Source organism: Humulus lupulus, chromosome 5 (assembly GCF_963169125.1).
Source record: "Humulus lupulus chromosome 5, drHumLupu1.1, whole genome shotgun sequence".
In the NCBI taxonomy this organism is placed as follows: domain Eukaryota; kingdom Viridiplantae; phylum Streptophyta; class Magnoliopsida; order Rosales; family Cannabaceae; genus Humulus; species Humulus lupulus.
In genome coordinates, this window is record NC_084797.1 from 242,401,076 (window position 1) to 242,545,254 (window position 144,179).

The following is a 144,179-nucleotide window of genomic DNA, read 5'->3' on the forward strand; positions in this document are numbered from 1 at the left end:
GCTCAACGAGTCTCGAGAAAACATATACCTGGCTAATGAAAACCAGGTCCCCTTCAGGCGCCCGGACCCTATGAGGAATCAAAAATCCAAGAGGGATTCCAGCAAATACTGTCGATTTCATAGGGACACCGGCCACACAACTGATGAGTGCCGACAGCTGAAGGACGAGATCGAAGGGTTAATCTCGAGAGGTTATTTCCGGCAGTACGTCAAAAACCAGAATACTGGACAGGCTACTGCTAGCCAGAGAGTAACCGCGCTTCCGGCAGCACAGAATAATAACTCCCGATCTCGGGATGAGGACAGGCCTCCGCCGATAGATGGAGAGGACGTAATAACCATCTCGGGAGGTCCTCATCTCGCAGGAGGGGGCAGAAATGCTCAAAAACGATATGTGAATGAGCTGAAGACAGGGGACGGGTCTCCATATGAACCCGAACCAAGGGCACCAAAAAGCCAAAGGGTTGAGACTCAGCCTATAACCTTCACCGAGGAGGATGCCTCCCACGTCCAGTTCCCTCATCATGATCCACTCGTCATCACCCTACAGCTTGCCAACAAAAGAGTGCGCCGAGTTCTCATAGACAATGGGAGCTCAGTTAACATTCTTTACAAAGCAACCCTAGAAAAAATGGGACTCTCCCTTCGCGACCTGAGGGCTTGTGCAACCACTTTGTACGGCTTTTCTGGAGAAGGAACCGCCTGTATGGGGTCCATTGAACTCCCTGTGACCTTGGGAGACTATCCAGTCTCGGTGACCAAGATGATGGAGTTCGTGGTAGTAGAGTTACCATCTGCCTACAATGTATTGCTCGGGAGACCCGCCCTGGTCGGGCTGGGGGCAGTTTCATCTGTAAGGCATCTAGCCCTTAAGTTCCCAACTCCAAGCGGGGTCGGAACATTGAAAGGAGATCAATTGGCAGGAAGGGAGTGCTACAGCATTTCCTTAAGGGGAAAGAAACAAACAAGCGCGCAAGCACTTGTTGTCATACAGAATAAAGATGGGAGAGTTTTAGAAATTGATGAGGAGATCGATCCAAGGATTGAAGAGAAGGTTGACCTCCAACCTTTGGAGGAGCTCGAAGAGGTTCAGCTCGATGAATCTGATCCCTCAAAAAAGGTGAAGGTCGGGAAACACCTCCAAGACGAATCAAAATAGCAATTAATTTGCTTTCTGAAGAAAAACCAGGATGTCTTCGCGTGGTCCCACTCTGACATGGTGGGAATAAGCCCTAATGTAGCGAGCCACGCATTGAATATAGACAAAAGTTTTCCCCCAAAGCAGCAAAAGCAAAGGCAGCTGGATGAAGACAGAAAGAAAGCACTAAAGGAGGAGGTGGACAGGCTGAAAGCAAATAATTTTATAAGGGACGCTTTTTACCCTGATTGGGTGGCCAATCCAGTGTTGGTCCCGAAACCCAATGGGACATGGAGGACGTGCATTGACTACTCGGACCTCAACAAGGCATGCCCGAAAGACTGTTTTCCCCTGCCGAGAATTGATCAGCTCGTGGATGCCACGGCGGGGCATGGTCTGATGTCGTTCATGGATGCCTATTCTGGATATAACCAGATTCCCATGCATGCCCCCGACCAAGAGCATACGAGCTTCATTACAGATAAAGGGCTCTACTGCTACAATGTCATGCCATTCGGACTCAAGAATGACGGAGCCACGTACCAGCGGCTCGTAAACATGATGTTCTCAGAGCAAATAGGGAACAACATGGAAGTTTATGTTGACGACATGCTTGTAAAGTCTCAACTTAACAAGAACCATGTTGATGACCTCGAAGAGTGCTTTGGCGTGCTCAGAAAGTACAACATGAAGTTGAATCCTCAGAAGTGCACTTTTGGGGTGTCTTCAGGAAAAATTTTGGGTTTCATTGTCAATTCTCGTGGAATCGAGGCTAATCCCGACAAGATAAAGGCCCTCATCGATATGCCTTCGCCTCGGAAGCATAAAGATGTTCAAAGCCTGACTGGCAGGATGGCAGCTCTGAGCAGGTTCATCTCGAAGTCAACAGACCGCGGTCTCCCATTCTTCAACTTATTGAAAGGAAGTAAGAAGTTCGAATGGACAGATGAGTGCGAGCTAGCCTTTCAGGAGCTCAAAAAGCACCTAGCCGAACCGCCCATCCTATCAAAGCCTGAGACGGGAGAAGTAATGTTCCTGTACCTCTCAACTACCGAACACGCGATAAGCGCGGTGCTCGTCCAAGAGGAAGAGAGAATACAGAAACCCGTCTACTATATCAGTAAAAGATTACTGGGGGCAGAGTCAAGGTATCCACTGATGGAGAAGCTCGCCCTCAGTCTGATCCACTCATCTCGAAAGCTCCGCCCTTACTTTCAGGCACATCCTATCCATGTATTAACAGATCAACCACTGAGACAAGTCTTGTCTAAACCAGAGGCGTCTGGTCGACTCCTATAGTGGGCTGTTGAACTCGGACAATTCGAGATCACCTACCATCCGAGGACGACCATCAAGGCACAAGCGTTGGCGGATTTCATAGTGGAGTGCACCGGCATCGCTGATGACGAGGTAATAACCACGGCCCACGAGCTGTGGAAACTTTACGTCGACGGGTCGTCAAATGAAAATGGAGCGGGGGCAGGAGTTATTTTGATCACTCCTGCAGGGAGCAAATTTCACTCTGCATTAAGGTTCGGCTTTAAAGCATCTAATAATGAAGCTGAGTACGAGGCTTTACTGGCGGGACTACGAATAGCAAAGGAGCTCAAGGCCAAAGCCATACATTGCTACAGCGACTCCCAGCTCGTAGTTAATCAAATCTTGGGAGAGTACCAGGCTCGTGGCACAAAAATGGCAGCTTATCTGGAGAAGGCAAAATCCGCATTGGAGTTTTTTGAGTTTTATGCAATCGAACAGGTTCCCCGAGAACAAAACTCAAACGCAGATGCCTTAGCTCGCCTCGCCACCTCCGCCGAAAATGAGGAGCTAAATGTCGTACCCGTAGAGCACCTGCCAGCGCCCAGCATTACTGAGCCTGACGAGGAAGATGTGTGTATGGTCGAGACAGAGCCGACCTGGATGAGCCCGATAGTTGAGTACCTCGAAAATGGAATTCTTCCAAAAGATCGAAATCAGGCTCGGAAACTAATGTATCAACTTCCCCGTTACACCATCCTGGACGGAAGGCTATACAGAAGGGGGTATTCCATGCCATTGCTCAGATGTGTAACTCCTCCCGAGGCAAAGAAGATTATTGAAGAAATTCATGAAGGGTTCTGCGGAGACCATACCGGGGGGCATAGCCTGTCCAAGAAGATTATACGCCAAGGATATTTCTGGCCAACCTTTAAAACGGATTCTTTTGAGTTCGTGAAAAAGTGCGACAAGTGCCAGAGATTCGCCACGATACCCCGAGCTCCACCTTCCGAACTAACCATGTTGACATCTCCATGGTCTTTTGCGGTATGGGGTATCGACCTCATAGGCTCACTCCCAACTGGCAAAGGAGGAGTAAAATATGTTGTGGTCGCAGTTGATTACTTCACAAAATGGACGGAGGCTGAACCATTGGCGACCATAACTTCGAAGAAGATCCTAGATTTCGTGGTAAAAAACATCGTATGCCGATATGGAGTGCCAAGAAAGATTGTATCTGACAACGGAACCCAATTCGATTGCGACTTATTTACCAACTTTTGTAACAAGAACGGTATAATAAAGAGCTTTTCGTCAGTAGCTCACCCTCAGGCGAACGGTCAGGTTGAAGCCGTTAATAAAACTCTCAAGAGTTCCTTGAAGAAAAAGTTGGAAGAAGCAAAGGGACGATGGCCTGAGGAATTACCCCAAGTCCTTTGGGGATATAGAACTACAGCTCGGACATCAACTGGGCATACCCCGTTTTCTCTAGCATACGGCTGCGAGGCAATGTTGCCCATTGAGGTCGAAATTCTGACAATTCGAACTCAGATTTACGACCAAAGTTCCAATCATACTCAGCTCGAAGAAACCCTAGACTTGATCGAAGAAAAAAGGGAAGAGGCTCAGCTGAAAAATGATGCTTACCAGCAACGGACCACGAGATATTTCAATAAAAGGGTTCGAAGTCGAAAGTTCGGAGTAGGAGATCTGGTATTGAGACGCGTATTCTTAGCAACCCGAGATTCAGCAGCAGAAGTACTCGGGCCAAACTGGGAAGGACCATACCAGATAGAATCAGTCATCCGCCCTGGCGTATACAAACTTGCGAGATTAGATGGGAGCCTCATACCACGAGCATGGAATGGCGAACACCTTAGACCATATTATCAATAGTATAGGAAGCGTCGCCCGTAACCATGATTTTCTGTACTTAGTTTGTTTTTGAATTTCAAATAAAGGGTCTACTTTGTTTCAAATGTAATTTATTTTTATTTTTGCAATCTCTCTTAATTTAATAACCTATGGTCACACTCATAGGATATTAAGGGGGCATCATTGGTATACATACCTCCAGCTTAAAAAAAAAATAATAAAAAAAAAAAAAGTATTTGGATATAACCAAATACGCGAGCTTAGATAGTTCGGACTTAACCGAGTTATAAAAAAGTATTTGGATATAACCAAATACGCGAGCTTAGATAGTTCGGACTTAACCGAGCGAGCTTAGATAGTTCGGACTTAACCGAGTTATCAAAAACATTAAGTATTTGGAAATAACCAAGTACACTGGCTTAGATAGTTCGGACATTACCGAACTACCAAAAACCAAAAACGTTTGGAGTTAACCAGATGTGCAAGCATAACAGGTTTGGAACAAACCAGCCAAATTATCGATCAATGATAAATGGGAGCCTAAACCCATCACAAAATATGTCGAGATCGAGGCTGGAACATCTTAAAATAGTTTCGAACTCATAACCTCGGAGCTAAGATACTAAGGATGAGGAAAAGTGACTAAAAGATTAACCAAATCATTCATATTACATGCCATATAAGTACTTTTCAGTTCATGGTTAAAGTAATGTCCGACCTTGATAAATAACGAGGTTGGAAACGGATAATTCGAATAAACTATGCATGAATGCATCGAATTTCGAGCCTAAATCCAAACTATGTTTGTATGCATAAATAAACATAACCGGTCCATCAATTATAAAAATATGCAAAATATTTCGAGCCAAGAAATGTAAGCATATAAAAGAATAATAAAGGGAATTGTGTCAGCCCTGTGGGCATAAGTTAAAATAATTACAGAAATAATGGGACGCAGCCCCGAAAACTGATCTCCCCGAGGTCAGATTCAAAGAAGAGGAGTCTCCTTGGCCTTCTCAGCATCAGTGGCACCGGACCCCTCAGGACGAATAGCATGACTATCCTCCTGAGCTCCCTCCGAAACGGTACTCGGAGCAGCTTTATCCTTCTCGAGCTGCTCAGCCTCTTCCTTCTCGAGCCGAGCATTCCATCGTTCGAGGAAGGACGCCTCGAGGGGACCCAAAAAACTGGTGTCCAGTTCTTCGTTATAGGCCCACATCCGGTACATGGCCGAATCGACCGCCGTTTCCTTCTTTTCTTTGAACTCGGCAGTAAGGCGGGTTTTGATATCCTCCATGAGGTCGAGGGTGACGGCCTTGTCTTCCTCGAGCTTCTTATTGGTCTCCCGAAGCTGGATGTTATCTCTCTTTTGCTCCTCGAGTTCATTTTTCAGCTTCCCAAGCTCCTTGGCCATTTCCTCACGCTCCTTAACCACTGCCTCGAGCTTAATGTTCGCCGCCTTCAGGTCATCATTCGCTCTAAGGTGGAGGTCCCTCTCCTCTTGGGCAAGGGTCCTGCTCGAATGGACCTCGTTATTCAGCTCGTAATTGAGCTGGGCAGTGAAAGCAAGAGCCTGAAAAAAGGAAGAAACCATCATTAGCCTCGAGACAGTATGAATGTAAGCAAAGGGAATATAGGATACCTACCGCGGCAGTGTGCTCGATACTCTTCTCGTACAGGACAGTGCGGTCCCGAGTGCCAGTTAGACACTGCCACTGAGGAGCCTCGAAATTGCCATAGCTCTGGCCAATCCGGGACATTACATCCGAGATCAGCGTAGACCCGTGAGGACCGGCGGCATTATCTACCACATACGAATCCATATGGGTGGAAATGGTTAGCTTCTGAGCTCGGGAAGCAGAAGGTCTTTTGACGAGCTGGGTAGAAGGCATTTGACCCGCCACAGGAGGTTGGGATTCGACCACGGCAGCGATACCAGTCTGCGAGGCCGGCGCCACCACAGAGACGACGGCCTGCGAGGGTGGTATCGTCGTGGGGGCGTTAGTCTGGCCAGTCGACGCAGCAGCAGAGCTCGAAGCCGGCGGGGGAGGAGGAGGCGTTTTCCTAGATCTCTTGGAGCTTTTCCCAGGCTGACTGGTTGTCAGTCCCCTTGCCCTGGGGCGCTTGCTCCTCTTGGCACCCGCATTGTCGATGAGGGCGTCGAGGTCGGAGTCCATGTTGCCTGCACAAGTCATCACAGTGAGTCAGTAAAAGAAATACAAGTTACTTCAACACTATATAGAGTGGTGAAAGAAAAAACCTAACTGGAACTTTCCCCCGAGCTTGAGCTTGGGGACCATGAAATTCCCCCGTCTTCAGAAGAGGCGGGGGGAGGGCCTTCCCTATAAGTTGGTGATAACCTCGAAAGGTCCCTATAATCATTGGTCCCATACTGCACAGCTATCCCATTCCACATCTCGTCCGTGGTATACATAGTGTCGTATTTCCCGAGCCCACTATCAAACCTATGGACACAGTCATCTACCCAACTCCATATGTAGAAATGGTATCCATCCTGTGGGCACGAGACTAGTATATTGGGCCTGTGTTTTAATAAAGTGGGAGACCACATTCGCGAAGTAGGAAGGGTTTTACCTCCATCAGAGTCCGAACCCGAGGCTTCATCATTTGCCTCGTTCCCTGACCGCGGACTTCTCGAGCGAATTGGGAGGGATGCTTTCCTTTCCCTCCTTGGAGGAAGGATGCCTGTGGGCAGAGGCACTTCCTCCCAGCGTTCATATTTGTTACTGGACCAGTCAGAGGTTGACTGGCCCTGTCCCAACAAGCCACAAGCTCGAAGCTTGTCCTCATGTAGCAGAAATGAGAGAGACCTCCTGCCATAAGGGAGTCGGAGCAGGTTCTCTCTGTGCTCCTTCATTGTCTCGTCAGGGGTGGGACGCTGAAAGTTAGCTGAAAGGCGAGATACACTTCAACTAAACATGGATTCAAGGGCTAAAGATTCGAGCTCAAAAATAGAAAGTAATGGGAATACTTACGAATTCGCCTAAACGAACGATGTCGAGACGGGAACAGACCGTCTGTCCAGAAAAAAGCCCTCTTGAAGTCAGGAGGATGGTTTGGAAGATCTTCAAAGATTTTTGTCTCTTTGGGGTAGCTTGAAAGATAGTAGAAACCATCTCCTCCCCGAGCTCGGGAGGGATTACTCTTCAAGCAAAAGAGATATAAAATCTCTTGGGGTGAAGGTCCTGTCCACCCCTGCTCGTGAAACAAGGACCTCAGGGCAGACAGCACCCTGTATGAATTGGAGTTGAGTTGGAATGGAGCCAACCCAACGAAATCGATAAAGTCCCTGAAAAAGGACTTCAGGGGCAGCAAAGCTCCTGCCTTTAGGTGTTCCTGGCTCCAGGCCGCGTATTTCACACTGGAATCGCGGCCCCCAGGAGCGAAGCAGCTCCGTTCATGCCTTGTCGGAGCTCGACACTTCAGTGTGTCTAGCGAGCTAAGGCCATGAATGGCCAGGATGTCAGTTATCTGGTCGGAGGTGGTAACCGAGCTCTGATAGAATTCGGCTTCAAACATCTCCCTCCTAGGTTGCGAAGACGAAGGCTCCGCCATTAGGGAAAACTGGAGTTCCCCCGGGTGGTATGCTACCGTGACTTTTAACGCGGGGTCGAGGGGAACTGGCCTAGGTCCGGGGTTCGGCTCCGGGTAGATGGCTTCTCGGAGAACCCTTCTCTTCTTTTCGATGACCTCGTCTATCTGGCGACGATAGTGGGCTCGAATGTCTTCTTGCTCCCGTGTGATCTCGTATTCTTTAATCCGACGCTGGTTCCGGGCAAAGATCGATTCCGGGCTCGGAGATTTGGGCTCGTAAGGAATTGCTCGTAGTGACCCCCACCGTCTTTCCGGATTCTGTGACATCTAACGAGAAAGAAAAAATGGTGAGGGCCATGCATGCAAGGATCACGAGCTCGACAGAATGAGCTCGGAGATTTAAGGACAAGAAACTAAGAATTTAGACCCTCACTAAGGGGTCAGAGCGCGTGTTCCACAGGGAAGAAAAAGAACGTGGATGATTTTTTGAAAATCCCGAAGTTCAAGGGAAAGAAAGGTGGCGGTTAGCCAGGAAAGGGCTTTTTCGGGTTTCGTGTAATTGTCAAGAATAAGAGTTTTTACCCGAAAACTTGGTGTACAAGAAACATAGCCTAAAATTTTCAAAACCCAGAAAGTTGAATCAAAACCCAGAAAGTTGAAACCACATTCAAACGTCGAATCTGGATATAAACCAGAGACGAACTTCCAGAGTGAAAATCCAGAAAACCTAAAAACCTATCGGTTCAAACCCTCCTATCGCATCATGCTAAGAACGTAAACTAACATACACATCAAGCACAGTATAAAAGGAACAACAAAAATGGCGTACTTACACAGTGATGGGGAGTGCAGCGAAATCGTCGAGTGGAGAAGAGGTGGCAGGAAAGAACTCACTGACTCGTACAAACCAGGATTCTTTTGTTTCTTCGGCCTGGAAAACATGCAATGAGCATAAACTGTGGTAAGAGGTTTTGGGAGTGTTTTTCTTTTTTCTGGTCTGTGATGAGCAAATGTGAAGAAGACGAAGAGGGGGTCTTGTATAAATAGGTGGGAAAACTGAGTTAATCAGGAGCGTTGATTAAAATCCTCAACAGATCGAATGGAGGGGAGTCGATGATAAGATGGCGCCGAAAAGCTGTCAGACGAACGATTGTGGGCATGTTCCCAAGGTACTCAAGTACCTAAAGTGAGCAATACCCATCTGGCACGTGTCCGTTTTTAAGAGTGTGACGGTATGGTTCCCGAAAAGAGTAGTTCAAAAGTTTCCTTCTCTTAGGATTCGAACAAATACTTTTGAGGGGGCAAAATGTTATACCCAGATTTCGAGCCATAGCAAATATGACCTCGAAAGCTGAGTTCGCATTAAATGGTCTCGTGAGGGTTAGGGTATGCTCTACGATTGTAAATCGGAGCCTGCAAAGTATGGTACAGACCTCGAATATGGTGACCTCGAAATGATCTCGATCTCGAAGGATAGCTCTGTGAGCCCCTCATCTTCAGGAACAACTTCGGAACAGGGATCTCGAGCTCGATATGCCATCTCGAAAGAAATGTCAGCTCGGGAAATGTCAGTGGCTCGCACAATGACGTGAAACCTTAGATGCTGAAGCCTTGGAGATACGCTATGATTACCTTGAGTATCTACAAGTGTTGTAGATATGGGATATGATCCTCATTTATTGATGTAAATCCCCAAAAATCGTGGGATATTATTTAGTCAGTTATGCGTTTCCTGATCTTTGGGGAACGTTTCCTTTTATATCTGATTATTGGCATTTAAGGCCATTTATTTTTATTCACAAAAGAATAACTACCCAAAATATGTGGGATAGTATTCTGCATCATTCTCTATAAATAGAGAAGTCATGCACCATTGTAAAGGGCGGAAATTCTGATTCTTGAGAGAAAACTCTGGAGAATTCATGCTAAAGAATTGTTCAGAGATAATCTCGAGATTAATAACAGAGACTCGTGGACTAGGCAGATTTAACTGCTGAACCACGTAAAAACCGTGTGTCTGATTCGTTTGTTTGTTTTAGCTATTGTCTTTAATTGTTTACGTGCTCTCTTCTTTTATCTGTTGACGAAAAACGGCGTCAACAAAAAATAATAAAGACATACATATCATTTTTTTTACCTTATAAATTTATGTAATAATTTGTTTTTTATCAAGTGATTGAAACTATTTTTCTTCATCAAATTCACCAAAAGATATTACGAGATACATTAGAAACTAAAAATAGTTTATGCACATATACTATTGTCTACACTATGACTTTTTATATTCTTATTTTATTTATATTATTAATTTCTTTTTAAATATTATTGTATTTTATATATATATCATGTAGCTATATAAATATATATATATATATATATCAATGTTGTATTTAGATGTCATATATTAGAGATTATTGACATAAATATTTATATATACTATAAAACTATAATTCATTCTATTACATATATATTTAAAAATAATAATAAACCAATTTTTATTAAAATTATTGATAATATTTACAATTTTACTTCTAGCTAGTATAAATATATATATATATATTATGTTATATTTGACATGTTTCTCATTGTCTGTCCTCCATCTCAAAAGCAAAAATAAAAAAGATTTGGAAAGAGAAAACATTAAAATTTATTGAAGAGTCCATTAGCTTCTTCTTCTTCTTCTTTTTTTTCTTTTTTTCCCTTAGAGAATTCTATCTATTGTTTGTTCTCCACTTTTGCCAACTTGACCACATTATATGTTCACTTACAATTCTCCTTTGGACATAATTTTATAATCAACAATTAACCTTTTTCACACTAATTAATCATGTTTAGTCTTTTAAATCTTTCATATTGTATTGGGATACCTTAAAGTTAATTTTTATGAGATTTCTTCATTACTTTATCTTTTAAAAAAAAAACTATTGTGTACTTGCTTAATAATATGCCATTATCACAAGAGAATCAAGAACATGATAAAGAGTTTCTTTATTTATTTAAAATATTCCCAAAATTCGTAATCTTCAAGAAATGAATAAATAAAAACAAAGTGAAGCATTTTATCATCTTACAAATATTTATAGTGTGTTTATTTATGGGATTAGGGAATGTGAATAGAGAAAAACTCATGTTTACTTACTTAGGTTGTGTTTGGTAAAAAAAATTATTTTGAATTTTTTAAACACAAAAATGGAAATATTATTTTTATTTTTGTTTTTTATTTTTAAAAAATAAAAATATGTTTGATAACTATTTTTGTTTTTTGTTTTTTGTTTTTAAAAATAAAAAATAATAAATACGTTTGATAACTTTTATTTTTATGTTTTGTTTAGCAATATAAAATGAGGTGGTGATTTGAAGAAGAGAAGAAAAAAAAATTAAAAGTTGAAAACAATTTAAAAAAATTTTGAAAGTGAAAATTTTCTATTTTCAAAATTTAATAAATTTTATTTAAAATTTAAAATTAAAAAAAATAAAAATAGAGTTACTAAACACTATTTTAAAATTAATTATCAAATTTTTAGTTAATTAAATAAAAAACTATTTTTTTAATGGTTACCAAACAGCACCTTAATTTCTTTTAAAAATGGAAATAAAATATGTAGGTCTCACATCAATTTAGAATTAAAAACTAGGCAATCTCATAAGGGTGGTTGGGGGATTTCCATTACCCTTGAAATTATAATTTGTCATTTTTACCCTTATTTAATTAGAAAAATTAAAAAATGTATATACATGTGATTTTTTTAATCTTTATATAAAATATTATTTATTTGTATAGAACCACATACATATACATATATAATTTAAGGATATATAACGATCATGTGTTGTGCAAAAATTACCGATTGAATCATCTATTCTGTTAAATGATAATTTTGATCTTGTATTTTGCAAGATGGAACAAAATAATACATTGAGCTAGATTTTGGTCAAATAACTTTCAATATGACCAAAACACCCCTACTTTTATAAATAAATTAATTTAATAAAATAAAAATTAATATAAAATTTAAAAAAATATAAAGAAAATCATATTTTAATTAATTAAAACTTTAAAATAGTTATATAAAATATTTAAACCTAAACACTAAACTTAAAACTTAAATTTCATCATTAACTAATAACATTAACAAATTAATCAAAATTTATAAAATATTTATATTAATATAAAAATTTAACCAAGGGTATTTTTTTAACTTACAAATAATTTATTACAATCTTAAATTAAAATAAATACATCAATGAGAATATTGCTTATTAAAATCCAATTCAAACAAATAAAATATACAACTTACTTTGACTTTTATTCATTAATTCGATTACTAATGATAACGATTACATGAATCTAAACTATATAGATTTTAGTATTTTTCAGCCATATATACGTGCACTCTTAATGGTTACTACCCATAGTTACTTTAATATTAATTATTGGATTAAGATTATCAATAGTCTATATTTATAGTTGTTAATTAATATTTCTAAAAATAAATTTTAATTTTTTTTTAAATTTTGGAAAAATTACCTGATAAAAACGTGTATTTATTATGAAAATATAATATTGTAAACTTTTCATTTTTCAAATGCATGTCAATTTCTAAATATAGCTAATGTTCTCATTGGTTAGAATCAACATTAATTATAACAAAAAAAAAAACTAAATTCGAAATTAATATAAAAAAAAAAAATTTACATGTTGGTGACTTGCTACATCAAGTCACTATGTTGTCACATTATCATAATTATTAGTCCCCATCTATTGATAGTAACCATTGAGAAGTCTTCTATGCATAGTACACCCATATACCATGTAAATACAAGTCATGACATGCAATTCTTTTATATCTCTACTCATACACATATGAACATACATACAATTGACCCTGTAAAACTATATTTAGTGAAGTCCAAAGAAAAAGCTAGAAGAAGTTCTTACTACATGCATTACTACTAGAAATTAATTTTGTAAATCTCATAGTAGGTTTTTCCACATGGAGCAACTTACACCAAAGACAAAAAAAAAAAAAAAATTAAAAGAAAAATTGTTAGCAATTTCCATCATGTTTGCTTTATTAGCAGCAACCAAAATTGTGGCCAGAAGCAAAAACATCAATAGCTCAAAATGACTTCTATACATACTTTGATCTTCAATTCTAGTCCTTAACTTGAGAATTTAGCACAAAACTTGGAAATGCCATCGTTATGTCCCTAAATATGGAAACAAATATTGAAAATATATGAGAATTTTGATTCAATATTTTGTAAATTAAGCTAGTTAGTTTGATCAATATTCTTGCAAGGACCAACAAAACATATTTGTATTAATTTTATCATTATTTAAGAGTATAAATGGTAATTAACTAAGAAAAAAATGATTAGGTATCAAAATGATAATATTTTATGAGTAATTAACAAAAATAGATATTTTTTTTAGTCATTATGCAAAATATATAGTATTTTTTTAATATATAATTCTTTATAAAATTGTATATTGACTATATGTTAAGTGTATATACGACATGATATTAAGTAATTATCAAAATGATATTGTTTTTTATAATTCTTTTTAAAATAACCTTTCATATAGGGTACAATCGAGTACGTGGGGAATGTTATTTTGTAAAGAACTATAAAATAAAGATTATTGTGTAAAGTGACTGAAAAAAATCTTTTTCCGAAACCCTAATTTTTGTAAAATGATATCGAAAAAAAAAATGTTAATGCTAAGTTCTTTCTCACCTTAGATATGGAAGAGTCATGTTCTTTATGAGATTTGGATGCTTTAATACAAACTCTCTCCATTCTTCCTTATCAATTTTCCCATCGCCTTTTGAATCTGCTTCGGTCATTGTCTTTAAAATAAAATCTCAAATTATTTAGAAAGAATAACAAGTGATGAAAAAAAATAAAAATTACATCAAATTAATACTTTAATGGAAAATAATGGATAAACCTTTTCTACAATTGATTCAATTACTTCGTCGGAAAGTGTAAGATTTGATTCATTAAAAAGAGCCAATACCATCTCCTTCACCTATAAAAAATTTCAGACAAAAAGTTTCAAGCACTTGGGACATAGAACTTATGAGTCACCATATAGAATTTTTGTGAATATATATAGAGAATGACTACAACGCATTTCCTTGTTTTGCAACACCGGTGCATCCTTTTTCTATTTTGGCACTTAGAAAGATATAATCATAATTTTTTTATATGACGGTGTACATTGTAGGTATTTAGAATATCCTGCAAATTTTCAAGAAATTCTAAATAATTTATGAAGCCGAAAACATAGTTCAAACTATTGAATTTACACGCGTACACAAAAAATAGGCATGCGTGCAACAGAGAGTTTAGACTCTGTTTCGGTACCATAATTTATTCAGAATTTCTTGAAATTTGTAGGATGTTCTAGATAGCTATAATGTACACCATCATATAAAAATAATTGAGATTATAACTATTCAGGTGCCGAAATAGAAAAATGATGCACCGGTGTTACAAAAAAATGGGATATGTTGTAGTCGCTCCCTATATATATATATATATTAATGTGATTTAGGGAATTAATATTCTTTTGATAATTTTTTACCAATTAATAATTTAAATAAAATATCTAGTAAATTCTACAAAATATCAAATATGTTGGAAATACTATTTTGTGAAGAAAAAAATATTAAAAGAAAATATTTTGCTAAATGATATTAAAAAATGTATTATTTTGCCAAAATGAATTCTAAGATATATATGATGTATATATAGAAAATTATTGGGTGGTGATTATTTTTAATAACTACTTTTAAGTACTTTTAGTATTTTTGATAGCTACAATTCTATTTTTCTACATGACGGTGTATAGTGTAGTGACCTTCTACAAATTTTCAGAAAATTTCGAATAATTTAGAATGGTGAAATCAGGATTCAAATAGCCTAAATAGTCTGCTGCACTCATATATAAATATCGAAACAAACATGTGTGCAACAAACTATTTGAATCTTGATTTCGACATTCTAAATTATTTAGGATTTACTGAAAATTTAGGGAGGTACCCTCTAACCACATTATACAATACCATTACGTACACCTGCTATAAGTTAGTTAGACAAATTATCAAATTAATAAACCGAGTAATTTTTCACAAGGATCTACATGACTTATACTCCAAACTACGTGATTTGTGATCATAAATGATAAATTGCCATATCAATTAACTCGAATGTTAATCTAGTAACTTATAAGAGTAGTTACCTCCGGATACGACCCATAAAATATATTACAACTCATACAGCATATACCGAAAATATTTAAATTAACTATAGATAAACAATCATTACTATATTGATTTATATATATATATATATATTGTTCTAACCTCTTCACGCTCAATATATCCAGTCTGTCTTAGATCATAGAGTCTAAATGCAACTGAACACATAAACGAAATTGTTAAGGCACTGAACAAACACATGTTTTTTTTTTCTTCACATTATATTGAACCAAAGAAACAAGCAAAAAAGAACTGAAAATTATAAGAATGTGATATCATACATAAAATTTTGTCATTTTCAGGAGCTTTGGGATGGAATATGCTTAATGACCGAACAAACTCGCCAAACTCAATAACCCCATTTCGCTTATAATCGAACAAATCGAAAACCTGTTATATATATATATATATATATATATATATAGAAAGAGTTTCCAAATATGATCAGCCAATGATCATATCAAAGATCAATAGTTTAACAATAAGTTCAATAGAAGAAGAAGATGATGAGATATTTTTGTGTCCAGTTAATGTCTTAAAATTCATATCTGATTTTAGAATTTGCACAAATTAATGGAAATGTGTTTGACCACCCCATATATATATATATAAATATTTAAGAAACGATTACGGTGTTTACTGATTTTTGTCAATATTGGTGTTGACAAAAGTAGGTTTTGGCGTGTGAATAGTTATAAATTCTATTTTTTCATTATGACAGTGTATATTGTATTATTTAGAACATTTTACAAAGAAATTTCGAATAATTTACAGTATTGAAAACAAGGTTCAAACAGCTTGTTGCACACGTGCACTCAAAAACAGGCATGAGTGGAAAATTCAATTGTTTGAACTTTATTTTCGGTACTGTAAATTATTTAGAATTTATTGAAATTTTGTGGGATGTTCTAAATGACTACAATATATACCGTCATAGTGAAAAAATTAGAATTTATAACTATCCACATATCGAAACCAACTTTTATCAACACCTGTGTTGACAAAATCGTAGTCATTCCTTATATATTTATAAAAACATTGTAAAAAATGATTTTTCACTTGGTTTTAGTAGAAGAATCCAATCAAAGAGTGTTGAGTAACAATTAAAAATTGTGGGGTTGAATGTAGTCATGTCCAGAGACTAGTTTTTAAATTAGACCCTAAACTTTCAAAAGTATAATTGTATATATAATTATTATAAATATATCCAATTTTATATTAAGTCCTAAATGTAATTTACTCTTAAGTAATATGTAATACAATTTTTATATTACTTGTGAATAAATTACATTTAGGGACTTGATATAAAATTGGATATATTTATAATAATTATATGCAATTTTAGATGTACATATTAATGGGTAAATCTTTGGTGCACCCCCGAAAAGGGGCACACTGGTGTATCATCTCTAGGTTTTGGTTCAAGAAGTATTTTTGGCATAAATTTTTTTATGGTTGTGTATATTGTAGTTAGTTAGAGCATCTTGTAAATTTTCGGGAAATTCTGAATAATTTATAGTATAAAAAACAAAATTTCAAATAGTTTGTTGCAAGCATGACTTTTTTTTATGCGCGTGGAAAACAACTTATTTGAATCTTATTTTCGACATTATAAATTATTTAAAAATAAATTTATTTTAAATAATGCTCTAAATAATTACAATGGGCACAATTATAATAAAAAAATCACCGAAAATATATCTCGAGCCAGAAACACCAAAAGGTGTTCCAGTATACCTTTTTTGGGTGCACCCTCCAATATCTATAATTACATTATTATTTTGTGGGAGATGACATGTACATCCAAAATCAGAAATTTAATACAATATTGTATAGAAGAAAAGTAAAAAGTAATAAGTAATAGACATATATAATCAAAACAATGTAAGATGTATATACATACCCTGTCTGCAAAAAGATTCTTCTGTTTACTATTTTGAAATAGAGCTAGTTGGAACTCTTCCTGCTCACACAATTCAAAAAATTCTGCTCAGCACGTGTTCATGAATCAAACAATGAACCAAATAAATTCTATAATAAATGAATTTATAATTTTGTAGACAATGTATTTTGGCTTATTACCGGTTTGAATTTTATTATCTATTTGGATATTATATTTTGACAAATTATTTTTTGGACCATGTGTTTTGTAAAATGATTCAAATATGTCATTAAACCTGATTTTGATAAACAAAAAATTGAGTATAACAATATAATTTTTAGGCAGAATGACTGTATTTTTGTTCTGAGTTGTTAGTTTAATGAATTATTTGTGATTTCAGTTCAAAAAACTTTGAACAAAATCGAGTTTATGGGTCTATTTGAACTATTTTAAAAAACACATGATCCAAAAAGTAATTTATCAAAACACAGAGTCCAAACAAGTAATGAGACAATGTATAAACCCTAAGAACATTCAACTAATTTAAAATTATTCCATCAAATAATAATAATAATCATTAATCATTATAAATTACCTTGTGAATTAGACCATCATCAATTAAGGTACTGCTTAATTTCTTGAACAGATCATACAAGGCCTCCACTTCATTCACAGTAACTGTCAAATTATTAAAAATAATCTCTCAAAATAATCTCCAAAACTTGAATTTCTCATAATATAATTAATTAACTTGCATTATACACACAAGGGTCCCATGACATTTTCTTATTTATAATCATAGAATTTATATATATATATATATATATATCTGTCTTAAAATATTTGAGGAGTAGTTTTAGGCAAAACAAAACAAAAAATAAATGAAGTTTGTTCGAGAGAAAATTTTATTATTTTTAAAATATATTAAATAGATTATCCGAAAATAAATGAAAATATAATATTTGTATGATAAAAATTAACGATATTTTTCAATAATAAAATAAGGGAAATATTTTTATAGATTTATCTTAAGAAGTAATGCATTTTCCAAGTATAATAATAATCGCTATCATTTTTTTTCTTTACAAAACTGCATTATGTGCATATTGATAATCTTAAAATTAATTATTTTTAATAAAATTAAAATGCCAGCTAATTTTGACTAAAACAATATATATAAATGTTATACATGAAAAAAAAATTATAATCTTGGGCAACAGTACCAGACCTACACTTTAATTTTTTTTTGTTCGTATTATTTATATTAAATCAGTAAATATATATTTTTAATATAAAATTTTAAGAAAAATAGTAATAAAATCCTCTAAAAAAATTTAAAATATAATTAGTCCTCCTTAAAAATAAATTTCTGACTCCTTCTGATACATGTAAGATAGATTATAGCAATAATCAGATTCCAAACAATTTCTATCTATATGAACATTTTTAAGTGAAACCTTAAATAATAATAATAATAAAAAGTACTTAGGTATATATAATTAACTTACAAGCGGTTTCCGAGGCAAGAATGACTGGATCTTCGTACTGAAATCTTAGTCTAGGAACTATGGCTTTCTTTGAACAAAAACAGTTTATTAAGAAAGTAGCCATTATTATTATTATTATTCGATTTTTGATACAACACCTACAACAATGGACAAGAAAAAGAAACATTAAAGTCAATAATGACTAATTAATTAAGTTGCTTTCTACTCCTAATTTTCATGCTGTACATCAAATAAATAATAAATTGTATTTTTGCTTACTGAATTTTTGACACTACTATATCTCTTAAAATATAAAATCTGTTAAAAATTTTCCTGAATTATTAATACTATCAGATTATGCATCTGTTTAAATTTTTATAATTAAAGAGGCACAATTTGGTAATTATCAAAATTCGGGGGACAAAAATATTAATTATTTTATGCAAATCATAAAAAAAGCACAATTTAATAGTATTAATAATTCATAGAGAAATTTTAATACATCGTATATTTTAGATGGCACAATCTGATAATACCAAAAGTTTAGGAGGCAAAAATACTATTTTTTCTAACATAAAACTCTTTTAAATTAATAAAATCTTATAAACCAAAATATAAATTATAGATAATCAGCAGCATGAACCATGAAGCTCAAATCCTTAAAAAAAAAAAAAAGTCAACCCATAAATCTTTTGAACTCTTTGAATGGTTTTCTCTACATGAAATTTGACTCTACATATACATATATGATCATAAATTGTGACCAAAAAATCTCTCTTTTTGAAGAAAAAAAGATGAAAAACAGACCAAACCCAATATTCATTTGGTTAATTCCAGTAGAAGAGGCATATACATATATATATATATATATGTATATGTATATATAGTTACTATATACATATGTATACACATAGTTTGAGTGATTGAGGTTTTTGAGTTAAAGCTATATGAAACTAACCTGATGAATGGTGATGATCAGAGGTCTTCTTCAATGAGTTTAATGAAGAAAAATTGGTTCACTTTCAGAACCAGAAGTACATTTAACTTATTTCATTATTCAATTTATTTTGTCATTTGAGTCTATTATATCACTTTCCACCACCATTCATAGTCTATATTTTATTTATAATTATATATTATTAACTTGATCTATTTTATTTTATATACGTCAGATACATGAACTTTTAAACTAATTTGACTTGATCTTTAAAAAAATATAGCAGCAAGGGAACAACATTATTAGTACTTAGGGTGTGTTTGGTACGAGGTAATTTGTAGGAGTAGAGTTAGATGGTTTTTAGATTAAGAGAATGTGAAACTCAAGTGTTTGAAGGGGTTAAGACTACCCTCAAATTAAGCTAAAAAATTAGACTCTCCTATAAACACAAACTCTAAAATTATTAAAAATAAATTTATAAAACATAAGTTAAATTTCACATTTTTATTACCACCAAACGAAACCTTCTACCAAACGCTCCCTTAGTATATGTATGTAGGTAACCACTTTCTTTTTCTTAAACAAAAAAAATCCCCACTTTTTTTCAATATTTTACATGAATTATTTGCCGAAAGTCAAGCTTTTTCTTAGGTTATAAAAAAAGTAACTTATTTTGATAATAAATAAATAATAATAATGTAGCTTCTATAATAATAAACAAATAAATGTATATTTAGATTAGAAAAAGTCTATAGTACATGGGTGAATTTAATAAATGTATGATTGTTTTGATTGATAATTATAAAAAATTAATTATATAATGTTATAACGTGTGATCCGACAAAGAAGGAATAATGTTCTTTTTTTTTCCTCCAGCTTATTTAATGTGCCACATGTGGTGATTATAAATAATGTCTTATTTTTCTTTTTTTAATTTGTCATTAATTTTTTTTTTTTAAAAATACTTATAATATTGTTTTATTGTAAAATAGTTTTCCCTTTCCTAAATAAATAAGTCCAATCACAGATTTGGTTATCTAAACAAATCAGAAAAACTTACCGACCACTTTCATTTAAAAAAAATAATTAAAATGAATGTTGGAGATGATCTCCAAAGAATTTTAACCACTCATTTTGTTAAATAATAATAAAAAATTATAGTAAATGTTTGTTTGTTATGGGAAATAATAGAATATTGTCTGTCTTATGTATTTTTCGAATAGTTACTTATAGTATTGTTAGATCTTATCAAATAATTATAGCTAGTTTAGAAAATATTTTATAGTATGTGATTAAAAAAGTTAATTCATAAATTAATACCAATACAATTTTTGTTTTTATGATATTTAAATATAATTATGATAGAGAGGTAACAATTGAAAAACGAGTGTTGAGGAAACTCTCTTACACTTATGTAAATAATTGACAAGTGTCATTATCTAAATATTTGATATTTAAAAAAAATTATAAGTAAATATTATAATAAAGGGAATTTACTTATTTGATATTTTATATTTTTGCAAAGTATCATTTTGGTACTTTCTGTTTTCAATAATGTTCATATGATACCCTGTATTTTAAAATTATACATATTTGATACGATTTAATAGATAAAATTTTGTCAATATTATCAAACTGTCATTAGTTATATGTAATCAAGTAATTAAATTTAAATTTGGACCTTATGTAATTGATTAAATTAATAAATTTATTAATTAAATTTGAGTTTAGGGTACCAAATATATATGATTTTAAAATGCAGGGTACCAAATATGTACGATTTCAAAATACTGGGTACCAAATGAATATTATTATAAACACAGAGTATCAAAATGATACTTTGCAAAAATACATGGTACCAAATGGTTACCTACCCTATAATAAATGAGTAAATAGAGTATAACAAAAACTTTTTCTTATACCTAGGTGAAGACACACTAAGCATGTGCCTAGTGTCACGAGCTCACTTTTTAGGCAGCAGAACATCCATGCAACATCTTGACTTTTTTTAGACAAAAGTTAATCTTCCAACTAACTGAGTTACAGGTAGTACATTTCTTGTGCGACATGTGCCTCATGCACAATTTCGCCCATTCAACAACTCTCACCTAGTCATACTCACACGCATATATGAGTACATCCACACATCAAGGTGATAAGGTCATTTTTGTATTAATATTTGTTAAGTTTTTCTATGTTTGGATGGTGTTATGATAACATTTTTAATAGTTTTAACTAAGTTTCGTGATTCTACAACATATTTTCTACGTTGCGTTTTATGATGATAAATCTGATATTTTGATGGCAAGTGTAGTTAAAATAAACTTTTAGGAGTATTCAAAGCTTTCGGGATTGAAATGTGGAAGTGGTGGCAACGTGGAAGCTATCTAAGATCAAGAATTAAAGAAATTGGAGGTAGGTTGCGGCTCAAAAAACTCAGGCCGCGGCACTTTAAATGGAAATTGCACTATCAGAATTTTTTCTTCCAGACAGGCCGCTGCCTAGGGTGTCAGGCCGCTGCCTGAGGAACAGATTTAGGCACAGTTTTTGTTCTAGGCCGCGGCTTGCGACGTCGTTTTTAGATTTTTTATTACTTTTTAATTAGAATTTAATTGAGACTATAAATGATGATTAGGGTTAATTTGAGAGGGATCTTTATTACGGTTTTAAGAGAGAAAAAGACTGAGAAAGGGCTGAAGAGAAGACTACAAGACTACATTACTTTTGTTCATCAATCTAGTTTCTTTTCTTCCCTTAATCTCTTTAATTTTAATTATAATTATGTTTGTGATTATGATTACTATTATGGAGTAGATTCTTTTTAGGTTAAGGGTTAATTCAAAACCCAAGACATGAATTCTTGATTATTGATAATGAATATTGTTCTTTAATTTCTCTCAATATTAGATTGCTTCTATTTTTCCAATTGAATGTTATGAATCTTGTAATTTCTTGTTAGGTGGCCAACTAATTAAGGTTTTACATTGTTCAATTGTCATCTTAGAATTACTACTCACCTAATAGTTTAGGATTCTAAGTATACGTGATAAATTGCAATTGATAGTGATGTCAAAATAATTGTTGATTGTGATGAAAAATAGAACCTAGGTTAAATGAATTATATGATTCATTAATTTATTGCCTAGATTAACTTGTTTCCATAGAACTTAATGCTTTATCTAAGTTAAATAGATTGTATGCTTCATAGATTTATTGCTTAGATAAAAGAGTTAATTATTGAGTGCTTCGCCTTGATTACTTATAATAGGAAGACTGAGATAATTGACTGCTTCAGTGTTATCTGCGGGGTTAATAGTTTAATTGAGAAATTGGAATAATATTTATTATTAGTGATTAGGAATGATTGTTGAGGGTGGAGATTAACCTTTAATTGTTTCTTAATATCGTATTATCAATCTTTAATTGTTTTCTAGTTTATGTTATTTAATTTTGAGTTAAAAAATCAAAATCCCCTTTTAAGTTTTAGTGTTAATTCTTGAATGATAAAGTGAACGATAGTCCTCGTGGGTTCGACCTGTGCTTGCTATTATACTGAAATAATTGGAAGTATTGAAAAAAAAAATCATTGTTAAATTTGTGTGGTATATGACAGCCATCACAAGGCTTATTAGCCAAGATACTTACACTGTTTATATGTTCTTAATTATTATGGCAAGACAAATTCCAACACTGATGCTCACCCAAACATTCACAAGTAAAGTAATATGTGTGGCCAAGTGCCAACACTAAGTTGATATGCCAACGCCTCTCATCATGCCCCATTCAATATTGTCTAAGTAGCCAACTCATGGCCCCAATGAGAACTTTCACATGTGAGCAAGCACTCAAAATTGTTCACCTAACTTGTATATATCATACATCATATATTTGGCTTTCTCTAGCATGGTGTAGTTGTCTTATGCGTGCATATTACTAAGTCTCGCAAATGGCCACCAACGTTATCTCGTGTTCAAACCTATTCATTATGCACCTCAACGACTCCCGGAGGTCTAATCCATATTCCATGCTAGTGACATACTGACAAGCCAAGGGAAACGTACATTAAACCTCTGGCAGCTCACTTCGGGGCACTACCAAGTCAGCTTGGTAATATATGAGTCGTCCTACTCATAGAGACATACACATCCCCTTGTGGTCCCTATATGCCTGCCCTATTAGCCTACCATTACTAGTATTAACTCACTTACTGTCCATGCACTGGGGTGGTGGAAAGCTAACACCGGACTACCCCCTCCCTGTTATATTTTTTCATATAATATAATGTTAGATTAAATAATGTGATAAATGTGATTTGTTACACCTTGTAACATATTATTGAGGGTTACAAAATCAGACACATGTGTGTGTCCAAATATAATATATTTTGGAGTTACAAATTTGTAACTCTCAAATATGATCCAATAAGGTGTAGATTGAGAGTTACACATTTGTGTTTGAATTTCATAGAGTCATTATGTGATATGGTTGTTGAAGACATGTTTTTAACTCCTATTAGGTATGTGGAGGTTACAAAATCATGTGGGAAGAGATTGGAACGTTTTTGGAAAAACTGAAATTCCGAGGCTGAAACAGCCTGGTGGTCGCGACCACAAGCTTCCCAGGTTGCGACCTCGGAGTCAGAAGCCAGCGGCTGCGCCCTGGGGTGCTGACAGCCAATTCTAATTTTCAATTTTCTCCAAATTGAACGATTTTAACATCCCAAGTAACTCTCAAGTATTCATCTTAATTCCATAAACATCAAATTAAACATTTGGTGACAACCATGGGGGTTGGTAGAATTTGAAATTCAAAGGGTGTCTCAAAACTCTATAAATAGGAGCATAATGTTCACTTGTAAGACAAACAATTTTCTATCCTCAAAGCACTTGGCTGGAAAATACACCATAGAGGTTTGATAATTCCAAAGAGTTATTTCCTTGTGAGATCACATAGTGCTAAGAGAATAGGGGAAATAAGCATTTGGACAAAGGTCTTGAACCTTGTTAAAGTTGGTGATCCCGACTACTTTACACTTTGGTTGTGTGAGAGTTTGTGTTATTTCTATTGTTCTTATTTCATTTTTTTGTTCTTATTGTTATTATTGTTTTAAATTTGTGATCTTCTTCTTCTACATCTTTCTATTTACTTGTATTTTGTGCAATTGAGTTGTAACATTTCTTTAATCAAACACCTTGTCTATTGTATTTTTGCACAAAGTTGTATTTTGGTTTTCCCAATTTCCATCGAATAATATATATTCTATAACACTCCCTACATAAAATTATTTAAGTAATAAAAATAAAATAAGAATAGAAAAAAGTCATAGTGTAGATAGTAATATATATGCATCAACTATTTTTAGTTTCTACTATATCTCGCAATGTTCTTTGGTGAATTTGATGAAGAAAAAAAGCTCCAATCACTTGATAAAGAACAAACTATCACACAAATTTATAAGATAAAAAAATGATATGTATGTCTTTATTATTTTTAAATAAATATGATTTAATTATTTAAATTATCATAAAATATCTTTAAAATATCATATTTTAATTAATTATTTAATTTTTGTTTAAGTTTATGTTTGCTATAGTTTTTTAATTTAGCAGTGATAACAAAATATTATATATTATATGTTGATGCGGTTCTTCGGCAACGGATAATTAATAGAATAAAGAGCGAGATTAGTGCTAAATAATGAACCGTAATAGATGAATGATCTCAAAATAAAATGATAATACGAATACTTTTTTAGGTGGTTCAAAGGTTAAAATCATTTTAGTCCATCAACCAATATTATTGATATCTTTCTGATATTCTTTTACAGGGTATTTCTTTACAAAATAGAATCCAACTCCTTGCAACTCCCAGGATCTTCATATTTATAGGGAGAGGGCACTTGGGGGTTGGCAAGGGAGGTCATCCCGTGACCTTCTTACCCATCATGTCACTTCTGTGACATTCATGATTAATTCCTAAAACCTGACAATGAAGTGTGGTCTAATCAATAGGTAAGGGGGATAATGGGCCGCACGGCCCAACCCAGTCGTGGGTGTCTGAACACACACGTTTATGCTGCGTGTCCGAGAATTCAGGGATGGATCAGACACGTGATGTCTGATATATGCACATTTACATTGCGTGGTTGACTTTATAAGGAGTCATAGGTGCCAACTCAAGCTTGCACCTCGAGCTTGATGTACTGTAATATCCAACATTTTCATAATACATTTTTTATTATAAATCAGAGTTTTAATACATAAAATGTACAAGTTTACAAATTTAAGAAATAGTAATGGAAAAATAGTGTTTAAAATATTATTTTATGTTTTTAATGAGATTAAAGAGAGAGAAACTTGAGTAGTCAAGTATTGGACCCAAATGTCATATAATTTTAATTGGGGATTTTTATAAAATTAAGAAAGTTTTGTTAAAGGGCTTATTTGAAAAGAATTTTAGCATTTTGGGTCCAAGTGTAATTAAAAAAAATAATAATAAATAAATAAATAAAATAAAAGGCTTCAGCCTTTCTTTTTACCCGAGCCCCTCTCTCTCTCTCTCCTCATAATTTTTTTTTTCTTCTCCTTCTCTCTCTTTCTCTTCCTCTTTCTTTCTCTCTCTTTCTCCTCTGCATGCTACTGTTGCCGACGACGCAGGAGTACTTTCTGGTCACCAATTATAGCCACGCGCCGGACCGTTGGATTCAGAGGCCTCCGAACTATCGACCACGCGGGAATCTAGAGCTCACTCGCTGATTAAACGCCTCAACCACTCGATTTAAGTTCGGCCACCTCGCGACTTCAAAGTTGCGATTCGGCCACCTCGGGCATCCGTTTGCTGATCCGTCACCACCATCGTGTTCCTCGTGTTGTGGGCTTCAAAACCCAATAACTTGTTCCTACATCTACCATAGTTGGGTGGTGGGCCCACCACGAGCCACCGCGATCCACCGTAGACCGACGGTCGAAACTTAGTGTTCGAGGTTCCGAAGTACGTTTTGAGTCTCAGAAAATCATCGTTTGACTTGTTGTGGAACCCAATCATTGTGGTATAAATTCTTTAACATATATTGTTAGTGATTAGAGTAATTATTATTATGTGTATTTATAGTATATAATTATATATTCTTAATATATGGAATATTTTTCTGTAATTATACTGGCTGTCTGGGATTATATATATTTTTGATACAGGTTTTGATTTTGGGTTTGTCCATTTTATAGCCGTTGTGCTGTCCAATTTTCTAGAAAATATTATATATTAAATCAAGTATAAAAATACATATTTAATTGATTTTATATTAATATAGAAATTATTATGATTAAGTAATTTTAATTATTATTGTTATTATTTTGTTAAGTAAATCAAAAATATAGTTTCATATATATATATATATGAAAAGTGTGATTTATAGTAAACCTATTATTTAACAATTATTCTTATATATTAATATTTTGTTAATATTTGAATATTAAAATAATATCAATATTAGTTTCTTACAGTTATTGATATTTGTAAGACCAGTGAATTTTGGATAAAGTATATTTATTATATCACTGGAATTGATATTATGACTAATTAATAATAATATAAATATTTATATTTATATTATTATCATTATATCGATTATTACAATTTTATGTTAAAAATATGATTTCTTTTATAAAATGACTATTTGAATATATACATTCATATGTGTATTGTTATTGAAGTATTTTATTATTAATATTGAAGTAAGTTTATTTATAGACGATAATTATTATTCTTGTTATTATTATCATAAGAGTCCATTATCTTATGAGCAAGGTTTAAAGCATAGTTGTATATGAAGAGTTATTTGCATTAGGATGATAATAATTATTATTATCATTTATATAGTTTCTGGTATTGTTAATATACACTATCAATAGTGTATATTTACGATTTTGATAGAATTTAATAAATGATGTGCCTTGAATATGATTTGTATGGATTTGATTGATTGACTCTTGGTGAGCACTTTTAAAATAAGCTAAGGACCTAAGGTAAGTAAATCTCACATTTTTGTGCTTAAGTGTAAGATGCATGACTACATTGATTGTGTATATCTAATGAGTTAAGTATGAGATGATGATGATGCATATGATAAGTATGTGAAGAATGGTTATATGAATATCATGATAGTGTTGTGTGATATGAAATTGATGAATTTCGTGATATGTGAAAGATGTCTTACTTGGATAAGATTGATATGAATTATGTGCAAGTATGTGTTCTTATGTTGATGAATATGTGGATTACTGTTATGTTCATGATTTTGTTATATGTTATGATATATGAAGCGTTTAAGTTTTTAGGCTGGAAACCTTAGACCTGAGCCATAGCTCTACGTTAAGGTATAACAACGCCACCAACCCAAAGCTTCATGTATTATGACTAAAGATGTTTTGAGTTATATGAAATGTGATACAATGCCTTAATTGAATACCATCAACATGAATCATGAACATGAACATTGACATTTCAGCATCAGCATGTATGCATGGCATGTACAGTTATGTGATACATTATTATGTGATATAAGACCATGCATATGAATATGAGAAAAGTTATGAAATTCCTTGAAAAGTCTTATGTAAAATTAAACATTTTAATGACACAAGACTTAAGCAAAGTGATAATAATATGTTTAAAAAGGGTGCCACTGTTTTGATGAAGCAATTAAGTAAGTTCAGCAAAGAAGACGGAGGTCTATAAGACTAATAGTGGCTGCCCACTAGTATGGGCTAGGTCAGAGTTAACCATTCAGACATGTTTGCCATGTTCCCGTCTTTCTCCTCCATATGTGTAATAAGTAAGGCAGCTATGGCAACGATGAAATGAGTGTTATGATGAGCCTAGCTGTGATGATGGCTAGCCGGAGGAGAACCCATGGGATTCTATATGATATGTGTAACAAGCCCTGCAGTCATTGGCCGAATCAAACAGTGTGCACAAGTGATATTGGGCCCATAAAAATGTGAAACTAAAAGAAATATCAGAAAAGTAAAGTTTGAAAGTGCATGAGCAATAAACGAAATGCATAAGTATATAAGTCAGCATATTAGTATATGGGCACTTCAAACTCACGACATTCATGTGTATGTGTATGCATAAGATTTGCTTACTGAGCGTTAGCTCATTATGTTATTTTCCAACATTTTTCCAGGTGTGGCTTTAGCTGTTGAGCAACTTGTGGAGCACAGACTCAGTAGCAATGCAATAGTGGTTTAGAGTTTTTCATATGGATACATTAAATTTATAGTATTCATACGTGTAATAATTTCTATTAATAAGTTTATATAAAAGTTTTAAATTTTTCTGTATTTCTTAGTATCTTTTTATTTAATTCATTTGGTCAAGTGCCTTACATACTCGTAAACCCTAGAATTACGAGTATGTGGCGGACGTACCCCACCTTAGGGTCGTCTCATGTACTCTCAGCTCGTGGTGCCCATACTTCTGACCCGACTTCTTAGTAATCTCATTAAGCCTTTGGTTACCTCGAGCTAAAGAGGTAGGATCTGGTAACAGCAGCTCCGGGTACGTGGCATCCACGTGGCTGATATAATTATGCCATTTCTCAGCTCGCTAATAACCCGTGGATATTTAGGGCCCAAGCCCCTGCTCGTGGCACACGACGTCACCTGGGGCCATAGTTGGAGCTTTTAGGCTTCTTTGTGGACTCTTCACATTCCGCCCATTACGCTGGTATCGAATACGTGGAGCATCGTGGTTGGTGACGGTCCGTCTTCCGAGAACCGCATTAAATGGCCTAGCCTATATTCGGCCGTCGTTTCGTCTTTCGAGTAGTGATCCTCGTATCCTACACCAAGGCGATCCAATGGCCCTCCTCCTTTGGCCTTTTACGTATATAAAAGGGCTGGCCACCTTTCGCATGGGCTACCCGTTCATTTGAAAATTTTCCCATTTTCTCATCTTCTTCTTTCTTCTTAGTCTCAAAATCCTTCCTTTCTTCCTGTCACTGTTCCCAAGGTTCCAGAAATTCAGACACGAGAGCTCCTTCTAGACTCCGGTACCAGCGATCCCAACAGGATTTCAACCCAGACGACCCTTTCAGTCTCACCACAGCAAATCATTTCTGTAAGTCCTCCGTTTGTGCATGTTTTAAATGTTTTCCTTCGTTGTTGCTTAGGTAAACTTTCTCTTTAATCGCATGCAGTAGGTTGCTTGTTTTTTGCTGGTATTTTATGCATAGGTTTTTATCCTAGGGGCATCGACCGTAGGAAAAACCATTTAGGAGCATGACTCATAGGATACACTGTCTGGGATGATTTTCTGGGTCAAATTTTTTATGCCTGTTTGGAATAGCCAGTTCTTAGGGTGCAAAAATCGGGTAGCTTAGGGGACACGCTTCACAGGCGGTTTTGCCTACTGAAACTTTCCTTCCAAGGCAAACTTTTATTCTGACCCTCCTGACACACAGATTCCGAGTAGTCGGGGACCCGTTGGGAGCACAGGCGCGTGTTCATAGAACCGCGTGGTATCACTCGCCACGGGCTGAGATTACCTCAGCCCGTGTAAAGGAAACGCCTCGCGCTAGATTCTTTCTTATACTTAGGTCGCCTTTTCTAAATTTTCTTCTTTGTTCATTAGACGATCAGATGGGACCTAAGAAGAGCGCACCCAAGAAGAATGTGGGTAGCTCGTCTTCCCAGCAATCCAACAAAGGAAAGGAGGTGGCCACGGACTCCCCGATCCCCAACTTCGGTCCAACCGTGGAGAAGGAGGTCGAGGTGGGGCCCGACGCCTTTTTCGAGGCCGAGAGGATCGCCTCGAAGGTCACCACCCAAGGGATAGTCAACAAAATCTTGCTTTCCCACAACATTGAGATAGGGAGGGGCGCCCTGGACGCCCAACCTCCCCTTGAAGGCGAGCGGAGCTGCGCGCCGCTTGATGAGGAGTACGCCGCCTGGAGCAACGAGCATCTCAAGGCTGGGGCCTTCCTCCCACTGGACCAGTACTTCGCGGATTTTTTAAATTATGTGAAGATGGCTCCCTTCCAACTCCCCCCTAACTCATATCGTTTGTTAGCGGGGTTTAAGTATCTATTCCTGAAGCAGGAATGGGAGGTCCCCACGCCGGCGGACATCCTCTACTTCTTCTGCCTCAAAGCCAGCCCAGAGCAGCGGGGGTGAGGCGACGGGTTCTCCTACCTGACCCGTTTTCCAAATTCGGCTGCGGTCATCGAGCTGCTGCATTCAATAGCAGCTGATTCATGCCATCAATCCTCCTTTGCTTTTGCTACTGATGGCATTTTCTTAGAAATGGAATATTGATCTTGTCCCCAGCCACCCAAATGACTTTAAGGACCAGTTCTTTATGTCAAAGGGGTTTCACAACTGCGAGCACCATTATTTCAACCGTCCTCGTAAGTACCTTCTACCCTCAGCTCGTAAGTTGATTTCTGACTAGTCTCTTTTTATTCGTTCCTGACTTAGAAACTATCATGCAGTTATTTTTGCGAGGACAACTAAGTCAGTGACCCTTGGGGGTCAATATGAGACATTGGCGGGGCTCCCCCCAAGTGAAAAGGATTATCGCCAGCTCGTGTCCGACGAGACGATGCTAGCGTGCATGTTAATCTCTCTGGGCCAAACTTTGGCCTTAAGGAGACCGCGGAGCCTCCCTCCTGCTCGCGAGATGGCACCCATCCCCGAAGAGGAGGCCGCGGGCGAGGATGAGGACAAGGAGGATGAGGTGCCCCTCGTGTAGCGGAAGCGGGCTCTGGAGGTCGCCTAAGAAGTAAACGTGGAGAGGGCCAAGGTAATCCTTATCTGTTTAGGGATTTAGATAGGGCCACTGCCGACCTACGGCTTGCTAGGTTTAACCCCAGCCAACCCGTTCATCGCCATCAAAATGACCCAGACCGCGACATCACCTTACTCCAATGCGTCGACCAGCTCATGCTATGTTATGACATGAGCCGCACTAGGGGTACTATAGTTGTAGATAATACATTAGCTTTTAGGTCGGCCTTTTTCGAGGATTACGGGACCAATCTTAGGTCGTGGCCCTCCCTCCTGGAGGGTGTAGTAGCTCCGGGTCTTAGGCAGTACATAGAAGAGTCCAGTCTCGAGGCAGATTCGGATCCAGATCCTCTTCTAGCTTGCGAAGTCGTTACCTTAGACTCCTCCGCCGAAGCTCCGGGGCCGGAGGTCGTGACCATAGATTCCTCCTCTAGCTCGGAGGGTAGGACCCATTTCAATACATACTTAAGATCTGCTTTCTTTTCTTTTGTTGTTTTGCACAAATATTTTTACATGTATATTAATGCTTTGCTGTCTGTTTCAACAGAAGAGATGTCGCAGCCTGGGAACAATGATTTGCGAGCTATGTTCCCTGGGGGAAACCCTTCCTCTGGGGCTTCCGGGCCCATGGTGAAGAGGCTTCGGATGGCGAAGAAAGCCATCGAGACTACCTCAAAGTCTCCTGCGAAGGGGAAAAACCAAGCCCTGGCTGCTCAAGAGAAAGTGCCTCCGCCCCCTCCTGCAATGGAGAAGATTCCCCCGCCTCCTTCGCGAGCTCCCGTCTCTATTCAAGAATCGGAGGTGCCTACTGGGACCTTATCAACTACGACCCCCGAGGTGCGCATCCCGGTCAACCCCCGGGCCTTGGAGAAAATCCCCGATGTCTTCAGGGGGACGGTCTACGAGACTGCGCCCTACATGGTGGACCACTGTTACAATGCCACCTCGAGGGATCTGCGGGAGATCGAGACAAGGAGTCCCGAGAATGTGATGGAGTCTTCATTGGGGATAACCCTCACGGTAAGTTGTCCTTGCCACTGGTACTCCCTGTTTGTTTGTATCATTACTTTTCCTAAGGCACTTGCCTTATTATCTTTTGGTCTTGCAGGGGGCTCTGGCTCTCCACCGGAGTATATCTCGGTCCCGAGCCAAGATCGAGGAGATCGGGGGTGAGCACCAGGCTGCTCAGGTTGCTCTCGCGACGGCTCAACAACAGGAAAGGGATGCCAAGGCGGCCCTGACAACTGCTCAAGAGAGCGAGAGGGTCGCCCAGGCCGAGCTGGAGGCATCCCGGACCAAGCTGCAGGAGGCCGATGCCACCAAGGCCGCCCTAGCTGCTGCAAACATTGAGCTCGAGGAAGCCAAGGCTGCCCAGGCCGCACTGGACGCCGCGAAGGTTGAGACCAAAAAGGCCAAGGTTGCCCTGGCGGCGGAGAGGGTAGCTTCCAGCTCCTCCATGGAGGCTATGTTGTACCACTGTTGGGTCTTCTACCCGGAAGATGACTTCTCCTTTATGGGGCCGGACGCGTGGAAGTCCTTCTTGGAGAAGTTCAAGGTTCACCTTCAACAAGAGGCACCCTCCGAGACCGGGGAGACTTCCACTGCCACCGAGGAGGATGGCGAGGGGGCGACCTCATCAGAGCGGCCTGGCGGGGCATAGGACTTTTCTTTTTCTTTTTATCCTCTACGTATTTTTTTTTGGTAACTTTATCTTATGAGGTTTTCTGACCTCGAGACAATTGACTTCTTCAACTTTATTTTTATTGACTTACATATTTTTGCCTCTATCTCATTTCTCTTCTATGCATTTGGTAATAATCTTAGTTTTTGTTGGTGTTGTGATTGGCATCTTATGCTTTTCTGGGAAAAACATGCTAATCAACTTGAACCAACTTCTAAGATAAGTCCTAATTGTATCCAGGACATTAATTTAAAAACTTAGTTCACGTCAATCCTTCATCAATATCTCGTGCTTTTTAGGAAAAACATCGATCAATCAATTTGAATTAACTCCTAAGTTTTTTAGGACCTGGTTGAATCTAGGACATTAATTTTGAAAACTTAGTTCGGGTTAATCCTTTATTGATATCTCGTGCTCTTTAGGAAAAACATCGATCAATAAATTTGAACTAACTTCTAAGTTTTAGGACCTGGTTGAATCCAGGACATTAATTTGAAAACTTAGTTCATGTTAATCCTTTATTGGTATCTCGTGCTCTTTAAAAAAAACATCGATCAATCAATTTGAACTAACTTCTAAGTTTTTAGGACGACCTGGTTCTATCCAGGATATAACTTAGTTCGTGTTAATCCTTTATTGATATCTCCTGCTTTTTAAGAAAAACATCGATCAATCAATTTGAACTAACTTCTAAGTTTTTAGGACGACCTGGTTATATCCAGGATATAGCTTAGTTCACGTTAATCCTTTATCAATATCTCGTGCTTTTTAAGAAAAACATCGATCAATCAATTTAAATTAACTTCTAAGTCTTTAAGATGACCTGATTATATCTAGGACATATGCCCCCCAAGTAATTAGGAAAGGGTCTTTCATGGTTACTTGACATTACATCGACAAATATACACAATAATGAAAAAAGATTTTATTCTCATTACTTAATAAACAAAAGATGGCCTTTCTGATTAAGCCTTACAAAGGTATCATTGATAATATTTCTTCAAATGGATAGCGTTCCAAGTTCGTGGGACTGCTTCTCCATTAAGCCGAGCTAACTTGTAGGTTCATTCTTTTATGACCTCGGTTATTTGGTAGGGCCCTTCCCAGTTCGGCCCCAATACTCCGTCTTTGGGATCCTTATTGGCTAAGAAGACTTTTCTGAGGACCAGGTCGCCAATGCCAAAGGCGTGTTTTCTGACCTTTGAGTTTAAATAATGAGTGATCTTTTGCTGATAATGCGCGAGCTATAGCTGTGAATATTCTCGTCTTTCATCAATCAGGTCGAGGGACGCGCAGAGCAATCCGTGATTGCGGTCCTGGTCAAATGTCTGGACTCTATGCGAGGCTACCTTTATTTTGACAGGAATGACTGCCTCACTCCCGAAAGCCAGGGAGAAAGGAGTATGACCCGTCGGTGCTCGATGTGAGGTCCGGTATGCCCACAGTACCTGGGGGAGCTGTTCTGGCCAGACTCCCTTGGCTTCGTCAAGTCTTTTCTTAAGGCTTGCCTTTAGCGTTTTATTGACGGCCTTGACCTGCCCATTCGCCTGGGGATAGGCAACGGAGGAGAAGCTTTTTACAATGTCGTGCCTCTCACAGAACTCGGTGAAGAGGTCGCTGTCAAACTGCGTTCCATTATCTGATACGATCTTCTTTGGCAGTCTGAATCGGCAGATAATGCTTTTGACCACGAAGTCGATGACTCTTTTTGAAGTGATTGTTGCCAGGGGCTCTGCTTCTGCCCACTTGGTGAAGTAGTCGATAGCCACAACCGCATAACGGACTCCTCCCTTTCCAGTAGGGAGGGCGCCAACCAAGTCAATTCCCCAGACCGCGAATGGCCACGGGGACGAGATCTTCTTCAGCTCGACTGGGGGAGCGCGGGCAACTGTAGCGAATCGCTGGCATTTGTCACATTTTTTGACGTAGGAGATCGAGTTCTTTGATAGAGTGGGCCACTAATATCCTTGCCTTAATATCTTTAGGGCCAATCTTTGCCCCCCAGCGTGATCTCCGCAAAAACCCTCGTGCACTTCCTGCAAAATGGTCTTCGCTTCGCCTGGCAGGACACATTGTAGGAGAGGTAGAGAGTCCACGCCGGTATAATATCCTATCTACCACTGTATACCTTGGAGCCTGGTAAAGTACCCGCCTTGCGTCATTTCGCTCTTCAGGTAACTTTCCTGCTGAGATTCCTCATTTCCACCTTGGACGGTCATTGTTAATTGCCCGGGTTTTAATTTTCCCTTCATAGAAATGTTGTAGCATTCCCTGGCAGCAAGTTGATCGCCACAGACTGTGCATATCCCCGTGGAAGAGGGGAATTTTAGCGCGAGGTGGCGGATGGAGGTAACGACTTCAAACGCTATTAGTGTAGGTCGACCCAAAATGGCATTGTATGCGGCGGGACAATCGATGACCACAAACTCGAGGAGTTTCGAGACTGTCCGAGGTCCCTCTCCCAAGGTGATCACCAGCTCGATCGTTCCTATTGCCGCCGATCCTTCTCTAGAGAATCCGTAAAGCATCATGGAGGTGGCTTTCAGCTCAGTGACAGACAAACCCATCTTTTCCAGCGTGGACTGGAACAGTAGGTTTACCGAGCTCCCATTATCGACCAGCACTCTCCTAACCCTCCGATTAGCGAGCTGCACGGCTACGACCAGAGGGTCGTTATGAGGGAACTGGACGTGGCTGGCATCTTCTTCAGTAAATATGATTGGTTGCCTCTCCAATCGTTGCTGCTTCGGTAGATGCTGCTCAAGGAAAAACTCCACTCCATTGTGAGCCTTGAGTTCGTTGACATATCTTTTTTGGGCACCTCTGCTTATGCCAGCCAGATGGGGACCTCCAAAGATCATGGAAATCTCTCCTCCTATCATGGGAGGAGGGACGTCCTGTTCTACCCGAGATCCGGGCTGACTTATCGGGACTTCCAGAGCTGGATGACCGGTGGGAACTCTATTCCGCGCATACTGAGCCAAGGGTCCGGCTCTAATGAGAGTCTCGATCTCATCCTTCAGGTGCCTACAATCATCAGTATTGTGGCCAATGTCGTTGTGGAACCAAAAAAACTTGGAAGGGTCTCGCTTACCTTTCTGGTGCTTTAACGGTTCCGGCTTCTTCCAGGGGAGGCAAGCAGAATTTGCTAGGAAGATGTTCTCTCTAGAGTGGGTGAGCTCGGTATAAGTCGCGTAGACCGGCTTGAATTTTTCTATGGACTTATTCTTCTTTGGGCCGTGCTGATTGCCCTCGCTGCTCCCATTTCTCTTGTCTCCACCAAACTGGTTATTCTGTGTAACAGTTTGGGTCGCTGTCACGACCTCCGTTCCCACTCCAGCGGGCTGTTCAGGGGCTTGGCTGGTTCCCGCGGCTGATGGTCGCGCCTCCTCCAGGTTTATCCATGCCTGGGCCCTATTTAGGAATTCATTTACGGTGCTGACTCCCTTCCTTTGTATCTCTTCCCAGAGTCCTTCTCTGATGAGGATCCCAGTCCTCAAAGCCATGAGCTTGGATCTGTCATCTGCGTCTCTGGCCCGAGTAGCGACGTTCGCGAATCTGCTCAGGTAAGCCTTCAGAGGCTTGTCGGGTTGTTGCCTTACGTTTGCCAGGGTATCGACCTTGACGCGGGCAGCCTGAGAAGCTCGGAATGCTCTCTTGAATTCAGCTGAGAAAGCCTTCCACGAGCTGATTGACTGCTTCTTACTCTGTTTGAACCATTGTCTGGCCGGCCCATCAAGGTGGAAGGAAATATTAGACACCTCAGCTCGGGACCAATGTTGTGGGCCATCATCAAGGTATTGAACATACCCAGATGATCTGACGGGTCCCCGTCTCCGTTGAACTTGGACAAGTGAGGCATACGGAAACCAGGGGGATACGCCGTCGCTGCTATGCTGGGGGCGAAGAGCTCAAGTTCATCCCCTGAATCATATTCATCTTTCTCTTTCTCTGATAAGAGCTTCCTCATCAGCTCCTCCATCTGAGCCAGACGCTCAAGGGTTTTGTCCTGACTTTCTTGGTTGTTTCGGGGCTGTTCAACAACTCCGGATCCATTGTGCGCATTTGGCGGGTTATTGTCCCTCCTATCTTGAGATAGGTTATATGGGACGTTCCCGCTGTCACGTACTTCAGACAGGTCTTCCCTTTGGCGAGCGCGGTTGCCGTTTCCAATTGGGTCTCCTCTTCGAGTGTTTAGGCGATCTCGGAGGTCGTCTCTAGGGGCAGCCTGAGGACTTTGCGCCGAGCTCAAGCACTGGCGCAGGTCTCCGCCGAATAGATCACTTCGACGGCTTCCTGTCCAATAGCTTCCATTTGAGAAGCTCGGGGCCCGCCGCTGAGGACGAGGATCCGGGACTTCTCTAGGCGCCCGGCTACGATGGGAAGGTCCGACAGAAGGAGGATTTCTCCTGCTGCTCCCATGAGCCGGAATGTCTCTGACTGGCCGGGGAGGAGATGGGTATCTTATTGGTGAAGGAGGATGCCTGACCGGGGATGCGATCCTAGTCCCGTCAGGGCGTATCAAGTTAGGTCGCGGCCGCTCCGCTCTACCATCCTCCGTGGAGTGGAATTTGATGTTGGGGGTTTGACCGACCAACTGGGCCTAGACCGATTACCCCGGCGGGACTTATGAGTCTCGCCTTGCCTCTTTCCGACGTTAGCGTCGGTTGTAAGATGGGGTAGTCGAGCCAAAACCTCTTGAATCTGCTGGTTAGCTTTCGCCAGCTGACTTCTCAGCTGTGCATTTTCCATTTCCACCGCCGTGTAAAAATCTGGGTTCGGATTGGGCGGCCGGGGAGCTGAACTTCCAGTGTCGTCTTGGCCTATTGGTTACTTGCCCAGCCGCTGCTGAACCTCAGGGTTCTGATCATCGGACATGGCGGCATGATGGGCCTCCTGCCCATCACGTTGGTCCACCTCGTTACCATGTCTTGAGCAAGTGACTACCATGGTTGGGTATTTGCGATAGCACCAATCTAACCGGCTCTCAATGAAAGCACCAAACTGTTGACGCAGTTCTTCGGCAACAGATAATTAATAGAATAAAGAACGGGATTAGTGCTAAATAATGAACCGTAATAAATGAATGATCTCAAAATAAAATGATAACATAAATACTTTTTTAGGTGGTTCAAAGGTTAAAATCATTCTAGTCCACCAGCCAATATTATTGATATCTTTCTAATATTCTTTTACAGGGTATTTCTTTACAAAATAGAATCCAACCCCTTGTAACTCCCAGGGTCTCCATATTTATAGGGAGAGGGCACCTGGGGGTTGGCAAGGGAGGTCATCCCGTGACCTTCTTACCCATCATGTCACTTCTGTGACATTCATGATTAATTCCTAAAACCTAACAATGAAGTGTGGTCTAATCAATAGGTAATGGGGATAATGAGCCGCACGGCCCAACCCAGTCGTGGGTGCCTGAACACGCACGTTTATGCTGCGTGTTCGAGAATTCAGGGATGGATCAGACACGTGATGTCTGATATATGCACGTTTACATTGCGTGGCTGACTATATAAGGGGTCAGAGGTGCCAACTCAAGCTTGCACCTCAAGCTTGATGTACTCTCAGCTCGTGGTGCCCATACTTCTGACCCTTAGTAATCTCATTAAGCCTTTGGTTACCTCGAGCTAAAGAGGTAGGACCTGGTAACAGCAGCTCCGGGTATGTGGCATCCACGTGGCTGATATAATTATGCAATTTCTCAGCTCGCTAATAACCTGTGGATATTTAGGGCGTACATTATATGTTTAATATAATATTAATTCAATTGTATTTAAGTTATAAAATGTATGATTTTATTATTTTTAAATAATTATCATTGTAAAATATATCAAAAATATCATATTTTAATTTGTTTAATTATTTATTTATTTAAGTTTAAGTCAGGTTTATAATTTATTGTTAAATGTAAGAAATTCTATTAAATATATGAATATTCCGTTAAAGTTAATAAAAAAAAATAAAAAAACCATTAAAACAAAAAATTTCCGTTATTTGTATATTTTTTATATTGAAGAGATATTATTGTGATTATTTTTATTTACTATTTCATAAATTACTTGTAGTAACTTTTCCAACAATTATGAATTGAATACTCAAAATTATTCATATTACATCAATATTCTCTCACATTTGGTCGTTGGGAATACAACGGTTAAAAATAAAACAATTAATTATAAAATTAGTCAATATTGGAAATTTAAATTTATAAAAATTATTAAATTAATCAATATTAATTAAAATAAAGAGCATAATTAAAATAGAGTGAGCAACTCCCTAAATTTGCTTTTAAGTATTTTAGCTAAAATTTAAAGAGCACATTTGGAGGAGGAGTTGCTCATAGCTAACAAGGGCACTTCTAATGGATGAGGTAAAATGTTTAATTTTTTATAATATAGAGAAAAAATTGTTAAATAGTATTCCAATGAGTAATGTAAACTTATATTTTTTTTACCTAAATGAATATTATTTCTTTATATGTAGTAAAATAATATTCATCAAGCTATAAATATTTTATTATTTTTTATAAATTTTTGTATATATATATGAGTGCGATACTATTATATTTAATTATTTTATTTCTTAAAATGAATAAAATATATTTTTTAAAATATAATATTTAAATGATATAGAGAAAAAATAGAAAAGTTGATGTATGGTATAATGTAAAAGTTTGAGGTAAATTATAAAAAAATATGTTTTGGTGATGTATTTTGTTATACACTTTGTCTATAATATTTAGCTAAAACTCACAAAAACATCTTCCATCAACTCTTTTATATATATATTTATAATAACTATGCACAAACTCCAATTAATCCATATCTACATTTACATAATATTTATATATCATTTATATAATATTTTATCATTATTATTTTTCTTAATAAGCTTTTTCTCTCCCATTTAGTATGTATTTATTTTTTACTTTTAATTTTTCAATTATTTTATTTTACTTTAATTAATAAAATACGTTTAAAGATATAATATTTAAATGATGTAGATAAATATATAAAAAGCTGATGTATGATATAATGTAAAGCTTAGAGATAAAATAAAAAAATGTGTGTTTTTGTGAAGTATTTTAAAAAATGGAGTAAATCATCCATTGAGAGTGCTCTAACAAAATATTTTTAAGAAGACTGCATTTTACACATTTAAGTAGTTTACTGTTCATTGTTTTATAAAAAAAAAGAGATAAAAAAAATTTATAGGTGAATATATTATTTATTTTTGAAGTAAAATAAGACAAATATTTTAAACTGACTTATTATTGAAAATATTTTAGGGAATGTTTTCATAAATATGGTTTTTTAGCCATTAATATGCAAAAATATGGTAATTAAACTTTTTTTGGTTTGTATGGACAAATTTAATTAAAAAAAATCAGATTATGGGAAAAAATATGGCATAATAATGATTTTTTACAAAAATATGGCATAATAATGATTTTTTTACAAAAATATGGGAAAAAATCCCATAAAAGGGAATACAAGTTTTAAAAAACCATAAAATAATATTTGTAAAAAAAAAACCATATTTTTTAAAACTTTATTGAAAAACCCATATAAAATGTAATTTTCACATATTTTAGAGTATGGTATTTGTTATCCCAAAAATTTGAAAAGGATGATGTGGCAGTAAAATTAACACATGGCATGAGTTAGTTGGGTGATCTGGCTTAGCGGTAGCCCAATGCATCAGTTAAGAAGTTGGACTGCTTGAGGTATGCATAGTCAAGTCAAATACACCCAAGGAGAATATTTGGTCTAAGGAGTGCTTGGCTCCGACCCCAGTTTGAAGACCCAATTGATTGGTTCAAACCCAAGTCCAAGGAGCTTAAAGGAGGGGTTTGGATTTTGGCTTGAGGGATAAAGGCAGGAGGTCCGATCGGATCTTAGCTTGGGAGCCTCTCAAGCATTTGGCTCGGATGTGTCCGAGGTAAGGAGGCCAAGGAAAAGAAGTCCCATGCAAGCCAAAGATTGGGACTTAGATTTCAGTCAAGGGAAGGCCACATAATGCCCGATCGGACATGGTTGAAGATGCCAAGGGGAGAGATGCCTCGGACTTGTCCGAGGTGAAATGCTAGGAAGGGTGGCTCGGACTACCTTGGTCCTAGGAGAAGGCCACAAGGTCCGATCGGACCTTAATTGGAGGAGGTATGCTCGGATTTGTCCGAGGTGAGATGTAACGACCCAACTATTCTAGACTTTGGACCATTAATGACTACTATACTAATCTTAAGAAAACGTACATATGAAATAATTATAACTTTATTTAAAAATTGTAAAGTAAATGTTAAATACATAAAAATTCATTTAGGATATGGGATCCCATTGTTTTGAAAACAAAACATAACTTAATAACTTGGTTACAAAATTAAGTGCGGAAAAATAATACATAGAAATCATAACTAAAAGACTTAAAAACTTCATCCTCGAATCGAACGCGCAATCCACCGATTTCATCCTGCCTCAATACACATCCCCAAGCTGCCAAGAATCTTTCCGCCGCCATAACTATTTTTCTGCACATATAAAACATAAAGGAATGAGCCTAATGCCCAGCAAGGAAAATCTACTACAAGCATGAAACATACACATACACATAACTATAAGCATATAACATATATCTATAAAAACGTACATCATATAAGACTATACTATTAATGGCCATTAAAAACATGTGACAAACCATCTACGTCCCCTTTCTAATATCTGAGGTAGGTTAGATCACATGTTAGGTTTATGATAACCCATCTACGTCCCCTGTCTAATATCTGAGGTAGGGTAAATCATAACCATGAAACATAAGAAAACATTACATAGCATACTATAGCATAACTTATCATAACATATCAACATAACATATAAGCATATAAAACTATCCTATTTTCCTTACCAAAATACCGGGATATGAGAACAATTTTGGGACTTTAGAACACTCCTAAAAACCATAAATGGAAGGGTGAGTATACTAAAGAGAATGAGATGAAAAGAATGAAAGAACTATACCATTAAGAATATACTTACAAAAAACCTTATGTTCAAGAACTTAGATTTCCTATCCAAGAATAAAGTTAGGGGCTGAGTAGAAAACTATAAGAACTTGAAGAAAATAATACCAAAAGAACTAGAGTTTTGGAATACCTTGAATGCTTTATGACCAATCTAAACCTTGAACCGAAATATGTTATAAACCTTACTTCCCAAGTGTTTGGTAAGCTTAAAAAAAATGATTAAGCTTATAATCCCCAACCCAAGTGTTTACACTCTCGTAATAACCTAGCAACTTGCAGCCTCTGAACTTAGCTTGATGAATGAATGAAAAAAATGCTTGGTGCTAGGTCCTATTTATAGAGTTCTAGGAATAAAAATCTTCTAATTATAATCCAAATTTAAATTTAAATTTAAAATAGAATCCTAAGCAATAAAAATCTTCTCTAAATTTAAATTCAAATTTAAAATAAATTCATAAGGAATAAAAATCTTCTAACTTTCTAAATCCCGTAACTCTAAACTAACCTACAGTAAAATCAACATATCTGGAGCTGTAGGACTCTGATTTAGAATATCTTTATATCGTTAGAAAGATAATTAAATTATTTACAACTTTTTAGAAATACTATTTTTCGAAATTCATAACATAACTAGGTCAAAAATATGTTAGAAGTTACAGTACCCTAAAGTTACGAAAAATCTATTTAATTATCTAAATCACAAAAATCTAATAAAATATCTAAATCACAAATAAATAAAATTGTGAGTCTAAATATCTAAATAAATATCATGCTCCTAACAGATTCTGATGAAGACTAAGTCTTATATTTCCCTTATTAAAATAATGACTCCTTAATAATCAAGCATATGACAAATGTCATAATCCTATTGGTTCTATCTAAACCTTAGGTTATAATAATCATCATATTAATAACCAGCAATATTAATCAAACCTTATATTATAATTAATATTCTTGAACTATAGGTTAAACTTATAAAATCCATAACTATTGCTAGGAGTTTCCAACTAAGTCCCGGCTTGAACCAAAATCCACAGTAATGAACATACTATAACTAATACTAGCTATTACTACTACTACTACTACTATCTAACTAGCTAAGTAAATTATGGGACTCTACATGAGAGGCAAGAGAGAAGGTTGGCTCGGACCACCTTGGTCCGAGGAGAAGGCATGAGAAGGATGGCTCAGACCACCTTGGTCCGAGGAGAAGTCTGCAAGGTCCGATCGGACCTTGATTGAAGTTGGCTGGCTAGGACTTACCCGAGGAGGGAATCCAAGGGAGTTGGCTCGGACCACCTTGGTCCGAGGAGAGCCAAGCATGCATGACCTTTGGTCCGAAGAGGGCCATGCATATTTCACCTTGGTCCAAGGAAAGCTTGAAGGAGTAATCAACATGCATGTGAGACTACGTCAAAATCCCCGGAACAACTTCAGCAAGAATTGGTCTAAGCACCAAGGAATCTCTCATTCCTCACTCAAATTGAGGAATCAGTTGTATTTTAAATATTTCTTGTAATATAAATATAAGATGAATAATAAAATATCTCTATCTAAAGGGGATATCAGTTGAGGATCCCAGACCTATAAATAGAGGGTTGGGAAGATCGTAAAAGGACTTTTGGCAAGTTGAGAGCTAATCTGTGTTCTAGAGAGAGAAAGTGTGTTTTTCTTGAGAGAACCCCTTTTTTGTATTCTGGAATATTTATACTAAGAAACTCAGTTGACACTGGTTCATCTGATCTTGAGTGTAAATACAGTAATAGAACCTCTGAGTGGATTAGGCTATTACCGACTATCGGGGCTGAACCACTATAAAATCTCGTGTTATTTACTTTTATTGCAAAAACTGTCTGTTGTCATTTACATTCTCTTGAAGATTTGTCGTTATTGACGTTCTCACGTCGTTGGCTAAAAACACAGTCAACAGTATTTTTCAAATTAATTGGGTTATAAAGGGTAAGCTCAGCTATTGGGCTAGAAGGTTAGCCCAATACGAGGCCTGTTTTGTGGTCCTTAAAGCCCATTAATGAAAGGATGATACATAATTTGAAACGTTTTTTCTCCAAAGGCCGCAAAACGCTACGTTTAATATTCGATCGAAACGCTACGGGCTTACGATATTTCCCTCATTTCGCTTTGCACTCCATAGCTCATAAGCTCCGCTACATTCAAATCATCTTCATGTTCATGCATAGAGGAATATACTCGCGTTTACTCTTACTTTCAGGTATTGTATATCTATATGTGTATAATTATATCGTCTAATTAATCTTCAAGTATTTGATATGTGTTCTTGTTCTCCATTAGAATCTGATTTGTAAGGGCCAATTCTTTGAGTACGCTATGGAAATGGATTTAATAACAAGTGGCGTGGCTGAAGAAGACTCTCTTCTTGAACTCGATGATTACAACAGTAGTGTAAGTTTCAACTCTTTTTTATTTCATTTTTCATTTAATTTACACTTCGTTGTGATCAGATTTTTTTTTTGGCTAAAGAAAGATTCTTTATTTTTTAAAAATTATATCTTATGTATTAAATTTACATTTTAAAAAATATTATTGGGTTTTCTGTGCTATATAGGATGTTGCTAATTTCGGAGGTGAAAGGTGTGGTATTTGCATGGATATTATCATTGATAGGGGGGTTCTGGATTGCTGCCAACACTGGTGAGTTTTTTAATTTTTGAAATGAAAAGAATGGTGGAGATTTTCTTGAGACAATAATATAATTTGCTAAACTAATAACCACATCATTAAAAACTGTAATTAATTTTCTGGGTTTTTTTTTTCTTTTTGGTTCAAATTTTGGTGGGGGAAAAAAGGCTTGCTTTGTTTAAATGTTCTGAGTGAGTTTGAAACTTCTTTGGGTTTTATTAAGTACAAAAATTGAACTTCTGTATCTGTAATGATTTTCCCTTCTCATGGAGTGAGTTTAGTTGAAGCCTCTTGTTGATTTTGTAATGCATTAGGATGTAGCTAAAGGCCTAACTTAAGTAGTGATTTCCATGTGTTATTATTTTGATGAAAATTTTGGTTTCACTATCTGACTTGTTGATGGACTCTTCAGGTTCTGTTTTGTATGCATTGATAACTGGGCTACAATCACGAACCTTTGCCCTCTTTGCCAACATGAGTTTCAATTGATCACTTGTGTTCCTGTGAGTATTTGATCATATGCACTATCTTTTCCATAGTCTGTTTCTTTCTTATCTGGCTTGTTAATCTTTCAAGTTCTGCTATCTGTGAGTTACTAGAAGTAGTGATTTAAGAAAATGAGATTTGAATGTGAAGGTATATGATACTATTGGGAGCAGCAAAGTTGACGAGGACTCTTATTCTAGGTACTTTGCTTTTATGTATTTCCGTTCACATGACGCTGGCATTGCATTTGCAAATTATCACTACTTTATGATTTCTCTGGCAGTTCAATTGTGATTTTCATAATCCAACTTTGATATTTATTTCCTATATTCGGTTCATAAACAGCAATACTAAAAATATTATTACCGAACTTAGGTTTTAGCATAGACTAATTTTCTGTAGTGATTTATGCAGAGATGATGATTGGTCCATCGAAGGGAAGAATAACACTCTCTCGTTTCCATCTTATTATATTGATGAAAATGTAATTATCTTCTATAATCTTTTTTAGCCTTTTCTATAGGCTGAACCTGTACTACTAGGTTTTAAATATTAAGTACTCTTTTACCTAGTTTTTGTTCCTGCTCAGCACAGTATGCATCAGACACTGAATTCTTATTCTGTTTTACAAAGGATATTTTAACATAATTGTCAATTTAATTCTGAAACATGGTGATGCTTATTTTTGCTAGGCTGTAATCTGTAATCTGATTTCCTCTTTAAGCTTTTTCATCTAACATCAAGTACTTATGTATCACTTTTAGGCAGTTATCTGCTTGGATGGAGATGGTTGCAAAATTCGAAGTGGATCAGCCACCACTGAGGGAGATTCCAATCTTGATACATCAATTGCTTGTGATTCATGTGATATATGGTAAGATCAAATCATATATGTATATATAAGTGTCATCCTTTTATTAGTAACAAATTTGTTGCCTCACTTTCTTCCTAGTCATACTTTTGTTTTGTTTTTTATATGTATATTTATATAAAATTAAGAAATCCACCCCACCCCTCTTGTTCATTTATATTGAAAAAATAAATTAAGAAATTCTAATAACATCTTCTGGTTTTGATTTGAATTTTGATGCAGGTATCATGCTTTCTGTGTGGGATTTGATCCTGAAGGCACATCTGAGAATACTTGGTTATGCCCAAGGTACACTAGTGGGGGTTTGAGAGATGTTAACTTCAGTAAACTGGCTACTAGAATACTAGTCTAAATTCTATGACTGGGTGGGAGGCATCTAATTGTTTTGTTCTAATTTTCAATTTCTGTAGCCATGTAATTGCAGCTTTATTACCTGTATCAATACACTTTAGGTTTTATTAGACATGCATTCATTCTGGTCTTATCTTTCCACATTTAAACATCATTGTATGCATTTTTCTTCTAGGTGTGTTGTTGACGAGGTTCCACTGAAGCCAGATGATAATTTAGAACAGGGTTATAACTATCCGTATAGTTCTGAAAATGCAAATACAGAGTGTACAGCCGGGGACACTTACTCTAAGAAGGTGTCAATTTCTGTTGCTGATGCTGGGGAAACAGCTATAGTGGTCTCTATGGTTGGAGGGAGTAAATTAACTGAAGAACCAAGGGATAATATTCTGCCAACGGTTGAAGTTGATAAGGACTTGGTGACTCAAACTTTTATCTTGACTTCTGTAGATGATAGTCGGAAGTTGACAGCATCATCCATGGAAATATCAACAACTCAACAGTCTTTGAAGGCACGGGAACTTGAATTGTCCTTATCATGTGATATATCCTTAAATGTTGATAAATCAACAAATGAGCATAGTGGTTTTGGAGGCAATAAAAGTTCTTCGGTGGAGTTAGCTGAGGAATCACACATCAGTAATAATCTCTCTGATAATAGTTCTGGCATGGGTCTTCATCTCGGTCTTTCTGTGGGATCATTCTTATCTGGTAATTTTGCACATATTTCTTTTCTCTTCCGTTGAAGTTTGATAGCTCTCCAAATCAAACTTGCATATTATGTTTCTATATGCTCATGTGCATGAGTATAGTGATATTCTTGTTATTTATGTGCAAGTAGTTGATGAAATGGATAATAATGGATCTAAAGATCAAATGAATGAAGATGTAAAGCAGAACAACGATACAGAGGAGAATATATTTAAAGGTAGAGTCATGTGTCTATATATATAAATACCTTTTTATTGGGGCAGTGAATTTCACATTTGGTCAAATTTGTTTATATGAACTTCTATTCACACTGCCTCAATGGTGAAATATTTTCAGCTGATAAAAATATAGCCAATGCTGAAGAGGATGTGTCTGGTACAACTGCTGTAAAGAGAAAGCATTCAGACTGCAGGTTCTGTCTTTCAAATATTTTGATTAGTCCTGATACTTTCAGCATTCATTAGTGATAGCAATATTTTCTCATCCCCTCTTTACCATTTAAAGAACTTATTTGAAGTTTTGTTACTTTGTTCACGCTATTAATACTACTGCATCCTAGCAGTTTGTAGATCAAATTGAGAAAAATGTTAACTTGTAGAAATAAGAAAATATATCTAGTGGTTATCACCAAGATATTATTGGCCCACTTTGTCTTAGTTCTCTGCCTATTTATTTCACACCTTAGGTTTTTTTTTTAAAAAAAAAGTTATTTGAATAAGAAAATTGGTGCAATGTTTCTTGAACAGCTCCAGCTTTCATTAACTGATGTGGACTTTACTATCCTATATTAAATATTATTAATTTTCGATACAATACACACTTACCAGGGTAGTGTTGTTGCCTCCAAAGTCTAAAACATGTCTTTAGGTCTTGCATCAGCCTATTTACGTGTTGGTTCATATCATTTTCTTTAAAGACATGTAATCTTTTGATTTGAAAATCATTGGCCTTCACATTTCTCATTACATGCAGAGTGAAAACTCTTAACTCCGATTGTATCATTTTGTGTGTTATATTTAAATGTTGGTCACACGTTATGAATGCTAACAGGGGTGGTGAAACTAAGATTGAGATTGAAGCTTCTTCAAAGAAAATAAAAACTGAGGAGAGGATTCTACCAATTTCGCCTAAGGACAAGACCGGGTCATCTGCTTTAGATGACTCTAAAAATGGCATGCTGGTAGCAAATCCTAGCAATGATAAGGAGAGTTGTCCTGAAAAGGAGAATGCCCCTTCTGACATAATGAGTATTGTTCAAGGGAAAGACCGTAAACCTTCCAAGGGAACTCGATGCCCGAATTCTGGTGATAAATCGTCAAAAGAACCAGAAAACATGGCTGGCTTGAGAGTAAAGAAGATCATGAAGAGAACTGCTGAGGATAATGAGTCATCCATGGCAGTTCAAAATCTAAGAAAAGAAATAAGAGAAGCAGTTCGTAACAAATCTGCAAAAGATCTTGATGAAAATCTTTTTGATCCAAAGCTTCTTGCTGCCTTTAGGGCAGCTGTTTCGGTACCTAAAGCTGATTCTGTTAAAGCTTTGACGCATTTGGCTGTGAAAGGAAGGAAGGCAATGTTGCAGAAGGGTAAGGTGCGTGAGAATCTAACAAAGAAAATATATGCTACTAATGGAAGGCGGAAACGTGCATGGGACCGTGACTGTGAAGTTGAATTCTGGAAGCATCGATGCCTGAGTGCTTCAAAGCCTGAAAAGATTCAGACATTAAAGTCAGTTCTCGATCTTCTAAGGAAGGGACCAGAGAGCGCTGAAACAGAACAAACATCTGAAAGACAGGCCACCAATCCAATTCTTTCTCGGCTATATTTAGCTGATACATCTGTATTCCCACGGAAGGATGATATCAAGCCACTATCTGCTCTTAAAACAGCTGGTGATTCGGATAGACAACCCACAGCAGGGAAATTTCTGAAGGCTTCTCTTAGTGCTCCAAGTTCTGCAGAGACTGACAAGGGCCTGTCCAAGGTTGGGAAAAAGAACATCTTTCCGAGCCAAAAGGGTAATGCTGCTTCTAGTAAAGCTCATCCAAGCCGACACTCAGAAGGGTCATCAGTTCCTTCATTAGGCAGTTCCAAATCTAATACCTGTAAGGAAGTTGCTGCTAAATCTGATGATATGAAAAAGGATAAAAGAAAATGGGCCTTAGAGGTTCTTGCCCGAAAAACAAGTGGTGCACGTGAGGGTGCAGCAAATGAAAGCCAGGAAGACCTTGCTGTGTTTAAAGGAAGTTATCCTTTGCTAGTATGTAGTAAGTTATTTTTCAAAACTGCTTTGTTATGCTAATAGGTTTGTAAGTAATCACATTTTATTTTGTGGTTGCTTTGACCAGGCTCAACTACCAATTGATATGAGACCGACTTTGGCTCCCAGTCGGCACAATAAAATTCCCATGTCAGTGAGGCAGGTATGGGAACTATCACCCAATCGCCACAATGAAGTCCCATATACTTATAAAAAGTCTCATATGAATAACCTGTGCACAAACTTTTATATTTCATAAGTGGAATGTCTCTCATCTTGGATTAGTCTATTTATTCTTGTGAATAGTATTTATGATCTTGTAGCGCCTTTACTTTTTTATTTTTCTGGACTCTGGGCACAGATAGAAAGGCAAATTTTCAAATGTATAATAAGTGGTAGAAATAAAAGCCTAGTTACCTATATCATCGGGGACATATTGTCACTAGTCCTACTGGGGGAACTATACCTCTCACTGAGAATAACTGCTTCCCCTGATAATATAAATTTGTACATCACCCCCGTTGTTATCACTTAACCACTGTACAACTTCAAGTCGGTGGTAGTTCAACATTGTCTCTTTTGTCGCCATCATCAGGAGACCTTGTGCTTTCTGTCAAATCTTATGAAATTAAGAACTTATAAGATTCTTCCAATTCAATTCATTATGCAGCTTAGATGATTGCAGCTGTAAAATCAGAGGCTATGAGTATCCAATTCTAGTGTAGATATTGGACTATTTGTATGGTGATGGATTTCAACTTAATAAATAGACCCATTCATCACTAAACTAGAATTTACTGCCATGAAGAGAATAAGCATTTCCATCTCTCACTAAAGAAGAAAAAATTCATGTATTTTGTGATGAAAATAGTAAAGAGAGTGGCAGTCTATATTTATTGTTTGCTAGAAGCTAGGTTACTTTTTTTTCCATTCAATCCTTTCTTGCAGTACTAGACATTTGGTTTCTTGGTATTACAATTACAGTCTAACTTTTATCTGCTGTACAGGCACAGCTTTACCGCTTAACAGAGCACCTTTTGAGGAAAGCAAATCTGCCAGTCATCCGTAGAACTGCAGAAGCAGAGTTAGCTGTGGCAGATGCAATTAATATAGAAAAGGCAGTTGCTGACCGTTCGAACATCAAGCCAGTGTATCTGAATCTATGCTCCCAGGAGATATTGCATCGATCAGAAACCAGCAAGTCCAGTGGAACCCCAGAGATTGATAACTCAGTTCCATCTGCAAAGGAAAATTCAGACAATCTTGTAATTGAGGATGCACTGAAAAATGCTGGTCTTCTCTCTGATTCTCCTCCAAATAGCCCAGATCAAAGCATGGAAAATCTGCCTGAAGAAGGATCCTCAAAAAGTATCAGAGAAGAAGGGCCCGAGGATGTATTTGAAATGGATGATTGCCCGGGTCTTGATATTTATGGTGAATTTGAGTATGATTTGGATGATGAGGACTACATTGGTGTCAGTGCTGCAAAAGTCTCTAAGGTCGTACAACCGGAAGAGGGTGCTTCAAAAATGAAAGTAGTCTTTTCTACATTAATCTCTGAAAGATCAGGCACTGCTCTGGATTCGGAAAAGACAGAGAATTCAGGGATTGCAGAAGTGCAAAAGGATTCTTCCTGCATACCTGGGAACCATTCTGGTGCAGGGTCAACCAAGGAGGATGGGATTGAAAATCCTTGCATTCCTCAAGAAACATTATTCGGGGAAGAAGGTGAAGAGCCTTCTGTTGCAGAGTGCGAAGAACTCTACGGCCCAGATAAAGAACCCTTGATAAATAAATTTCCAGAATCTATAAAGCCCTATGATTTAAGTAATGCAGAAGCTTCTGCTGGAAATGAACATTCTAAGACTCACGAAACTGGTGTGCGAAACCAAGCAATTAAAGCATCTGAATTAGGAAATGAAAGCTACTCAGAGAAATCTGCGAGTGTAGGTCACAACTCCTCTGCTGGAGAAACTTCACCTAACCATTCCGAAATAAGTGAAACTGTTCGACAGAAGGAGAAGAAACCTAATGCAGATACTACAAAGCGGTCAGACAGCTCCATTTCTAACAAGGTAAAATCACACCTCTTTCATTATTTATAGTCATGCTTGTTTTGATCCATGTTTTCTCTGCCCGTGGTCTGTGGTCCAAGTTTGTTTTTGTGTTGACCAGTTCCTTACAATATGTACAGGTGGAAGCTTACATCAAAGAGCACTTGAGGCCATTGTGCAAAAGTGGGGTAATCACAGTTGAACAGTATAGATGGGCTGTGGCAAAAGCAACTGAGAAGGTTATGAAGTACCATTCTAAAGCCAAGAACGCTAACTTTCTCATCAAGGAAGGGGAAAAAGTGAAGAAACTCTCGGAGCAGTATGTCGAGACGGCCAAGCAGAAGTTGAAAGGCGATCTTTTGTAAAGAACAGACATGTTGTCAATTCTCATATTCTTCACCTTGTTCCATTATTTGGAGCTTTAGCTCCGCCCCGGCTAATCTTTGTAAAGATGACTAAACACAGAAGGAGGCATTGTACAAGATTTGATAATCCTAAAGGCTCTGTTTTTATGTGCCTTTTCTCTTCATCTCTGTTTTTATGTGTACGGGCAAAGGTTATTGGAATCTCCTAATTTATTTTAAAAAAAACTAAAAGTAATTATGGTGACACTAAGCCTTTTTTTAAAAATAAAAAATAAAACATGTCTTTTTTTTTGTATGAATAAATTATTATATATTTTTTATTTATTTTCTATTAAATGTGAAAATTACACTCCCTATATATATTTGCTATTTAATTAATTTTATGGGAATTTTAATTTGTTAATATTTTTATGATTTTTTATTTTAAGTTTTCAAATACGTAACTTTTAAATTCCTATATAAATGTATAATTTGACAATTAAGGTATACTTTTGTTACATAAGAATATAAAACGTAATTGTTTAAAATGCCATACATTATATAGATTTTTTTAAATAAAATTAATTTGAAAAACATTACGAATATGGTAAAAAACATATTTTTATAAATTAGTTTTTTTTTGTCGCAATGAAAATATATATTCATTGAAAAAAGTTTATAATGTCATATAGTCTCATGTTCGGGACAACTTATGAAAAGCTAAAAGTTGTTTTATGAAAAAATTGTGCAATAAAAGTGTTTGGTAAACTGAATGAAATTAGCTTATCGAAGAATTTAAGAAAACCCACATCTAATGAATTTTTTTTAGAATAAATATATTTACTTTTTTTATTATATATTACTCAAAATAAAAATATTTAAAATAAATTATTAAGATAATAAAATAAATAATATTTAAAATTTAAATATATATTTTATTTTAGTAATTTTAAATTAACAAACTACCTCAATATAGAGTTTATTATACATTATAATATTATTTTTGCATCTCATAATATTTTTAAATTATAATTTATCAAACATATATCAATTTCATGTTTTAGAAAAATAAAATAATTTTAATTTTAACATATTTAAATAAATATAATATTTATATTGAAATTCATTGGGTATGTTTAATATATGTGAGTTTGTTTTAATAAAATAAATAAGATATCTATTTTGGTCTTTTAATACTTAACAACACTCTAATCATATGTATATAGTTTACCAAACGTTCTTGATACAGCTTTTCTAATTCACAACACTTTAAAATTTATAATTTATCAAACAGTCAACAACTTTTACTCACAGCACAGCTGCAGCTAGGGGTGTTCGTGGTGCGGTTGGTGCGGTTTTTTTCTAATTTTTTGGACTGCACCACATATGCGGTTTGAACAATTTTCCAAACCGCAACCCGCACCACATAGACCTTGTAGAGGTGATTTCCTACAATTGATTAGATGGGCACCAGCAACCTGTCAATAACAAAAAGAAGAGAGACGAGAGTTCAATTGGGAGCACCGGTGGGGTGTCAGCCAAAGGGACTCCGACGCTCAAGTCAGTCGGGTTGTAACGAGAGCTAATAGAAAGTAATAAAATTAAGATATAAATAGTCGAAATGATGATGGATGAAGGAGTCGTAAAATGGTCAGAGTGACGGTGGCGATGACGGAGGAGTCAAGCGACTAGGTCAGGTCCAATCAGACTGACTAATTAGTCTTGCTTGACTGGATTGCTCAGAAATAGAGTAGCCTTCGTTTCAATTAGAGAGTAAAGAAAGTTCAGTGATTATTTGATGCCTTTTCTCAACCTTTGATGGTCTTATTTATTGTCCTCCTTCTCGTTCCGTCCTTCTGATTCGTTTGACTCGCTCCAAGTGGTTTCGTTTCGAGATTCTTGGCGAACGTGATGGGAGCCTTGACTGTTTCAAGGTCCCTGGTTGACTGAGTGTATCCGAATTCGGGTCCGGGTATGGTTTCGGGTATTTTGTATATGCGAGCCTATTTTACATGGGCTTGGGCCTTATTGGCTAGTTAGATAGCTTATTGGGCTGACTGACTGCTTGTTGGACTATTATTTATCAAGTATACAGATTTTGTCCACTACAGTTTGTCCCTCACTCTTTGGTAAAGAATTCATTCTTTATCAAAGAGTAAAAAAGAAATTAATTCTATCAGAATTTATCCATCTTCCCAATAGTTAGAGAAAATTGTTAGAATATGCCTTGACTCAATTTACCCCTTTCAGCAATTATCCACGGGGGTCTCGCTGACCGGTTGGCTATGGGTGCATGCAAAACCTCGCTGGCCGAGTGACACGCACTCGCGCGCGGCTGGGTGTCCGGGCGTCCGAGAGGTTTGACGCGCGCGCTGGCTGACTGATTGTCCGAGTGGCCAATTGGCTGTGGATACATGCAGGCCTCGCTGGCCGAGCGTCATGAACTCTCGCGCAGCTGGATGTCCGAGCGGCTAATAGGTTTGTTGACGCGCGCGGCTGGCTGACCGGTTGTCCGAGCGGCCGAGGGGCCTACTGATGCGCGCGGGCCTAGTTGGCTGGTTGTCCGTTTTTCCGAGGGAACTGCTGATGCGCGCGGGCCTTGGCCGAGTGGCATGTGCCCGTGAGTTAGGTAGTCCGACTGTCCGGTCAATATGTTTACTAGCTAGGTATATACACGGCCAGGTGGTCAATTGACTGAATACCTGGTGGACTAGAGTGCATATTGTTTGAATTGTGCGCATGAGGGGAGCCAGGTCCGATTGGAGCTCATAAGTTTTGTCAATCTTTATGATTTTTCCTGGGTTTATATTTTACTAAGCATGTCCAAACCCAAAGATGCTTTTTTGGTGAATTTGTTTGTAGATGTATTATTTTCCCCATTGGATGGTTGACACTTGTCACCCATCCAAGGTCCCTTTGAGCCTATAAAAGTGAGCATCGTTTTACAAGCTTTTCACATTTGGTGGGGCTTGTCTTAAAGGCTTGGAGGAAAGCTCTCTAGAGGTTGGTTTCCTTTTCCTTTCTTTCTTTGAATATTCTTATGTCGTTCTTCGTGTTCTTCTTCTATCTTCAAGTCGTTTTGTATGGGTTGTAGTTGTAACTTTAGTTTGATTCACTTTTTACTGCCGTTTGCATTTGATCTTTGTTGATAGTAGGAATATGTTTTTTTACTGTTTGCCATGTATTATGATAGTTTTGCCTTTGTGAGTACATTCTCTTAGTACGAGTGACCCTATGTCCGACCGTCTGGATGGTTAGATGAGAACTAGTTGCTGTCTGTCTTACTGTTAGTCAATAGCTTTTTGATCTATATTGTCTTGCTGTCTGGTAGGCCGATAATGTTTATAATTACTTTTATATCCATTCGAACTTAGATAGTGCATTTGTTCTAGGTGGTTTTTCGAGCATGTCATCCAGTAATCGAGGCAGTCTTGCTGGGTCTTCTGGTAGGATGACCTGTTCATCTAGTGATGATGGTAGCTGCACCAATCCCCATATTCCTATTGGCGTGGTCGGTATTGGTGTGGATAGTGATGGGCCTATAGTTGGTGGTCTCCCTAGTCGCATGCTTTTGGGTTATAACCCGAAGTCTAAGATTACTTTAGATGATTTGCCTCGGCTTCGTCGGGCTTACGACATACCTAGTTATGCTAGTCTGCATGCCCCATCTGGTGGGGAGCGGGCTAATTGGAATTTACCTGGCTGGGTGTGCATGTATGAGCTTCCTTTCAAGGAAGGGTTCAGATTTCCTCTTCCTAGGTTAGTGAAAGAAGTATGTGAGTATCATACTGTATCACCCAGCCAGCTGATGCCGAATGTCTGGCGTGTTCTGATGGCCATGGAAGTTTTTAGTGAGAAACATGGCATTGAGTTTACTGTCGAAGAGGCGTTACTTGCATACTCTTTGAAGGAGCATCATACGGAAAAGGGTAGATACCAATTCTTGTCTCAGTCGAAGAGTTCCCTTATTGTAGATCTGAAAGATTGTGACAAACGTTGGAAGGATCGATATTTTTTTGTCTCTCATAATGTGTTGGGGTTGCCGGCTGACTGTAAGATTCCTCATGCATGGTCTTCAGCCAGTGAGTGCTTGCGTAAATGAGTAATTTCTTTATGTAGTTTTTGCTGACATTCTCCTGACTGGTTGTTTTGTTTAATTTGTAGGCAGAGTGAACATCCCTTTTGCTTGGGTGTGTCGAGGAGCTCAAGGTAGGGTTGTTCGATTTGCTGAGTTTCGAGAAGAAGATCGTAGGTGGCAAGTGATCTTGTCTGAGGAGAATCTTCGTGGTAGCTCTTTGTGGAGTCAGGTTCCTCGTCATCCTGAAGGTATTACCCTTCCTACGAGTCGTATTCAATCTTGCATTATACTTATCACACGAAGTCTTGAGATTTTGGGGTATGAATCGTCTTTTCTGCCTAAACTGACGCCAGGCGAACGAAATTTTGTAGACCTTCTTATGGCTGGAGAAACGTTTCGCCTAAATCTGACAGGCTCTGGGGCTATGGAACGCCTACGAGCACGTAAGAAGCAGGCAATTGCATCTTCAAGTGCTGAGAAGGATGTTATCAATGAAGTTCCTCCTCCTCTTCCTCTTCCTACTGCTGGAAAGACTCGGAAGAACAAGAAGAAGCGGACTTCTCCAACTGATTCGTCTGACTGGTTTGCTGAGAAGATAGAGCTTTCTTTTCCGTCATCCGCCTCAGCACATTCTGAGTTTGGTCCTCACCTTGAGGAGGTTAATAAGCTACTATGGCCCGAGGACAAAGACAGGTTTGATCAGCTTGGATCGAAGTCATCGCTTTCTGCTTCCATTTCCCACGTCTTTCAGGTTTGTCTGATTTGTCAATTTTATTTCATAATGATGGGTAGTTAGACTGACTGACTGATTGATTGATTGCTTTGTTATTGTTTTTCTTTATCATGTCAGGGTATGCAAGGACTTATGTGGGCAAATGAAAAGGTTCAAGAACTGGAAAAACAAGTGAAGACATTGAAGAGTCAAAATGTTGATCTACGGTCTGAGGTCAAGGGATTGAAGACTTGTAAACAAGACCTTGAGAAACTTAATGGGGATCTCAAGACCCAATTGGATGCCAAGGAGCTAGATGCTAGTCGACTACAACCTACTTTGGATACCTTGGCCAATGTTCGAACCAAGGTTGATATGTTAGAAGGTCGTTTGACTGATATTGCCTTAGAGGCCGAGATTCAGTGTCGTGGTCAGATGGCAATTGAATTTCGTGATGGGAAGGCTGATTCCTGGAATGTAACTCAGTTTATAGCCGATTATGAAGAACTGCAACAAATGAGGGTTGAAAAGGCTGTTCAAGCTAACAATCTGGCTGTCTCCTTTGGAGACATGACTACAGGCGATCTTGGGCAGGAGGATTGATTTCTGATCCTTGCTTGATTTACTATTTCTTTGTTGTAGGAGCCTTTTTCTGTTTTTTTTTTTTTTTTTTTTTATTGCACACACTTTTCATAAGTTTTTATAAGTTACTGTTTGTATGTTGTTGTAATTTCTTTCTAACAAGATTATGTCGGTAGTAGTCGGTCTAAACTGAATGGTTGATATGGCAGGCTGGCAGTCTTGATGGTTATGAGACAATCTTGTATTTTGGCTCAAAGTAATCTTGTATCCTACATATTTTTCGTTATATTAAAATGACTAGAAGTATTATCTTACATTTCATATTAACTTTGTCCGGATGACCGACTAGGTGGCCGAGTGTCTTGGTTAACCATCTCATTCACCATGGTTTTCTAGCTGATGATATACTCTATCTTTGTCCCCAGTCTAAGTGTAATATACTTTGGAATTTTAGACTTAGACTATTGGTTTTATTTTTTGTGTTAACTCGGGCGCTTGTCCACGGATTTTAGACTTTAGACGAACTTGCTGGATGACCAATCTTTAGGTAAAAAGAAAAACTTGTACGTAATTTGGGGCTGCACTCCATAGAGCTGCCTACATACCCTTGTCAGGGATCAAGCCCAAATGTAGTTCTGACACTTCCTGCATGATAGTGTCAGTATGTTGCTTCAATGAAGATCCCGTGAGATCAATGATGAAAGAAAATGAAAGAAGACTGGGTTGAGTTAAAAGTGATACTGTTTTAAGTGGACGGCGTTCCAGCTGTTGTTGATTTCACGTCCATCTTTAGTTTGTAGCTTGTATGCTCCATGTCCGACTACCTTTGTGATCAGGTAGGGACCTTCCCATGTTGGGGCGAGCTTACCTGCTCCCGCTTCTTTAGTGTTCTGGAAGACTCTTCGTAGAACCCAATCTCCTACTTTGAATGTCCGAGTGCGGATGTTCTTGTTGTAATGCCTGGCTATGCTCTGTTGATAGGCCGAGACTCTTAAGAGTGCTTTGTCCCTTCTTTCGTCGATGGTGTCGAGTTCATGGCACATGTTTTCCCAATTTTCTTCGTCTGTAGTCAGCTCATATCTGGCTGTCGGAACTTCGCTCTCAGTAGGGATGACTGCCTCCATCCCGTAAGCTAATGAGAATGGTGTCTCCCCTGTCGCAGTCCTGGTTGTGGTTCGATAGGACCATAGGACTCCCGGCAACTCGTCAGCCCATCTTCCCTTAGCTTTTTCAAGGCGCTTCTTGATGTTGTTCATGATGGTCTTGTTGGATGACTCTGCCTGTCCATTTGCTTGGGGATACCTTGGTGTGGAGAAGCTGAGCTTGATGTTCCAGAATTTGCAGAAGTCTTGGAAGTCGAAACTGATGAATTGAGAACCATTGTCTGTCACAATTTCTTTTGGTACTCCGTACCTACAGATCACATTCTTCCAAATGAAACCCTTTACTTCTTTGTCTCGGACTTGGTGGAATGAGTCTGCTTCGATCCATTTGCTGAAGTAGTCGGTCACTGCAAGCATGTACATTTTCTGTCCTGGTGCGGTTGGAAGCTTGCCTACTATATCCATCCCCCATTTCATGAATGGCCAAGGGGACGTGATTGAGATGAGACGCTCCGGAGGTTGGTGGGATATCTGAGCGAACCGTTGGCATTTGTCGCATCGTCTTGCATAGTCAGAGGCATCAGTTCGCATGGTTGGCCAGTAGTAGCCTTGTGTTAGGGCACGGTGCGCCAAGCTTCGTCCTCCAGAGTGGTTGCCGCACTCTCCTTCATGCAACTCAGCCAGTACGTATTTGGCCTCTGCAGGGTTAATGCATTTCAAATATGGACCAGAAAATGAACGTTTATAGAGTTTACCTTGTATAATAGTGAAGCGGGCTGACTGAGCCTTGACCCGACGTGCTTCGTTCTTATCTTCGGGAAGTATGTCATGTTCTAAGTACTCGACTATTGAAGTCATCCATGTTCGGTTGTTGGAGATGTCATTAACTTGCTCTTCTTCATCTTTCCAGACAGCTGGCCATTGGAGATATACTACAGGTATTGTTTTGGGGTCGGTTGTCTGGATGGAGGATCCAAGGTTTGCTAATGCATCTGCATGGCTGTTCTCCCCTCTTGGTACTTGGTTGATAGTGAACTCGTCGAAGACTGACTGCAACTCTTTAGTCTTGTTGAGGTAGGCAGTCATTTTGTTATCCCGGGTCTGGTAGCTACCTTGCATTTGGTTGACTACCAATTGAGAATCACTGAAGACCACGATCTTTTTTACTCCCATGTCTTTGGCTAGTCCGAGTCCTGCTATCATTGCTTCGTATTCAACTTCATTGTTGGTAGCTTTGAACCCGCATCGGACTGCTTGTTCGATTATGTCACCTTGGGGTGAAGTCAGGACGAGTCCGAGTCCACTTCCTCTGGTGTTACTTGAGCCGTCTACTTGCAACTTCCAGATTCCGACTGATTGTCCCTCGGTCAGACAACAAAGTTCTTTTTCTGCCTGCACATGCATGTTAGGTGTAAAATCTGCAATGAAATCAGTTAATACCTGAGATTTGAGGGAAGTTCGTGGCTTGTATGTTACTTCGTACTCGCTGAGCTCTACCGCCCACTTGGTAAGTCTGCCTGACAATTCTGGTTTATGGAGGATTGTTTTGAGTGGGAAGGTGGTCAAGACCGTTATTGGATGGCACTGGAAGTATGGGCGTAGCTTCCTTGCTGCGTGGATGAGTGCTAGTGCAAGCTTCTCCAGCTGGCTATATCGGGTTTCTGCATTAAGCAAAGCTTTGCTTACATAGTAGACTGGAGACTGCTTGCCTTCCTCTTCCCGGACTAGGACTGCGCTAACTGCCGTCTCGGATACTGCTAGATAGATGAATAATGTCTCATTGTCTTTTGGCTTTGAGAGGAGAGGCGGGCTGGTCAGGTACTGTTTTAGCTGGCCCAGTGCCTCTTCACATTCAGCTGTCCACTCGAAGGTTTTTGATTTCCTTAGCGTGTTGAAGAAGAGGTGACATCATTCTGAAGACTTTGAGATGAATCGGCTGAGTGCTGCAATGCGTCCAGTTAGTTTCTGTACGTCTTTTATGCACGTTGGGGAAGGAATCCTTTGGATTGACTCTATCTGTGCTGGGTTTGCCTCGATTCCCCTTTGGGTTACAAGGTACCCAAGGAACTTTCCTGCAGTCACACCAAAAGAACATTTAGTTGGATTCAGTTTCATATTATATTTCCTGAGAATGTCAAAAGATTGTTTTAAATGGTTGATATGGTCCTCTGCAATGAGGGATTTGACGAGCATGTCGTCAATGTAGACTTCCATCGTCTTCCCCAGTAATCCGGCAAACATCTTGTTGACTAGTCTCTGATATGTTGCTCCTGCGTTCTTCAATCCGAATGGCATGACCTTGTAGCAGAATATGCCTAAGTTGGTCATGAAGGCTGTCTTTTCCTGGTCGTCTGGATGCATCAGGATCTGGTTGTATCCTGAGTATGCGTCCATGAAGCTTAGGAGTTCATGACCGGCTGTGGCGTCTACTAGCATGTCTATGTGCGGTAATGGGAACGAGTCTTTTGGACACGCCTTGTTGAGGTCTGTGAAGTCAATGCAAACTCGCCATTTGCCATTCTTTTTTTTCACAATGACTACGTTAGCCAACCAGTCGGGATAATGCACCTCCCTCACGAACCCATTATCAATAAGCTTTTGAACTTCTTCGTTAATGGCTTTGTTCCTTTCAGGGGCAAATTTTCTTCTTTTTTGCTTCCTTGGTGGGTAGTCTGGATCAACCTGCAATTTATGGACAATTATTTCGGGGTCAATTCCAGTCATGTCCGCATGAGACCAAGCAAAACAATCATAATGGGCAGATAAAAAGTCAATGAGCTTAGTTCTGATGTCAGGATCCAATCGTGATCCGATTTGGACTTTGTGATCTGGAAAGTCCGGATGTATCTGAACTTCGTCCAACTCCTCCATGTTTGGTTGGTTCAACTGGGAGTCAGTCAGTCTGTCTTCCTGTAATTGCTATAACTGAGCGGGTTTGGGTTTCATGGTAGTCTGGTAACACGCTCTCGAATCTTTCTGTTGGCCTTTAATTTCTTTTACTCCCCACTTAGTTGGGAACCTTAGAACTTGGTGGTATGTTGAAGGGACTGCCTCCATTTCATGTATCCATGGTCGTCCCAGTATCACGTTGTAAGCAGACGGAGAGTCTACTACCAGGAATCTTGTGCATAGATTGACTCCTTCGGCATAGACAGGTAGCTCGATCTCTCCTAGTGTGTTCTTTTGTTCTCCACTGAAACCGATGAGGATTGTAGTCTTCTTTATAATCTTTGATTCATCTATCCCCATTTCCCTGAGAGCACTTAAAAATAAAATGTTAGCTGAACTACCATTATCAATAAGTATACGTTTAGTAAGACAATTAGCAATGTAAAGTGCAATGACAAGAGCATCATGATGTGGGTTGAGGAGTCTGGTTGACTCTGTTGTTGAGAAACTGATGGTTTGAGCTGGTAGGTTGATGGTATTCTTCTCTGTCTCGCCGGACTCTCCTTTGACCCAGTTGGTCTGCCTGGCATGTCTTTTGGCTGCTGAATGGGTGACTCCGCTTACCTCAGAGCCACCAGTTATTACGTTCACCGTCCGTTCATGAGTAGGTGGTTTCGGCGGGGTTACTTCTCTTCGGACGACTGACCTGTCTGCCTCCTGCTGGAATGTTCTTTTGCCTTTGTCTGTAAGTAAGTCAGTCAGGTGACCACGCTTTAACAGGTTGGATACTTCGAGTTTTAAGGCAATGCACTCATCCGTTCGGTGACCGTGGTCATTGTGGAATTCACACCATTTTGCTTTGTCTCGCTGGTCAGATGGAGTCCTCATCCTTTCCGGCCATTTCACTTTGTCTCCGAGTCCTTTCAGTACGCCAACGACTTCAGCTGGTGAAATTGAAAGATTGTATTCTGGTATCTTTGGTCCATCTCGCAGACGTGTCTTGGACGACCGGTTGTACTCCCTCCTTCTGTTCTCTGATCTGTTGGGATACGGGTATGGCTCGGATCGTCTATCACTCTGCCGTCTGCCTGCCCTCGAGTCTCTTCGAGTGTCTTTCCTCGGAGAAGAGTGATAATAGTTAACTTCATCCTCCTCCCACTTGATCTGTGCCCAGGCTTTGGCGAGAACGTCTTCCATCGTCTTGCAAGGATACTTGGTAAGTTCTTTGTATAGGTCTGAGTCGTACCGGAGTCCCTTGCGGAAGGCTGAGATGGCTGTGTCCTGATTACAATGGGTTATAGAAACCTTTTCTTTGTTGAAGCGGCCTACGTACTCTCGTAAAGGCTCACCCCGTCGTTGAACTATGATGTAGAGGTCTTCTGCAGACTTTTCAAGTTTCCTGCTACTAGCAAACTGCTCAACAAAAGTGTCAGTCAATTGTGCAAAAGTAGAAATAGAATTATTAGGTAAATTAGTATACCACTGGAGGGCTGGTCCAATCAGACTAGAACCAAACCCCTTACACATGCATGCTTCCCTCATATCACGTGGGATGGCAACGGTGAACATCCTCTGCCTATACTGTGCGATGTGATCATCCGGGTCAGACGTCCCGTCAAACATCTTCATATTTGGGAAGTTGAACTTCTTTGGCATTTCCACTAGTGCAATGTCGTCTACGAATGGAGAGTCCGCATAACAGCTTGTTGCACTCTTCTTAATCGGAGCCGGCATCCCAGGAATCCGTTGAATGAGCGCCTCCATCTCAGCTAACTTTCGAGCCAACTCAGGATCTTGGATTGGAAATGAGCTTGTGGTTGCTCGGCGGATTGGCTCGCTCAAGACTGGGTGATTAAATCCGATTGCCTGTTGCTCAGGTATATTCTGACTAGCTCCAGTGATGATCTGGCTGGCTCCAATGGTAGGCTGACTAGCACTTAGAACCTGCTGCTGTCCGGGTCCAGTGGCTGGCTGACTGGCTCCTGGAATCTGTTGCTGTCCGGGTCCAGTGGCTGGCTGACTGGCTCCTGGAATCTGTTGCTGTCCAGCTGCACCGGCTGGCTGGCTGATTCCCGGAATCTGCTGTGATCCGGGCGCAGATGAATGTCCATGTTCAGTCATGGTTACCTGTTCGCCTGTATTGACAACATAATTTTGAATGTTAGACATGGTGGGTGGAGTTTGATAATTCCTTACCGAGGGTGATGGAACTGTCTGATTCGGTCCATTACTGTTAGAGATAGGAGTGAGGTCTCCCAGAGGTTGCATAGGGCTGACTGGGCCTCGGAAGCGGGATGGCTGAGCCTCGGTGGCTTGAGAGGACATGGCCTCCATTCGTACGAGCAGGTCAGCATTTTCAGCTTCGAGCCTCCTCATTTTCTCGCGTTCTTCATTCATCTGGGCAGTAAGAGCAGCGAGTTGAGCAGACAGATCGGGTGTCTCAGTCACGTCTGACATGGCTCTCAAGTGAACTTTTTGATCTCTTTGTCGATCGTTTGATTGCTAGGGCCCCACGGTGGGCGCCAAATTGTAGAGGTGATTTCCTACAATTGATTAGATGGGCACCAGCAACCTGTCAATAACAAAAAGAAGAGAGACGAGAGTTCAATTGGGAGCACCGGTGGGGTGTCAGCCAAAGGGACTCCGACGCTCAAGTCAGTCGGGTTGTAACGAGAGCTAATAGAAAGTAATAAAATTAAGATATAAATAGTCGAAATGATGATGGATGAAGGAGTCGTAAAATGGTCAGAGTGACGGTGGCGATGACGGAGGAGTCAAGCGACTAGGTCAGGTCCAATCAGACTGACTAATTAGTCTTGCTTGACTGGATTGCTCAGAAATAGAGTAGCCTTCGTTTCAATTAGAGAGTAAAGAAAGTTCAGTGATTATTTGATGCCTTTTCTCAACCTTTGATGGTCTTATTTATTGTCCTCCTTCTCGTTCCGTCCTTCTGATTCGTTTGACTCGCTCCAAGTGGTTTCGTTCCGAGATTCTTGGCGAACGTGATGGGAGCCTTGACTGTTTCAAGGTCCCTGGTTGACTGAGTGTATCCGAATTCAGGTCCGGGTATGGTTTCGGGTATTTTGTATATGCGAGCCTATTTTACATGGGCTTGGGCCTTATTGGCCAGTTAGATAGCTTATTGGGCTGACTGACTGCTTGTTGGACTATTATTTATCAAGTATACAGATTTTGTCCACTACAGACCTCAAACCGCATAAACCGCACTGCAAAAATGCGGTGTGGTGCGGTGCGGTTTTGCCGGTTTATACCTATCGCCAAATAATTTAACAATTAAATATTATAATTAAGAAATATTCATAATAAATCTCATAACCATAGAGTGTTTAACAAAATAATTAAATGTACAACAAGCTAATAAACTTTAAGCAAAACAATAAAAATATAACAAACTAATAACAAATAAAAAATGTAATATAAGAGTAAATATTATTTTAATTAATAAATAATATCTTTAGATTGAAGTATAATATGTGTTAGCATCTTATGAAACATTATATTTCATTCTAGATATTGTGTATATTATATTATACTATATAAATATTTATGCATTAACTTTAAATGTAGTAAAATTGAAAAAAATAATATAAAAAAATTAATATATATAATGATGTGGTGTGGTGTGGTTTGAACCGCATTTATAAAATTTAAAATTGCAAACCGCAACCGCACCGGGAAGGGTTCTAAACCGCAAATTGCGGTGCGGTGTGGGCGGTTTGTGCGGTGTGGGCGGTTTTATGAACACCCCTAGCTGCAGCTGTTTACCCCACGACACAACTACATATGCTTTTTCCCATGGTACAGCTACACCAAACTGGCCCTAAATAGCTTAAAGAAAAGAAAGGAAATCTTCTAGCCATACAAATTTGTTGTCCACCCTAAGAGCATGCACTATCAATTCATGTGCAACATTATTAGTTGTACGACGTACATGGATCATGGACACTCCTGGAAAATTAGACAACAAACTTCCAATATCCTCTAACAAAGAACCTAAGTCATTGCAATAAGATGATTGTTTGGAAAAAGCTAAACAATCTAATTCAACGAAACTCAAAGGAAAACCTAGCATTAGGCTCAAATCCAGTGCTACCATTAAAGCTAACATTCTACCTAAGTCAGTGTAAAGCAACCTACAAAACAAATAATATACAGAACACAACATTAGAAAAATATAAATCAAAATAGAAGAAAATAAAATAAAGCCTAACTATTACTTATTAATAACAAAAACCAAAACAACCCAAAGGGGTTATATTAATAAAAACAATACTACCTAAGAGTGATTTGGAGAGACAAACTAGTACATCTCCATATGAATTCTTAATAATTGCTCCAATATATAGTATTAGAACAAACATCAATGTTTAGCTTATTGTAATCCAATAAAGGAGAAAGCCAATAATTAGTAGATTAACAAGCTATATGTGCTATATGAATCCTTGAATGCCAAATCTGATTATACTCATCAAATAATGATCTAATTCTTTAAACCACAATCGTTGGAGATTGGGCGGTTCGACCATGAGTAATATCGTTCCTTTCTCCCCAAACATACCATGGAGAAGGAATAAATAATTCAAACTCTAGTTGTTGAAACACCTCAAAGACTTTTAAAAATGACTTGTTGAAAAGAGATATTAACACAAGAGTTGAATGGTAGTAATTTTCATAATTTATGAAACGCAAATCACCAAAAGATTGCATGATTATTTATTATCTTGACAATAATCATAGAGATGACAATTTGCATTTTGAAACACTTAAGTTTATAAAGCCCTACACAAGTAGGTAGAATTTCATGGATTTCTTCCACCAAATTTATAAACTAGTTTTTAAAAAACCACATTTATAAAAAATTCTCTCTTTTAAATTTTATTGTTTTGAAAAACTCTCTTTTTAAGTTTGGTACCAAAAAGAAAAGAAAAATGAGTTTTTTTTAATAAGTTGGGTTTTGGATAATGCTGTAAAAGCTTCAAACTTTACTGGAGGTATTATTTCATACCAGAGACTGTGGAGTCTCTGGCCTCAACCAAGTCCAACCATGATAGACAAAGAGAGAGAGAGAGAGTAAGAGATAGCTTCTCCAAACTCTCATAAACCCTAATATGAAAACACTCACTAACATTGATTTTGATTTTTATACAACCTAAATTCTGTGACTTTTCTTTTTTTGTTTACAATGGCTTCCGTTGATATTCGTTTATCTCCTAAGATATACCTTCCCAAACCCCATGGTCATCGCCATGGATTGCATTCGAAGTCATTGCTTCACTTCCCCAATGGCTTCAATTTGGTTCGGAGAGGTCGCCCGCACCCACTTTTCGTTCGCCGGTCACCGGCCGTGGTGTTGTGCCAATCGAAATCCGAGCCGGCGTCACAGGCTGGCGACGCTGGCAATGCAATTGAGGAGGATTTTGTGACTAGGGTTTTGAAGGAGAACCCGAGCCAGGTTGAACCCAGGTACCTAATCGGTGACAAGTTTTATACTTTGAAGGAAAAAGAGAATTTGAGCAAGAGTCCGGACGTGGGTGTTTTTCGTTCCTTAAGGAATGTTCTAAATTTGAAGACTAAGTTGAAGAATGTGAAGAAGGTGGAGGTAGAAAATGAGAGTGAATTGAAGAACGAGGCTGTGTATTTGAAAGATATTTTGAGAGAGTATAGAGGTAAGCTTTATGTGCCAGAGCAAGTTTTTGGGGCACAGTTGTCTGAGGAAGAGGAGTTTGAGAAGGATTTTCAGGCATTGCCAAGAATGAGCCTTGAGGATTTTCAGAAAGCTACGAGGAATGACAAAATTACATTGTTGACTTGGAAGGAAGTTACCACTGCCAGTTTTGCATATGCTAATGGTTACAGGGATTTCATTGTTGAATTGAAGGAAATTCCTGGAGACAAGAGCTTGCATAGAACAAAATGGTAAAAATGGCTACTAACCAGTTAGATTCTGTTGTGATTTTAGTGTGAAGTTACAATCATATGCATCTTTTTTTTTTTCTCTTTCCCCAGGGCAATGAGACTGGATGAGAATTTAGCTCAGAATCTTTTGGAGGAGTATAGGGGTCCTCGCTATCAAATAGAGAAGCAAACTACGGTGACTAATTTATAACTTAAATGAGCTTGCCTAGTTATATATTGAATGGGGAATCAGAAAGAAGCCTTCTAACTATGAATAATCAACTAGAGATGAATTACTAAAATCTATAGAGAAACTAAAAAATTTCACCCTTCTTTTTAATTTTATTTTTTTCTGAAAATGGACTTGGGGTCTCTGTGGTAGTGGGTGAAATTTATTGCTTTACTCTGTGCTCCAGTGGCAAAATAGTTTAAAGACTTTCCTCTCTATTTGATTGTTTTAGTTTGAAAGCTTTTTGTGCTCAACGTTGCCATTTCATTTCCAGTCACAACGATACCTTATCCTCTTAGTTTTGTAATCTTGATAAATTTTTAACTTCTTATAAAAAGGAATGTTGACCTGTGATCAATGAATATATTTTTCTATTTACTAAAAAGATGTAAACCAAGAGTTCTTTTCTCTTTCCATTAAAAAGAACTGAATCAGAGAGTAGTTGCTTGTATGACAACACAGTGAATCATTGGTAGGTTATGTTACTTGTGCATCCCCCACTTTTTTCATGTATTCATCAATTATGTGTAATTTTAAAAAGTAAAAGCAGAATTATTAGGAGGAAAATTGAGGTGAAAATTCGAAGTATTTACGAGAAATTTAAAACGTTGCAATTCAAGGTTCCTGGTTGTAATGGAGAACACAAAACACTGATTAAATAATACTCTGGAACATGCATTTAGAGAGATAGTTTATGTCTTTTATCCCTCCTCCCTGGATTTTATATATTTTCCTTATGGCTTGAATTTTTCTGCAGTCTTGGGTTGGAAAATTACCAGAGCACCCTCATCCAGTGGCATCTTCCGTATCTAGCAGAATCATCGTGGAGCTTGGAATGGCAACTGCTGTAATGGCTGCTGCTGCTGCTGTTATTGGAGGGTTCCTGGCTTCAGCAGTTTTTGCTGTTACCAGTTTTGTATATGTGACAACTTCATATGTTGTTTGGCCAATAGTCAGACCTTTCATCAAACTTTTCCTTAGCATTGTCTCTGGGGTTTTAGAAAGAGTCTGGGAGAATTTTGTTGAATTTTTCACTGATGGGGGCATCTTCTCTAAATTTTCCGATTTTTACACTTTTGGTGGTGTCTCTGCTAGTCTTGAGGTGTTAAAACCAATTACTTTTGTTCTTTTGACTATGGTCCTTCTTGTCCGTTTCACACTTTCAAGAAGACCCAAAAACTTTAGGAAATGGGTAAATGTTTCTTCTTTTTGCTACTAATTGCTTTTTTTTAGACTTTCTTAATCCCATGCATTTCTAATCAATTTGCTTATAAATATCAGGACCTGTGGCAAGGGATTGATTTTTCGCGTTCTAAGGCAGAAGCTCGTGTTGATGTTAGTTGACTCATTTCACAACTACTGAAACCTGTTCAATTGTTTGAATTTTTTTGTAAAGTTTTATGTTGACGTTCTTTCAGGGTTCAACTGGTGTTAAATTTAGTGATGTGGCAGGGATTGATGAAGCAGTGGAGGAACTCCAGGAGGTATTCTTTCCAGTCTCTCATATGGAATTTTTTATGTCAAATAGACAAGTAGCCACACATATTTCTCATGTTGTAATGCTTTATATTTTGGTGTACATTTTTTTTGGAGAAGGAAATTTGGAAAATTCTGAATTATATATTATGGGGAAAAAAATGAGAAAATTATATTATACTGTAAAGAAAAAACCGAAAAGTTTTAGATAATATACTATCTCCTAAATAAGATAGTTTAAGTTGCCATGCTCTTAAATCATAATGCTTCTTGGTAGTTTTTCAACTTGAGATACTTTAAGCTGTTACTGTTATGATTTAAATGTTTCATTTTTGCTCCATTTGACATGAATATTATTTTTCTTTATTAGAAAATTGATCATCACATGGTAAGTAGGAGTAAAGTATTGAATTATGACAACAATTTTTGTTTACTTTGTGCTTTGTATAGTTGTAACAAAAACCTTATATATTTCTCTTTCCGAGTCTCATTGTATCTTTATATATCATTTCCTTATTTCAACTGAGGTTAATGATGCCTTTATATTTTGTTTATTAGTTGGTGAGGTACTTGAAAAACCCAGAGCTATTTGATAAAATGGGGATAAAACCTCCACATGGTGTTCTCTTAGAGGGTCCCCCTGGATGTGGCAAGGTTTGTACTTTGTTATTTTGTCAAAATTCTGTGTGAAGTTTCTGGTTAATTATATCAATTTGAAATTTCAAGATTACCCATATGTTTCTAGACTCTGGTTGCTAAGGCCATAGCTGGTGAGGCTGGTGTTCCATTTTACCAAATGGCTGGATCTGAATTTGTTGAAGTTTTAGTCGGAGTGGGGTCTGCTCGTATTAGGGATCTATTCAAAAGAGCCAAGGTAATTGATTTTTCTTTTTTTTCTTGTTATTTAAAGTTGATGTGATTTCTTGCAGTTAACTTTGTGCATGTATGGCTTCTTGTTGTTAATTGTTATTGTACTCTTTTAATTCACATGTATGTATCTTCTTTATAATACATGTGCAATTTTTTTGGAGATAGAAATGGTATGGTGTTACTGCTACAGCTGGTATTTTAAGTTCAATTTGGTGCAAGCCAAGTAGAGAAATAAATACTTTGTTTTAAGAAACGAAAACAGAAAAGTAGAACTGATAATAGATTTAAAGATAGATGATAGCATAGTACTGAGATACTCCTTTTAAGTTCTTTTCTCTTTGTGCCTCTTTATGCATGCAAAGGGTGGTGAATTACTAATTGATGAAACATGCGGTTGTAATGGAATACCGAACAACCTTTTCAACTTTATTTTTGTCAAGTCTTTTCGTTTATCCCTTTGATTGAGTAGCGTAGTTCTTCAGAGTACCAGTGTATATTCATTTATGATGTATTGCATTTACATGCTCGCTTTAAGGCAGAAAGCTATTATTTCTCGGTGCAGGTAAACAAACCATCAGTAATATTCATCGATGAAATTGATGCATTGGCAACTAGGTAAGAGAAACTTCAATCAATGATTTTCTAAAATTTACGCTTGTTGCAGTAGATTTAGTGATTTAACGTTTTCAATAACTTTGCTAATCTCTGGCACTGAATAATTGTTTGTTCTTATACATGTACTATGTAGTAACTCGAATGGAATTAAGTTTAGGTTTTCTGGTGTATGCTATTTGCAGCGAACATGTTAGTAGAAAATTATATGGAGTAGATGTAAATTCAATGTTATAATAAGCCGGATGAGGCATCATCGAACGCCTTTCTATTAGTAACTTATTGTGTCAAACTGAATCATAATTAACATTGATGATTTCATTATTTGAAAGGCCACCATTTTTATTTAAGAATATTCTCAAGATAATTTGGAAACATGCAATATGATCATTGCAATTAAGTGGTCTAAAGAATGTCTCAATGACATGAACCTGAGGGCTAAAGATATGGCAAAGGGTCAGCTTTTAAGAGACCTTAATAAATTTTATTTGCACGTTCATAATTTGAATACTTATAATTTGTTTCTATTTGACCAGGCGGCAAGGGATTTTCAAGGAATCCTCAGACCAACTTTATAATGCTGCGACTCAAGAGAGGGAAACTACATTGAACCAGCTCTTGATAGAACTTGATGGGTTCGATACTGGAAAAGGTGTTATATTTTTAGGTGCTACGAATCGTAGGGATTTGTTAGACCCTGCTCTTCTCCGACCAGGTCGATTTGATCGCAAGGTCTGCTTCTATTACTGAATAAAAAAGAAAGACTAAGATGCCTCTGTTTATTTCTTGGGGTGATCTGTTTAAGCATGTCATGCATAGGTCACATTTGTATCTGATCATACTAGAGGAACCTTACTCTGAACCTAATCAAGTTGACACAAATTTAATGTTCAACTGGATCACCATGCCTTTTGGATATCCTTAAAGTGTATGTTGCTCTGTCAATGGGAGTTAGCCATTGATCATTATTTGGGCTTTTGTCTTGTAGATAAGAATTCGGCCTCCTCCTGCAAAGGGGAGACTAGAGATTTTGAAAATTCATGCTGGCAAAGTGAAAATGTCAGAATCTCTTGATCTATCCAGCTATGCACAGAACTTGCCTGGTATTATTTTGTTTGCTGTTCTATTGCTGTTTGTTGTTTGCATGGTAGCAACCAATTCATATTCATAAGCTTTCAGGATGGACGGGAGCAAAATTAGCTCAGCTCGTTCAAGAGGCTGCGCTTGTAGCTGTCAGAAAGGGGCATAATTCAATTCTTCAGTCGGACATGGATGATGCAGTTGACAGGCTTACAGTAGGCCCCAAACGTGTTGGAATAGAGTTGGGTCATCAAGGACAATGTCGTCGTGCTTCTACTGAAGTGGGAGTTGCAATGACTTCCCATTTGCTCAGGCGCTACGAGAATGCAGAAATTGAGTGCTGCGATCGCATTTCGATTGTCCCACGTGGTCAGGTCCTTATTCTTCTCCTTTGTAGTAAAAACTCAATTTGTGTACAATATTATTTCCTTGCTATACCTTCAATGCTTTTAAGGATTCTGGAGATTGCCAGATAAGAATATTTTTTCTTTGTTATATTGTGTCTTAGCCCTGCAAAAATAATCTATTTTATATAGGATTTATACATTTTTGGACCCTGTGTTTTTTCCCATTACCTGTTTGGACCCTGTGTTTTGATAAATTACTTTTTGGACCTTGTGTTTTGTAAAATGGTTAAAATAGTACCCTAAACTTAATTTTGACGAAGAAAAAATTGAATATAACAACACAATTTTTAAGCATAATGATTTTATTTTTGTTCTGAATTGTTAGTTTGACAAATTATTTGTGATTTTAGTTGAGAAAACATTGACCAAAATTAGATTTAGGGTTCTATTTTAACAATTTTACAAAACATAAGGTCCAAAAAGTAATTTATCAAAACACAGGATCCAAACAGGTAATGGGAAAAAACACAGGGTCCAAAAATGTATAAATCTTTTTATATAAACTAAATGCTTATGATGATTATTTCCCTACACACTTGACATCTGATATGAAAATAATTTTACATTAGTAGTTTCAATCAACGCACACGATGTTTTGACTGTATGTTTTCAATTAGCTGTAAACTGTGTAATTTTGGAAGTGATCCCTGCAGACATTATCACAAGTAGTGTTTCATCGGCTTGATGATGAATCATACATGTTTGAGCGCCGGCCACAGTTGCTGCATCGCCTTCAGGTTGGCTAGTTTCAATTCCAAATCCAATAGTTTCTTTTCAAACAGCATCATATAATTTTATTATGTTATCTCAACAGGTTCTACTAGGAGGGAGGGCGGCCGAAGAGGTAATCTATGGACGTGACACATCAAGGGCGTCAGTTGAATACCTTGCAGATGCAAACTGGCTTGCTCGTAAAATTTTAACCATGTCAGCCTCTATTCCTCCCTCTGTGTACATTTCCTTGCTGCTTCCCATCAATGTTCTCTCCCTCATTATCAGATTCTTCCTGTTTTCTCAGATGGAATTTGGAGAACCCCATGCGGATACATGGGGAACCACCACCTTGGAGGAAGAAGCCTAAGTTCGTTGGACCAAGACTGGACTTTGAAGGATCGCTTTACGATGACTATGCCCTAATAGAACCGCCGCTCAACTTCAATCTAGACGATGAAATTGCTCACAGAACCGAGGAGCTGATACACGACATGTATGATAAGACACTTTCTCTGCTTAGGAGGCATCATGCAGCTCTACTTAAAACCGTTAAGGTAAACCAGCCTGGTCTTATTGGAGACTTCTTTTGGAACAGTTATTGAGATATTTAATATTGGCTATTTAGGATTTTTATTCCCGAACTATTACCACTACCGTATCGTGCCCCCTAATTTTTTCAGGCAGTTCAAAATTCCCCCGAAATATTCACAGTAATATAAAGAATGACTTCCGTTAACTTTCAACACATGTGGCTAACAGAAGGCTGACATGGCTCTTTATATGCTGATGTGTCTTGGTCATGTCAGCGCCATGTGTGTAATTTTATTGTTTTTAAATATGATTTTTATTTTTTTTAATGGTCTAATTTATTAATTCTATTTTTAGTGTTTAATTCATTAATTTTTAATATGATTATAGATTTTTTAATTTTAAAATTACAAACATGGCGCTGACATGGTCAAGACACATCAGCATGTAATGAGTCATGTCAGCATTCTGTGTTGAAAGTTAACGGAAGTCCTTCTTTACATTACTGTGAATATTTTGGGGGAATTTTTAATGGCCTGAAAAAATTAGGAGGGCACAATACGGTAGTGGTCATAGTTCGGGGGTAAAAATCCTAAATAGCCTTTAATATTTGCCTACAAATGAAAATAATGTGGCAAAGCCATCAACTAAATTTACTTGCAAATGCAGGTTCTAGTGAATCAGAAGGAAATCAGTGGTGAAGAAATTGACTTCATCTTGGACAAGTACCCTCCACAAACTCCCATTACTTTACTTATGGAGGAAGAAAGCCCCGGCAGCCTTCCGTTTGTCAAAGAAGACGAAAATCGCGAAGTTGAATACGCCTTTGCCTCTCATTCGAAAGAAGAAAGTCTGTGAATAACTATAGTGTCTTCAACCAAAGGCTTCGTTTTGCATGGAAGAGTGATTTTTGCCTGTCATCAATTTTGTTTTTTCAAATAGTTTTAGTTAGTTAATGAGTTGTAAGGGATTTTTTAATGTAAGATCAACATTTATGTTCATTTCTATGAACTATGAAGGCGGTTTAGTAGTTTATTAAGTTGCAAAATAAGGGAAATTGAGTTATTTAAATGATCAAAATAGAACTTCCAACAATGTTGAAGGATTTTTTTTCTTAAGCCATTTGGAAATTAAGGAATTTGGAAATTAAGGAATATATTAATAAGTTATTATTGAAACTCTAGTGAGTAGTGTGACCTATTGATTGTAGAATTATCATTAAAAAATATATATACATTTTACAATAATGGAGATTCCTTTACTTTTAAAATTGACTTTTGTGTTCATAGATGGGGATATGTGGATGTGCTAATAATTGAGATAAAATTATTACCTTGGACTTCATAATCTTCTAACTTATTCGAGAAATAAAACAATTATAATCGAATTGAATATAGGAAACTTACATAGCATAACAATAACTAATGAACTCTAATCTCTAAAAATCAGTTTATTGAGTGACTTTTTTGCTATCAAATCAATATCAGAACTTAAAAAAAATAAAGAAGATTAACATCGAGATTTTACGTGGTTCAGGTTATAAAACAACCATAGTCTACGAGTCTTTAATATTTTCTTGGAGCTTGTGATGACAAGTTTCAATGGAGGTTTTCCAAGACAGCGTATAGAGTGCTCTGAGTACAAAAATCTGTGAATCCTTTTACAATGGTATCCTAGTCCTATTTATAGAGATTGGAGTCATTAATATCATTTATTACAAATATTCTCCAATTATTTGGGGAGCTAATTGCTATTCAGCCCATTTGAATGTTCTAATAAAGACTGTGGGCCCGTGCGTATCGCACGACTATACGTTTTCCTGTGTCAGGCGACGGGTGAGAAATATTAATTGTGTAGTGTACGAACTTGATGCCACTACTTAAGGCACCCAAAAAATTGTCAAGCGATCTTGTGGTGACTGACACTCGAGGCTCTCTTCAGGCCCGAGAACAAAACTCCTAGACCTGAAAGACTATTGGGTTAAGAAGACGGGAGGACTGCTAGTGTGGTCCTTAGGACGTAGCCTCACTTGGAGACATTCATGCTAAAAAAGGATCACGACTTGCTGGGAGGAGATTACACTCCGAAAAGTTCTGGACGAGATCTATAGAATCCCGAAAAGCCTAATTACTTCTCTAATTAATGTCACGTGTCCAATAATAAAATCACAGACAACACATTTCTCATATTATCTTAATATTAATTAATAATCTCTAACCCCTAAACTTCTGTCTTTTTTTCTCACTTCATTTTGATTTTTAAAAAATGGAATGTTTGTCAAGTTTAAGAAATTCATGCGTCAAAATATGCATACGTGTGTACGGATCATAGACAAATTGTATATCAATTTTTTTGTTGAAAAAAAACAAAATAAACTCACAACATTATTTTTATTTATTTATAAAGTGGATAAAATCTAATTATTTCATGGCAGACCAAAGCCAAATTTAAATAGGAATTTTGACTTGCTGCCCATTCTCAACTGAAAATACAAAAATTAGAGTACAAAAAATATTTGAAAAATTAAATTACAAAAAGTACTTGTATTACCGTTGAAAAGACAAAAAGACAAGAAAGTAGTTGTGTATTAGAGCTTGGTCTTTCTCCTTGCTTTTATTAACCAGTTATATTCAAAACAATAATTGTTTCAAAAATGTATTTTATATATTTTACTTGAAAAATATTGGCATGGTGTTATTTGCTGAATAAAGTTGTTATATAGTATAAAATTGCTTTATAAATAATGGAGCACTTTATATTTCTATACTTTTTTGGTACAGAAACTTGTGTTTATTCTGGTCTTAAATATTATTAAAAACTATTATTTATTAATAAATTCAATGATTATGATGGTTAAGGTGTATGCATTTTATGGCTTCTTCAATGGAAATTTAAAACACCAATTTGTTGCTAATATTACACAATATACAATCCAATAGGTATGCAAATTGGGCACTATATATGCTGTGGTCTACACAAATTTGCTATGACTATACATTATTTCTTACTTTTTAGATATAATAATAATAAATTTTCATAAATATGCTTACATATCATAATTATAATACTTATAATACTGTTTATATCACACACTCTTTTATTCTCTCTTAAATCAATGAATGACACATAGATTCCACTAATGATTTGAAAAAAATATTAAAATATAAAAATTTGAATAATATCAACATGTCATGCATATATAAATGAGAGTATAAAACATAGTGCAATTAGAGATGCACATTTTCCCTATAGGGATGGGGCCTCGAGGGGACACGCCCCTAATGGGACGGAGAATCCCCGTCTAAATGGGGAACGGAGATCATTTTTAATCTCCGAATGTTAAATAGGGCGGGGACGGAATATCACTCTCCGCCCTGGCAGAACCATTTAAATTTTTATATATTTTTTTAATAATTTACATATATTTTATATTTTTCTTTACGTGTTATTGTAGTATAGTAGTAACTTTTTTAATATTTTAAATTTTATTTAGGATAATGTTTAATATTTTAAATAATAAATATTGTAAAATATTTAAATTTATATTATAATTTACTATTTTTATTTTAAAATTTTAATTTAAAATTTATTTTTTAAATAAATGAGTTTATTGTAGGAATTACCACTCTATCTCCGACAGAATAAACAGAGGTGGGACGAGAATTAAAAATATAAATGGGATAGGGACGATTCTCCACTATGTGTGTATCACTAAGTGAAATAGAGAATTTCTTTAGAGCTTTTTTTTTTTTTAGTGATGGTTGGAAATGTTATAATTAATACACAATGAGCACTAAATAAACAATAATCAATATCAAATCATGCTCATGAATTTTCATGATCAAACATTTTATTTAGGGCATTAATATAATAATATACGCACCTCCAATTATCGCTTTGATCTCTAATAATCATGTTGATTACACTTCTTTGATCTACACATATAGAGAAAATGAGAGCTTGGGAGTAATGAACACTACTCTATCATTCTCTCTACACCATAGCCACACTCATTCCACTTTAATCATCAATCAAGAGCACAACCCTTTATATAAGGAATTATGAGCTAATTGGGCTTATATGTCCAATGTGAGAGAATTAATTGTCTTGGCCCAATGGGCTGACCAAAGACGTTTTAGAGCGTGTACATGGGCCCCGAGCATGTTAGTACGTTATCTACATCCCATTATAGCTCGATGTTAATATCATGCATTATCGATTATATAGTTATCATTATATGCTAATACCGACACTGTGTGAGCAATACTTAATTATGTTAGTACATGCAAAATATTCTGACAGGAAAAAAGTAAAATATAGTGCAGTGATTCAACAACAAAATGACTTTTATGTTGGAATTGTTATAAGAACCGAGTATGGTCAGCTGCCTAAACTGGGCTCAACGTGGGTCAGCCTATACCACTAACTAACTACTTCTCCTCCGCAAGACTGGGAGTGCTTACTTACTAACATAAGTTAGCCACAAAAACAAAAAACGACAAAAAAAGACAAAACTTGTTCGCATTTCCACTTTTCTTGGGAGAACTTCTCTCTCTCTTTCTCTAAACTGTCTTCTAGATGAAACACCAACCAAAGGCTCACCACCATAACCAAAAATCTCACTTCCAAATTTTGTGTACGGATGAGAGATGAAGAAGCCTCGAAATGGCTCATCTTTACATGTCAAATGCCAGAGCATCTACTACGACAATAATACCAACAACAACAAAAGAAAGAGCTTTTATGAGCTTTCTTTGTCTTTGGTCCTCTCCCTTTGGTGTCTTGCTTTTCTGTACTACTCTAAGCTTGGCCTTAGCCATGGCAATGGAGGTAATTTTTTTCTTTTTTCTTTTAATTATTTTACTGTTTTTACCCTTTTACTCGCTGCCCCATTTGCCAGTTTTGGATTTTTTGGTTGGATTAAAATTCAAAATTGCATTTTGTGTACTTGGCTCTAGAAATTTGGACAATTTGTTATTGGGGTTTAATACCCACATTGTTTTTTTTCTTTTTTTTAGGCTAACCCACTTTCTATTTTTCATGATTAAGTATGTTTGATCTCTGAGATAAGGTAGGGGAGTGTGAGGAATAAAGAAAGTTTACCTCTTTATTATGTTTCTGTTTGAATCCCCGGTTAAGGTAAAATAAGCCAAATAATGGTTAGAGATTGTTAGTTAATTAATTGTGTACCAAATATGTATATCTCATTCCTCTCTTAGTGGATTCTCAAACAAAGTCCTAAGTTATACATGAAAATTGGTTCAACAGCATAAATTACTCAGCTGTATCTTTGTTTCTCTATCACTAGTCTTGAGTACTTGAACATGCTCAAAATTAAAACAAATAGTTTTGAAGTCTCTTTCTTTCTTTTGGGTTGGTAAGGAGAATGACTCAAACAAAAGACTAGATTGTAAAATAATTTGTTTCGTTTCCCATGAAGTTCTATGCAGCTAGCACAAACAAAAATAAATAGTAATTAATTGGTGAGAATAGACCCTTTTATTATGTCACTCTGCAAAATGACTTTCTTTTGATAATTTTTTACAAAATAGCCTATTGTGCCAAGAAATTTTGGTTATTTTGTTATCATAAAATGCCACCAATAGTGTTTGAAATGCCTTTCCTTCCTAGCAATCTTCTTCTTTAGAACAATCACACATATCATTGTACTGACTGAAGGTTTTGTTATTCAGGGAATCTACTTCATGATAACAGAAGTTCAATTGGTACTAATCTTACAAGTGGTCAGCTCAGCAAGCAGGCCAATTCCCATGTGGGAAATAGAACCAACAAACATAAAAATGAAATGCTTGTTGAGTTTAATACCTCTAAAAGCTATAACACCACCAGCAGCAACCAGCAGAATTATTCAACTCCAATGTACTCAGTTCCAGAAGCAGAAGGATTAGAAGTGGTTTGGGGTGTTTTGGAGTTTAGAGCTTTAGTGTGTAAAGTACAACAAGTACATGAAGGAAAGAAGACTATGGAAGGAGAAGAACTTCAGAATGGAAAAGTAGTTCATCCTACTTATCTCAATCTTGACGAGTTTCGAAACATGACAAAGCAGGAAAAAGGTCAGGACACTCCTGCTGCTCAGCTTGTTAACATCACTCACCGGCGTGAACTTGATGGGGCCGAGTACAACTATGCAGCTGCATCAAAGGGTGCAAAAGTGGTGGCTCATAACAAGGAAGCTAAAGGGCCAAGCAACATATTGGAAAAGGACCATGACAAGTATCTGAGAAATCCTTGTTCTGTGGCTAAAAAGTTTGTTGTGATTGAGCTTGCTGAACAGACTCTAATTGATGTTGTGAAAATTGCAAACTTTGAGCACTATTCTTCGAATTTCAAGGAGTTTGAATTGTCTGGCAGTTTAAGCTATCCAACCGAAATGTGGTCTGAATTGGGGCGCTTTGTAGCCTCTAATGTCAAGCATGCACAAACCTTTAAGCTTCCTGAGCCAAGATGGGTGAGATACCTGAAGTTAAATCTGCTGAGCCATTATGGATCAGAGTTTTACTGCACACTTAGTCTTATAGAGGTATATGGTGTTGATGCAATCGAGCGAATGCTTGAAGATCTAGTTGCTTCTGCAGAACCAGTTCCAAACAAGTTATCAGAGCCTAACTCAACTGCAATGCCTCCTTCAAAAGCAAAATCTAGTTCAACTGACCAAAAAAGTGTCAAAGTCCACAATGGGAACCAAAATGCTGGTGCAAGACTAAAAAACTCTGATGATGCACCAAAACCAGCTGCTGATGTGAGCAAGACTAAGATATCAGTAGTGACAACCAATTTTCCTGATCCTGTTATGGAAGTTAGACAGCAACCGAATGGTAGAGTTCCCAGTGACAGTGTTCTAAAGATTTTGATGCAGAAGGTGAGGTCACTTGAGCTGAACTTGTCTGTTCTAGAGAACTATATCAAAGAAATGAATCAGAGACAAAATGATGTTATGCCAGGACTTGACAAAGAGATATCCAGAATATCATTGCTTTTGGAAAAAAGCAAAAGAGAAATAAAAGACCTCTTGGGGTGGAAGGAGATTACGGTATAACTTCATATCTTTTTTCACACAATTCACTTTATTTTTCTTTTGTTCAAAGCTTTAAATTGTTGAGGATTTCCAGGAAAAAGCAGTCGCTGACCTTGAGTCATGGAAAACCGTTGTCTCAACTCAGCTGGAAGTTTTGGCAAGAGAAAATAACTTGTTGAGGTTAGTAGTACTTAGAAAATAACTTGTTTCTCGATCTTCATATCATTTACTTTTGACATGGTGAAAATTTTCCTTCTTTACACAGAATAGAAATAGAAAAGATTGTAGATGTTCAAGCAAGCCTGGAAAGCAAGGAACTTGCAGTCCTAGCCATCAGTCTTTTCTTCGTTTGTTTTGCGATTTTGAAGATAATTTCGGTACAAGTTTTGACACTTTTTAGACCCTCTTCTCAATCCGATAAAGTATGCAGAACAAGTAGAGGGTGGGTGTTGATCCTTGTGAGTAGCAGTATGACAGCGTTTATTACTTTGATCTATAGCTAGTCACTCACTCCCATATTTTGTAGTAGTAGTTTAATGAGATATATTTTGTTGTTGGCCAAATTTTGTAGCTTTCTATATAATATATGATAATGCTTTTGCTCTCTCTCCCTTTTCATAAATGAATCAGGTTTAACACCTCATAATTTTTTCAAAAGTTAGTTATCTTGTAAAACATAATAAAAGTTTAGAGTTTAGAGGAACTGCAGTATTTGGGAATATTGTACCATTTAAAAAATATTGTGAATTTATTTCAATTAAACCACTCTTAGTACTATATTCCAATTTAATAAGAAAAAAAAAGTTTGTTTTCCAAATTTTTCTAATGTGGGAATTTATTTCTTATACTTTTTTTATTGTGCTATACATTTTTTTATACACTTAATTTAAAGTGGTTATTTAGGTCGTTTGCAGAGCATAAATGAAGACAAATATTTTTACTAAGAAGATTATCCTCATTGATTGACTTTGGTGATGAAGTCTAGACTTGATATTGTAGATTGAGATGTTCGAGAGAATAGTAATCTACTAAAGTTGTATTTTTTTTTTTTGTACTCTAATGGATGTTATGCTGATTATATTTTATACAACTCACTTTCCACACTTTTCAAAATTGCATTTTTTTTTATATGATATTATGAAAAAAAAACATAAATTGAAACTTTGCATTTAAGGACTTGCCTCACACTATTTTATTTTATAAATTGAAGGGTTTATACATTTTAGACCTTGTGTTGTGTGCTATTACCTGTTTGGACTTTGTGTTTTGATAAATTATTTTTTACATCTTGTATTTTGTAAAATAGTTCATAGTTTTCTGATATAGAATCACAAATAATTTACCAAACAAACAATTCAGAACAAAAACAAAATAATCACAACTGTATTATTATATTCAATTTTTTCTTCATCAAAATTGAGTTTATGGGTCTATTTGAACCATTTTACAAAACACAATATCCAAAAATAAATTTGCCAAAATACATAGTCTAACTAGGTAATGAAACAAAACAAATGATGTACTCTAATTTTAAATCAACCTAAAAGATTTTCAAAAAAAAAATTAGAGTACTTTTTCTTTTTCTTTTTTCCCAAAAAAAAATTGATTTGGTTATGTTGTTTGACCTATCTTGATGGCAAGAGTTTCTAATTTGCTCCAAAGTAGTTTTTATTTAAACCATTAAATACATTAATGGAAGATAAGGTTAGTGTTCTTATTGATTGGCCTTTATTATAATAAATAAATTATTCCTAACTCGAAGACCAAAAAAATAAACTAACCAAACAGAAGTCAATACCTGCCGAAATTGGCTTTTGCAAACCTGTAATGTTTATCTTTTTTTAGTAATTAAATTATTAATTTAGTTTTAATGTTTTCCTTTCAATTTTTTCCTATTAATTATATTTTTCCCTAAATATCATTATATCTTTTATGAGTTTATATATTTTTAGACTATGTATTTTGACAAATTATTTTTTAGACTATGTCTTTTATAAAATGATTCAAATAAGCCCTTAAACCAGATTTTGATGAATTTTTTTTGAATATAATAACACAGTTCTTAAGCAAAATGATTGTATTTTTGTTTTGAGTTGTTTGTTGATGAATTATTTGTGATTTTAGTTCAAAAAACTTTGATCAAAATCGAATTTATGGGTTATTTGAACTTTTTACAAAGCACAGAGTGCAAAAAATAATTTATTAAAATACAAGGTCCAAACATGTAATAAAACAAAATACAAATTCAAAAAAGTATAAACTCATTTTTTTAAAAAAAATATGAATATATATTATTTGTTTTTTGCCTAAATTTTTTAAAATATATATTAGAATAGAAAGGAGAAAAAAAGGGATGTTCATTATTTTTAAAATATAATGTTTTTTTTTTCAATTTATAAATATATATTTTTGTAAAGTTTTAGGTATCAATATAATATTCTCAATAAGATAGATTTTCACTAACATCCTATTCTTATACATCTATGGCTTTGAAATCTTCTAAAGAAAAAGAGTAGTTATATTTGATAATATGAATATTAATTCCCAATTCATTTATTTTTTTTAAGTTCAACTCCAAAACACTCATGAATAAACATATTCTAATGATTTCGATGAATTGTATCAATCTCAATATGTTATCTAAGCTTTATGAAAAATTACTTAAATTCTCTAAGAAGAAATATAAATAATAAAAAAATATTTATATTTCAAATTTAAGAGGTTGATCAATTTTTGTATGAGATGATATTTTAATTAAGTAGGATAATGTTGATGAAAAAGACAAAAATGTTTAGAGTGAGTGCGAAAAGATTTGACTTGATTAGGATAATTGTTTGATAAGATAAGAAAATACATAAAATTACTTGTAAAATTAAAAAAAATACAAAACAAAACATTTCAGAATTAAATTTAAAATAGTATGTATGAAATTACAAAATTATCCTTGAAAGTGAAAGGGAGAATGGGTAAATACTGATGGACCAATCAAAATAATTTTAATTACTTATAATCGATATTAATTTGTTCATATAAAAAAATTTATTTATTAAATTGGAGACTAATATACTATATTTTATAATCTCAAAATACTTTCAAACTTATATTTTATCAAAGTGCTTAATATTGCTCATGCACATAGATACAATTTAATATAAAATTTTATATTATTTTAAATTAAATATGTAAGAACCCAATATTAATTTTTATTTTGTTAAAACACACCTCATTTTTATTACAAAAAAATAGTTAAAAACAAATAAATGAGTATATTTTCTAAAAAAATAAATATTCTTTTTTTAGAAAATAATAATGAATATGAAATTACAAAATTGTCCTCGAAATTGAGAGGGAGAGTGAATACAGTTTTCACTGTACGCATTGTATGGAGATTCCCTCAAGTCCGTTACGGCTGACAACCGCAGAGGGAAACGTCGTCTCTTTCTCTTTCTTTCTTGCTTTCTCTCTCTAACTCTCTGCAAATTCGAGTTGAAGGTTAGGGCTTAGGAGAGTCCAAAGCCACCGACCTTAGAACGAGCAAGACGACCCAAAACGACGCCGTTCTAACACCCTTATCGTGGAACCGGTCGCAGGAGATTTTCTAGGGTTCCTTTCATGTCCTGTGAAGCTTTCATGTCTTATGAATGGAGATTACCTCTAGTTTCTCTCAACCCTTTTTTGTAGCTCTACTCTTCACTGCGCTCTGCTTTGTCCTCGCCCTCCTCACCGTCCGATCGTTCCCGCACCGCCGCCGCACTTCTCATCTCGACCCAAAACCAGTTGAATCGAACGGCGGAGAAGGAAGCTTGAAAGCGAAAAACGAGAAACTCTGCAACTGTAGCTGTTGCTGTCGCAGTAAAGGCAGTTCTGAGTCCGAAACGGCGCCGTATTTGAATGGTGGCGGTGGTACGGAGATGTTGGAGAACGGAGCGGTTTTGATTGAGAGACAGACTGGCGCTTCGATGATGGAGCAGTTGGTTCCGGAGATTACAACGCATGCGCTTAGCTACTTGGACTACCCTAGCCTCTGTCGTCTTTCGATGACTAATTCTTTGATGCGGAAGGCTGCGAACGATGATAATGCCTGGAAGGCTCTCTATCACAAGGTATGAATTTCAACCATTGTTTGAATTGTTCGTTATGTTTGAGCTTTCTTTTGTTGAAATTCAATTCGATTCCGCTGTAGTAGATGGAAACGTCATTTGATGGATTCACCGTTTGATTGTACAGAAAATGTAGGAAATTAGAACCATTTACAATGTTCGAATTGATTCTTGAAATGGGATTGGACTGGAATGTGGATTGAATAGTTGAAATCTTGATGATTTAGGCTGTTATATTACTGGGTTTTGGTTCCTAATAATAGGAGAATGGATTGAAAGGGATTGGTTCAATTCAAGTATTAGTGTTTGCATTAGATTGAACCTTTCTTGACTGTATGCATAGATTGGTTTTGTTTTCTTTAGTTTTGTTAAACATTTGAGTTACCCTTTCTCTGCTTTGTAGGATTTTACATTGGAACAGGATAGTATAACACCAGTGAATGGGTGGAAAGCCTACTATGCTGCTACAAGGGCAATTGTGAATATAAACAATGATTTCTTTAGCATCATTAGAGAAAGGTCTCTTACAGCAATGAGATGTTTTTGGCTGAATGCAGATTACGTGAAATGTGTTCATGCCTCGGGAGAACTCTTTTCAGGGTAAGCTGCTTTTCGTTTTGTATGCAATGAGAGTATTTCATTTATGCATTTATGTTACGTAGGTTCATCCAATTATGGGAAAATGTACTTTTTATTTCTGTCTTTATTATGTTTTATTCTTGCTCTGTTTTTTCAAGTCAGCCCACCCAATTATGATTGAAGAATATACTTTGTAATAAGATTAGATACCATGCAAAATAAATGAGTACCATGAACCATTTCAAATTCAACTCTAGTGAAATTGAAGATGAGTTTAATGGAACTTTCTTTTTTGTTTCCCCTACACGCGCATGCAGGCGCGTCTTTGATTATCTTTTTAGAAAGTATTTTCTAATAACGTATGGTAGTAATATAAGAAACATGTCCCTTGTTAAGGTAGGTGATTCATATACTTCCCAGAATTGAACTGGTCTTTATGGTTTTGAACAACATAAATGGTGCAAGATTGATTTCTTATAGGTCCAATGCTCTGTCATTTTCCTATGAATCCTGTTGAAATCTCAGATATATCTTAAAGGTGTTGCTGCACTGACTTTAGCTAGAGCAGGAATCCAGGCTAGTCCATAAACAAGTGATATTATTTCAAAAAGCATTTTATTCTTTTCCTGCTTGATCTGTTTGGTTTTGACTGTCAAGAGGCGTTATATTTCGATCGATGACATATTTTTGTCGTCTGATCTGGTCCGTGACAGAGGTTTTAGTAAATTCAAGTGGCATTTAAAATAAATTTTTGTTTACTGTTCAGGTATAATGCTGTGATACAAAGTTGGCAGTTTGCCTTTAATTGGGATCAAGGAGTCAACTTTCAGATTAGGGATGTTCGAGCTCGGGTACTTACAGACATGGCTTGGGTTACCATGAAAACATTCGTTGATGTGGACACCGGCCCTTTTAATGTGACTAATGTCTTCGAGTTCCATAACGGACGATGGTATATGGTGCATCATCACAGCTCTGTAATGGAAGGAGAATTGGAGCAACAGATTCTCCATGGGTAATCAATTCAAGAAAATAATAATTCATAGCAATGATATACTAAATACTAGTTACAAAGAATAGTGGTACTTATTTGCAAGAGCAAGTTTCTTGAATTCACTGTGATTTCTCTTGCAGATCCTTTTTAATCTTTTTCTCCAACAGCAGTTTTTTTTTTTTTTTGGTAGTATGGTCAAGAGGTCATTTTTTCTTTCTTTCCCTTTTTACCCTTTTTCTTCATTTTCCTTCTTTCTTTGATCATATATTGACTATTATTTTCAACAATTCTTTCTGGAATTATTGCTTCAATACACACACCTTCCTTGCCTTGGTTTTGTCTGAGAGGGTTTTGAGAGAACCATTGTGGTTTTGAAGCAAATGGTTTTTCCGGAAAAGGGTGAATTTGAGTTGAGTTCCGGAATTGCGAGTAAATTAATTTGTAAAGGAAATTGTAAATAAAAAAAAAATTATGCAAGTGAAGTGATTTGTACCATTTGCAATGAGCATTTCAAATGCAATGTCCTCTGGGTATAAACCCTACTTTGGGTCAAGAGTCTACTAATGTTAATTTTTTGAGTACCAATGCAATAATAGTGAAATTTAAGATAAATAAAGGTGAAGAGTGCAAATTTTTTACCAAAGGCCACTTTTAGAAACTCTGTTAATTCTTAAAAAAATAAGTTGGTCTTTGAAATATTGCAGAAAAGAGTAATATTTGGAAAATATCAAATTAATTTATCATAGATAAATAAATAAATTGTAAATAATATTTCAACAAGGGTTCCATGGTCTAGTGGTCAGGACATTGGACTCTGAATCCAGTAACCCGAGTTCAAGTCTCGGTGGAACCTATTTTTTCTTGCATTTATTCCTATTTTTTAAACTGTAGCATATAATTTCGTCACTGCTAATTTTTTATACATGTACAGTTTAGCTTATTATATAGTGTTTCATGTGGTGATCAAAATTTCTATGCCAACTGTTCTCAAACATCTGGGCATTTTTTTGACACATTTTTCCTTCTGATCGGGACCAAAAAATCAAGACTGGTTTTCAAAAGGAAATAAGAGTGTTTTCAACACTTGTTTAAGCACTACGCTACATTCACATTTTGACACACTCTTTCGTATTTTTCCTTAGGCTTATTAGGGTTTTTTCTCCCTGAACTATTACTAATCCAAATCGTGTCCCCGAATTTTTCAACTTGTTAAAAATTATTCACGTTACTGAAATGTGGGACTTCCGTTCAATTTCGCTAACGGAATGATGATGTGGCAGTTTTGTAACCGATGTGGTATTGTCATGTCAATGCGTCGTTTATAATATAAATAATAAATATAATTTTTGTCCCCTAAACTGTTGACACGGTTTTTCGCCAACAGTATATTATGAAAATTAGTTTGAATGAACTAGTGCTTAAGGGCAAACCGTAATGAGAATAATCACTCTTTAAGGTACTTAGAATGATATAATAAGAATACTCGTTCCTTTTTACGTGGTTCGGAGGTTAAAATCTCCTTAATCCACGAGTCAATATTATTGTTGTATATCTCTTTCTATTTTTACAGAGTATTTGCATTACAGAAAGAATCCAACCCCTTGCACTACCCAGGGTCTTGGTATTTATAGGAGAATGATCTCTGGGTAGGTGTTGGGGTCATCTCGTTATCTCTTGATCCTTCACATCGTCTCTGTGATATTAATGATTAATATCTAAATTTTATATTGAAGTGTGGTCTAATCAATAGGAAAAATGGATAATGGGCCGCATGGCCTAAATCAAGCGTGTGATGTCTGATCACGCACGTTTATATTGCGTATCCGGGAATTCGGGAATAAAGCAGACACGTGATGTCTGTTTTATGCACGTTTACATTGCGTGGTCAACTTTATAAAGATCCTGGAATACGTCAGACATCTGGCATACCACGTGCTTAACGTAATGTCAGCTCGTGTCTTTTGATGCCATATTACACAAATGGTTCCAGGTGGTAAGTTGCTAAATTACTCATCAGCTCTAGCTATTCATCGAGGGAATCATGCTAAATTCTCCCAGATGAAAAGTGAACACGTGGAACATCGATTATAGTCTTTTGCTAGCCAGCTGTACCCGAGCTGCTTAAAAAGATACGTGCTGATTTTCAAGACGTACACAAACTATTACCATTACCAAATTATGCCCCTGAATTTTAAAAATTTAAAATTAAACCATCTTTTGAGTATTAAAAGAAGAAAAAAAAAACCATTAAAATTAAAAAAATAATAATAATGGTGACAAAAAATTGGCTTGAGTGTTAAGCATGCGTCAGAATGAACTCAAAGTTGGTTGGATAGCGACATTATCCACAGACTAGGCTCATGTGGGTCCCTGGCAACATTCAATTTTGGTGTTGGCCTATGTCGTCTTAAATTTTTATTTAGTATGATTTAATTTAATTTAAATAAATTTTTAGTTTAATGCTTTGTATATTTTCTTTTTAATATTCAAAATATTGTTTAAATTTTAAATTTTAGAATTCGATTAACATAATTTGGTAACAGTAAAAGTTTGGGATAAAATCTTATTTATTTTTAAAATTATACAAGTGTCAATCCACATCAGCACTGCAATGTCGCCATATCACTATTCCATTAGTAAAATTAGACAAAAGCTCTACATTTCAATAATGTGAATAGTTCAAGAAGAATTTTTATCAAGCCAAAAGATTCAGGCGACATGATTTAGTAGTTGTAATAGTTTGTATGAAAAAATCCTAATAAGCCTTTTCCTAATAATCATAAAAAAAATGGAGTACCGAGAGAGTGAAAAGAAAAAACTGTGTTTTATCAATTAGACTACATTGGTTATAGTACAACAACATTTTGAGAAGCAATTCTAGCTAATCCAATGGCGAGTTTCCAATCGTCGAAGCTTCTCCATCGCGAGGAGACGGTGCAAGGGATAAAGATGAAAATTGCTGCAGCCCAAGTAGCTCTTCCCTGCTGTACTTCAACCTTTGATCTGTTTCATAGAATTGTCAAATGGATTAGATTTGAAATGTTATAAAATGTTGTCACCAAAAGAAGGCATCTCCATGCCATAATCTTACCTACAAAACAAGGAGACATGGGTATCTTTCTATTCTGCTGACGCGATTGTGTTGTTGTCTTGGAAGTTGATCGGGAAGGAGATGGACGGTTCAAACAGCTTTGGTCTGACGGAACGACATGAACATGTTCGTGTCTTACTTCGATCTGAGGATGAGTTTTACAAAATGAAACGATATCATCCTTAGTCAAGAGCCAACAGCCCATAACATCCATCATTTTCAGCGAAGCTGGGGGTTGAAATGAGTGCAGCCCCGAGTTTGTAAGCACAGCGTCGTGTATGCCTAGATTTGTTAATTTTGTTAAAGATGACATGTAGGATAGAGAGATGTCTGTAAGAGATGCATCTCTGAGTGATAAATGGGTTAACTCAAGCAAGCTTGACACAGAGTACAGAGCTGCATCCCTCACTTGGGTTCCCTCCAAATTCAACTTTTTCAAATTCTTGAGTCTTTGCAGTTCTTGCAATGACAAAATTGGATCCATCTCAGGGCCACCAGCTTGGTAAATGAGACCTGAAGGTTAAGAAAGACAAATACTTATTTGTTATACACACACACACAACACAGCTTGTATAGAACCGTATATCAAACTATATAGTATCACACTATCACTTTAACAACTGTACAGAGTTTAGACAAATTCATACCTTTAATGTTTGTATTGCTCAAGTCAATATCTTTCAGAGAGGGCATTAGGCTGATGTACGAGATGGCTATATCATCAACTGATGTATCAGATAAGTATAATATTTCGAGTTTGGGAGCATGTCCAGTTAAGATTTCTATTCCAGTGTTGCTCACTTTCGTCTTGCTAAGGTTGAGATACCTCAAATTTTCTCCTATACTTGCGATCTCTTCAGCTTCGTCATCTCCCACCACGGTGGAGCTGAGATTCAAATGTTCCAGCATGTTCAGACGAGATAAGAAGTGGAATGTGCGAAGTGACGAGTTTGATAGATCAAGATAGGTCAGAAAGCTCATTTCGGTATGCATAAAGGCTTCAGAGTCGTCTACAAAGGTGGCACCAGAGATAACAAGTTTAGTTAAAGGAGCTTTATCACCACCCCCTTTAAGTAGAGATTCAATTGTACAGTTACTCATGTTCAGGCACTCGAGTGACAACAAGTTTGGCAAGTTCCTAACATTGGTCCAAGTTAGATTCAAGAAACTCAAACTGGGTAGCACTTGAAGAACACAAGCCCCTTGGTCTGATATTTCACTTCCCCAAAGATCGAGGTACTGTAGTTTTGTGAGTCCCTAAAACCAAAGCAGCAACAACATGAACCAAAGCACTAAACCTAGACATGAAATAACCCAACATTGCATTCTGGTTGGCAACTTTCAGCTTGAAATAAAACTAAAAACATGATAATCCATAATATAGTTTCAACAATCATGGAGATTAAAGCAACTTTTTATATAGAAAAAACCGCAGATTTGAGAAACAAGAAGTACCTTAAGTGAGTTCAATGTCATATCATTGGCAGGCAAACCACCCAAGTCCAACAAAGACAAGTTCCTAAGCGAAGAAAGATGCTTGAGTCCCTTAGCAGTAAGACCAGTTTTCGAAACAGATAACTTCTCCAAACTCGAAATCGATAAAACATGACTAAAACCAGCATCATTGACCTTAGAACATCTAGAAAGATCCAACTCCTTCAATCTCGTCATCCCTTCAAAAACAAACAAAACTAGTCACTGGGAATGTATTGTAAGTAATCTTCTTCATCTAGATCCCACCATTAATCAAAACAAAGCACCACACAGAAGATCTACATGTAGTCATATACCTGTAATGGCCCAAAGAGCAGAGTTGTTGAGCCTAGTGCAATCGGCAACTTTCAAAGAACGCAAACACTTAAAGGCTCCAATATACGCCATCCATTCTGCATCGATGTAGTTTTGATCTCTGAGATCAACCTCCTCCACAGTTTCTCTGAAAATTCTGCATAAAAAACCAGAAACCCATATCAAATTTCGTAGCTTTGAACCTTCTTAATCAATCTAAAGACATCCTTCGGAGAAAATCACAGCTGGGTCTGATAAAAAAAAATTGGAAAAGTGAGCTTTTTTTGTTCTCTTCTTTTAAGAACATACTCGAGTAATGAAGGGTAGAGGAGACGACGAGAGAGAAGGCGGCGAAGCAGAGCGTCGGCGAGGTGAGAAGGTAGGCGCTCGAGAGTTCGCTTCTGCTTCCGCCATTGCTCCACGCTGTCTCTGCTCTCACACGCCGCCTCAATGCAAAGTTTTACCAGTTGGGTCTCCATTGCTTGCTTCTCAAGGTCGGTACCTTGTTCTTTCATTTCATCTCCCCACTTTCAGAGGTCAAGTCAAACCTCTGAGATAAACGACACTTACAAAGATGTCGTTTTGAATAAACGACATAAAGAATGAGAGAAAGAGAATCATGGTTTCGCAGCCATAATAATATAATATTATTTTAAAAACTCGTCTTGGCCTCACATATTCGTGGCTAACGGGTCAGTTCTCTTCTCTCCCACTCCCACTGCTCAGAGAGAGAGATGGAAATGGCGGTCGTCTCAGTTCCGGGACCTCATCACTTGCCATCGTTTCAATTCTCTTACGGTACACGGTTGCATGGCTCAAGAACTCTTAAGATTCGGCCATTAAAGCATCCCAACTTTCTATCTTCTTCTTCTTCTCGTTGCTTAGCTTCTGTAGTGGAAGAAGGCCCACCTCCTCCTCCGCCGGCTGATGATTCAGTAGCTGTTCAGTCAAATTCAGCCATGGAAGACGGTAACAAGCTCTCCCTGAGGTATTGCCGTATTCTTTGCCGAATTTACTATAAACCCATCACCAAAAATGAAAAAGAGAAAGAAATTCTGAAAACTTGGGGTAATTGAGCTGGGTTTTCCATAGGTAGTGAGGCAAAACTAAAAAATGATTAATATTTATGGTAAAGACCAAAGCTTTGTCAAATCTATTGACTTTAATTTCACTAAGATTGAAGCTAGCTTGTTAGTTTTATAACACCATCAATCTTCATTAAAATATATACATATATATTTAAATGTTTCCAAAAGACAAAAAGAAGTACTGAATTTTTTGAGTTGTTTGAACCAATTTTGTGGACAGTGGCTGTAAGGCTTGTGGGAGAGAAGAAGTAGAGAAGGGCTGCAATGGTGAGGGAAGAATCCAAGGTGGAATTGCCACATTTCCAGGCTTTGGCTGGTGGCCAATAAAGGCTTACAGACCTTGTCCTGGATTTGTTGAATCTGGTGGCAGATATAAAAGAACTGGGCAAAGCATGGATGAAGTTGCCTTTGGAAGAAGCCAGAGAGAGCCCCCTGTGAACACTAGTACTGAGATTAAATCAAGGTAAAAACTTAGAACTGACTGTTGCAAAACAAAGTTGGAATACTCAAATATAGCTAAGTTAACAACATTGTTGATATTGAAAGTTTGAGGTTTTGTCTTTGCCATATTTCTAATCTGTACACATGTATTCAGTATTTTCCACTTGAAACTGACTTTGAATGTGTATTTTTTCTTTTATTTGATTTTTGGATCATGTGTTTTGTACATTAACTGTTTGGAGTTTTGTTGGACCTGTCTTTTAACAAATTTCTTTTTAGATTATATGTTTTGTGAAATGTTTCAAATAGTAAATTGTAAGTTTAGTGAATTATTTGTAATTTAGTTCAGAAAACTTTGACCGAAATCGAGTTTAGGGTTCTATTTGAACTATTTTACAAAATACATGGTCTAAAAAATTATTTATCAAAACACAGGTCCAAACAGATAATTAGACAATATATATGATCTACTTTTTTTCTTTAAATAATAGTACTGTAATGAGAAGTGCATATCTGTGTCATATTAAGTTCATTTTATGTTCTTGTTAGTTGAATGTGCAAGAAACAAATTTCTTTGGTTCTATGGTTGCAATTCCAGGATTGTCTTTCTTTGGACTCTTTGCTTTCTCAAACCTTTTTATCCAAAAACAAAACCCAAGTTCAAATTCCTTTTGGCTTGAATGATTTGTTAGAATGTACATCCAAGTTTATTAATCTTCTTGCTTGTGTTTTTTAACTCTTATGTCAGATATTTTTCTGATGTTTCTTACCATATCTCATGCCTTACTTTACTACTGCTTTGGTTTGTGTAATGTGGAGTTAGGAAGAAAAAATAAGGACCCCAAGGAGATTGAAGAGAGGCTAATAAGTTCTTTGGATTGACATATATTCATCATATATAGATGGTTGAAGGAAATCTTGTGGAGCCAAAAGCTCTAGTGGAGAAGTTTGTTCTTCTATTAGGCAAATTCAATGGATATAATGGTGTTAATATTTACCACAAAGGGGGAAGGAATGTCAGAGAGAAAGAAAAAAAAACATGAAAAGAGATGAATTCTTCTACTTTGTTCTTTCAACTATGAAAAAAAATGAAATATTCAGGTTTTGATGTGTTCTTCCCTCCATTGTACCAATGTCCATTTCCATATACTTGTAGTGATTCTCTTCCTCTATTTATCATCTATTTTAGGGGATTGTTTTAAATGCAATACACTTAAGCTTGGTTTCAATCGCACTTATAACTATCTTTAGCTTATTATCATGACCAAAATTGCGTAATTAGGATTGAAGGGCATATTCAAATAAGAAGGGAACATTCACATCATAAGTGACAATAAGAAAAGCTTTAAGGAGTGAAGAGAACGACATTATTTCCTAAAAACGACGGTGACTATAAAAACGATATAAAAATGAATTTACTCATTTGGAACCCTATGTTTTTGCAAATTATCATTTTAGTACTCTCTGTTTTCAATAATGCTCATCTATTTTCAACAATGCTCATATGGTACCCTGTATTTTAAAATTATACATATTTGATACTCTAAACTCAGATTTGATAGATAAAATTTTGTCAATATGATCAAACTGTCATTAGTTATATGTAATTAAGTAATTAAATTTAAATTTAGAACTTACATAATTGACAGCAGTTTGATTAAATTGGTAAAATTTTATTAATTAAATTTGAGTTTAGGGTACTAAATATGTACGATTTTAAAATACAGGGTACCATATGAGCATTATTGAAAACGGAGGGTATCAAAATGATATTTTGCAAAAACACAGGATACCAAATGGTTACCTACTCGATATAAAATAATAAAAGCATGTAAGACAGTATGTGTTCCAGTTTTATTTGGTCGAAAAGTAATGGAATGGAATGAATTTTTTTTTTTAGTTGTAGTTTAAAGTAATAGAATGATTTTTTCAACATTTTAGTAGAATTTCTATTCTTTAAAAATAATAATAATACAAAAAAATCATCTCCCTATATAATTAAATTTTATATATTGATTTTTTATTTATGTTAAATTTTATTCCTTTTATTATTCTATTTTCATTAATTTTGTTTGTTAGACAACATTGAAGAATGATCTTAGCTTATTTACAAACTAAAAAACATATCACATAAATTAGATCAACAATGGGAACTATAGGACATCTTCCAATAGGTTTGATTTATTATACTAATGCCTTGATTTTCTTTAATTACTATTCAATTAATTCCACTAATCATAATTTAACAAGAACCTTTGATCTCAGTCCTAAGCAGAAAATTACAACAATTCACATTTAGCTATAAAAGTAATAGCCTCCACAAAATATAGTACTTTATACTTTATAGTTCATTCTTTGTTAGTAGGAATCAAATTTTTATATTTGCTTGTAAATGAAGAAAATAAATTGGGGAAATTGTGTATATAGAAATGAACGAACTCACATTCTTATTTTATATTGATATCGTAATAAACGATAAATATCATATATTATAGGTAAATATAGTGCTCTAAGCACATACACAAAATACATTGATTCACATTTAAAAAGAAAAAAAAGCACCACATTGATAAATAAAGTCCAGAAAATACATCACAAAAAAAGGGCACTACAAACATTTTTATTGAGTTTAAGATAATTAATTTGCTATATAGCAAGACCAAATTAACTTAATTTGAGGGGATAAAACTAGGAAACATCGATTTATTGTGTAACACAATTGTCCAAGACTTAAGCTTTGTTGCCCTTGAATGAAGGTTGAGAAAACAAGTAACGCTCATTGAATCGTTGTGTTCTTCGCAGACTATTGACTAGCTCAAGATTGTTCGATGGCGGAAGACCCACAACAATTGTCGAAGAAATTTGTAGTGATATTAGCACAATTGCGATTACAACAAAAAATTTCAAAATAAAAATAGATATGATTAACAACGATGGTGAATGTGTTTGAAATCTCTTCATTGTAATTTTGAGAGTTTTGTTGTGTTTTGATATTAAAAAAGAAAATGATATTAGTGTGTTTGAAGATAAGAATCAATGTGGAAACAAAATTTATAGGACTATGGCTAATTAATTACCTAATTAAGTGTTTCAATGCTAATGTGAATGTATAAATCTTCACTATATAATATGATTATCTTTAATTAATTATATATTTTCTTAAATGCTATTGAATTTGCTTTTATTAATCGGAAGAACAACTTTATTATTATGAAAAACTATATAGTACCATAAGATAAAATCTCACAAAACATTTTGTAAAAAAATAATAATAAATCTCACAAAATGCTTTTACGTCCTTATTTCTTGTATTAATTATCACTACAGCAAAATTGACATTTAATGACTCTCTATAATGACTTACACCAATGGTGTAAGACATTAAAAGTATTTAGGGATATTTCAAGTCTAAGGGGACAAGTCATTAAAAGTTATTGTTTATAACTAAGTGGATAAGTTATTAAAAGTAGTGAGAAACGTTATTTGTTATAAATTAAAAAGTCGAAAAAAAATTAATTAAATCTGACAATGGGAGCCCTCTAACGTCTCCCTTGGGTAGACGTGTACACATCCAACGTCTCCTCTGGGAAGACGTGTACACATCGGACGTTTTCCCAAGGGAGACGTTGGAAGTGTATATGTCTTCCCAGATGAGACATTGGATGTGTACACGTCTTCCCAGGGAAGACGTTAGAGGCCTCCCCTATATATCTCCTTCCCCGAGCCATTCACGAACCAGACGAAACCAGAGGCGATTTCTGGGCATTTTTGTAATATCCAAGTAACTCAGTTACTTGTTTGCTATTTACTTATGACAAGTTCATTAGTAGTGTTAATTTAAAATAATACTTTTAGTTGTGGTATTATTTTAATTAATTTTAGAAAAGTGACATAATTGCGTAGAATTCTAGCTTGTTAGATAAATTGCTTTCAAGTTATGTCTAGTAAAAAAAAAAAAAAATGAAATGGGTGAATAAATTATGAAGAATAGAATTTAAGTTTTATTTAGTTGTTAGCAATTTTTCCTATTATATAATGTTAGTCACCACGTTAGTTCAAAGTAATATATACTTTGAAATTGAAAAAGAGAACTTTATTTTGAATAGATGATAGCATGATATTGTTATTAAGATATTTAAGTATTTGATTTGGTAAATGTGGCAACTAAAGTATTAATGATGAATTAAGTAATTGATGATATAAGTAGTAGAAAATTTCGGTCGGTTAAGACCATTGTTTTAGGTTGGTATATTGTTAAATTAAATAAAAGATATTTGTTAGTATTATATAGAGAGAGTTCGGTGAGTAGGGGCTGTTAAGAAAGATTTTATATCTACTTAAAAGAAAGAATATTATTTAAATGTTTATATTATGATTTTATATTATAGGCTTAATAATAATCTGGTAGAGATAGATATATTAGTTAAAGTTAATAGTATTTTATTATTTTATAAACTAAATGATTGGTGCATAGATTAAGTAATATAATAACAATCTAAATTCCTACGACTAGGTTAGATTGGTTAAGTTAAAGTAGTTAATTAATATCTTAGGAACTAAAATTTGAGTTATGGAGATATTCTAGGAATTTTGAAATTAAAATAGAAACGTGATATTTTTTTTAAGGCCTATAAATAAGAGTAGTCAATAGATAGTGCAATTAAGAGAAATTAAGTGGCTTTTGGGTGCTTGAGATTTTGGCTGGTAGAGTATTCAAGGTATGGTTGAGTTATTTATTTTTAGTGGTTTAAATAATTTTTTTTAGAAAATTATTGATGGGGTTTTTGATGATATTAAGGTTCAAATAATTAGCGGCTAAGAAGGTGGTCTTTGTTGTTTCGATCGTATTCTTGGGGTTCTACGTTTTGCAATCTCTCACGCTCGTTGTTTGATAATCTTTAAGGTAAGGAAAATTAGATAGTTTAGTATTATGATCCAGTGTATGATATAGTTTATTTTTGTATCACCTAACATTTCAGGTACAATAAAGGGGTAAGTGTGTCTGGACCTAAGGTGTCTAATGATGTATGACGGACTATGTCCGGTAGGCTCGGTTGCCAAAACTCTATGACGGACCTATGTCCAGTGTATGACGGACTTTTGTCCGGGGCTTAATTGCCACCTCTGTATAAGCACTTATCTTTTTATTATATCTGATTTGTTATTTTTAGCTATGATTATTATATATGACTTATAGTTATGATTATGAGTTATGACCTATAATGTATGATCTATGACCTATGACTTATGACTTAGAGTATGACCTATAATTTATAGATTATGATTTAGAATTATGTCTTAAGAATTGATATGTTCTACATGTTTGTGTTTGTATGACTTTGGTGAATATATGTTATGTTTAATTATATGGCTAACCCTTGTTTGTATTTTCCTTACTGGGCTTAGAAGCTCACTCCTTATGATGTTATTTCAGGAAATTAAGGATAGAATGGCCGGTGGCGAGTGGGACCTAAGAGCTTCATGATGTATTCGTTGGGGATCATATAGTCGAGCAAGATCAAGCGGGCCAAATTATTATTATTATTATTATTATTATTAAAGTTTGTTTTATTTAAGTGTTGCTCATTTTTATGTTAAAGACAAGTATTTTATTTTTATAAAACCATGGATCCATGTATTTATTTTTAAGGTTTTTATTAAATAAAAGAGCAATATTTACGATTATGACCCAACGCTGTATTCTCGGTAATCTATGAGAAATTAGGGCGTTACAATTTTCTTGGCGATTTTGGGCGATATTTCATCCGTTTTCCTCCTCCAAAAATTGATTTCAGGTAAGTTTTTAAGTTTAATTCATGTTTAATAGTTAGGATAATGTTTTATTATTTATTTTTCTTTAACTATAATGGGTTAATATTGAGATTTTAGGGTATTTTGTGGGTTGCGGTTTTGGGCATTGTGGGTGATTTTGGGCAAAATTGATACCGATTTTGGCTGATTTTCTCCTCCAAAAACTAATTTTAGGTTTGTTTGTTCATTTTAATTAATATATAATAGTTATGATAATATATTTTTATTTATTTTCTTTAATTATAATAGGTTAATATTGAGATTTTAGGGTATTGTGGGTTGTGGTTTTGGGTAATATTTGCTTGATTTGAAGAAGATTTGAGAAATGATTTCATTATTAAAACAATGCATTATAGTTAGAATGATAGAAATAATTATTTTTGTGCATTTTTTTTATGATTTGTGAGTTTATTATAAATATTTTTTAAAAGTTTGAAAATTGATTTTAAGGAAGATTTGAGATACACAATTGGGATTTAATAGTTATACCACATTATTTACTATTTTTTATATTTTTTTACTATTTAATTCGAAAATTGTAGATTTTTTAATTAAATTTTTAGATTGATTAAGTATATATATATGTGTCTAAAATAAGAAAAATAATTTAATTTTAATTTTAATTTACATACTAAATTGCATGTATAGAAATAAGTAATTCAAGTATATTATTATATTATTCAAAAATTATATATTTGTATTTATATTTTAATTATTTTATTAACATTGAAGTAAGTTGATTATATATATTATGTTTTATTTATTTATTTAGTAATTTCTTATTTATTAATTAATTCAATCTTGTTGGTTGTGAATTTAATAGCAAAGTGCATTGCAAAGTGAAGTAAATTTTCTAGCTAGGACTATTAATTGCAAAAGGTACGTACATTATCTTATCTCTCGTTTTAGTATTATTAAATTTTTGTTAGAGGAGTTTGAATATCTTAAATATTCATCCATAGTGAAGTAGGTTCTGATATTAAAATTGTGTGTTGCGGTGATAACAGAAGGTTGAGAACTGTGTGTTTTAGTGAAGTAGGTTCTAGAAAATTTGTTTGTGAGCTGTGGAGCTATAAGGAATAAACTTATTGTGTGCTGTTTGACTTGTTGTTAACAGATGGTTAGATCAATATTATAGGGGAAATGCTGTCTGATTTTGTCTAGAATTATGTATTCTATTATTATATTTGAATTGTTTTGTGCTTATTTGATTGGATTTGATAAGATTGATTGATGGCTAAGTTACTAATATAGAAGAAATGATGCCCAATTTTTCATATGCTCGGCCATATGCTTATGTAGTTTTTATTATTTAATTTTTCATAGACATAAGAGAAGATATGAATAGAAAATGGATGTCAGCGAATAGGTTATCCGTGGAATATAAAAACGGGGTCGATTAATTTTTAAGATTTTGTTCGGAGAATGTGAAAGACCTAAAATTTACTCGTTGCCCATGTATTAAGTGTGGAAATGTAAGGAAAATGGATCTTAGTAAGATCAAACAACACTTATTTTTCAATGGAATCGACAAAAGTTACACGGTTTGGTATATGCATGGGGAGAGAATGCATGTCGCGCCAACTCCACCAAGTAGACCCAATGAAGTAAGGAGGAATATAGTAGAGGAGAATTGTGATGCATTAGTTGATATGATTGATGACGCACATTATGGATCCGGAGTAGACCCAGATAAGTTTGAGACACTACTTAGTGATGCTGAGAAACCGATTTACCCCAGTTGTAAAAAATTTACAAAGTTATCCGCACTCCTTAGGTTGTACAATTTGAAAGCTAAACACGGTTGGAGTAATAAAGGGATGACTGATCTAGTTTGTTTTTTGAATGATTTGTTGCCGGAGTGTAATGAAATGCCAACTTCATTTTATGAAGCAAAGAAAACATTATGCTCATTGGGCATGCAATATGAAAAAATTCATGCATGTCCTATTGATTGCATGTTATATCGAAATGACTTTGCAGATGCAAAAATATGTCCTACTTGTGTTGAGTCATTTACAATCTACCCCCATGGTTGTGCATGAAGAAAAAATTTACCTTGTTTCCATTGTTGATATCGGGACCTAAACAACCTGGTAATGACATCGACGTATATTTGTCGCCTCTTATCGATGATTTGAAAACTTTGTGGGATGAAGGGGTTAAGGTTTATGATGTGTACAGGCAAGAAGAATTTAATCTTAGAGCTGTATTGTTGTGGACTATCAATGACTTTCCTGCTTATGGAAATTTATCCGGGTTTAGTGTGAAAGGATATAAGGCTTGTCCCGTTTGTGAAGAAAAAACATGTTCTGAATACTTAAAACACTCCCGAAAAGTATGTTATATGGGTCATAGGAAGTTCTTGATTAGTATGCATAAATATCGAACTTGGAAAAAGGCATTCAACGACAAACAAGAGTTTGAGGAGGCTCCTCAACCTTTAAATGGGAGTGAAGTACTTGAGAAGATGTCTAAAATCATGTTTAAGTTAGGTAAGCCTAAAGTTCGTACACCTACAAAGCAGAAGGGTCATGGGAAGGCTAAGGTTGTGGAAGAGTGTGACGCCCCACGTCACTATGGCTGCTTTCTGGAATGACGACTGGCCCTACAAAGCAAGACAAGTCTTTCCAGCGTGCTTTGTCCTCACTCGCACACTTCCTGGGAAAACTTCCCAGGAGGTCACCCATCCCTAGATTACTCCAGGCCAAGCACGCTTAACCATGGAGTTCTCCAGTGATGGGCTACCGAAAAGAAGATGCACCTTCCTGATATAGGTAGTACCTATCAATCCATTTAAGCCCTCTTCAACTGTGTAGTCCCATACCTACACAGTCTTAGAATCATTACACTTGACCTTCCCCAGGCGGTGTGGGATTGCACAGCTTACCCGGTCTTTCCCCTTACGGATCACGGGATTCTGACTGTCACAATCACCCCCCTTACGGGCCCGACGTCCCCGTCAGCCACACTTCCGGCTGGGTCAAGGCTCTGATACCATTATGTGACGCCCCACGTCACTATGGCTGCTTTCTGGAATGACGAGTGGCCCTACAAAGCAAGACAAGTCTTTCCAGCGTGCTTTGTCCTCACTCGCACACTTCCTGGGAAAACTTCCCAGGAGGTCACCCGTCCCTAGATTACTCCAGGCCAAGCACGCTTAACCATGGAGTTCTCAAGTGATGGGCTACCGAAAAGAAGATGCACCTTCCTGATATAGGTAGTACCTATCAATCCATTTAAGCCCTCTTCAACTGTGTAGTCACATACCTACACAGTCTTAGAATCATTACACTTGACCTTCCCCAGGCGGTGTGGGATTGCACAGCTTACCCGGTCTTTCCCCTTACGGATCACGGGATTCTGACTGTCACAAAGAGCCCAAAAGTTGTTATAAAAAGAAATCTATATTTTTCGAGCTTGAATATTGGCAATTCTTACTTGGACGCCATAATTTAGATGTTATGCACATAGAGAAAAATGTATGTGATAGTTTGATTGGAACTTTGTTGAATATTCCTGGGAAAACTAAGGACGGAATTAAGGCTAGAAGTAATAACATATCAGAACGACCAATTGCTCCTTCAACACAACGACCCCGGGAAAGAATACAACGTTTGAGTGATCCTCCGACACAAGACACCAGTCCTTTGGAACAGATATACAATATTATATCTCGTTGGAATGACGATGACTGTGTCAATCCAGGCATAGATGAGGATGTATTCGGTCAGGATATTTCAAGTCTTTACATATGCAAAGAGGACATACTTCAATTTATTCGAATGGAAAAGATTGGACAAGGAGTTGTCGTTTGCTACATGAGGTATCTCACAAGTATTTTACTTAACCTTTCTTATTTGATTTATTTTAACAACAAATTTCCTAAATTATATTTTTTATACTACTACTCTTTTTTTAATAGGTTGTTATACAATTTTTTGGTAGAACAAGGGCGCCAAAATAAGTTTTTATTTGTCAATCCTAATGTTGTAGCCACTAAAAGAAGTTCATTTGAAGAGCGTGTTCAAGGTCTGTTCAAGCGTTGTCGTCAATTAAGATCAAGTGAGCAACTTATGATTGTCCCCTGGAACCATGGGTAAGTTCAAAATTTTGTTACTGCCAGATACTTAGTGTAACGACCCTAAGGTAGGGTACGTCCGCCACATTCTCGTAATTCTAGGGTTTACGAGTATGTAAGGCACTTGACCAAATGAAATTAAATAAAAATGATACAAAGAAATTCAGAAAAATTTAAAACTTTTATATAAACTTATTAATATAAATTATTACACGTATGAATACTTTAAATTTAGTGTAGCCATATGAAAACTCTAAACCACTATTGCATTGCTGCTGAGTCCGTGCTCCACAAGTTGCTCAACAGCTAAAGCCACACCTGGAAAAATGTTGGAAAACAACATAATGAGCTAACACTCAGTAAGCAAATCTCATGCATACACATACACATGAATGTCGTGAGTTTGAAGTGCCCATATACTAATATGCTGACTTATATACTTATGCATTTCATTTATTGCTCATACACTTTCAAACTTTACTTTTATGCTCTTTCTTTTGGTTTCACATTTTTATGGGCCCGATTTCACTTGTGCACACTGTTTGATTCGGCAAATGCCTGCAGGGCTTATAACAGATATCATATAGAATCCCATGGGTTCTCCTCCGGCTAGCCATCATCTCAGCTAGGCTCATCATAACACTCATTTCATCGTTGCCATAGCTGCCATACTTATTACACATATGGAGGAGAAAGACGGGAACATGGCAAACATATCTGAATGGTCAACTCTGACCTAGCCCACACTAGTGGACGGCCACTATAAGCCTTAATAGACCTCTGTCTTCTTTACTGAACTTACTTGATTGCTTCATCGAAACAGTGACACCCTTTTTAACATCTTATTATCACTTTGCTTAAGCCTTGTGTCATTAAAATGTTTAACTTTACATAAAACTTTTCAAGGCATTTCATAACTTTTCTCATATTCATATGCATGGTCTTATATCACATAACTGTACATGCCATGCATACATGCTGATGCTGAAATGCAAATGTTCATGTTCATGATTCATGTTGATGGTATTCAATCAAGGCATTGTATCACATCTCATATAACTCAAAACATCTTTAGTCATAATACATGAAGCTTTGGGTTGGTGGCGTTGTTATACCTTAACGTAGAGCTATGACTCAGGTCTAAGGTTTCCAGCCTAAAAACTTAAACGCTTCATATATCATAACATATAACAAATCATGAACATAGAGTAATCCACATATCCATCAACATAAGAACACATACTTGCACATAATTCATATCATTCTTAACCAAGTAAGACATCTTTCACATATCACAGAATTCATCAATTACATATCACACAACACCCTTATGGTGTTCATATAACCATTCTTCACATACTTATCATATGCATCATCATCATACCATACTTAACTCATCAGATGTACACAATCAATGTAGTCATGCATCTTACACTTAAGCACAAAAGGTGAGATTTACTTACCTTAGGTCCTTAGCTTATTTTAAAACGGCTCACCAAGAGTCAATCAATTAAATCCATACAAATCCTATTCAAGACACATAATTTATTAAATTCTATCAAATCCATAAATATACACTATTGATAGTGTATATTAACAATACCAGAAACTATATAAATGATAATAATAATTATTATCAACGTAATGCAAATCACTCTTCATATAAAACCATGCTTTAAACCTTGCTCATAAGATAATGTACTCTTATGATAATAATAATAATAATAATAATCCCAACAATAATAATAATTATCGTCTATAAATAAACTTATTTCAATATTCATAACAAAATACTTCAATAACAATACGTATATGAATGTATATATTCCAATAGTCATTTTATAAAAGAAATCATATTTTTAACATAAAATTGTAATAATCAGTATAATGATAATAATATAAATATAAATATTTATATTATTATTAATTAGTCATAATATCAATTCCAGTGATATAATAAATATACTTTATCCAAAATTCATTGGTCTTACAAATATCAATAACTGTAAGAAACTAATATTGATATTATTTTAATATTCAAATATTAACAAAATATTAATATATAAGAATAATTGTTAAATAACATGTTTACTATAAATCACACTTTATATATATATATGTATGAAACTATATTCTTGATTTACTTAACAAAATAATAACAATAATAATTAAAATTACTTAATCATAATAATTTCCATATTAATATAAAATCAATTAAATATGTATTTTTATACTTTATTTAATATCTAATATTTTCTAGAAAATTGGACAGCACAACGGCTATAAAGTGGACAATTCCAAAAATCAAAACCTGTATCAAAAATATATATAATTCCAGACAGCCAGTATAATTACAGAAAAATATTCCATATATCAATAATATATAATTATATATACTATAAATACACATAATAACAATCACTCTAATCAATCACAATTAAATCACAATATATAGGTCAAAGAAATTATACCAAAATGATCGGGTTCCACAATAAGTCAAACGATGATTTTCTGAGACTCAAAACGTACTTCAAAACCCCGAACACTAAGTTTCGACCGTCGGTCTACGGTGGATCGCGGTGGCTCGTGGTGGGCCCACCACCCAACTATGGTAGATGTAGGAACAAGTTATTGGGTTTTGAAGCCCACAACACGAGGAACACGATGGTGGTGACGGATCGGCAAACGGATGCCCGAGGTGGCCGAATCGCAACTTTGAAGTTGCGGGGTGGCCGAACTTAAATCGAGTGGTTGAGGCGTTTAATCGGCGAGTGAGCTCTAGATTCCCGCGTGGTCGATAGTTCGGAGGCCTCTGAATCCAACGGTCCGGCGCGTGGCTAAAAATGGTGGCCGGAAAGTACTCCTGCGTCGTCGGCAACAGTAATACGCAGAGGAAAGAGAGAGAGAGAGAGAGAGAGAGAGAGAGGTTTTCTGAGGAGAGAGAGAGAGAGACTCAGGTAAAAAAAGAGAGGCTGAAGCCTTTTCTTTTCTTTTCTTTTTTTTTTTAAATTATTTTTAAAATTACACTTGGACCCAAAATACTAAAATTCTTTTCAAATAAGCCCTTTAGCAAAACTTTCTTAATTTTGTAAAAATCCCCAATTAAAATTATATGACATTTGAGTTCAATACTTGACTACTCAAGTTTCTCTCTCTTTAATCTCATTAAAAACATAAAATCATATTTTAAACACTATTTTTCCATTACTATTTCTTAAATTTGTAAACTTGTACATTTTATGTATTAAAACTCTGATTTATAATAAAAATGTTGGATATTACACTTAGTCCTTATAACATTTGCGTTGGAGACTTATATCAAGTATTGTTTTTCTTGTGCACTGATCATTGGATGTTGATTATATTGGCCCCATATGCATATTACGTTTGTTGTTGTGATCTGGTGAACTCAGAACTGTGAAGAAATTGTGGCAGTAATAGTCAATGCTTTCAACCTTTTTCTGACCAGTCTACCAAAATCTCTCGAGATTCCAAATAATATAGAAATTGTGCAACCGAAAGTAAGTAACTACGACTTTAATTATACTTGAATTTTACTAATATTTTTTATATTAGTTGCTTTATATTTTATTTAAATATTAGTGTCCGCACCAACCAGACAATGTGGCATGTGAATATTATGTGATGAGAATGTTCAAGGATTACATTGAACATTCACGACCTGGACGTTACTTGAAGAAAGAGGTATATATATAAATTTATACAAAGTTAACAATTTATTTATTATTAAAGTATATATAATCAAATAATGATTAACTAATATATTTTACTTTGTATTTTTTGTAGATAAATACTACGTCATATACACCAGCACAAATTAATGAAATGAGACAACACTGGGCGAACCATATGCTACCGATAATTCAAAGTCATCGTCCCACATATTAGGTTTTTTTTTTTACTTTTACTTTTTATTTCTTACTATATGTCTAGCTAGCTAGTGTAATATTTGTTAATTTTGTATGTTTAACAACAAATATTACAATTTTGTATATTTAGTTAGCAAAAACATATTAGATATACACATTTCGGTTTTATTAATGAAAATTCAAAATTTAAATTTGCATATAATTTAGATTTTTTAATTAATATATTTAATTCTATTTCAAAAAAAAATTAATATATTTAATTCTATTAATTAATATACTGAAAATAATTATTTAATTTTTTTTTAAAATACAAAAACTAATGATGACTCGTTATATGAGTCATTGAATGTCTACAAAGTCTCCCCATGGAAGACGTCATAGGGTCATTTTAGATGGCTCCTGCAACAACGTCTCCCCTAGGGGGAGACATTAAATATCCACAATGTCTCCCTCATATAGCAATTAAATGTCTATTTTGTTGTAATGTATTAGATAGCTGGTTGTAGTAGTTAAATAAAAACAATAATTTTGTATTGAGCTCAAAAAAATGTTGACTTTATGTCTAATTAAATAATAATTTTGTCTGGAAGAAAAATATGGTATGAATTTAAAGTGAAGGGGTTGTGTCAAAATATAATGGTTAATTATTACTTTTTTTTTAATGTTATTATTATTATTTTGGTTTGAGAGATGGGTTTGTGGGAGTAAAGTTAAAGGATGTTTAAATTAAAGAGAATGTAAAACTTAAGTGTTTAAATAGTTTAAGATTCCTCTCAAATTAAGTTAAAAAATAAGACTTACTTGGAAACACAAACTCTTAAATTATTAAAAATAAATTTACTAAATATAAATTAAATTTTACATTCACATTCCCGCTAAACCAAATACTCCCAAAATGACATTCGTTGCTCTATAATGCTTATGTGAATTAAGTGTTGAAGTTTGAACTATGAAGAGACTATTAATGTTAAAAATAATCAATAAGTCCACAAATAATAATTTACTCTATTTATTTTATTTTCAAGTTTACTTCCTATTTAATTCTTAATGATAATGAATTTATATATATATATAAAATATTAATGAGTATTTTTATGGTAGGGGATAGAAAAATAGTCCTACTATTCCTAACCTGTAAATATTTTTTGGTGTAATTTTTTTTATAACCATCTATATTGTAGTTATTTAGAGCATTCTGCAAATTTTCAGAAAATTTCGAATAATTTGCAGTGACGAAAACTAGATTTAAACATGTTATTTTTCACGCGCATAAAAAATTTAGTTACGCATGCAACAATCTGTTTTTAAACTAATTTTTTGCACTTCAAATTATTTATAATTTTCTGAAAATTTACAGAATACTCTAAATAACTATATTATACTCAGTCATAAAAAATCACGTAAAAAAACTATTTACGAACTGGTAACACAAAAAAGTCACACCGGTGGAGCTCCTACCATAGAAATTTCCTATAATTAATACTACTTTATACATTAATAAAATTTAGTGATTGGACAATCAAATCAAAGTGTAGCAGTTATTACTATAGTTAGAATTAGCCAAGTTAATACAGCTGCATTGATTTTGCAACATTCAATATTTTTTTAGATTAAAAAATTGTGTTTGAAATGAAGCCAACAAAAATCTATTTATTTTTCGAAATTATTTTCTCTAATAATTAAAAAAAATATTGTTTATTAGTATGACTTTCATTCAGTACCACATTCATTAGAAAAAAATAAAAAACAGAGTTCATAAAGTTTATATTAGGACTAAATTAAGATTTTGAATCACTCTATCATAAACATTATTAATATTAATAATTTTCAACCTAATTATTAAAATCTGTATGGTGGGATGGTGGGACAGAACAGATTTTTTTCTTTGCAACTTGATGGCTTAAAATAAATTAATTTTATAGGCTTAAAATCCTATTTGATAATACTATAAAATAAATTTACAAAATTCAAAATTACTTGTATTAATCACATATACTATTGAATGAAGGTTGAGAAAACAAGTAGCACTCATTTAATCGTTGTGTTCTTGAGCAGACTATTGACTAGCTCAAGATTATTCGATGGCGGAAGACCCACAACAATTGTCGAATAAATTTGTAGTGATATTAGCACAATTGCGATTACAACAAAAAATTTCAAAATAAAAACAGATATGATTAACAACGATGGTGAATGTGTTTGAAATCTCTTCATTGTAATTTTGAGAGTTTTGTTGTGTTTTAATATTAAAAAAGAAAATGATATTAGTGTGTTTGAAGATAAGAATCAATGTGGAATCAAAATTTATAGGACTATGGCTAATTAATTACCTAATTAAGTGTTTTAATGCTAACGTGAATGTATAAATCTTCACTATATAACATGATCATTTTTAATTAATTATATATTTTCTCAAATGCTATTGAATTTGCTTTTATTAATCGGAAGAACAACTTTATTATTATGAAAAATTATATAGTACCATAATGAGATAAAATCTCACAAAACATTTTGTAAAAAAATAATAATAAATCTCACAAAATGCTTTTACGTTCTTATTTCTTGTATTAATTATTAGATTGCTGGCTGTAGTAGTTAAATAAAAACAATAATTTTGTATTGGGCTCAAAAAAATGGTGACTTTATGTCTAATTAAATAATAATTTTGTGTGGAAGAAAATGGATTGTAGTAGGGATTTGTATCATAAATAAATATAGTTTTTTTGTCTCATTTTTTTTAAGAAAAATATGCTATGACTTTAAAGTGAAGGGGTTGTGTCAAAAGATAATGGTTAATTATACTTGTTTTTTTGGTAAAAAAAAATGTTACTATTATTTTGTTTTGAAGTTTGACCTTGTGGAAGCAGAGTTAATGGATTTAAATTAGGAGAGTGAGAAACTCAATTATTTAAAGGAGTTAAAATTATTCTCAAATCATTAAAAATTATCCTCAATTGTTTAAAAAATAAGACCCACTCAAAAATACAAACTCTCAAGCCATTAAAAATAAATTTATTAAATATAAATTAAATTTCACATTTAAAATTCTACCAAACCAAACTGTCGTACTAAACACCCTAAATTGACATCCAATGCTCTATAATGCTTAGTGAATTAAGTGTTGAAGTTTGCACTGTGAAGAGACTATTAATGTTAAAAATAATCAATAAGACCCACAAATTATAATGGGAAATTTCAATTTATATGCTTAATAAAAGTTATAATTACAAAAAAATGCTAGGCATATTAAAAATTACAAAATAATGCTATATTTTGGAACTTTATCCAAAATGTCCTTTCTACTTCTTCCTCACTTCTCATTTCTCTATTTTCTCTTCTCTCTTCTCTCTTCCCTCTCTCTCTCTCATATTTCACTCTCTCTCACCTCACAACACCACCACCACACTAAATATTATATTTCGAACAGATTTGGACATGATTTTTGGATTTTTTTTGTGATTTTTTTCAAATCTGAAACTCTGAAATCTGCAAAAAATCGACATTGCTCGATAGTGCTCGATGCCAGCTCGATGAGACCTTCAAAATCATGTTTTTTCATGAAAAAATGACTTTGCTCGATGGTAGTTCGATAGTGGCTCGTTGGTGCTCGATGCCAGCTCGATGAGACCTTCAAAATCATGATTTTTCATGAAAAAATGACTTAGCTCGATGGTGGTTCGATGGTAGCTCGATAGTGGCTCGATGGTGCTCGATGCAATTCTTATAAGAGACATAATTTTTCACTCGGGTGTCCGTTCGCGGTGATTTTTTTTTATTTTGAGTATTTTTTCAAGATCTAAACGCTGGACATGTTAATATGCACATTTGTGAAGTGTAACACTTGTAAAAAATACAAAAGTGCAAACATACCTCATGTTAAGACATCTTTTGGTATATTTTTAAGTTTTAAACTTCCCAAATGTGTATATTAACATGTCAAACGTGTAGATCTTGAAAAAATACCAAAAATAAAAAAAAATTACCCAAAACGGACACCCGAGTGAAAAATTATTTCTCTTACAAGAATTGCATCGAGCACCATCGAGCACTATCGAGCCACTATCGAGCTACCATCGAACCACCATCGAGCTAAGTCATTTTTTCATGAAAAATCATGATTTTGAAGGTCTCATCGAGCTGGCATCAAGCACCATCGAGCCACCATTCGCTGGGGCCTTCAAGATCAAGATTTTCATGAAAAAGTGACTTAGCTCGATGGTGGTTCGATGGTAGCTCGATAACGGCTCGATGGTGCTCGATACAATTCTTGTAAGAGACATAATTTTTCACTCGTGTGTCCGTTTTGGGTGATTTTTTTTTATTTTGGGTATTTTTTCAAGATCTACACGTTTGACATGTTAATATGCACATTTGGGAAGTTTAAAACTTAAAAATATATCAAAAGATGTCTTAAACATGAGGTATGTTTTCACTTTTGTATTTTTACAAGTGTTACACTTCACAAATGTGCATATTAACATATCCAACGTGTAGATCTTGAAAAAATACCCAAAATAAAAAAAAAAAAGACCCCAAACGGACACCCGAGTGAAAAATTATGTCTCTTACAATAATTGCGTCGAGCACCATCGAACCACTATCGAGCTACCATCGAACCACTATCGAGCTAAGTCATTTTTTCATGAAAAAACATGATTTTGAAGGTCTCATCGAGCTGGCATCGAGCCTCTATCGAACCACCATCGAACAAAGTCATTTTTTCATGAAAAATCATGATTTTGAAGGTCTCATCGAGCACCATCGAACCACCACCGAGCAAGGTCAATTTTTTGCAAATTTCAGAGTTTCAGATCTGAAAAAAAAAACCAAAAAATCATGTCCAAATATGTATGAAATATAATATTTAGTGTGGTGCTGTGAGGTGAGAGAGAGAGGGAAGAGAGAAGAGAGAAATGAGAAGTAAGGAAGAAGTGGAAATGACATTTTGGGTAAAGTGAAAAAAAATAGCATTATTTTATAAATTTTAATATGTCTAGCATTTTTTTGTAATTATAACTTTTATCAAGCATATAAATTGAAATTTCCCATTATAATTTACTCTATTTATTTTATATCAAGTCTAGTTCCTATTTTAATTCTCAATGATAATGAATTTATATATATAATTAATGGGTGTTTCTACTACACGGGCTATAAAATTAGTTTTACTATTTCCAACCCGTAAATAGTTTTCAACGCGATTTTTTTAGAACCCTGTATATTATAGTTATTTAGCGCATCCTGTAAATTTTCAAAAAATTCTAAATAATTTACAATGTCAAAAACTAGATTTAAACATATTTTTTTCTACGCACATAAAAAAAATTAGTTACGCATGCAACAATTTATTTTTAAACTAATTTTCGGCACTGTAAATTATTTATAATTTTCTGAAAATTTGCAGGATACTATAAATAACTATAATTGAATATACACAGTCATAAAAAAATCACATTAAAAATTATTCACATGTCAATAACACATAAGAATCGCACTAGTAGGACTCCTTTCGTAGCCCCTAAATTAGAAATTCCTTATAATTAATACTACTTTATACATTAATACAATTTAATGACCGGACAATCAAATCAAAGTGTAATAATTATTACTATAGTTAGAATTAGCCAAATTAAACAGAGCATGTTGTAAGAGCTGCATTGAAATGAAACCAACAAACATCTTTTTATTTTTCGAAATTATTTTCTCTGATAATTTTTAAAATATTTTATGTTTAATAGTATGACTTTCATTCAGTACCACATTCATTAGAAAAAAAATAAAAATAGAGTTCATAAAGTTTATATTGGGACTAAATTAAGATTTTGAATCACTCTATCATAAACATTATTAATATTAATAATTTTCAACCTAATTATTAAAATATGTATGGTGGGACAGAACAGATTTTTTTCTCTTAAAATAAATTAATTTTGTAGGCTTAAGATAATAGTATAAAATAAATTAAAGCTCACTTATTATGACAGGACTTTCCTAAATACACTAATCCACGACAACAATTGGCGCTCATTGTTGTGTTCTTGAGCATGCTATTGAACACTTCTAGTCCACACAATGCAATTTTGATTGCGCATTCTTCTAAAAACTCATTATGCTTGATTGTGCATTCTTCTAAAACATTTCTTAACCTTCCATTAAAATTAAGGGAATTTACCCTAAATACGAGATTTTTTTCTCTTAAAATAAATTAATTTTGTAGGCTTAAAATAATAGTATAAAATAAATTAAAGCTCACCTATTATGACACGACTTTCCTAAATACACTAATCGACCACAACAATTGGCGCTCATTGTTGTGTTCTTGAGCATGCTATTGAACACTTCTAGTCCACACAATGCAATTTTGATTGTGCATTCTTCTAAAAACTCATTATGCTTGATTGTGCATTCTTCTAAAACATTTCTTAACCTTCCATTAAAATTAAACACCATCGGTTAAGAACTTTATATATATGCTAATATTTAATAATTTCTTCCAATTTCATTTATATGTACATTCATTTTCAAGGTAATACAGAGGTATATTTTATACCTAAAACCAGTGGCAGATTGTTCTAGGTGGGGCAAAAAAAAATATTTTTATATATGATTTGTGTTCATATGCATATTTATTTTTTTATATAATTTATATTCATAAATTACAACAAATTTTTGAAGTGAGTGGCTGTCAATAGTTGTTTTGTTATTAATTTTTTTTATTATTATAACAATTTAAAATTAACTAAAAATTTAAAAACTATACTTATGAAAGAATATCCAAAAAGTATTTTTGTTTAGATATATTGACCCTCGTTTTGGTCATCAAATGCTTGATGTGACAGAAAATATTGAAATAGATCTAATGGAAAGAAAAGTAAACGACACAACAAATTATAGTGGTTTGGTCCCACAAATTGGTAATGACATACGTCTACTTAAGTTATTATTGATCTTGATTCTCAAAAGAGTGATCAAAGAACTAGGGTTCTTCGAGTTTCACAAGCCTTAGAGGGACGAATAATACAACCGAAAGCTAATAGCTGAAATTCTCTTCTAAAGCATAAAATAAATCAGCCAAAAGTTATTCCCTTTAACTATTTCTTCTTTATTTATAGGCTCAATGAGGATTACATGAATTAGTTACAGATATTCTTTCCTAAATAATCAGATCATCAAGTATCATGGGAGATAATTTCGGAGATAATTACAACTGTATAAGATTATCTCAAAATATACGGAGTACACGACCAAACTGGTCGTATATAAAACTCAAATGCTGTATCAGGGTCTCCATGGTCGATGATCGAACAGAACCTCTGCTAGGTGTCGGCCACGTGTTAAAAATGCTTGCCACGTCATCCATACCTGTTTTTTTGGATAACAAGATAAAACAAAATAGATTATATAAATGAGAATTATAGTAAATTTAACTCTAAATAAAAACAAATTGAGAATTTGTAGTTCTTTATTAAGTGCTCTAAACGTTTTTACATAAAATTAAATATTAGTTATAACCAACTATCTTATAACATACAAAATTATTAGATAGATGATTAGGTGGCTCTTTTCCATAATAAACATTTGTTTGAATATTAACCGAATATTAGCTGGTCTCTACCAATTGCTTTTTATATATATATAAAATTAAATACTTCATATTTTTTTTACCTGGTTCTATAGACCCAGCTGGCAGCTGCCTAAAACTCACAACCTCTTTGACCCAAACAAAAAAAAACCCACAAAATCTTATATGATATTATTTTAAACTATCTATTAATATCTCTTCTATATAATAAGTGTATAGATAATCGGAATTTTTAATTTTAATATTTTATTTTATTTTTTAATGTTAACTTTAACAAATTATTCTTATATTTAACAAAATATTATTATATTTAACGATAGTTTATAAATACTTAAACTTAAATAAAATAAAATAAATAATTAAAAAAAATTAAAATTTGATATTTTTAAGATATTTTATAATGATAATTATTTAAAAATAATTAAACAAATTAAAATACAATATTTTACAATAATAATTATTTAAAAATAATAAAAAATTAAAATATGATATTTTTAAATATTTTACAATAATAATTATTTAAAATTAATAAAATCATATATTTTATAACTTAAATAAAATTTAATTAAACTTAAACTTATTTATTAGAATAATATCATATTAAATATATAATATAATCTACTGTCAATTAGTAACAAATTGATTTTTTTTTTAAACTAGCAAGAAACTTAAATTTAAAATATATGTATAATATTTAATATTACATTAAACATATAATATATAATATATTATTGTCACTCTCAAATTCAAAAATTAGAACAAACATATACTTAAATAAAAATAAATAAATTATTTAATTAAAATATAATATTTATTTAAAATTTATATGACATTGCTATAAATTTAATAAAATTAATTAATAAATTCTATAAATAAAACTAAACAAACGTGTATGTTGCATGTTATTTGTATATAGTATTAATATAATGCTTCACTTAATAATAATAATAATAATAATAATGGTTGTAATTTATGGTACATCGTCAGGTATGAATTTATGTTTTTCAAGTATTAATCATATATATTATTTTGAGCTAAATATTATATAGAAGGGTGAAACAATCGAACGACTATGTCTACTTCGTTCATAATTATTTTCCTTAAAGGAAAAAATGAATATGCTACTTTACAATTTATGTAAAACTTATATTCTCATGTATAAAATTACCCGTTGATGTTCTTGTAAATAGATTTGAAAACAAACCCGTAAGAGAAAAACGTTTATGTTAAATAGGAGGTATGTCGCTAATTTTTAAAAAATTTCGAATAATTTAAAGTACAAAATCAGAGTTCAAATAATCTATTTAAACAAAAAAAACAAGTACACGTGCTGCTGATTTTGTTAACTCTGATTTCAACATCGTAAATTATTTAAAATTTCTCAAAAATTGGTCGGATAATTATTATAATCATAATATACACCATTATACCAAAAAAATTTGGTTGTAATTTTTCCAAATAACGAAAATAAAAGACGCTCCTACAATAGAGACAAAATAGATGCCCCTACCAACAAAAATTACTATATATATAGTCTATCGTAGGGACATAGATTATATAATTACTATAGTTTACTTTTAGGACATAAAAAAATTATAACTTAATTTTTTTTATGATGGTATACATTGTAGTTATAGTAGACATTCCACTTGTTTTTAGAAAATTCCGAATAATTTACGGTGCTGAAAACAGACTTCAAAACCATCTATTTCACGCGTGTATAAAACAATCTTAAAAACAATTTGTTTTTGTGTTTTCAGCATATGAATATGTTACAATATAGTTTATTTTATATAACGATGTACAATATAGCTATTTAGAACCTCCCACAAATTTTTGTGAAATTTTGAATGATTTACAATACCGAAAAACATGAAATGGGTCGTTTTGAAGCTTGTATTTATACGCGCGTGAAATAATTTGTTTTAAAATATGTTTTGGGCACCGTAAATTATTAAAAAATGTCTGAAAACTAGTGGAAAGTCTTAAATAACTACATTGTACACCGTCACATGAAAAAATTGAATTATAATTTTTTCACGTGCCAAAAATAAAAACATCCCTATTGATGAGGACAAAAGCATGTCCCCCCACAGTATATATATAAGAGAATTTACTTACTGAACTTTACTAAAATATGAGTTTTCTATATTTATGGACATAAAACTTATGTTACAAAATATGGTAATTCTAGTAAAAAAACAATAAATATTAAAGTATGGGAATCCCACAAAATACTATGACCATAAACAAAAATAGACAATCTTTTTTACTTTCATCTTTCTCTCCATCTCTCATGTATCTTTAACTCTCTCTCTCTCCATTTTCTTTCACAACAATTGGAGTTCTCTCATACCGGAAAATGGACGACGTACCTCCAATCAACGCTGACATCATCTCCGATTTGTCTTCTTCTTCACATTCTTCTTCTTCTTTTTCTTTACATTCTTTTGCGTCTTCTTTTTGGTTTCAGATCTGTTATTTTTAGATATGATATTTTTTTCAATTCTGTCTAAATAACCAGTTACTGTTACGATTTTGTTTTGTTTTCATATCTGAGTTTTTTGTGGACCTAGTTGTAACTCATTACCTTATTTAATCTCCTTCATGGTTGTTTTTAAATCTGGTTTTGTTTCTTTTTCTACTTCTCACATTAATTTTTTATTATTTTTTCTAAGTTTGACTTAGTAACTAGTTATTAATCAGTTATTTTAATAGGGGTAATCCGTTACCTTCTTTTTCTTTACTGGTTATATTTTGATCTATGTTTTTTCTTTTCCAAATCTATCAGTAACCTGTTACAATTCACTTGAGTACTTGCCATGACAGTTAAAATTGATAGTGGTAACCGGTTACTTTAAAATAGAATGTATATATAAAAGTAATATAATAGCAATAATAATATATCTATATATATAGAAATGTGTATTGTTTTATAATTTTATATATGTACATACATATAAAAATAATAATAACAATAATATATATATATGATGGAAGAAATTATATGGTTTTATGTATACAATTAATTATATATATATGTATGGGGTGCACTTTTAATGGTTACTATCTATGGATGGTTACTTTAATATTAACCATTAGATTTAAATCAATGGTCCATATTTATTTATAGTTAATTAATATTTCTAAAATAAATTTTGATTTTTTCAAATTTTTTGAAGGGTTACCTAATGAAAAATATGTATTTATTATGAAAATATAATAATGTAAACTTTTCATTTTTCAAATGCAAGTCAATTTCTAAATATAACTAGTGTCTCTCATTAGTTGGAAACAACATTAATTATGACAACAAAATAATAAATAAATTCAATGTAGAAAAAAAATATATGTTGGTGACTTGCTATACTAAGTCACTATGTTGATACATCATCATAATTATTAGTACTCATCTATGGGTAATAACCATTGAAAAATATTTCATATATGTATATATATTATTAACTTAAATATAATTAAAAAGATTTAGTAATAAAAATATCCCTAAAAGTAATTAAAATAAATAAAATTACAAAAATACGAGGAAATCCCATAGAAATATAAACAAATAAATTATGTCATACAAAACTTAACGGAAAAAAAGCCATATTTATCAAATTTTTACAAAAAATGTCATATTTCATGTAATTTCCTCATTTACTTATTTAGTATATTGTGTTTTTACAAAATATTATTTTAGTACCCTATTTTTTCAATAATGCTTATATGGTATCCTGTATTTTAAAATCATACATATTTGGTACCCTAGATTCAGTAATCAATATGACTAAACAGTTATATGTAGTTAAGTAATTAAATTTAATTTTGTAACTCATATAATTGAGATCAATTGATTAAATTGGTAAAAATTTATTAATTAAATTTGAATTTTTGGTACTAAATATGTACGATTTCAAAATACAAAGTACCAAAATGATAGTACAAATGGTTAACTACATATCTCTTCTATATAATAAGTGTGTAGATAATGAAAATTATTGGTTTTAACGGTTTTTAATTTTTGTCAATGTTAATTTTAATAGAATATTCTTATATTTAACAGAATATTTATATATTTAATGGTAGTTTGTAAACACTTAAACTTAAATAAAATAAAATTAAAAATTAAAAAATGATATTTTTGAGATATTTTACTGTTGACGCCGTTTTTCGTCAGCAGATAAAAGAAGAGAGCACGTAAACAATTTAAGACAATGGCCAAAAATAAACAAACGAATCAAACACGGTTTTTTACGTGGTTCAGCAGTTAAATCTGCCTAGTCCACGAGTCACTGTTATTAACCCCAAGATTATCTCTAAACAATTCTTTAGCAAGAATTCTCCAGAGTTTTCTCTCAAGGATTAGGATTTCGGTCCTTTACAATGGTGCATGCCTTCTCTATTTATAGAGAAGGATGCAGAATACTATCCCACATATTTTGGGTAGTTACTCTTTTGTGAATAAATATAAATGGCTTTAAATGCCAATAATCTGATATTAAAGGAAACGTCTCCCAAATATCAGGGGGCGTATAACTGTATTAAATAATACCCCACAATTCTCGGGGATTTACATTAACTAATGAGGACTACATCTCATAGTTATTACACTTGTAGATACTCAAGGTGGTTGTAGCGTATCTTCAAGGCTCCAGCATTTCTGGTCTCATGTCATTGTGCGAGCCACTGACATCTCCCGAGCTAACGTTTCTTTCGAGATGGGATATCGAGCTCAAGAACCATGCTCCGAAGTTCCTGAAGATGAAGGTGTTCTCGGAGCTACCTTTCGAGATCGAGGTCATTTCGAGATCACCGCACTCGAGATCATACATCATACTTTGCAGGCTCGACTTACAATCCTAGATCACTCTAATCCTCACGAGACCATTTGTTGCGAACTCAGCTTTCGAGGTCATATTTACTATGGCTCGAAATCTGGGTATAACATTTTGCCCCCTCAAAAGTATTTGTTCGAATCCTAAGAGAAGGAAACTTTTGAACTACTCTTTTCGGGAACCATACCGTCACACTCTTGAAAATGGACACGTGCCAGATGGGTATTGCTCACTTTAGGTACTTGAGGACCTTGGGAACACGCCCACGATCGTTCGTCTGACAACTTTTCGGCGCCATCTTGTCACCGATTCTCATCCATTCGATCTGTTGAGGAATTTAATCAACGCTCCTGATTAATTCAGTTTTCCCACCTATATATACAAGACTCCCTCTTCGTCTTCTTCACATTTGTTCATTACAAGCCAGAAAAAAGAAAAACACTCCCTAAACTTCTTATCACAGTTTACACTCAGTGCATGTTTTCTAGGCCGAAGAAACAAAGGAATCCTGGTTTGTACGAGTCAGTGAGTTCTTTCTTGCAACCTCTTCTCCACTCGACGATTTCGCTGCAATCACCATCACTGTGTAAGTACGCCATTTTTGTTGTTCTTTTTATACTGTGTTTGCTGTGTATGTTAGTTTACGTTCTTAGCATGATGCGATAGGAGGTTTTGAACTGATAGGTTTTTAGGCTTTCTGGATTTTCACCCTGGATGTTTGTCTCTGGTTTATACCCAGTTTCGACGTTTGAATGTGGTTCCCATTTTCTGGGTTTTGAAATTCTTAGGCAGCGTTTCTTGTACATTAAGCTTTCGGATAAAAATATGGGTTTTGACAAATACACGAAACCCAAAAACGCTTTTCCTGGCTAACCGCCACTCTCCTTTCCCTTGAATTTCGGGACTTTAAAAAAAAAATCATCCACGCTCCTTTTCCTTTCCTGTGGAACACACGCTCTGACTCTTTAGTAAGGGTCTTAATTCTTAGTTTCTTGTCCTTAAATCTCCGAGCTCATCCTGTCGAGCTCGTGATTCTTGCATGCATGGCCCTCACCATTTTTTCTTTCTCGTTAGATGTCACAGAATCCAGAAAGACGGTGGGGGTCATTACGAGCAATTCCTTACGAGCCCAAATCTCCGAGCCCGGAATCGATCTTTGCCCGGAACCAGCTTTGGATTAAAGAATACGAGATCGCACGCGAGCAAGAAGACATTCGAGCCCACTATCGTCGCCAGATAGACGAGGTCATCGAAAAGAAGAGAAGGGTTCTTCGTGAAGCCATCTATCCGGAGCCTAACCCAGGACCTAGGCCAGTTCCCCTCGACCCTGCGTTAAAAGTCACGGTAGCATACCACCCGGGGGAACTCCAGTTTTCCTTAATGGCGGAGCCTTCGTCTTCGCAGCCTAGGAGGGAGATGTTTGAAGCCGAATTCTATCAGAGCTCGGTTACCACCTCCGACCAAATAACTGATATCTTGGCCATCCATGGCCTTAGCTCGTTGGACACACTGAAGTGTCGAGCTCCGACAAGGCATGAACGGAGCTGTTTCGCTCCTGGGGGCCGCGATTCCAGTGTGAAATACGCGGCCTGGAGCCAGGAACATATAAGGGCAGGAGCTTTGCTGCCCCTGAAGTCCTTTTTCAGAGACTTCATCGATTTCGTTGGGTTGGCTCCATTCCAACTCAACACCAACTCATACAGGGTGCTGTCTGCCCTGAGGTCCTTATTCCACGAGTTGGGGTGGATAGGACCTTCACCCCAAGAGATTTTATATCTCTTTTGTTTGAAGAGTAATCCCTCCCGAGCTCGGGGAGGAGATGGTTTCTACTATCTTTCGAGCTACCCCAAAGAGACGAAGATCTTTGAAGATCTTCCGAACCACCCCCCTGACTTCAAGAAGGCTTTTTTCTGGACAGACGGTCTGTTCCCGTCTCGACATCGTTCGTTTAGGCGGATTCGTAAGTATTCTCGTTACTTTCTATTTTTGAGCTCGAATTTTTAGCCCTTGAATCCATGTTTAGTTGAAGTGTATCTCGTCTTTCAGCTAACTTTCAGCGTCCCACCCCTGACGAAACAATGAAGGAGCACAGAGAGGCTCTGCTCCGACTCCCATACGGCAGGAGGTCTCTCTCATTTCTACTACATGAGGACAAGCTGCGAGCTTGTGGGTTGTTGGGACAGGGCCAGTCAACCTCTGACTGGTCCAGTAAAAAATATGAACGCTGGGAGGAAGTGCCACTGCCCACAGGCATCCTTCCTCCGAGGAGAGAAAGGAAAGCATCTCTCCCAATTCGCTCGAGAAGTCCGCGATCGGGAAATGAGGCCAATGACGAAGCCTCGAGCTTGGACTCCGGAGGAGGTAAAACCCTTCCTACTTCGCGAATGTGGTCCCCCACTCTGTTAAAACACAAGCCCAATAGACTAGTCTCGTGCCCACAGGATAGATACCACTTCTACATATGGAGTTGGGTAGATGACTGTGTCCATAGGTTTGATAGTGGGCTCGGGAAATATGATACCATGTACACCACGGACGAGGTGTGGAATGGGATAGCGGTGCAGTATGGGACCAATGTTTATAGGGACCTCTCGAGGTTGTCACCAACTTATAGGGAAGGCACTCCCCCCGCCTCTTCTAAAGACGGGGGAATTTCATGGTCCTCAAGCTCGAGCTCGGGGAAGAGTCCCAGTTAGGTTTTTTCTTCAACTGGTTTACATCTTTTCCCAAAGTTATTATCATTGTTTAACTCACTGTCATTATGCAGGTGCCATGAATCCCGACCTCGACGCCGTGCTCTTTAGTGATGGGGGAGCTGGCGCCCAGAAGAGCAAACGCCCGAGGATACCAAAGAGGCCCGACCGTCAGTCCAAGGTGCCTAAACGTCACGAGACGACTCCCACGGCCCAGATCACTGCGGACACCTCCAAGGAGCCGACTGCCCAGGTTGATGGCTCAGGCTCTACTGCATCCATCTCGCAGCTTCCCACCGAGACCCGGTTAATAGTTGCTCGGCCTCCGAAGAAACCTTCTACCTCAACGGTTCAGCTGCCAACGGCCCGAACTCATACTGAGGAATATGTACTTGATGGCGCCGCTAGGGCAGAAGGGGCGCTTCTCAGCTCGGACGTCCTTTCTCGGGTGGGTCAGAGCTTTTCTGGCTTTGGTGCCGACCACTGGGACCTCGTGCGCAAGGCCTCGGACTGCAACACTCTTTATGAGAAGAGTATCGAGCTCTCCGCCGCGGTAGCCTTCTCAATTCTGTTTAGAGTATTTATGTCTTAGAGTATTTATGTCTCTGATTATAATTCTGATTCATTCTTTGTGTTTCAGGCCCTTGTTGTTTCAGCGCAACTCAACTACAAGCTGACCAACGAGGTGCAAACGAGCTTATCTCTGGCTCAAAAGTCGAAGGATCTCGAGCTGAAGATGGTTGACGAGCTCAAAGACTCGAAGTCTGAAATTGAAAAATTGAAGACCCGTCTCGAGGAGCTTGAAAAGTCAAACGCTGAGCTCGAGAAGGCCAAAGCCAAGCTCGAAGAGGAGAAGTCTGCCACCTTCGATTTCATGGAGAGCGAGAAGACCCGCCTCCTGAATGAGTCTAAGGAGCAGAGGGAGAAAGCGGTCGACCAGGCCATGTACAAACTTTGGGCCGACAATGCCGATCTTGACACCAGCTTCCTGGGTCCTCTCGAAGCCACATATGTTGAGCGGTGGAATGCCGTCTTTTGGCAAGTACAGCTGCTCGAGAGGCGGCCCAGCAGGATAGTCATGCTATTCGTCCTGGAGGGTCTGGTGATATTGATGCTGAGAAGGCCAAGGATACTCTTCTTCCTTAAATCCGATCTCGGAGAGATCAGTTATCGGGGCTGCGTCCCCTCATTCTTGTAACTATTTAAATTTGTGCCCACGGGGCTGACACAATTTCTTTAACTTTTTCTATCATATGCTTTACATTTCTTGGCTCGAAATATTTTGCATTTTTCCTTTTATATGCTTTACATTTCTTGGCTCGAAATATTTTGCATTTTTCTTGCATTGATGAGTTATGTTTATTTAATTCATACAAACATAGTTTAGATTTAGGCTCGAAATTCGATGCATTCATGCATAGTTTATTCGAATTATCCGCTTCCAACCTCGTTATTTATCAAGGTCGGACATTACTTTAACCATGAACTGAAAAGTACTTATATGGCATGTAATATGAATGATTTGGTTATATCTCTTTGTCACTTTTCCTCATCCTCAGTATCTTGGCTCCGAGGTTATGAGTTCGAAACTATTTTTCTAAGATATTCCAGCCTCGATTTCGACATATTTCGCAATAGGTCTAGGCTCCCATTTATCATTGATCGATAATTCGGCTGGTTTGTTCCAAATCTGTTGTTTGCACATCTGGTTAACTCCAAATATTTAGGTTTTTTGATGGTTCGGTTATGTCCGAACTATCTAAGCTCGCGTATTTGGTCATGTCCAAATACTTTATGTTTTTGATGGTTCGGTTATGTCCGAACTATCTAAGATCACGTACTTGGTTATGTCCAAATACTTTATATTTTTTATAATTCGGTTATGTCCGAACTATCTAAGATCGCGTACTTGGTTATGTCCAAATACTTTGTATTTTTGATAATTCGGTTATGTCCGAACTATCTAAGATCGCGTACTTGGTTATGTCCAAATACTTTGTACGTTTTTGATAACTCGGTTAAGTCCGAACTATCTAAGCTCGTGTATTTGGTTATATCCAAATACTTCATGTTTTATTTATTACTTTTTATTTTTTAAGCTGGTGGTATGTATACCAATGATGCCCCCTTAATATCCTATGAGTGTGACCATAGGTTATTAACTTAAGAGAGATTGCAAAAATAAAAAATAAATTACATGCGGAACAAAGTAGACATGTTATTCAAAAACAAAGAAACATAGATAGAAAATCATGGTTACAGGCAACACTTTTCCTATACTATTGATAATAAGGTCGAAGGTGTTCGCCATTCCATGCTCGTGGTATCAGGCTCCCATCTAATCTTGCCAGTTTGTATACGCCAGGTCGGATGACTGATTCTATCTGGTACGGTCCTTCCCAGTTTGGCCCGAGTACTCCAGCCGATTGATCTTGGGTTGCTAAGAATACGCGTCTCAATATCAGATCTCCCACTCCAAACTTTCGATCTCAAACCCTTTTATTGAAATATCTTGTGGTTCGTTGCTGGTAAGCAACATTTCTTAGCTGAGCCTTTTCCCTTTTTTCTTCGATCAAGTCTAGGGTTTCTTCGAGTTGAGCGTGGTTTGAATCCTGATTGTAAATTTGAGTTCGAATTGTTGGGATTTCGACCTCGATGGGCAACATTGCCTCGCAGCCGTACGCTAGAGAGAACGGGGTATGTCCCGTCGATGTCCGAGCTGTAGTTCTATATCCCCAAAGGACTTGAGGTAATTCCTCAGGCCATCGTCCCTTTGCTTCTTTCAACTTTTTCTTCAAAGAACTTTTGAGAGTTTTATTAACGGCTTCGACCTGACCATTCGCCTGAGGGTGAGCTACTGACGAAAAACTCTTTATTATACCGTTCTTGTTACAAAAGTTCGTAAATAAGTCGCAATCAAACTGGGTTCCGTTGTCAGACACAATCTTTCTTGGCACTCCATATCGGCATACGATGTTTTTTATCACGAAATCTAGGATCTTCTTCGAAGTTATGGTCGCCAATGGTTCAGCCTCCGTCCATTTTGTGAAGTAATCAACCGCGACCACAGCATACTTTACTCCTCCTTTGCCAGTTGGGAGCGAGCCTATGAGGTCGATCCCCCACACCGCAAAAGGCCATGGGGATGTCAACATGGTCAGTTCGGAAGGTGGAGCTCGGGGTATCGTGGCGAATCTCTGGCATTTGTCGCACTTTTTCACGTACTCGAAAGAGTCTGTTTTAATGGTTGGCCAGAAATATCCTTGGCGTATAATCTTCTTGGATAGGCTATGCCCCCCGGTATGGTCTCCGCAGAACCCTTCATGAATTTCTTCAATAATCTTCTTTGCCTCGGGGGGAGTCACACATCTGAGCAATGGCATGGAATACCCTCTTCTGTATAGCCTTCCGTCCAGGATGGTGTAACGAGGAAGTTGATACATTAGTTTCCGAGCCTGATTTCGATCTTTTGGAAGAATTCCATTTTCGAGGTACTCAACGATCGGGCTCATCCAGGTCGGTTCTGTCTCGATCATACACACATCTTCCTCGTCTGGCTCAGTTATGCTGGGTGCTGACAGGTGTTCTACGGGTACAACATTCAGCTCCTCATTTTCGGCGGAAGTGGCGAGCCGAGCTAAGGCATCTGCATTTGAGTTTTGTTCTCGGGGAACCTGTTCGATCGCATAAAACTCAAAAAACTCCAATGCGGATTTTGCCTTCTCCAGATAAGCTGCCATTTTTGTGCCACGAGCCTGGTATTCTCCCAAGATTTGATTTACCACGAGCTGAGAGTCGCTGTAACAATGTATAGCTTTGGCCTTGAGCTCTTTTGCTATTCGCAGTCCCGCAAGTAAAGCCTCATACTCAGCTTCATTATTAGATGCTTTAAAGCCGAACCTTAAAGCAGAGTGAAATTTGCTCCCTGCAGGAGTGATCAGAATAACTCCTGCCCCTGCTCCATTTTCATTTGACGACCCGTCGACGTAAAGTTTCCACAGCTTGTGGGTCGTGGTTGTTACCTCGTCGTCGGCTGTACCGGTGCACTCCACTATAAAATCCGCCAACGCTTGTGCCTTAATGGTTGTTCTCGGATGGTAGGTGATCTCGAACTGTCCGAGCTCAACAGCCCATTTAAGGAGTCGACCAGACGCCTCTGGTTTGGACAAGACTTGCCTTAGTGGTTGATCTGTTAGTACATGGATAGGATGCGCTTGAAAGTAAGGGCGGAGCTTGCAAGATGAGTGGATTAGGCTGAGGGCGAGCTTCTCCATCAGTGGATATCTTGACTCTGCCCCCAGTAATCTTTTACTGATGTAGTAGACGGGTTTCTGTATTCTCTCTTCTTCTCGAACTAGCACCGCGCTTATCGCGTGTTCAGTTGTTGAGAGGTATAGGAACAGTACTTCTCCCGTCTCAGGCTTCGATAGGATGGGTGGTTCGGCTAAGTGCCTTTTGAGCTCCTGAAAGGCTAGTTCGCACTCATCTGTCCATTCGAACTTCTTACTTCCTTTCAATAAGTTGAAGAATGGGAGACCGCGGTCCGTTGACTTCGAAATGAACCTGCTCAGAGCTGCCATCCTGCCAGTCAAGCTTTGAACATCTTTATGCTTCCGAGGTGAAGGCATATCGATCAGGGCCTTTATTTTATCGGGATTAGCCTCGATTCCACGAGAGTTGACAATGAAACCCAGAAATTTCCCTGAAGACACCCCAAAAGTGCACTTCTGAGGATTCAACTTCATGTTGTACTTTCTGAGCACGCCAAAGCACTCTTCGAGGTCATCAACATGGTTCTTGTTAAGTTGAGACTTTACAAGCATGTCGTCAACATAAACTTCCATGTTGCTCCCTATTTGCTCTGAGAACATCATGTTTACGAGCCGCTGGTACGTGGCTCCGACATTCTTGAGTCCGAATGGCATGACATTGTAGCAGTAGAGCCCTTTATCGGTGATGAAGCTCGTATGCTCTTGGTCGGGGGCATGCATGGGAATCTGGTTATATCCAGAATAGGCATCCATGAACGACATCAGACCATGCCCCGCCGTGGCGTCTACGAGCTGGTCAATTCTCGGCAGGGGAAAACAGTCTTTCGGGCAGGCCTTGTTGAGGTCTGAGTAGTCAATGCACGTTCTCCACGTCCCATTGGGTTTCGGGACCAACACTGGATTGGCCACCCAGTCCGGGTAAAAAGCGTCCCTTATGAAATTATTTGCTTTCAGCCTGTCTACCTCCTCCTTTAGTGCTTTCTTTCTGTCTTCATCTAGCTGCCTTCGCTTTTGCTGCTTCGGGGGAAAGCTTTTGTCTATATTCAATGCGTGGCTCGCTACATTAGGGCTTATTCCCACCATGTCAGAGTGTGACCACGCGAAGACATCCTGGTTTTTCTTCAGAAAGCAAATTAATTGCTATTTTGATTCGTCTTTGAGGTGTTTCCCGACCTTCACTTTCTTGGAGGTGTCTCCCGATCTCATTCACATATCGCTTTTGAGCATTTCTGCCCACTCCTGCGAGATGAGGACCTCCCGAGATGGTTATTACGTCCTCTCCATCTATCGGCGGAGGCCTGTCTTCATCCCGAGATCGGGAGTTATTATTCTGTGCTGCCGGAAGCGCGGCTACTCTCTGGCTGGCAGTAGCCTGTCCAGTATTCTGGTTTTTGACATACTGCCGGAAATAACCTCTCGAGATCAACCCTTCGATCTCGTCCTTCAGCTGTCGGCACTCATCAGTTGTGTGTCCGGTGTCCCTATGAAACCGACAATACTTGCTGGAATCCCTCTTGGACTTTTGATTCCTCATAGGGTCCGGACGCCTGAAGGGGACCTGGTTTTCATTAGCCAGGTATATGTTTTCCCGAGACTCGTTGAGCTCGGTGTGCACTTTATATACGGAGAAATACCTTTCTCCTTTTTTCTTCTTTCCTCCATCAGCCTCGAGATTATTTCCCTCGCTCTTTTTCCTCTTGGAGGGATTCTCCGAGATAGGCTGTGGAGCTGCTGGGTCAGCCGAGGTTGAGGCGGAGTTAATGTTTATCGTTGTAGTTTCGGTCTGCGAGGTCGCCTTGAGCGTTGACCTCGCCTCCTCTACATTGACAAATCTCTGCGCCCGTCTGTTAAGCTCGGTTATTGACCTCACCGGTTTCCCTTGCATGTCATCCCAAAGGGCACTCCCGGGTAAAACACCAGCTCGGATGGCCATCAAGTGCCCACTGTCATCCACGTCACGAGCTCGGGCGACCTCTAGATTAAATCTTGTCAGGTAGCTCTTCAGTGTTTCGCCCGGTTGTTGTCGGACGTTAGTCAAAGTGGATGCTTCGGGTCTGACTCCCATCATAGCTCGGAACTGCTTCTTGAAGTCTCTAGACAATTGATCCCACGAAGTTATAGAATGTCTCTTGTACTTCTCGAACCAACTCTTGGCAGGTCCGGCCAATGATGTCGGAAACAACATGCATCTGAGCTCGTAACCCACGTTACTAGCTCTCATGATAGTGTTGAATGTACTCAGGTGGCTGCATGCGTCGGTTTTTCCTTCAAACTCTGGGACGTGAGGAATCCGGAACCCTTGAGGAAACTGAGTGTTAGAAATATTGGGAGCAAACGGCTCGAGCTCCTCATCAGAGTCCTCATATCGACCGTTCCCTCGTTCATTCTTCAAAAGCCTAAAGGCTTTTTCGAGCTGATCAATCCTTTCTTGGACTGGGTCCTTAGGCGGTGTCTGGAATTGCCGGTCATTAATCGCGATCCCAGGCTCGCGTCTCCGTGGGGGATCTCTACGCCCATTCAGATGATTCCTTAGGTCCGGATTTATCTGATCTCCTTTCCCCCTGCTCTGATTCAGATGATTCCGCAGGTCGGGATGGGTCTTGCGGCTTCCAGTATTTTTACGACCTCGGTCGCGTTTACTGACGGACCTGGTTTCTCCGGACTCGTCACTGGTGAAACTTACTGATCGGTCGTTTCGTGGTGAACCTTTTCTATGTCGCCTTGTCTCCGCAGTGCGAGATCGGGACGTCTGACTTCTCTCAGATTGTGCGCCTCTCCACTCCTGAAAAGTCTCCCTGTGTCCTTGCCTATCCCCCGTACGCCCTTGACCCTGATTTTGAACAGGTTGAGCGTTTCTACGGGGAGGTGAAGGATATCTTATGGGAGACGGAGGGAACCGTATAGGTGACGGTGGTTGTCGTCCTTGCTTCGGCCTAGAGGGCCCAGAATTTGCCCGAGATGGACCAGTTGCGTTCGGTGCACTACCAGGAACCTGAGTCCGAGCCTCGATAGGAGCTCGGTTATTCTCAGTTCCTGCAGGTGCTTCCGCAGGTGTATTAGGCGGGACCCGAGCCCGGGTACTCCTCTGAGGCCTAGAAGGGGCGGATGGCTCTGCTGGTGTTGGAGGTTGTGCCGGCCTCCTTGTGGCAGCATCTTTTCGTGGACGTCCACGGGGCCTCCGGGGAGGAACGTGCACGTCCCTTGGAGGAGGGACTTGGTCTTCGCGCGGAGGCGGGGGCTGAGCCACCTGCGCCTCTGCGGCTATCCTAGTCAACTCCTCGTTACGTTTGTTGGCTTCTGCCAACAACTGTTTCAGCTGCCGATTCTCCAATTCTACAATAGGGACGTAACGTTCAGGGTTATAGTACATGTCCTCATCCCTTGGTTGTGGAGGTGGCCCCCGGGAATCGGAGGACCCACTCCTTTCATCAGCGTCCGGGTTCTCCATTGGCTGTTTTCCAGGACGCCTTGTGTAATTTTCTTCAGGAGTGTTCTGATTGTTTGCAGCCATGAATCTCTCAGGGATGAATGCTTAAGGCTCTCAATGAAAGCACCAAACTGTTGACGCCGTTTTTCGTCAGCAGATAAAAGAAGAGAGCACGTAAACAATTTAAGACAATGGCCAAAAATAAACAAACGAATCAAACACGATTTTTTACGTGGTTCAGCAGTTAAATCTGCCTAGTCCACGAGTCACTGTTATTAACCCCAAGATTATCTCTAAACAATTCTTTAGCAAGAATTCTCCAGAGTTTTCTCTCAAGGATTAGGATTTCGGTCCTTTACAATGGTGCATGCCTTCTCTATTTATAGAGAAGGATGCAGAATACTATCCCACATATTTTGGGTAGTTACTCTTTTGTGAATAAATATAAATGGCTTTAAATGCCAATAATCTGATATTAAAGGAAACGTCCCCCAAAGATCAGGGGGCGTATAACTGTATTAAATAATACCCCACAATTCTCGGGGATTTACATCAACTAATGAGGACTACATCTCATAGTTATTACACTTGTAGATACTCAAGGTGGTTGTAGCGTATCTTCAAGGCTCCAGCATTTCTGGTCTCATGTCATTGTGCGAGCCACTGACATCTCCCGAGCTAACGTTTCTTTCGAGATGAGATATCGAGCTCAAGAACCATGCTCCGAAGTTCCTGAAGATGAAGGTGTTCTCGGAGCTACCTTTCGAGATCGAGGTCATTTCGAGATCACCGCACTCGAGATCATACATCATACTTTGCAGGCTCGACTTACAATCCTAGATCACTCTAATCCTCACGAGACCATTTGTTGCGAACTCAGCTTTCGAGGTCATATTTACTATGGCTCGAAATCTGGGTATAACATTTACAATGATAATTATTTAAAAATTATAAATAATTAAACAAATTAAAATATGATATTTTTGAGAAATTTTATAATGATAATTATGTAAAAATAACAAATAATTAAACAAATTAAAATATGATATTTTTTTAGATATTTTACAATGATAATTATTTAAAAATAATAAAATCATACTTTTTTATAATTTAAATAAAATTTAATTATACTTAAATTTACTTATTAGAATAATATCATATTAAACATATAATATAATCTATTGTGAATTAGTAACAAATTGCTTTTTTTTTTTAAATAGCAAGAAACTTAAATTTAAAATCCATGTATAATATTTAATATTACATTAAATATAAAGTATATAATCTCTTGTTGCCACTCTCAAATTTAAAAACTAGAACAAACATAAATTTAAATAAAAATAAATAAATTATTTAATTCAAATAGAATATTTATTTAAAATTTATATGATATTAATATAAAAATAATTAATAAATTTTATATTAATAGAAGTTGTTTGTATCTTATACTATATATAATAATTTAGGGAATTCACTCATTTGGTACCTTATGTTTTTGCAAAATATCATTTTGGTACCCTCTTTTTTCAATAATGCTCATATAATACCCTGAATTTTAAAATTATACATATTTGATACCCTAGACTCAGATTTGAAAGATAAAATTTTGTCAATACGATTAAACTGTCATCAGTTATATGTAATTAAGTAATTAAATTTAAATTTAGAACTTATATAATTGACAGTCATTTGATTAAATTAGTAAAATTTTATTAATTAAATTTGAGTTTAAAGTACCAAATATGTACGATTTTAAAATACAAGGTACCATATGAGCATTATTGAAAACAGAGGATATCAAAATGATATTTTAGAAAAATACAGAGTACCAAATGGTTACCTACCCAATAATTTAACATCTCACTAGTCACTTGTTGAGCTGGCATTTCATGAACAGGTGGAGGCATAGCTAAGAAGTATAAACCACTATGATGAAAGATTAAGATAGTGAGCCAATGAGTGAGTGACACGTATGATTTGTTACGGTGGGGCAGCACACACGGAAGCAGGCATAGATAGAAGAAAGTAGAAAGTAGAAAGTAGGTAGGTATGAAGGAATGATGTAAGAGAGGGTTCAGTTAGGAGTTTGGGAAAAGGATTTTCCGAAAGTAATAGTGTTGTCAGAGCAAGAGAAAGCCCCTAAAAATGGAAGCTGAGATGGAAGAGAAGATCCAGAAAACGGTGCGTTCCATTCTCCAACAATCCAATATGGATGACGTCACTGAGTACAAGATTCGGAAGCAGGCCTCCGACAAGCTCCACCTTGATCTCTCCAAGCCTCCATACAAGGCCTTCGTCAAGCAAGTCGTTCGGTCCTTCCTCGAAGAACAACAACAACAGGAGGAGGAGAAGGAGGAGGCAGAAGAAGAGGAACAAGAACGGCAGACGGGTGATGGCGAGTACGACGACGAAGGCAATCTCATTGTTTGCAAGGTCTGTTCTTTCTTTGTTTTCATATGTGGGATTCCGTTTGGTTCCTGAGAAAGTTCGAGGGAAAAAGAAAAGGGGGTTTATGGATGACTGAAACTGGGATTTGTTGGTTTTTTGTTGAATTGGTGTTTTTTGGGTTCAGTTGTCAGAGAAGAGGAAGGTGACAGTTCAAGATTTTCGAGGGAAAACGTTGGTGTCTATAAGGGAATACTTTAAGAAAGATGGGAAAGAGCTTCCTACTGCTAAAGGTACTTTACCCAAATTAATTACCTTTCTCTTTTTAAAATTTTCCACCTTTGAGATGACTGTGTGACTGGGCTTAGCTTATTCTAGCTAGCTGGGAGCTGAAAAGTGCATTATTGATCTGGTTGTTTGATTTGATTGTTCTTATATTTATGAAGATTTCTTAGACTAGCTTGTTTCTAATATGTTTGAATTATTATCTAGTATAACTTCTGGTGGTGCTTGCTACCAATTTGCATTATGAGAAAATATTTGATGTAGTTATTTAGTATCAAGCTACAAGTACTTTGGGTGTGTTTAAATATTTGTTAAGTTATTGTTGCCTGGCCTGTAATTTAAGCAATAAGATCTGCCATAACTCATAACAATAAATAAGTTTTGAATCTGACTTTTGAAGCCCATTTCATTACGTTATGATTACGTGGAACAAGTTGTAGTGTTACACCAATCACCTGGTTAGAATGGTTAGGAAGTTCTAGTAAAGAGGTAAAAGCGAGGAACCTTTGACTAGCTAGCAGTAGAAACCTCCTTGCCATCTCCAAGAGTCTATCTTTCCCTGCATGCCTATGGTGATCATTTTCCAGCTTTGAGGAACTCAAGACTTCTCACACACTCATTATTTATATTTGTTTTGCAAATTGGGAGACTAAGGCAGGAAACTTAAGCATATTACTAAGTAGGTCACATTGTTCACCTACCCTGAACCACATCCTTTGAATTTGCTTTGCAAACTCAAGTTGAAACCTGGGTCACTACAGCAGAAAACTCAAACATGTTGCTTGATTAGGTACTATCCATAATCATTACAAGAGAAAATCATGGAACCGATCACTTGATCTCTACCCTCACGAGAAAGTATTTTGTGTTCAATACAATGTATCCTATAATATGGCCAGTAATCTTTCTAAGGCTGCCAAGTAATTGTGTGGATTAAAAAATCTCCGAGTTAAATGGTAGCTGGTCTTGTGATTGTGTTTTGCATCATTTGCCTCTCTTTTGTAGTTAATCATGGAACTATCCATAATCATTACGAGAGAAAATCATGGAACCGACCACTTGATCTACCCTCATGAGAAAGAATTTTGTGTTCAAATACAATGTATCCTATAATATGGCCAGTAATCTTTCTAAGGCTACCAAGTAATTGATAATCTCCGAGTACTAATGGTAGCTGTTCTTGTGATTGTGTTTTGCATCATTTGGCTCTCTTTTGTAGTTAAAGTAACGATGGACTATGCTCTACTTTGCAAGGATTGCTTTTGTGGATGTTTAAATATAATGTTATATATTAGTACTCCATATATCCTTATGCTTGATTGTATTGTTTTGTTACAGGGATCAGCTTGACAGAAGAACAATGGTCAGCCTTCAAGAAAAATGTACCTGCTATAGAGAAAGCCATCAGTAAAATGGAGTCGCGGATCATGTGACTGTCATCTAGCATTAAATTAATGAAGCTATCTCGAAATGTATTTCCTAGAACCTCTACCGTTCCATTGGTTGTTCTCCATATCTACTTGTTGTGGCTTTGTCAATTTAATGCCTTGTGTCTGTATCTTAATACATGGATAGAACAACCATTGTTGACTTGAACTATTGTTATGTTTCTAACTAGCTCTTTTAACTCTACTATGCCTGTTTGGTCTCAATTGCATTCTGTTCAGGCTGTGTCAATTGTGGAATGGAATGGAAAGAGGTATCAGTCTCAATAACGGGCGTTTGTTTTGAACAGGTGAGTTGATTTGGAGAGTGTAGAGGAATTTACGATGTAGTTAATATTAAACTCTTGTGTACAAAATGATTTGCTTTAATTTTAAAATACATGTAGAGCTTACACAAATTATTAATTTTAACTCCTTAAAATTTGAATTGGATTCTCATTTCAATATTTAATTTATCCTATACCAAACACCTCTTAAGGGGCTTATCTATATAGACCACTCTACAAGACATTTTATGGCACTACTATAAGACAGTTTTTTCATCGCTTTTTAAGTTGGATTTTCATTACTTCTCACAATTTTAATTAGCAATGTCTATTTGGGTGACGAAAGTGATGTTAAAGCTACCTTCGAGATTTAAATTTTAATATACAAAGTAAAAAGGAATTTTAATCTACTCTAAGTGAAAAAGTAACGGGAAAGCCTGTAATAGTGGGGTTTTCTAGATGTTAAAAAATAATTTAAATAGTTTGCCCTTTTGGGGTAAAAATCTCCATAACATACCAAAAGTAATGCTCTTGTAAGAGCAGTCCCACTGCTCTAACTTAGTCCAAAGTTAAAAAAAAATAGCTTAAAGACTTATTATTGTCTCAGTTGGCTCATTTAAATATTTATTTATATATTTATTTATAATAGCTTTTCACTAAAATTAATTATTTCTATACTAAATGTAGCTAAGCTTCAATCAATGTGTAAACATTTATTTATTTTTTTAAATTAATCTTTTTTTCCTTTCTCTCTCCCTTTAGCTAATTTTTTTCTTTTTTAATTTTATTCTTTAACTTTAACTATTAAATAATAATTGTAAATATAATATTTAAATAATGTAAAAGAAAATATAGAGAAGCTAAATGTAAGGTGTAATGTAGAATTGTGATGTAAAATAGAAAAAATGAAGATTTGATGAGGTATTTTAATGGATACATCAAAGCACTCATTGTGAGTGCTTTAAAGCCTATAATCTCCATAGCTCTGATTCATATGTTTATTATCTAACATGGATAATTGTTATGTTTAAATTATATATTAATTAAATACTGACGAAGTGGGAGAATCTTCGAGTATTTTTATACGATATATTAAAATTAATTTGTTACAACTAATTTATTTTTTATTCATTTAATATATCAGAATTAATAGTCAACATTTATATATTTAATCCAATTTGAATTTCCTAATTATATAGAGGGAATATTTCAAAAGGTTCACAAGCTTATTGCTCATTCTAATTTTCAGTAACTACATTTAAAGAGTTAGTGAGAGCTTGGAAGTCCGTGTACTCATTCTAATTTTTTTTTCTTTTGTAGATCTAAACCTAGATCGAGATTATCAACAACAATAGATAGATGTATATATATTCGATACTCTTCGTATATGTTCAATCTATATATATTAATTCCGATTACATGTAAAAAATTGTTCATATATGGCTGTATTTCATTCACTCTATGAATTATAGCACACAACATAAGACATTATAAAGACAAAATATACATATTTATTCTTGCACATTACAGTCAGCTGATAAGACTAAAACCCTTCTCTTTCTTTGGTAACATGTACAACAACACACTAATTAAAAACTCACATAAAATACATAGTATCCCAACACATGAAACAGTTAAAAGTTAAAATCTCTCCTATAGAAACATGAAGTTTCATGTAGGAAGGCACCAACAAACCCATCAAACATTCCATCAAGTTAAAATGGAAAAAAAAAAAAAAAGAACTAACAGTGCAAAAATCCACTAACTGGGCTTTCTCTCCTAGAGTGGTCAGCAGCAGCAGCAGGCACCTTATTAAACAAGCTAGACAAGTTAGATTTCCATGTACTACTCTTGCTGTGCCTGGGAGTGAGTGTGCCAGCAGCAGAGCTTGCAACCATCCTCATTCTCTCAATCAAGGCCTCAGTGTTGCCTTGCTCAGACAAAATCTCCTCCAACTGTTTAGTGTCAATCATCAACTTCACCTTCCACACACCATTCCCTCCGGAGGGCAGCACTCGCATACCCGAACCACTCGCCAAATTCTCCACAAACTCGGCCGACGCTGAATGAGATAATGACCTCTTCTTCGCCTCAGCAGCAGCAGCTATGTATTCAGCTTCCATGGCAGTAATATTAGTTTCGACACCACCACGATTATTCCTTAGTGGGAGAAGGTAGTAGAATTTTCCTCCTACTAAACTCTCATCTTTGGCCAAGGGTGATGATCCATGACCCTGCTTGAAAATGCCATAGCCAGGGTGAGAGTTGAGGACTTCAGAAGCTAGTTTAGGACCTTTCAACTCAAGAATAGTGCCTGAATCTGTGAGGACCCTGATGGAGGAGGAGGAGGACTTGGTAGGACTGTTGTTATCAGATGAGACACTAGTACATTTGGGAGAACAATTCCCCATTTTCAAAAAGAAAAGAAAAAACTATTTAGCTTAGCTTAGCTTATTAGGAATAGTAGTACACTTATTTCATGACAACATTTAGCTCATTGTGTATATATATAGACAAATATAGTTTTGAGAATCTTAATATGAGCATGTGGAAAGAAAATGGGGTTGTGTCAGAAATGACAAATTAGTGATTTTTATTTTCTTTCTATTTTCCTTTTTGGGTAGAAAATATTTGATGGGCAGCATGTGAAATTGGACCGTTGGTGGTGCAATAATTTAATAAGTGAAAAGTATAGTTTGATACAACGCAAAAGAACAGGAAATGAGGTAGATTATTGAGTTAAAATAATAGGAAGAAACTACAGAAGGTGACTAAATTCAAATTCTCTTGCTAGGCTTAGACGGTTTGGATTTACCTGTTTTGATATTATTATTCTTGTCCTAATCAAAATTAGGCATCTAATTAATTAATTAATTAGTTTGTATTCATTGTATCAGTATCACGGATGAGTTAAGTTAGTTCATGTGGTATAACTTGTATTCTTTTGTTTCTAATTAATCCGTGATTATTGTTAAGTTTATCGGTTTATGTCACATCAAAGGCAAATTTTGGTTAACACTTAAAAAAATTTATATTTTTTTGAACTCTGTATTTTTTTCGATTATCTGTTTGGACTCTGTAAGAAAAAATTAAATATAACAACATAATTTTTAAACAGAATTATTTTATTTTTATTCTGAATTGTTAGTTTGGTGAATTATTTGTGATTTCAGATGAGAAAACTTTAACCAAAATCGGGTTTAGGGTTCTATTTAAACCATTTTATAAAACATAAGATCTAAAAAATAATTTGTCAGAATACAGATGTCAAACAAGTAACGAGCAAAACACAATATCCAAACAAATATAAACCCTTAAAAATATATATATATATATATAAAGGTTATGAAAACATTAATCAATGCCACATGTTGATGTATGAATAATTTATCTAATGTAAAAGAAATTTTCTAAATTCTTTATTTATTTGACATTTTATTCATTATTATATATCATAGTGTACATGGTACCAGGATGTTTTAAAACTTTCAAAGTGTTTGCAAAGTGTTTATAATCTTTTTCTTTTTGTTAATAGTTTTTTTTCAACTTTGAATAATAGCTTTGTTTTGATAATTTTTTTTTTTATATAAAAACAACTTTTTAGAGACATTGGGATCCTCTCCTTTATAAGCTCCAAATGAAAAGTTAAATAATGATAAATAATTTTGTATGTATAAATATGTTATCTTGTTAAAAGCAATTAATATGGCTAAAATAATTTGGGTTGTTTTCCAAATAATCAATCATGTGAAATATTGGTGATTATTTTCATTGGAATGGAAAAGATTGTTCTTCCAATTATGCTCTAATAAAATACAAGTTGCCTAGGTGGATTCACGTACTTATTCTACCAAAGTTGAGTTTAAATATTAGATTTTATACATTAAAGGTAAATTGTATTATGAGTTTTGCAAAATAAAACAAAACATCAAACTTTTTTTTTTTTGAATAATATCAAAATTCTCTCATATTTTATTAATTAATTAATTAAATTATATAGATAAAATATTAATAAATTAAAAATAGATATAAAATGATATTTACCGTTAATTAATTCATTAAAATGTAAATATAATTTTAAACAAAATTAAAGTAAGAAAATAAAATCAAAACCTAGATTATTCCACCTAAAAAATTCTACTCCATGAATAAATCTTGTAAAAACATGAACAAATCTACACAAGAACATAATCCCAACAAAAATATTGTTAGTAAAATATATGTTGTATCAATGAAAATGGTAAGAATAGTTACAACTCTAGACAAAATAATACAAATAAACAAGATTGATTAAATAGTATTACAACTCTATGATTGAAAAATACAAATAAATAAACAAGAGAAGAATTAGAAGAAGAGAATGGAGAAATACAACTTTAAACAAAAGAATACAAATAAAGCAAAAATGTTATTAACAAAAGAAAAGAAAAGATTACAACTTTAAACAAGAAATACAGGTAAATTGAGAAGAAGAATATGAAGATGTAAAACAATAGAATCAAAGAACAAACAACTCTCACTCACACTACCAAAGTGAAGTGTTGGGGATCGCCAACTTGAACAAGATTTAAAGCCTTTGTCTAAAAGCTTATTTCCCCCTAACTCAAGCACTAAGGGATCACCTCTCACAGATTTGGAAATTGCTTTATGGAATAATCAAGTCTCTAGGTGTTTTTCCCTCAACTTCTCTTTTTCTTCCTCTTCTTCTGTTCATCTTGTTTCTTTTTTTCCTATTAATCTTACTGCACTGTAGGCATACCAACACAGACCCAACCATCCAACTAGGTGGAGCTCCACCTAAACAAGGTGGATGACCTTCTTCTTATTGCATTTTAGGGTGGAGCACAACCCAGACATTCAACACTGACCTTCTTTTTACTACACTGCAGGCATTCGCTGTTCGTCACCTCCATCTACAAGCATAGCTTCCCAGATCCATCCTTGCGACGAGCTTTTGTCTCCAGATCTGAGAATCGCAACACTGCCTTGCTTGAGCTGATTGCCAGTCTCATCGCCTCTGCTTGCCTCTGAGGACATTGTTGCTCGAGAAGAAGAGATGAGTATCGGCATGGGTTGAAACCAAATCTTCAACGTGGCAAAGCTCCACCTTTGTAGTCGCACCAAGCCTCCGTTTATCGCAACAAAGCTCCACCTTCGCAGTCGCCCAAGCCTCCTGCAAAGGAGAAGAAGAAGAAAATGTGGGGTAAAGCTTAGGCTAGATTTAGGAAGAAGAAGAAAATGAGGAGGATGCGTTGTAGTGGTTTAGGTTAGATCTGAAATTTTCAATTTTGTTTTAATTTTCTGTTAGGTTAGATTTAGGGTTTTGATGTTTTTGATTAGATTTAGGGTTTCTAAGTGAAATTGTTTCAATTTTGTTTCTAACTGTTAAAAGAAACACTAATGTTCCTAAAAAGGCGTTTTTAACTGAACAAGCTAGTTCCATTATCCAATATAAGAGTCTTGTTAAATATAAAGATCCTGGGTGTCCCACAATTTCATGCATTATTGGTGATCATTTTATTAACAAAGCTTTACTTGATTTGGGTGCTAGTGTGAATTTATTGCCTTATTCTGTTTATAAGCAACTGGTCTTGGTGAGCTAAAACCTACCTCTATAACTCTTCAATTAGCCGATCGTTCTGTGAAAATTCCTAGAGGCATTATAGAGGATGTTTTGATAAAAGTTGATAAATTTTATTTTCCTGTTGACTTCATTGTTCTTGATACTCAACCTGTAGAAAACATGCATGCTCAAATTCCTATCATTCTAGGTAGACCATTCTTAGCTACATCTAATGCAATCATAAATTGTCGTAATGGTGTTTTGAAATTATCTTTTGGAAATATGACTGTTGAATTGAATGTTTTTAATGTTACTAAATCTGTTGAGTGTGAAGAAGTGCATGAAGTTAATATGATAGATAGTATTTGTGAAGATGATGGAAATGACTTATTTGATTTTTGTGAAAAATACTTTGGTATGAACTTGCATGTTGATGACTTTAATGATGATGTGAATGCTTTGCTAGAGCCTATACCCTTAAATGAAACCAAAGTTGAACCTTTTTCACCCTTAGATCATGTTCAATCAATTTCTGAGTCTCCAAAGTTAGACCTTAAACCTTTACCTGAAAATTTAAAATATGCTTTTCTAGGAGAATCTGAAACCTTACCTGTTATCATAGCATCTGCTTTAGATAAAGAACAAGAAGATAAATTGTTAGATGTCCTTAGAAAACATAAAGAAGCCATAGGTTGGACCATTGGAGACATTAAAGGAATTAGCCCATCCATATGTATGCATAGAATCCATCTAGAAGAGAATGCTAAAACCTCTTGGGAATGTCAAAGAAGGCTAAATCCAAATATGAAAGAAGTAGTTAGAGAAGAGGTCATAAAATTGTTAGACGTAGGTATCATTTACCCTATTTCTGATAGTCAATGGGTTAGTCCAGTTCAAGTTGTGCCTAAGAAGTCTGGGATCACAGTTGTTGAAAATGAGAAAAATGAATTAATCCCTACTAGAGTACAAACGGGGTGGAGAGTGTGCATAGATTATAGAAAGTTGAATAACGTTACTAGAAAAGACCACTTTCCATTACCTTTTATTGATCAAATGCTTGAACGATTAGCTGGCCATGCATATTATTGCTTTCTTGATGGGTATTCGGGGTATAACCAAATCCCCATCGCCCCAGAAGATCAAGAAAAGACTACTTTTACATGCCCTTTTGGAACTTTTGCATATCGTCGCATGCCCTTTGGATTATGCAATGCACCTGCGACCTTTCAAAGGTGTATGATTTCAATTTTTTCTGACATGGTTGAAAGATTTCTTGAAGTATTTATGGATGATTTTTCTGTGTTTGGTTCCTCTTTTGATGAATGTTTGCACCATCTTTCACTTGTTTTAATTCGTTGCAAAGAGAAAAACCTTGTGCTTAACTGGGAAAAATGTCATTTTATGGTTAAAAAATGAATTGTTTTAGGTCATGTAATCTCATCTGATGGAATAGAAGTTGATAAAGCTAAAGTTGATCTTATTTCAAAACTTCCCCCACCTAAAACTGTGAAAGAAATTAGATCATTTTTAGGCCATGCCGGTTTTTATAGAAGATTTATAAAAGACTTTAGCAAAATTTCTCGACCTTTATGTCATTTACTTGGAAAAGAAAATGCTTTTGTTTTTGATAATAATTGCCATGTTGCCTTCGAAAAATTAAAAAATTTGTTGACTACTGCACCCATTATTCGACCTCCTGATTGGAAAATACCTTTTGAAATAATGTGTGATGCTTCTGATTATGCTATAGGTGCTGTCTTAGGACAAAGACTTGAAAAAATACCTCATGTAATTTACTATGCTAGCAAAACTTTAAATGATGCTCAATTAAATTATTCCACAACCGAAAAAGAATTGCTTGCTGTTGTTTTTGCATTGGAGAAATTTAGATCTTATTTGTTAGGATCTAAAATTATTGTTTATTCTGATCATGCTGCATTAAAATATATCTTGTCGAAAAAAGATGCTAAGTCTCGTTTGATCCGTTGGATCTTGCTTTTACAAGAATTCGACTTAGAAATACGTGATAAAAAGGGTTCTGAAAATGTTGTTGCTGATCATTTATCTAGACTAGTTGTTGAAACTATACATGATTCTACTCCTATCACTGAAACTTTTCCTGATGAACAATTAATGCATATTTCTTCATTGCCTTGGTATGCTGATATTGTTAATTATTTGGTCACTAAAGAAATACCATCTCATTGGTCTAAGCATGATAAATCTAAATTTTATTCTGAGGTGAAAAACTTTATTTGGGATGATCCTTACTTGTTTAAATACTGCCCTGATCAAATAATTAGAAGATGCATTCCAAACTGTGATCAATCTAAAATCATATCTTTTTGTCATGATCATGCATGTGGAGGACATTTTAGTGGTAAAAAAACAGCTGCTAAAGTTTTACAATGTGGTTTTTATTGGCCTGCTATCTTTCATGATACATATGTTTATTGTAAAGCTTGTGAACGTTGCCAAAAGTTAGGAAGTTTAACTAAAAGAAACATGATGCCTTTAAATCCTATTCTTATTATTGACATATTTGATGTTTGGGGCATTGATTTTATGGGACCATTTCCTAACTCTTTTGGTAATCTTTATATACTTGTTGGAGTTGATTATGTGTCTAAATGGGTTGAAGCTATTGCATGCCACACTAATGACCACAAAGTTGTGCTTCGGTTTTTAAAAGAAAATATATTTTCCCGTTTTGGTTCACCACGTGCTATAATTAGTGATAACGGTACACACTTTTGTAATAGGCCATTTGAACATTTGATGAAACAATATGACATTACGCATAAAGTCTCAACACCATATCACCCACAAACTAGTGGTCAAGTTGAAGTGTCTAATAGGGAAGTTAAGCACATTTTAGAAAAAACTGTGAATCCAACTAGGAAAGATTGGTCCTTAAGACTCACTGATGCATTATGGGCGTATCGTACCGCGTACAAAACACCCATTGGCATGTCACCCTACAGACTTGTGTATGGGAAGGCGTGCTACTTACCTGTTGAGTTAGAACATAGAGCTTTTTGGGCAATTAAGCAGTTAAACTTTTCTTTAGACAAAGCAGGTGAGAAACGAAAACTTCAACTAAATGAACTAGAAGAAATTAGGAATGATGCATATGACTATTCAAAAAAGTATAAGGATCGCATGAAATTTTACCATGATAAAAATATTTTGAGAAAAGATTTTTATCCAGGTCAGAAAGTCCTTTTATACAACTCTCGTTTGCATTTATTCCCGGGAAAGTTACGCTCTAGGTGGTCCGGTCCTTACATTGTTCGTATTGTTTTTCCACATGGAGCTATTGAAATTGAAAATCCTAAAAATGGTGATATATTTAAAGTTAATGGACAAAAATTAAAACCATTTTTAGAATTAAAATCTGATGACGTGGATGAGATACTCCTTGAGGACCCTGTTTACCATGCTCTTTGATTCCCATGTGATCTTGATAACTTGTGTTTTATTTGTATTGTTGTTTTATGTGTGATTTAATTTTTGTTAGTTGTATCTTGTTCTCTTTTCGCAATGCACAATATCGAGGTACGACCATTCTAAACTTTACACTCTTGTCAATTTTAATTTATATTTATATTTTGACACATTGAGGACAATGCTTAAATTAAGTTTGGGGGTATCGAGTTTTATTGTGTTTTATTTATGTTATTTATGTTTGTTTGAAAAAGAAAAAAAAATTTATTTATATGTTGTTATTTATTTATTTATTTTTATTTTATTTGTTCATTTTCATAAAAATTCAAAAAATATATATATATATTTAAAAAAAAAAAATTTGGTGATATTTTTCATTTTCAATGATAAAAATCATGATTGAGTTTGAATTTAATTCTCTTAAAAATATGAATAATTTTTAAGCTTTGTTTTTAATTATAGGGTCAATTTTGCTTGTAACAAAAAATTACATTTTTCATAAGCACTTTTATTTCCTATAAGTTTAAGTGAAAAATAATTTTAATGAAAACATTTTTTCTAAAAGCAAAATTGACAATTTAATTAATTACATAAGCTTAACTTTTATTCATAATAATTTTTTAGAATTATTTTCATTGTGCAATTTTTGAGAAAATCATTTTTATATCACCATTAAAAAATATATATATATATATATATGTGTATTTTAACTTTTCTTTTGCTTGAGGACTAGCAAAACTTTAAGTTTGGGGGTGTGATAACTCTACAAAATAGAGTTATTTTACCACTTTTTATGTGCTAATTGTTGCTTAATTCTTGAGTTTTTTTTATTGTTTTATTAAGTTTTTAAGTAATTTTGAATTTATTAGGTTTATTTTGATTTTATATAATTTTGTGTGTTTTTATAGTTATTTTGTTGTAAAATATTGTAGTTAATTATTTGATTTAATGTTGTTTAGTTTGAGGTATAAAAAAATGTTATTTTAGTGAAACTAAATGTTCAATTAAATTAAGTCTTAATTAATATTTTCAATAAACTAATATGACTTATGATATAATTGAAAATATTTGAATTTGATTTAATTTATGTTTCTTTTGTTAGGGATTTTGGTGTATTTTTGTTCTTGAAAAGCAAGAAAAATAAATATAGAGAGTGGCATTTTTGCTGAAAAAAGAGATGGATAATGGCATTTTTTGAAGTATGTTTAGCCAACCCAAGCCTGGCCCAAGGCCCAAGCACACGCTAGAAGCTCCCACTGCCCAGCCCAGGCCCGGCCCACCTCCAAGCAGCCATCAGCCATCTCCACGCCAACCGTACGCCCAGCATCATCTGCCCAGCCTTCACATGCGCCAGTGCACTCCAGCTGAAGACTCTCCACCCCAGCATCATATGCCCAACCGAATCATCACCAGCAGCAACAATTCTCCACCAGCCCAGCCGCATGTCCACACTTCTCCCCAACGTGGGCCAGCCTCCACAAGCTTGCCCAGCCATTCGGCCCAAGCTCCAGGCCCACGAAGCTTTCAGCTGCCAAAACAGCCACTCCGGCCTGCCTCCAAAAGCCCAGACGCCAAGCCCACGGTTCCCAGCCATCTGTCCCCAGCAGCCTCCAACTTCTCTGCCGTACAGCCTCTTGAGCCCATAAAATTGCATTTTGTCCCCTATGACAAAAATGCCACCTTTTTACCCATTTTCTACACACTTTTCACCCCAAAATCATCATCACTCCTACAATTTACCCCTATTTACCATATTATTATTAATTTAATCAATTTACTTAATTTAAATTGATTATTTTAATAATCTCATTTTGGCTATAAATAAGGGTTTTGAAGACCATTTTGGGTGCTTAATGTTTTTGGTTACCATCTTTTTCTCTCATTTTCTCTCTACCATTCTCTCTTCCATTTGGGTTTTTCAAGAGCATTTTGCAAGTATGTATGTCATTTATTTTGTAATTTCTACTCTAGTTATGTGCTTCTAATCTTTTTCATAAGATTATTAAGATCATGATGAAGCAACTTGTAACTAGGTAATATTTATGTTGTATGTTGATTTCCCTTGTAATGCAACAAAGTCTATGGATTTTTCTTCTTCATATATTTCTTTCATCTTAAATATCTTGTATTTTAGATTGTTAGAACATATTTACACTTTGTTCTTCATTAGTGCATAAACATAATATTCTTTGTGTAAGATGTGTCATTAAATTATACACATCCATGCTTAGAACAAAAATATTATGT

At 35.7% G+C, this 144,179-nt stretch overlaps 9 protein-coding genes, 1 long non-coding RNA gene and 1 other non-coding gene across 14 annotated transcripts; 7 read left to right on the forward strand and 4 right to left on the reverse strand.

Moving 5' to 3' along the window:
* Positions 1 to 12,731: 12,731 nt before the first annotated feature.
* On the reverse strand, positions 12,732 to 18,619 carry LOC133834115 (calcineurin B-like protein 7). Its single transcript, XM_062263620.1, has 8 exons — positions 18,487 to 18,619; positions 17,574 to 17,656; positions 17,000 to 17,059; positions 15,378 to 15,486; positions 15,202 to 15,254; positions 13,782 to 13,862; positions 13,568 to 13,680; positions 12,732 to 13,036 (listed from the first exon to the last, which is right to left on the reverse strand). Exons 1-8 carry the CDS (start codon positions 18,587 to 18,589, stop codon positions 12,982 to 12,984), a joined length of 657 nt encoding a protein of 218 aa, XP_062119604.1. The 5' UTR covers positions 18,590 to 18,619; the 3' UTR covers positions 12,732 to 12,981.
* A 25,372-nt stretch (positions 18,620 to 43,991) lies between these two features.
* Positions 43,992 to 51,823, forward strand: LOC133778622 (uncharacterized protein At4g10930). 2 transcript variants are annotated; one of them, XM_062218607.1, is made up of 15 exons: positions 43,992 to 44,133; positions 44,214 to 44,324; positions 44,488 to 44,573; positions 44,974 to 45,064; positions 45,198 to 45,247; positions 45,450 to 45,531; positions 45,812 to 45,921; positions 46,141 to 46,206; positions 46,445 to 46,980; positions 47,111 to 47,197; positions 47,317 to 47,392; positions 48,031 to 49,240; positions 49,329 to 49,403; positions 50,248 to 51,315; positions 51,435 to 51,823. In XM_062218607.1, exons 2-15 carry the CDS (start codon positions 44,250 to 44,252, stop codon positions 51,657 to 51,659), a joined length of 3,837 nt encoding a protein of 1,278 aa, XP_062074591.1. In that variant the 5' UTR covers positions 43,992 to 44,133; positions 44,214 to 44,249; the 3' UTR covers positions 51,660 to 51,823. The 2 variants fall into 2 exon arrangements, with proteins under 2 accessions (XP_062074591.1, XP_062074592.1); XM_062218608.1 differs by having other exon boundaries at positions 45,462 to 45,531.
* Positions 51,824 to 65,988: 14,165 nt separating this feature from the next.
* LOC133778623 (probable inactive ATP-dependent zinc metalloprotease FTSHI 1, chloroplastic) lies at positions 65,989 to 73,929 on the forward strand. The gene is made up of 15 exons (XM_062218609.1): positions 65,989 to 66,939; positions 67,030 to 67,114; positions 67,905 to 68,339; positions 68,429 to 68,482; positions 68,566 to 68,631; positions 69,182 to 69,277; positions 69,369 to 69,497; positions 70,056 to 70,108; positions 70,642 to 70,837; positions 71,094 to 71,208; positions 71,285 to 71,559; positions 72,246 to 72,329; positions 72,407 to 72,519; positions 72,611 to 72,860; positions 73,504 to 73,929. The coding sequence occupies exons 1-15, from the start codon at positions 66,206 to 66,208 to the stop codon at positions 73,690 to 73,692; spliced, it is 2,874 nt and encodes a 957-aa protein (XP_062074593.1). The 5' UTR covers positions 65,989 to 66,205; the 3' UTR covers positions 73,693 to 73,929.
* Positions 73,930 to 77,313: 3,384 nt separating this feature from the next.
* LOC133778624 (SUN domain-containing protein 5) lies at positions 77,314 to 80,647 on the forward strand. Its single transcript, XM_062218610.1, has 4 exons — positions 77,314 to 77,664; positions 78,528 to 79,885; positions 79,965 to 80,050; positions 80,136 to 80,647. Exons 1-4 carry the CDS (start codon positions 77,484 to 77,486, stop codon positions 80,371 to 80,373), a joined length of 1,863 nt encoding a protein of 620 aa, XP_062074594.1. The 5' UTR covers positions 77,314 to 77,483; the 3' UTR covers positions 80,374 to 80,647.
* Positions 80,648 to 83,271: 2,624 nt separating this feature from the next.
* On the forward strand, positions 83,272 to 86,036 carry LOC133778625 (F-box protein SKIP8-like). Its single transcript, XM_062218611.1, has 3 exons — positions 83,272 to 83,973; positions 84,374 to 84,570; positions 85,316 to 86,036. Exons 1-3 carry the CDS (start codon positions 83,512 to 83,514, stop codon positions 85,566 to 85,568), a joined length of 912 nt encoding a protein of 303 aa, XP_062074595.1. The 5' UTR covers positions 83,272 to 83,511; the 3' UTR covers positions 85,569 to 86,036.
* Positions 86,037 to 86,324: 288 nt separating this feature from the next.
* Positions 86,325 to 86,396, forward strand: TRNAQ-CUG (transfer RNA glutamine (anticodon CUG)). The gene has a single exon. It is a non-coding gene; the product is annotated as a tRNA-Gln (tRNA).
* Positions 86,397 to 88,209: 1,813 nt separating this feature from the next.
* Positions 88,210 to 90,955, reverse strand: LOC133778626 (receptor-like protein 53). Its single transcript, XM_062218612.1, has 6 exons — positions 90,732 to 90,955; positions 90,425 to 90,579; positions 90,090 to 90,307; positions 89,282 to 89,891; positions 88,635 to 89,147; positions 88,210 to 88,546 (listed from the first exon to the last, which is right to left on the reverse strand). The coding sequence occupies exons 1-6, from the start codon at positions 90,935 to 90,937 to the stop codon at positions 88,425 to 88,427; spliced, it is 1,824 nt and encodes a 607-aa protein (XP_062074596.1). The 5' UTR covers positions 90,938 to 90,955; the 3' UTR covers positions 88,210 to 88,424.
* Positions 90,956 to 91,089: 134 nt separating this feature from the next.
* Positions 91,090 to 93,180, forward strand: LOC133778627 (uncharacterized). Of its 2 annotated transcripts, none has more exons than XM_062218614.1 (3): positions 91,090 to 91,410; positions 91,731 to 91,973; positions 92,771 to 93,180. In XM_062218614.1, the coding sequence occupies exons 1-3, from the start codon at positions 91,157 to 91,159 to the stop codon at positions 92,772 to 92,774; spliced, it is 501 nt and encodes a 166-aa protein (XP_062074598.1). In that variant the 5' UTR covers positions 91,090 to 91,156; the 3' UTR covers positions 92,775 to 93,180. The 2 variants fall into 2 exon arrangements, with proteins under 2 accessions (XP_062074598.1, XP_062074597.1); XM_062218613.1 differs by having other exon boundaries at positions 91,091 to 91,410; positions 92,775 to 93,180.
* Positions 93,181 to 102,067: 8,887 nt separating this feature from the next.
* Positions 102,068 to 104,760, reverse strand: LOC133834116 (uncharacterized). Its single transcript, XR_009893309.1, has 3 exons — positions 104,315 to 104,760; positions 103,307 to 103,370; positions 102,068 to 102,161 (listed from the first exon to the last, which is right to left on the reverse strand). It is a non-coding gene; the product is annotated as an uncharacterized LOC133834116 (long non-coding RNA).
* A 25,833-nt stretch (positions 104,761 to 130,593) lies between these two features.
* LOC133778628 (RNA polymerase II transcriptional coactivator KELP) lies at positions 130,594 to 132,943 on the forward strand. 2 transcript variants are annotated; one of them, XM_062218616.1, is made up of 4 exons: positions 130,594 to 130,974; positions 131,114 to 131,219; positions 132,550 to 132,683; positions 132,879 to 132,943. In XM_062218616.1, the coding sequence occupies exons 1-3, from the start codon at positions 130,687 to 130,689 to the stop codon at positions 132,642 to 132,644; spliced, it is 489 nt and encodes a 162-aa protein (XP_062074600.1). In that variant the 5' UTR covers positions 130,594 to 130,686; the 3' UTR covers positions 132,645 to 132,683; positions 132,879 to 132,943. The 2 variants fall into 2 exon arrangements, with proteins under 2 accessions (XP_062074600.1, XP_062074599.1); XM_062218615.1 differs by lacking the exon at positions 132,879 to 132,943 and having other exon boundaries at positions 132,550 to 132,843.
* Positions 132,944 to 134,410: 1,467 nt separating this feature from the next.
* Positions 134,411 to 135,376, reverse strand: LOC133834117 (uncharacterized). Its single transcript, XM_062263621.1, has one exon. The coding sequence runs from the start codon at positions 135,331 to 135,333 to the stop codon at positions 134,665 to 134,667; it is 669 nt and encodes a 222-aa protein (XP_062119605.1). The 5' UTR covers positions 135,334 to 135,376; the 3' UTR covers positions 134,411 to 134,664.
* Between the last annotated feature and the right edge of the window lie 8,803 nt (positions 135,377 to 144,179).

Excerpts from the sequence above, each read along its gene's own strand:
- LOC133834115 (XM_062263620.1), bottom strand. The coding sequence starts at position 18,589 with ATGGCTACTTTCTTAATAAACTGTTTTTGTTCAAAGAAAGCCATAGTT. Across the intron at positions 13,863-15,201 it reads GATATATTGAGCGTGAAGAG|GTGAAGGAGATGGTATTGGC; the intron begins GTTAGAACAATA and ends AATTTTTTATAG. Across the intron at positions 13,681-13,781 it reads TTGAATCAATTGTAGAAAAG|ACAATGACCGAAGCAGATTC; the intron begins GTTTATCCATTA and ends TTTATTTTAAAG.
- LOC133778622 (XM_062218607.1), top strand. The coding sequence starts at position 44,250 with ATGGAAATGGATTTAATAACAAGTGGCGTGGCTGAAGAAGACTCTCTT. Across the intron at positions 44,574-44,973 it reads CTGGATTGCTGCCAACACTG|GTTCTGTTTTGTATGCATTG; the intron begins GTGAGTTTTTTA and ends TGGACTCTTCAG. Across the intron at positions 49,241-49,328 it reads AAGGAAGTTATCCTTTGCTA|GCTCAACTACCAATTGATAT; the intron begins GTATGTAGTAAG and ends TGCTTTGACCAG.
- LOC133778623 (XM_062218609.1), top strand. The coding sequence starts at position 66,206 with ATGGCTTCCGTTGATATTCGTTTATCTCCTAAGATATACCTTCCCAAA. Across the intron at positions 71,209-71,284 it reads CTATGCACAGAACTTGCCTG|GATGGACGGGAGCAAAATTA; the intron begins GTATTATTTTGT and ends ATAAGCTTTCAG. Across the intron at positions 71,560-72,245 it reads CGATTGTCCCACGTGGTCAG|ACATTATCACAAGTAGTGTT; the intron begins GTCCTTATTCTT and ends TGATCCCTGCAG.
- LOC133778624 (XM_062218610.1), top strand. The coding sequence starts at position 77,484 with ATGAAGAAGCCTCGAAATGGCTCATCTTTACATGTCAAATGCCAGAGC. Across the intron at positions 77,665-78,527 it reads CCTTAGCCATGGCAATGGAG|GGAATCTACTTCATGATAAC; the intron begins GTAATTTTTTTC and ends TTTGTTATTCAG. Across the intron at positions 79,886-79,964 it reads TGGGGTGGAAGGAGATTACG|GAAAAAGCAGTCGCTGACCT; the intron begins GTATAACTTCAT and ends GAGGATTTCCAG.
- LOC133778625 (XM_062218611.1), top strand. The coding sequence starts at position 83,512 with ATGGAGATTACCTCTAGTTTCTCTCAACCCTTTTTTGTAGCTCTACTC. Across the intron at positions 83,974-84,373 it reads GGAAGGCTCTCTATCACAAG|GATTTTACATTGGAACAGGA; the intron begins GTATGAATTTCA and ends TCTGCTTTGTAG. Across the intron at positions 84,571-85,315 it reads TCGGGAGAACTCTTTTCAGG|GTATAATGCTGTGATACAAA; the intron begins GTAAGCTGCTTT and ends TTTACTGTTCAG.
- LOC133778626 (XM_062218612.1), bottom strand. The coding sequence starts at position 90,937 with ATGAAAGAACAAGGTACCGACCTTGAGAAGCAAGCAATGGAGACCCAA. Across the intron at positions 89,892-90,089 it reads TGACATTGAACTCACTTAAG|GGACTCACAAAACTACAGTA; the intron begins GTACTTCTTGTT and ends CTTTGGTTTTAG. Across the intron at positions 88,547-88,634 it reads CATGTCTCCTTGTTTTGTAG|ATCAAAGGTTGAAGTACAGC; the intron begins GTAAGATTATGG and ends TCTATGAAACAG.
- LOC133778627 (XM_062218613.1), top strand. The coding sequence starts at position 91,157 with ATGGAAATGGCGGTCGTCTCAGTTCCGGGACCTCATCACTTGCCATCG. Across the intron at positions 91,411-91,730 it reads GGTAACAAGCTCTCCCTGAG|TGGCTGTAAGGCTTGTGGGA; the intron begins GTATTGCCGTAT and ends TTTTGTGGACAG.
- LOC133778628 (XM_062218616.1), top strand. The coding sequence starts at position 130,687 with ATGGAAGCTGAGATGGAAGAGAAGATCCAGAAAACGGTGCGTTCCATT. Across the intron at positions 130,975-131,113 it reads GCAATCTCATTGTTTGCAAG|TTGTCAGAGAAGAGGAAGGT; the intron begins GTCTGTTCTTTC and ends TTTTGGGTTCAG. Across the intron at positions 131,220-132,549 it reads AGAGCTTCCTACTGCTAAAG|GGATCAGCTTGACAGAAGAA; the intron begins GTACTTTACCCA and ends GTTTTGTTACAG.
- LOC133834117 (XM_062263621.1), bottom strand. The coding sequence starts at position 135,333 with ATGGGGAATTGTTCTCCCAAATGTACTAGTGTCTCATCTGATAACAAC.